General features: G+C 43.2%; 1 protein-coding gene across 1 annotated transcript; it reads right to left on the bottom strand.

The window, feature by feature from the left end:
* Positions 1-57,330: 57,330 nt before the first annotated feature.
* LOC126457850 (odorant receptor 2a-like) lies at positions 57,331-100,215 on the bottom strand. The gene is made up of 7 exons (XM_050094495.1): positions 99,961-100,215; positions 88,569-88,718; positions 77,763-78,214; positions 71,938-72,037; positions 66,259-66,372; positions 62,451-62,606; positions 57,331-57,390 (listed from the first exon to the last, which is right to left on the bottom strand). The coding sequence occupies exons 1-7, from the start codon at positions 100,213-100,215 to the stop codon at positions 57,331-57,333; spliced, it is 1,287 nt and encodes a 428-aa protein (XP_049950452.1).
* Between the last annotated feature and the right edge of the window lie 43,964 nt (positions 100,216-144,179).

Genomic DNA, 144,179 nt, shown 5'->3' with positions numbered 1-144,179 from the left:
TACACAGTCTCATTCACAATAGACGTTACTGCATACTGAAGGATCACATAGAATTAAAGCGCCAAATGTATCTCCCAAATTTCATACAACTTCTATAATTTTAAATGAGAAAAATAATAATAAATGACAGAGAGAAAATTCTATATTGGCCGTTACCAGCATCTTTCAAACCTAGATAATTAAATGTCTAACAGTATAAAATTATCTGTAATATGAAAAAGTATCTCTGAAGTAACTCAATAAATGTACCATATCTGTCCACACACCACGTTCTTTGGCATATCAAATCATATATAACCGCCATCTTGTATTTGGTTCAGTTCATTGATCAGTAAGATGCAGAATTTGAGTCACTGTAGAAGGATAAAAGACGACTTAGACAACATTTCTAATTGGTGTGATGAGTGACAGGTAGCTCTGAATGTAATGAATTGTAAGTTAAATGGGGATGTGTACCATAAACAAATTTGTAATGCTCGGATACAGTATTAGTACTGCTCTACCTGGCATAGCCACGTCGTTTAAATATCGGGTCGTAACGTTGCAAAGCGATACGAAATGGACCGAGCGTGTGAGAATTGTCGTGGGAAAGGCGAACGGTCTACTTCGGTTTATTGGGAGAGTTATAGGAAAGTGTAGTTCATCTACAATGGAGACCGTATACAGAGCGCTAGTGCGACATGTTGGTGAGTTGTGTTAGAAAGTTTGGGATCCGTACCAGGTAGGATTAAAGGAAGACATTGAAGCAGTTCAGAAGTGGGCTGCTGGATTTGTTACTGGTAGATTCGAGAAACACGCTAGTGTTGCGGGCACGCTTCGGGAATTCAAATGGGAATCCCTGGAGGTAAGGTGACACTCTTTTCGAGGAAGATTGAGAAAATTTTGAGAAGCGGTATTTGAGGCTGACTGGAGGGTGATACTACTGCCTCCTACATACATCGCGCACAAGTACCACGAAGATAACATACGAGAAATGATGGCTCACCTGTGGTCAGTTGCCGGCACTGTAGCTCTGCGTGCTCGGTCAGAGGGTTAGCTGCCCTCTGTAATAAAAAACTGAGTGAACGGCCCAACGATGAACTTTAACAGGTGTCATGGGACATCCGCCCCGAGCATATACAACGAACAATTACGAACAAAATGAAATCAGCAACAACAAAAAAATGTTGTATCGTCTTGGATCTTAATCAAAACTTCCTCAGTCCTCGGTTCGAATCCCACCGCTGCTTAAATTTTGATTAATAATCCGCTCTGGCGGCCGAAGACTTCCGGCATAAGAAATCACCCTCATTCTGCCAACGGCCTTGTCAAAGAGGGCGCAGGAGCGGACAGAGGTTCAGGACACTCTCTTGTCCTAGCGGTGGGAAACTCCCCTTAAAGGCGGAAGAATCAGCAATGAACAACGGCATAAGAATGCAGAAGGCAATGCAAACCACTGTATGGAAGACCCGTAAAGTGTATCCACAGGACATATGGCCTTTAACTGAAGAAGTATCATGATATTCTCTCAATTGGCAAAAGATTCAGGAATAGTCCCCCATTCGGACCTCTGCGAGGGGACTGCCCAGTGGGAAGTTACCATGAGAAAAAGATTGAATAATTAATGAAAGGATAACGTTCTACGAGTCGGGGCGTGGAATCTCAGAAGCTTGAACGTGGTAGGGAAACTAGAAAATCTGAAAAGGGAAATGCAAAGGCTCAGTCTAGATATAGTAGATGTCAGTGAAGTGAAGTGGAAAGAAGACAAAGTTTTCTGGTCAGATGAGTATAGGTTAATATCAACAGCAGCAGAAAATGGTGTAATGGGAATAGGATTCGCTATGAATAGGAAGGTAGGGCAAAGGGTGGAACACTGTGAACAGTTGAGTGATAGGGTTGTTCTTATCAGAATCAACAGAAAACCAACACCAACAACGATAGTTCAGGTATACACGCCAACGCCGACGTCGCAAGCTGAAGATGAAGGGCCAGGAAAGTGTATGAGGATATTTAAAGGGTAATACAGTATGCGAAGGGGGATGAAAATGTAATAGTAATGGAGGACTGGAATGCAGCTGTAGGGGAAGGAGTAGAAGAAAGGGTTACAGGAGAATATGGGCTTCGGACAAGGTATGAGGGAAAAGAAAGACTAATTGAGTTCTCTAACAAGTTTTAGCAAATAGTAGCGAATACTCAGCTCAAGAATCAAAAGAGGAGGAGGTATGATGGGAAAAGGCTGGGTGATACGGGAACATTTCTGTTAGATTACATCATGGTCACACAGAGATTTCGAAATCAGATACTGGATTGTAGGGCACATTCAGGAATAGATATAGACTCAGATCACAATATAGTAGTGATGAAGAGTAGGCAGTGTAAGACATTAGTCAGGAAGAATCAATACGCAAAGAAGTGGTTACAGAAGTGCTAAGGAATGACGAGATACGCTTGATGTTCCTTAAGGGTATAGATACAGCAATAAGGAATGCCTCAGTAGGTAGTAAAGTTGAAGGGGAATGGACATCTCTAAAAAGAGAAGTTGGGAAAGAAAACATAGGTATAAAGAAAGTAACTAAAGAAGAAACCACGGGTAACACAAGAAGTACTTCAATTGATCTATGAAAGGAGGAAGTACAATCATGTTCCGGGAAACTCAAGAATACAGAAATACAAGTCGCTGAGAAATGAAATAAATAGGAAGTACTGTGAAGCTAAGACGAAATGGCTGCAGGAAAAATGTGAAGACATCGAAAAGGAAATGATTGTCGGAAGGACAGACTCAGCAACAGGAAAGTCAAAGCAACCTTCGGTGACATTAAAAGCAAGGCTGACAACATTAAGAGTGCAACGTGAATTCCATCGCTAATGGAGAGGAGAGAGCGGATAGATGGAAAGAATACACTGAATGCCTCTATGAGATGGAAGATTTGTCTGATGTCATAGAAGAAGATACAGGAGTCAATTGAGAAGAGATAGGGGATCCAGTATTAGAATCAGAATTTAAAAGAGTTTTAGAGGACTTAAGACTAAATAAAGCAGAAGGAATAGATAACTTTCCGTCAGAATTTCTAAAATCATTTGGGGAAGTGGCAACAAAACGACCACTCACGTTGGTGTGTAGAGCGTATGAGTCTGACGACATACCATCTGACTTTCGGGAAAGCATCAGCCACACAATTCCGAAGACGGCAAGAGCTGACAAGTGCGAGAATTATCGCACAATCAGCTTAACAGCTCACGTATCCAAGTTTCTGACAATAATGATATACAGAAGAATGGAAAAGAAAATTGAGGCTGTGCTAGAAGACGATCAGTTTGACTTTAGGAAAGGTAATGGCACGATAGAGGCAATTCTGACGTTGCGGTTAATAATGGAAGCAAGAATAAAGAAAAATCAAGACGGTCATGGATTATGTCTACCTGGAAAAAGCGTTCGACAATGTAAAATGGTGCAAGATGTTCGAAATTCTGAAAAACGTAGGGGTAAGTTATAGAAAGAGACGAGTCATATACAATATGTACAACAGCCAAGAGGGAATAATAAGAGTGGAAGACCAAGAACTAAGTGCTCGTATTAAAAAGGGTGTAAGACAAGGATGTAGCCTTTTGCCGCTATTATTCAATGTGTACGTCGAGTAAGCATTAATGGAAATATAAGAAAGATTCAGGATTGGAATTAAAATTCAAGGTGAAAGGATATCAATGATACGATTCGCTGATAACATCGCTATCCTGAGTGAAAGTGAAGAAGAATTACGTGATCTGCTGAACGGAATGAACAGTTTAATGAGTACAGAGTATGGATCGAGAGTAAATCGAAGAAAGACGAAGGTAATGAGAAGTAGTCGAACCGGGAACAGCGAGAAACTTAACATCAGGATTGATGGTCACGAAGTAGATGAAGTTCAGGAATTCTGCTACCTAGGCAGTAAAATAACCATTGACGGACGGAGCAAGGAGGACATAAAAAGCAGACTAGCAATGGCAAAAAGGGTATTCCTGTCCAAGACAATTCTACTAACAATATCAAATATCGGCCTTAATTTGAGGAAGAAATTTCTGGGAACGTACGTCTGGAGTACAGCATTGTATGGTAGTGAAACATGGACGGTGGGAAAACGGGAACAGCAGAAAATCGAAGCCTTCGAGATGTGGTGCTACAGACGAGTGTTGAAAATTAGGTGGACTGATAAGGTAAGGAGAGGAAAGAATCAGAATCGGAGAGGATAGGAACATGTGAAAAGCGCGGGATGATAGGACATTCGTTAAGACATGAGGGAATAGCTTCCATGGTACTAGAGGGAGCTGTAGAGGGCAAAAAGTGTCGATGAAGACAAAAATTGGAATACATCCAGCAAATAAATGAGGACGTAAGTTGCAAGTGCTACTCTGAGATAAAGCGGTTAGCACGGGAGAGGAATTCGTGGTGAACCGCATCAAACCAGTCTGAAGACTGATGACAAAAAAGAAGAAAAAACTGAGGCATATAGACAGTTGTTTGCGAACGGAACATGAAAGAAAATGACTTTTAGTGGTACGGGTACACTAGCCTCGCGCGGTACGGTGGACTGCGGAGTATCTATGAAGACATAGGTTGATAGTAAAAGAAAATCAAACCTCTGTCTTATAAAATGCAAAGGGCTTTTTAGGAAATAAGTACAATGTGTAGAGCATGCACATGTATAAAATTATGCAATCACAAAAACTTACATATAATTTCGGACGTAAATATAAGACGTCTTGTAAAGTAAGAATCACGAAAACTGTATTAGATTAGGGCTCAAAAGTAGAACTTGCAAAGTTCCATCTGACGATAGGTTCAGGCCCGAAACTGATAATGGTACAATAAAATCATTTCAAAAAGTCTTGTGGCTGGTTGCAGTATTTCCTACAGTGTAATTTATAAAATCGATGTTCTCTAACCAAATTTTGTAAAATAGCTATGCAGAATCACTCGACAACAATCTGAACATAATAATCACACCACCAGAGTTACGGAAAATATTTCGACTTGGAACTGAAATGTTTTTGTGTGCCTACCTTCTTTCATTTGATGAAAAGAAAGCCAGGTACAGTACAAGGCAAAATTTCTGTATTTTACTTCTAAAAGTTGATTTATAATACTAATATTACCATCCACACATGTTAATAATTCAAAGTCTCTAACCGCATTTTTCGCTCTCTATGTGAGGACTCATCTCTGGTATGCTTTCCACTAACAGGCAGACTTATTCAGGAGAATATGTTCCATGTATTGCTTTTTAATAATTAAAAATATTAATAATTATTGCAGTAATTATGAGTGCATAATATATGTAGGGGAGTCTGAGGCTACTTACCATATATTTTAGTTGATATGCATAAAGATACTACATCTACATCTACATTGATACTCCGCAAGCCACCCAACGGTGTGTGGCGGAGGGCACTTTACGTGCCACTGTCATTACCTCCCTTTCCTGTTCCAGTCGCGTATGGTTCGCGGGAAGAACGACTGTCTGAAAGCCTCCGTGCGCGCTCTAATCTCTCTAATTTTACATTCGTACTGGGGTAGTACACAGCAGTTTTGGAGGAAAATCATTTTATTGTATAAAAACTTGGAATTTTCAAAAAAGTAAATTGCTCGTGAACATATAATACCCTGTCGACTTTTCCTATAATAATTAGAAATAGCCACACTACAATTTTTATTGTAAATAGTGAATGACCACAGAAGAGTAAAGGAAAATAGTATCGTCTAAGTCGAAAACTTTCATGAATTTCAAACAATAAATAGGGGGAATGAATGGAAAAGAGGCGCATATGAACACAAATGCGAATGAAACAGCATCTCCGGTGTGACAAGTTTTGATGGAGTTGCAATTGTCACTGGGCGGTAAAGCAGACCATCGAAATTTGGAACCACCGAAATTTTGCCTTAAATTAATTTCACACCAGTGTCTTGAATGGTTTGCACCAATTTTAACGTAGTGTGAATAATGCATAATGTTGTTTTGTGAATCAAAGAGTGAAGCATTGCAAGCACTGGGTTTACGCTGATGCCGTTTCCATAGTTTCGGAGCGTCAGCTACACTGTATATAACCATCTGCTGTTGAAGCTCCCTGTGTCGAGACTGGACAGTTCTTTCATAATATAGCACATAGCAAGGTGAAATTGTGTGTTAAAAACGCTTTGATGAATAATACAATTTCAAAATAATCCGAACAGAGTCATTAATGAAAGCACAATGCAAAACAATGAAGGCCAGAGACACAATTTCTCAGCTTCTTCTTAAGAACTGTATAATATACGACGGCTACTGGGTGTGGTCCCGAAAGGCATCACCAAGAGATTTTGCGTGACGAAGAAACTAAGTTGGAGCGGTAGTGATAATGAACGTACATCTTTCCAATGGTCGCCTGAATGATTTTGTAAAAGGAGATAGCGGAATCAACATTATGACATTAGAGAAGTGTCGTCTTCCTGACGGTTTAACTGTTTCATTTAGTGACTAGAGTCACAAGAAAGTATAAACGTCGTGGCTTATTTTGAACTGCGCAGAAATTACGCAAGAGTATTTTAAATCCGTTATTGCGTTCTTAATATGTGTGCCAATAATATATCGACGCCTTAGGACAACTTTCATCTGTCACTGTACACGCCCAATTAAAGCCACATTCTAGAGTATATGATTAGTGGACACTGCCCTCTACAGCTACACGTAGAGGGATAGGTGGTCCGAAAGCGGTGTAGATGAACTTGGTGCTAGCTCGATGGTTTCGTATGAAACATAGGTTTCTATGTTCAGATCGCTACATTAAGCATTCCCACAAGTTGAGCTCAAGCGCCATAAGTCTGGGATATGTAACAGTAGACTTTAGCGATGCTATATGCAGGACTGCTAACTATCATTCTAGATTTACTTTTATTTTCCTCTTTCTACACAAGCTGCGGCTAGGGACGTTGTCAAAGAAATGACATTGACAGTTTCAGAGAATGGTCAACTGCATGGTGTGACACCTCCCGAACTGTTAGTGTAGTTTGTCACACTTGTTCGCGAAATTTTTTTTCTAGTATATAAGTTTTATCTTTTAATATTATGACAAAAACGTAAGTACGTTCTAAATTCTAGCCACTATATTGTTTTATGTAAGTCTGAAGGCTTTCGTGGCCGTTGTCAGTGAAGTTAAAATCTTCTGGGTTATTAGGCCGTTTCAGATTTCTTCCAAAATGATCGACGTTTCGACCACTCTGCTGTGATCTTCCCGATCTTCTGGTGTCCACTATGGCTAGAACAGTGTTCTAGCAGTAGTGGACACCAGAAGATCCTGAGGAAGATCCAAACAGAGTGGCCGAAACGTCGATCATTTTAAAAGAAATCTGAAGCGGCCTAATAACCTTGAAGACTTTAACTTCACAGTATTGTTTATTTGCACATCTACCGATGTCGGAACGCTGTCTTACTTTAAGCGTTCACTTGACGTAGTGATGAATATGAGAGAACCTCAAAACGTAAGTTACACATTATTATGGAATATCACTGTATTTCACTTCAAAGTGACGCAGACATATGATACTATTTTTCAACACTGTCATCAAGCCTCTGCAAGCAACTGTAGGAATCGTCTGCCAAATAGCTCAGTTCCTCGACGATGAGAATCAGTTTCATACTCACAGAGCAATTCGATAACCGCTGTATGCGGTTACATGGTCCATGTAGCGCCAGAATTGTAGAGTAAGTCTGTGTGTAATTTAGACGCTTTCCTCACAACAAGGGCAGGGTCCCGCTTTCTGGAACTTCACTGTACGTTTCACTTGCCGCGCCATTTCAACCCAAAATTTCACACGTTATCTGTGCCGCGGCAGAATCTGGAAATTATTCTCCCTTTTGACTATGGGTCACACTTGTTCCGTGTTGGTCAACTTACTTTTTTAGCCTTTCCTTCTGTCCTGGAAAAAATACTCTAAAATTGCATTTAACGCAATATACGTGACACTAACGACTTGCAAAAAAGTTTGTATGATAAATAAATTACAGAGATGCATAACGTTCACTCGGAGTAAAGCTAAAATAATCACCCTGGCCTAGGCGAATTACATACACTACTCACATGTGACACCATGTCTTACATAACGCAGTTGTGGGGAATGGACTTACGAATTCGACATTTAAATTCGCTGATACTACGTGGTATTCATAAGATCACTTCCGACAGTTATCATTTCTTATTTCTAGGCTAATGCAGTACATTCTCTCAGAAACAAACTCAACGTAAACTGCAGGGCAGACGGTGCGTACCGAAGTACAGAAGCTAGTCTACTGTGTCAGACACTGAGCCAAACAACATCATAAAAATGAAATCTTCTGATGTGAGCAATAGCGAGCAAAACAAATTTCAGTTCATTAATCCCAGTTGGTAGCACATGACAGACCGCGAATAAAACCTTCAAATGAGCTAAATATGTATCTCAACTTCAGGATGGTGATTATAATGCCACCTACTGCGATTAAAAATGAAATTAGAAACACGTTATGTGATGAAATTTTTTTGTCACAGTATACAATGAAGTAAATTTTATTTTGCTCTAGTCAGTGTACTTTAAGCATCATCCTGACGTTTATCAAAAGAGGAAGAAAGTAAATAAGTGTAAACCTTATCTTTCTCTTTCGACACGCACGGAAACAGATTTGTCTCGACTCGCTGCCTCGCGTCGTCGCCGGGTCCCAGTCGACAAGGAACGGGCCGCAGGTCATTCGCTGGAAATTTAAGCGTCGGCCTCTGGTCACGTGGACTGCGGCAGTTTTAAGAAATGAGCAAGAAGCTCTTATTTGTTCGCCATCGAATCGCTCGTAGCTGTAATGTGTACCCTGCGCTTCCCAAAGCTGTCATTCTTTTACTAAATGAAGAGCCTCTGAGGCACGTTAATCATAAATACTGGTCCCTGCAAACAGGCCTGTTCAGGAGTCAACCGCGGCTCTCACTGGCGGTAGAACGGCTGTTGAATAATACACTGTCAAGACACGGAGCACACATTACGTGGACGCCAACAGTTTTAGTAGCAGACCACTATACGTTTCATCTGGGACATCTATTGTTCGGCAGGTACTTATTGTTTGGAGACTGGCTATTAAAGAGTCTCACCAGGAAGTAGTTTCATCAATACAGACAAATTTGTTCAACGTGAGATGACATAATCAGATAACACCCGAGCTACACAGCACGGAGATGCTTTCCAACGACCTCGAGGCTCAAGTAGTACCCCGGCTGTAACGTAATGACGAAACGAGCTATTAAATTTCTTCTTCCGTATCGGTACGCTGATTCTAATGTGTGTACTGCATTGTAGACAACTTAAACGGGATCCATTACCATGAGGAAAAAGAGAGAATTGTTTAACACAGTAATGTATATGTTATGGCAACGCTTACAATCTTAGCTGCAGTATGATCTTCCCATCTATTTGAGAATATGATCAATCATCGAACTACACAAACACGGGGCCCGTTGAGGGCACATCTGAAATATTATTTTTATCCCTTTGAACTTGTCGAGCAATGTCATTTTCTTCGTTTTTTTAATATGCAGAATGTCATCAATTGCGGACATACAGTTGTGTTAAAGCCCTAATCTGAGTCCCTTTCTTAAATAAATAAAAATAAAGTAAAGTACCATATTTGTAACAACTATGTGGACACGGTGGGCGGTGAAAAGACGGTCCCACCTTTACTTAAGGGGGTAGGACGTAAAAAGGGCCGACTTGGAGCAGGAGAGGCACCACAGGACATTTTAATTTCCACTGTCTATACTTTTACAAATATATTCATAAAACTTTGTCAGCATGACCAGGAACGATTCAGAATTCACACTCATAGCAGTGGAAGTTCGAAAACATAACGATGTAATTTGTTTTACATGTGAAATTTCATCATTTTCTCACTTACTAGTGACAGCATTTGTTGCTATAGGTGCACTTTTCTTCATAAGTAAGAGGGGTGGTTCGATGAATTTTGCACAGCATACAAACCATACTTAAAGGTGTATGAAACTCTAAAACTTTCCAAATCTATTAAAAACTGTGGTAAAAATTGGGGAAATTAACTACAAAATTTGTATTTTTTCTAAACATGAAGTTTAAAATACAACAGATCATTCGTTTCTTCATAAATTAAATAAATTCTGGAGTATCATATACCTGTAAGTATGGTATGTATGCTGTGCAAAATTCATCGAAGAATCTCTCTAACTTATGAAGAAAAGTGTACCTATAGCAACAAATGTAGCCACTAGTAAGTGAAAAAGTGATGAAATTTCACACGTAAAAAAATATTTTGTTATGTTTTCGAGCTTCCACTGCAATGAGTGTGAATCCTGAATCCTTCCTGGTGATTCTGACAAAGTTTTATGAATTTATTTTTGAACGATATACACTGGAAATTAAAATGTCCTGTGATGCCTCTCCTGCTCCAAGTGGGCCCGTTTGACGTCCTACCCCCTTTAATAAGCACTCTTCGGCCTTACTGTTTGTGGCTATTACAGACTCTACCGTTTTTAAATCTAAAGGCTTGTTGCCACCTGCTACTTTTTAAAGCCAGTCGCCGAAAAGTATTATTAACGAAGGGTGTGCCTTAAAAAGCAAAGTAGTGGTTGCATTGATTCTCATTCCTCAGAGAACACGAGCTCCTTGAGACGCAGCTGGAAATATTTTGAAAAACGTCATTGATATGATCCATCACGCAAAATTCTAACAAAAAATTTAAGTAACTGTTACTTGACACGAGACGCAAGTAAACTAAGATAAGCAGAATATTGACCATTTAATTACATTTCTCAGCCAATGCCACCGTATAGACCAGTAGTGACACATCCAGTGCAAAACATTGCCCTTGTCTCATGATTTACTGAGAATTTTAAACACTTCTCAAAAGTTTGCGATTCATGCGGAACTATGAGTGGAAGGAAGAGACACTGACTAACTTCCATTTAATTTTTGTCCACATATTTACCAATGCAGTGTTAAACACGTAACAAATATGTGTCGTATCTCACTGGAGCCGTAGTCACGTAGAAGTAAAAATTATACCTGACAGAAGGGTCCAGGTTTCGATTTACAGATTCTTTCCATTTTTCTGTCAGCGGTCGGCGATTGATTTAGCTCACAATAGCCTTAAGTACTTAACAATAGATTCGTATTTCAAACATATTCACAAGAAATTAAATCAAGTGTGCTCTCTGTTTACAAGCGACTGCAGCCAATGAATTTATAATGTCTCAGCTGGATGGAAGAGCGATCTTTGCTCTCCAGTAGTAACGGCAACTCTTCAGTATCCCAGAACCCCTGCTGGCGGTACACTAGGAAGAAAACACTCTTCTGGTGAAACTACGGTCGACAAATGTGATACCTCAAATGGTCGCGAATCCTACAACACTGTTATGAACAAGAATTCCTTCACACACAATTCTTGCTAGTATATGGACAATACAGAATCGCACGCAAACAAGTTGCAGTTATTTTAATGACAACACAGTGTTTATTAAGACTGTCATGGAACCACCTAGGGAATGCTTGTACCTAGACTGGTACTACGTACATCGATATGGTTGGTAGCAGACAGGAAATAAAACATATTGTTAAGAAATGAATCGCAGCTATAGTAAGAAAATCTTGTCAACAAAAAATAACAATTTCACAAAATGCTGATGGAAGAAGATATAATTTTCAGTCCAAGAGATATTACATCAGCTGATCTTCAAAGAGTATATTCCACGCTTGCTTGCTGGAACATTAACCAGTCAGGTGGCTACAATTATAAAACATTACGCTCAATCAGTATCAAGTTCACCTGAAATTTGTTGTGAACATTTTGTTCCCTAATGATACGGGATGCGAAAACCGAATAAAATGTACTTACTGGGACACGGAAAACGACCATGTTGGTTTCTAGCAACCGCTAAACCAATCCAGTTTAAATGTGGTGTAATAATAAATTCCACTGGAAACAAGAAGTTACACCAGGAATGGACAATTATGACGAACTCTCCTTCCAGCATGTAAGTTACTCCTCGTTTTGTTTAAGCTAATTCACGTATTTCGCTGTCTGAAAATTTAATAGGCGATCTGAATTGATGATTACGGCAGCATGGAAGGCAAACTTATTACCAAGGTAAACTCACCAGTTCGGCAAAATTCTTTGCCGTGTGCCAACCGACACATGACCTATCTACAACTCCCACAATTGTAATCAAAACTCCCACCAAAATAGTGCAATTAATATGGTCATGTTAAATGAACATAAAGCTGTGCTTTAATCACAAGTGAGATTGTCCACACAACAAGGATTTAGAAAATATCTCTCTTGTGAGAAACAACTAACTTTTTACTCGAATGAAATGCTGAGTGCTATTGACAAGGGATTTCAGATTTATTCCATATTTCTGGATTTCCGGAAGGCTTTTGACACTGTACATTAGCAGCTTGAAGTGAAATTTAGTGCTTAAGGAATGTCGTCTAAGTTTTGTGACTGGATTCGTAATTTCCCGTCAGAGAGGCCACAGTTAGTAGTAACTGACGGAAAGTTATCGAGTGAAATAGAAGTGATTTCTGTCGTTCCCTAAGGCAGTGTTATAGGACCTTTGCTGTTCGTTATCTATACAAACCATTTGGAAGACAATTTGAGCAGCCGTCTTAGGTTGTTTGCAGATGACGCTCTCGTTTATCGACTAGTAAAGTCATCGGAAGATCAATACAAATTTAAAAACGATTCAGAAAAGATATCTGTATGGTGCCAAAATTGCCAATTGCCCTAAATAACGGTAAGATTCTACTAAATACCTAGGAATTACAATTACCAACAACTTAAATTGGAAAGAACACTTATAAAATGTTGTGGGGAAGGCTAACTAAAGACTGCGTTTTGTTGGCAGAACACTTAGAAAATGTAACAGATCTACTAAGCAGACTGCCTACACTACTCTTGTCCGCCCTCTTCTAGAATACTGCTGCGCGGTGTGGGATCCTTACCAAATACGATTGACGGAGTACATCGAAAAAGTGCAAAGAAGCGCAGCACGTTTTGTATTATGGCGAGATATGGGTAAGAGTGTCAATGAAATGATACAGGATTTGCTGTGGACATCATTAAAATAAAAGTGTTTTCCGTTGAGCCGGAATTTTCTCACGAAAGTCCAATCACTAACTTTCTCCTTCGAATACGAAAATGTCTTGTTGACACCGATCTACATAGAGAGAATCGATCACTATGATAAAATAAGAGAAATCAGGTCTCGTACGGAAAGATATACGTAATTCGTTCTTTCCGGGCGCTTTACGACATCGGAATAATTGAGAATTGTGAAGGTGGTTCGATGAACCCTATGCCAGGCACTTAAACATGATTTACGGACTATCCGTGTAAAAGTAAAAACAGTCCGAATCACACTCGCTCAGCAATCACTTATCACTTTCCAGTCGTTTTCCATTGCTAGTTAGTTCCTTATGGTCGCCCATTATTTAACATCATCGCTTGACTATCTACATAATTTCATTTCCAAATAGCGTACCGCGCGCATACCTACGATCTGCTCTTTAAGAAGGATCGGGCAAATATCACCTATTTTCTCACCAACAGAAAGTACGTGCGCCAAATCACATCGTTTTGCTGTAATGGAGACTCTCCGTCAATGGCTCTAACGCACTGGACCAGAGATGCGTTAGGGCAGTTTCGATCTGTCCGGTACAGGGTCAACATGTGTACTCCTATACCCCCTCAGTTCATGTTTCCAAAATCTACAAGAATTATCGATTTTCTGAAATATTAGAAAAGTTCGGAACTTCAATGAAAAGAGGGACAAGGAAATAAAATTGCCCAAACGTAAAGGGAATGCACTGTAAACATAAATCTAATCAAGGGTTGCAACGGCTCTATCGTTTTCGGATTGATTGTCTCAATGTTAAAACGTTACTATTTTAAAATAGCATACATACCGCATTAATCCACCCCTCTGAATTTACAGTTCTTACTAGAAGACATAAACTGTATAAGAAAAATCAGGACATCTTACAGTCTTATTTAGTTTCCCTTGTGTATGACTTCTGATGTGTATGGGTCATCTGAGCAGAACGGCTCACACATATACCTTTCGGTATGGGATCTCCAATGTGGACGGAGCAACTTTGACAGTGTAAACAAATTAGTGATACCCAAATACACACTTTATTGCTCTGCGATACTTAACTAAAGTTGAACAGCGACTCGCTGGCTTACTTGTGGATAGACATAAGTAAACAGTGGCCTGTCAAGGCGTGCGTTACTGAATATAATTTCAACAAGATTATCCCCGTCCTGCGCGCCACGTCTTCAGTCACTCTTCTAAACACTTATCCCTATACGAAGATTGTAGGTGACTCCAATGGTACACCAAGAACACCAAGACTCGCAGACTGTTCACCGCTACAATCTGCAGCTAAGGGAGGCGAACGTTGAACTCCGTACTATGACTGTTATACGCCAACACTGAAATTGGACCCTCGAAGCTGTCTTTGGGTGCTGCTTATCACAACGTAGGAGTCCAACTCATTGGCGGCCCCTCAGAAATTGCTGATTAGGCCGTTTTTGTGGCGAACTTCGAAGCATTACAAGCAGGTCTGCCAATCGGAAACCGGAAACACTGACTGCATCGATTGCCGAGGACAAATCAATCCTACCTCCCGTCCCCCAAACCTCCTCATTGCCGTCGTGTAGTGTCGGTTGTTGCTACGATGGTGCGGGAAAGATGTGGATGGAAGCAAGTGATGAGAGAATGGGAGCCGAATCTGCAGCTAGTGCCGATCCCCTACCTGAGCCTCAGCATTCGCCTTGCAAGCCCTCGGATCGCCAGCCGAAAAACGAGGTGCAGCACACATTTCTGCATCCGACAATGGAGCGCAATCATTCATGGAGTTGATCCACAACGGCTTCGTAAAATGGGATGGCGTCCCTTTGGTGATCTGCGGCTTGGACTGTACCATCCCCAGAAGACGTCTGTTGTCCACTCAGTGCTGGCTGAGCCGTAGCGTCCAGGACCATAGAATCAGAGCCTTGTAGCGGCGACGCATGGCCCTAGGTTGCTGGTTGGAGCGCAGGTGAATCATCGAGGCAGGCAACGAATCTGTAACTAAAGAGTCGGCAACAGAATCATGCAAATTACAAGGGCGAAGTTGATTCTGGGGCCGCTGCACCAAACATCCTGGACGATGTACAAGAAACATGATCTGCCTAATGATTATACAATACTACCGCGCTCCCATGCCTTTCATCTGCCGTACAATCGGAAAAAAAGTTCGTTATTGATTAACTTTATATATTGCCTGAGCGGTCAGAGTAGGCGCCGGCCTCCGTGGGAGGTGCAGCAGCTGAAGCAGCTTGTGGTGGCAATTTCCATGGACCAACTCCACTGGTGATAGCCCATTATGGGGCTGGGAATGGTAAGACGAGCGGACGAGCAGCAGAGGTTCATCCTGATAAGGTGGGTACGTAGCTTGTCCACTTGCGGTCTGAAACTGTGCACCAATTGCACTGCCTCTCCAGTCGGTTGAGGGTGAAAATGGCACTGGTGATTGACGAATGCTGTTTGTTGCACATAAGTCCTCAAATTCTGCTGACACAAATTGATGTCCGTTGTCAGTCACTAGCAACTCTGATACGCCTTCAGTCCAAAATATGGACTGCGAAGACTGGAGTGTGCAATGTGCCGACGTTGAATTCACGGACATAACAGAAGGAAACTTGCTACATGCGACGACGAGAATCAGCCAACGAATGTTCCAGTAGGATCCAACAAAGTACAAATCAATCCACTGCCAAAGCGCTTCTGGTTTTGGCCAATCAAAGATACGTTAAGGGTGGGGGGGGGGGGGGAGAGGGGAGGGCAGGTGTTCCACATACGTATGGTAATGTGCCGTCGTCTGTTCTATTTCAGTGTCCATTCCCAACCAGGTGCACTGTCTGTAAGTTAATTGTTTCCTGAGGACCATACCCCAGTGACCATGGAGAAGAAAGATGAATACATGTCTCTGGAGAGCCTTTGGGATCTCAACACGTGATTGGTCTAATCACTACACAGCAAAATAACACCTTGAATTACTGACAAGTCATGGCATCATGCAAAGTATCGGCAGATCACCGGGCTAATCCTCTGTTTCACTGAGTGAGGCCAACCGATGCGAATATAGCGCAGCAAAATCTGCAAACCTGAGTCCTATTTTATTGTCTGGGTGACCCTTTTGTGATCACAGGGGAACTGATCCAGAGCATCTAACTCCAGTACATCAATGTGAGAACATGGTGCTTCTGAAGTGTCAAAGTCTGCTTCCGGTCCCATGGAAAGACGCGAGAGCATGTCTGCATTTGCACACTTGGATCTGGGCCTATAAATTATCTCATATTGATAGCGCAATAGAATAAGAGCCCATCATTGCAATCTTTCTGCAGTGCCGTTTGCAACACGCTTGGCCGGGTTGAAAAGCGACTGCAGTGGTTTGTGATCAGCGACTAAGTAAAATTTCCTTCGATGAAAGTACAGATGAGGTTTAGTCACTCCATGAATATTTGCAAGAGCCTTATTCACTATCTGCGAATAGTTGATGTGAGCCATGTTGAGAAGTTTGGAGGCGAAAGCTATTAGTCAATCTGCCGAACCAGTACTGTGCAAAAGTATAGCGTCAACGCCGTATAAAGAAGCATCCGTGGCCAAGACAACTGGTTTGTCAGGAGAGAGGTGTATCAGACAACGATAGATCAACAAAGCTCTTTCTGTTTTTGACATGCAATGTCACATTCGTGGCACCACACCAAATTTACATTCTTGTGTCGAAGACAATTTCAGGCCACCGCGATTTGAGATGCATTAGGAATGAAGCGGATGTAGTAGGTCAGCATTTCCACTACTGATTGGAACTCACAGAGATTTCTCGGAGGTTTGAGGACACGAATTGCCTGTGAGTGCGACTGCTTTAGAAGAACACCTTGGGAATTGGTCACATGACGAAAGTACGCTACTCTTTCAATTTGTAAGACAACACATTTGTGTCTGTTACGTCTGAGGCCTGTCTCTGACAACACTTTGAACAGGGTACCCAAATTACTGAGGTGCTATTCTGCCGAGTGGCCTGATACCACACTGTCATTCAAGTAATTTCTGCATGAAGGTACAGATGCAGTTAATTGTTCCAAACGGCGTTGAAAGATCGCTGGTGCAGATGCGCGACCGAAAGGCAAGCGAAAAAGCTTGTAGAGTCCCATGTGTGTATTAATCACAAACACTTCCTGTGACCTTTCATCTAATGGAATCTATAGGCAAGCATGGTGCAAATCGAACTTGGAGAAGTAGCGACCCGCTTCTTAGCAGTCCATAAGCTCATGAGGTCGCAGCAATGGGAATAGTACACCGTTGTGAAAACGCAATTGACCTTTTAGCAACAAATAGTGCTGATTTAATAACGAGCATCAAAACGGATACAGGGATTAGTGAACACAGGTTTGTCCTAGCGAGACTGAATATTGTAACCACCAAAACCTCGAAAAATAAACGAAGAATATACCTATTCAAAAAGCAGATAAAAATTTATTTGACGTCTTCCTGAGAGACAATCTCCACTCCTTCCAAATTAATAATACAAGTGCAGACCAGATGTGGCTTGAATTCAAAGAAATAATATCGGCAGTAATTGGGAGGATTCATAACAAATAACAAATGACGGAGCTGATCCTCCTTGGTACACAAAACGGAATAGAACATTGTTGCAGAAACAACGAAACAAACAGGCCAAATTTAAAGAGACGCAAAATCCTCAAGCTCGGCGATGTTTTACAGAACCTCGAAATCTAGCGCGGTCTTCAATGCGAGACGCTTATAACAGTCTCCACAACGACACTTTGTCTCGAAATCTGGCAGAAAATCCAAAGAGAGTCTGGTCGTATATGAAGCATGTTAGCAGCAAGAAACAGTCAATGCCTTCTCTGCTCCATAGCAATGGACATACCATCGAAGACAGTGCTGCCAAAGCAGATTTACTAAACACAGCCTTCCGAAATGACTTCAAAACAGAAGACGAATTAAATATTCCAGAATTCGAATGAAGAGCAGCTGTCAACCTGAGTGACGTAGAAGTAAACATACCCTGAGTAGTAAAACAATTTAATCACTAAATAGGAGCAAGTCTTCTGGTCCAGAATGTACACCAATTAGGTTCCTTTCAGAGTATACTAATGTAATAGCTCCATACGTAACAATCATATAAAACCGTTCACTCGGCGAAAGATCCGTAAACAAAGATTGAAAAGTTTCACAGGTCACAGTAATATTCAGGAAAGGTAGTAGGAGTAATCCACTAAATTACAGGCCCATATCATTAACGTCGATATGCAGTAGGATTTTGAGCATATAATGTGTTCATACATTATGAATTACCTCGAAGAGAATGGTCTATTGACACACAGTCAACACGGATTTAGAAAACATAGTTCTTATGAAACACAACTAGCTCTTTACTCTCTATTGCGAGTGCTGTTGACAAAGGATTTTAAATTGATTCCGTATTTCTGCAATTACGGAAAGCATTTGACACTGTACCACACAAGCTGCTTGTAGTGAAGTTGCGTGCTTATGGAGTATCGTCTTAGTTATGTGAGTGGATTCCTGATTTCTTGTCAGAGAGATCGCAGTTCGTAGTAACTGACGGAAAGTAATCGAGTGAAACAGAAGTGAAATCTGTCGTTCCCGAAGGCAGTGTAATAAGTGCTTTGCAGTTCCTTATCTATAGAAACGATGTCTGCATGGGATGTTCAAGCTGGTGGAGGCTCTGTAATGGTGTGGGGCGTTTGAAGTTGGAGTGATACGGGATCTCTGATACGTCTAGATACGACTCTGACAGGTGACACATACGTAAGCATCCTGTCCGATCACCTGCATCCATTCATGTCCATTGTGAATTCCGAAGCACTTCGGCAATTCCAGCAGGACAATGTGACACCCCACACGTCCAGAACTGCTACAGTGCTACTCCAGGAGCTCTCTTCTAAGTTAAACACTTCCGCTCGCCACCAGACTCCCAGACGAGCATTATTGAGCACACCTGGAATTCCTTGTAACATGCTGTTCAAAAGAGATTTCCACCCTCTCGTACTCTTACGGATTTATGGACAGTCCTGAAGGATTCAAGGTGTTATTTCTCTCCATCACTACTTCCGATATTAGTCGAGTCAATGCCATGTCGTGTTGTGGCACTTTTGCGTGCTCACCGAGCACCTGCACGATATTAGGCAGGTGTACGATTTTCTTTGGCCCTTCATTGCATATATGTCACATTCTGTTTTTGTAGAATCTTAGGTTGCTTAAGGATTTTATTTATCAGCTAACAGACCAATATATAACCATGCAATATTTAATTAATAATTTTATTAACAAACTATATATTTACACAATGTATACACTGAAATTCCTTGTGTTGTTGATGTGGTCTTCAGTCCAAAGGCTGGTTTGATGCAGCTCCCCTTGCTACTCTACCGTGTGCAAGTCTTCTGAATCTACTTACTGTATTCAGCTCTAGGTGTCCCCCTACGACTTTGTCACACACACCCCCGCCCCCGTCCCCGCCCCCCCGCCCCCCGCCCACCGCCCCCCGCCCCCCGCCCCCAACGCTTTCCTCCCATACCAAATTGGTGAGCCCTTGATGCCTCAGAACGTGGCCTACCAGCTGATCCCTTCTTCTAGTCAGATTGTACCACAAATTTCTCTTCTCCTCAATTACATTCACGTGATGAACCCATCAAATCTTCAGCATTCTTCTGCAGTATCACATTTCAAAAACTTCTCTTTTTGTCGATGCTATCAATCATCCATGTTTCATTTCCAACATGGCTACACCCAACACAAATACTATCAGAAAGGAGTTCCTGACACTTAAATCTACACTTGATGATATTAAATATCTCTTCTTCAGAAACGTTTTTGTTGCCATTGCCAGTCCACATCTTATATACCCCCTACTTCGACCATCATCAGTTATTTTGCCGCCCAAATAGAAAATCTAATCTAATACTCGATTTGTCTCCTTCCCTAATCACCTGATTTAATTCTACTACATTACATTGCTTTCGTTCATCTTCATCTTACATCCTCCTTTCAAGTCACTGTCCATTCCGTTCAACAGCTCTTCCAAGTCTTTTGCTGTCTGTGACAGAACTACAATGTTATCGGCAAAACTCGGATGTTTATATCTTCTCCTTGGACTTTAGATCGTACTACAAATGTTTGTTTTGCTTCCTTTACTGTTAGCTCAATATAAAGATTGAATGAGATCAGGGATAGGCTACAACTCTGTCTCATTGGCTTCTCAACCACTGCTTCCCTTTCGTGCCCCTCGACTCTTATAACTGGCAACTGGTTTCTGTACAAATTGTAAATAATCTTTCGCTCCCTGTATTTTACGCATGGAACCTCTCGAATTTGGAAGAGAATATTCCAGTCAACATTTTCAAAAGCTTTCTCTATGTCTACAAATGCTATAAACGTAGATTTGCTTTTCCCTAATCTATCTCCTATGAGAAGTCGTAGGGTCAATACTGCCTCTACTGTTCCTACATTTCTTGCGATCCAGACTGATCTTCCCCGAGGTCATCTTCCACCAATTTTTCCATCCTTCTTTAAAGGATTTGTGTTAGTATTTTCCAACAGTGACTTATTAAACTGATAATTCGGTATCTTCTACACTTCTCAGAACCTGCTTTCTTTGGAAATGGAATTATTATATTCTTCTTGAAGTCTGAGGATATTTCGCCTCTGTCATACGTCTTGTTCACCAGGAGGAAGATTTTTGTCATGGCTGGCTCTCCCAAGGCTATCAGTAGCTCTAACGGAATTATGTCTACTCCTGGGGTCTTTTTTCGACTTTGTCAGATTCTGCGTGCACTATCCTATCTCCCTTCTCATCTTCCTCTGCATCCTCTAGTCCCATAATATTGCCGTCAAGTACAGCTCCATTGGATAGATCTTCTATTATTCCTTTCATTTTTCTGCTTTCACTTCTTTGCTTAGGGCTGGTTTTCCATCTGTGGTCCTTTCTCCAAAGGTCTCTTTAATTCTCCTGTAGGCAGAATCTATTTTACTCCTAGTGGTATATGCCTCTATATCTTTACAACTATCCTTTAGCTATTCCAGCTTATCCACTGTGTACTTCCTGTCGATGTAATTTTTTAAGCGTTTGTATTCTCTATCGTCTGCTTCATTTATTTCATTTTTATACTCTCTCCTTTCATCGATTGAATTCAATATTTATTGTGTTACCCAAGGATTTCTACTAGCCCTCGCCTTTTTACCTACTTTTTCCTCTGCTGCCTTTGCTATTTCATCTTCTTCTGCTGTCGTCCTTTCCCCTGGTCTAGTCAATCGTTCCGTAATGCTCCCTCTGAAACTCTCCACAACCCCTGGTTCTTTTAGTTTTTCCAAGTCACATCTTAAGTGCCTGCCTTTTTTGCAGATTGTTCAGTTTTAATCTGCAGTTTATAAACACTAAATTGTGGTCAGCGTCCACATTTGCCACTGGATATGTCTTACAATATAAAACATCATTCCGAATCTCTGTCATAGCATTGTATAATAAATCTGAAACCTCCTGTTGTCTCCAGGTACATTACGATCTCTCACGATTCTTAAACCATGTCTGAGCTGTGATTAAATTATGCTCTGTCCAAATTTCTACCTAGTGGCTTCCTCTATCGTTCCCTTCTCCTAGCCCATACTCACCTACAATTTTTCCTTCTCTTCGTTTTCCTGATATTGAATTCCAGTCCTCCAAGACTATTAAATTTTCGTCTCCCTTAACTTTCTTAGTAACTCCTTTTATTTCGTCGTACATTTCCTCACTCTCCTTCTTATCTGCGGAGATAGTTGGCATATAAACTTGTCTCCTGTTGTGGCTGTGGGTGCGGCCTTCGTGTCCATCTTGGTTACAATAATTCATTCACCGTGCTGTTCATATTAGCTTATCCCCATTCCTATTTTCTTATTCATTGTTAAACCTAGTCCTGTATTACCCCTGTTTCATTTTGTATTTACAGCCCTGTATTCACCTGATCAGATGTCCAGCTCCTCCTCCCACCCAATTTCACTAATTCTCACTTTATCTAACCTATTTCTTTTCCTTTTTAAATTTTTTAACCTACCTGAGAGATTAAGGGATTTGACATTCCACACGCCGATCCGTAAAACGCCATTTCACTTTCTCCTGAGTAGTTCCCGCCGTGTGATCCGAACGGGGTACTATTTTACCTCCGGTATATTTTACCCAAGAGGATGCCATCATTATTTAGCCATACGGTAGATTTGCATGCCCTCGGGAAAATTTACGGCTGTAGTTTCCCCTTGCTTTCAGCTGTTCGCAGTACCAGCAGAGCCACACCGTTTTGTTTGATGTTATAACGCCAGAGCAATCAATCATCCACACTCTTGCCCATTCAAATACTGAAAAGGCTGCCGCCCCACTTCAGGAATCACATGTTTGTCTGGGCTCTCAGCATTGTGGTTGCACCCAAGGTTCGGCTGTCTGTATCACTGAGGCACGCAAGCGCCCCTACCAACGGCATGGTCCATGGTTCGTGGGGGTTAGGGTGAGGGTGGAATTCTTTATGGTTTATATATGGAATTCTGTTTTAAGTCCGTGACAATGGACGTATCTGTTGGTTTTATCAAGTGATTAGCGTAAAGTCACTTACACACTTATAGAGTATTATTCTTGATTCTTTTTCTGTTATTAATCTGTCTTTGTATTTACATAGTTGGTAAGTTTTGGATGCTATAATTACCGTTTATGCATATGGCTTGTGTACTGAGCCAACGAAACTGGTTGCTGTATAACAAAATACCATCTAACCGATAGCTGCAGTTGTTTCATTTTATTACGTAAGAAAACAGCTGAAGTCCCTCAGACCATCGATCACTCGATCACATGGATGGACGTACGGAAACTTGAAAAATACTCCAGCCATGCATTCAGCTTCTGCTGGCAGGTAGCAGACATGTCACAGCAGCTCCCACCTGCCACATGACCTAATGAGCGCTTCAAGTGCTGAGGCCACACCGTTCTTATCACAATTCAGTTTCCTCTCATTTAAAGAACAGGCGTTCAACATTTTTTTTCCATAATCAACAGCATGGTTAAAATAAACACATACCACCTTCTCAAAAAAAAAGAAAAGGTTTAAAGAAACTTAAATAGGTTGGTAGTGTTAATCCACGGCAGTCAGTTGTAGTTGACATCTAATGACCGAGTGCACCGACGTCTATTAAATGTTAACCATTGTACAGTCGGCAAGTAATCCTTTTCAGTGCCAAATTCTTGTCCACCGACCTCGATGGAAATTAGACGGGAGCTGTGACAGCAGTTCAGTATGACCGTGGATCCCGTCCGATTTTCTGGAAACGAACAGGAGCTTGGAATCATATGGCATTAAAATGGTGGCGCTTTTCGATGTATCCTATTTCTAAGATGAACCCAGAAAACTCATTAATTTATAAGTCAAAATCACTAGAAGAAGCATTAGATTGTGCCTCCCTATGCACCAACAATGCCTGATTTTGTGCAACATGGGAACCACACGACAATCAGAGCCTTGCAGTTTTTTTTTATATATCTATAATATGTGACACTCGAAACTCAAATATACCTCTCCCAAAGAAGTTCGAAGCAAATCTTAAAAATTCTCTAGAAAATTGACTTGTAAGTTTTCCAACAAGTTTAATACGCTAAAATAAGGACCGAATGTTTTTCGACAAGTAGTGTATGGCTGTGATACCATGCTTGCTCGCTGCCTGGGGGTCTTGGGTTCGATTCCCGGCGGATTTAAATTTTTAAACTAAGATGTACGTTCTACGCATTTTTGTGGAGAGTAAGATACGAAAAGATAGAAAAAAAACTTATTTCTTGTTTTTTAATCATACTACATTGAACAATAATCTGATATAGATCAGTAATTAAGAATATTTGTTTGCTATTAAAACTGGATATTTGGTGTGCAAGACATAGCTGGAAGAAAGAAAAAGCACATTTTTCATAAAAATGATAATTACTTGAGTTAATTAGATTATATTTGACGAATTTCATGTTTAAATGATGTGGTTTTTTTAACTGAATCGACAAAAATATAAAAAATTATGAACGAAATGAGACTCTGCACATTTCTTCTTTTATACTTTAGGCATAATTTGCTTTACTTTCAAGAACTGATGCGTTCTCATAGACCAGTTTGAGAATTACATCCAATATTCACCTCATACTTCGAAAAATTTTGTATTGTTCTCCTGTTTTCCATTTCGCCAAACATGAACGAACGGACTAGAAGCCAGGTGTAAACGCGCTTTCGCTTGCTGGGGAAGGTGAGGGCATGTGACGACGGCATTACTCACCAGCGATTGTCTAAAACAACTTAGGCATGTAGGCGGCCGTCTGCAAATTTATGTCTCTTTTAATGTCTTTGCATTTCCAGAGCATCTTCCATTGCAATCTACGGAGTTAGCCACAAGCAAATGCACAGTTGGTTGACGAGGTTTTCTGACTGTCGATTAACAGACGTTTTGAATGCTGTTTACTTTTAACAGTGATCACGGGACCTCGGTTATCTTGGTTTTTTTTTTATTGCAGCTGGTACAATCGGGCATAAGTCTGGCATTCTGGATATCATTACCTTCTTCATACTCCTCCTTGGTATCAGATCATTGATTTAATACCACTGCATATTCTCAACGTTCGCAGCCATGCCACCTACGGCAATGACACACTTGAAGCTCCCATGTAAGGCTCCCATGTATTAATATGCTTCAGTTATATGATTTTGTACGGTTATTTATGTATGTGATTGAACTTTTATATCTCACGTCCATATTTTCTGGATTGAACATGTGTTTGTATCAACACTGTGTAAATGACCTTCTACACTAACGAACGTAAAGTGTATAATTCAGTTTCTTGCATTCCTCTGCCCTCCTGCTAATGGTTTGTTCTGCTTTTTCGATTTTCTTGTCCCATTTAATATTCTGCTGTGGTATGTTTCCCATTGTAACTCTTATTAAGCTGTATACTACCTGGCTCAAAAAAAAAATTCCCGCCGGCACATATCAGCTGTAGAATAAAATTCATGTCTTTAAATGTACGAGTACTAATACACTGTGCCAACCAACAGTGCCTGTTGTGACAATACACATGTCAGTACTTATTTATTCGTTTCATCACTCGTGTGGTGGGCTTAGAGGCCAGCCGTAGTCTTGAAATGCGTATGTTGGCTGCACAGTACGTAGATTCAGTGCATCTGTGCAAGCTATATTAGTAAACTGGCTGACGTTGTCATCAATAACACTCTGGGCTTGTATAACTTCTTAAAATAACTCTTGGTAAAAGTTTCTATAATTTTGCTTCCGGTGGCGTTTCTTAGTGAGTATAGCCATATGTAACGAGACAGCAAATCTATCGTTACTAGACAATATTCCACACACCCACTAGATCCCGGCAGAAGGCCAGAAGATCCACAGAGACTCTTTTCCTAGGCTATACTGTGTGAATGAAATCCTTGTGCTGCACTGTTATTGTTTACAGCTTCTGGCTCAATTAACAACTTCTGACTATAATGGAGAACCAACAATCTAGCCATATCTTTCGCACAACTTCCTAGTTATGAAATGCCTGTATCTAAGATGGGTATACCATACTGCAGTTTCGTTCAGAGATATGTACTCTCAATTCCTCTCTATTTTCGCTTTCCTGTGGTATAACATCTTGTCTTGTATAAAATAATGAGTCCTGATCTTTAATTCAGTAAAACTATTACATTAAGTTTTTATTAGTATCAATTTCTCTTGTTCATTCTGCACTCCTAGTGTTCTTTAATACCTACAGTACCGTTCCTTTGTGCACGAGCCCTTTTAGCACACAAATTTTATAAGTCTGTACGTCTGGAGGTGTGGTTTGATTTTCTAGACCTAATGGCAAGCGTGAAAGAGCACCAGGCTCTATCTGTTGTGTGCCCGACGCATATTATAGGCCACAATCAAATTCATGGAGAGCAAACATCCATCTCGTTAATCAACAGCGGTGCAGCGTACTTGTCAACGTAAACGACATAGCTTTGTGATCCATCACGACCATTAATTTTAATCGGATAAGGCGATACCTTAACTTCCCAAAAACTATAGTCATCATCTTTTTTTCCATTCATAAACCTTTTCTCCTGCCTTATTTACATAAAACTTCCAGAACCCTTTGTCTTTATCACTTCTCTCCATTCTATTCTTCCTGATGATACAATTGGAGCCACAGTCAGTAATCCGACGCCTTACATCCTATGTAAAGGCTTTTGTCATGTCATGGTGTGACAATGTTGCTGCTCTATACAATTTTTTTTTCAAAAATTTCCATGTATTTCGCGAACCAAGCCAACACTTTGCTTTTCTTTAATAGTCTGTGTAGTGCCTCACTATTCAAGAGTTGTCAATCGTCGAAGCGATACTAGAAACCACAGATACCAAGGAAGAAATTAAAAGAATTTGTGAATGACAACTCCTTCTACTCCACAGAGGAATATTTAGATATAAATCAAGAAAAAAAGAAAAAAACAAACAAACAAATTTATAAAAAAATTAAAACAAACAAAAAAGTTAAGTTGTTATATTAACTTAATTATGTTGTTAAATTAACTTAATTATGTCAGGTATTGGAAAATTTGACTCGTTCCACATCATTACGAAATATCGCATTCATGATACATGGAACTAGTATTGACCTAATCTAATCTAATCTAATCAACTGTATCCGGTATTTTGGTATCAGACAGTAACACATAGACCTCAGCTTGTCTGTGTGATGAGCGATTGTTTCCTAATTTCTGTCTCGTTCCACGAAAACTATATCTCGCATCCATGAGTGCATATCTTTCAAATACCTCTTTCAGCATCTTCATGTGCTGCTTCTCGATCTTGCTATCTATCAAAATACCGTCCAAATATAGCGTAATCTTCTTTAGTAATTTCCTCCCCAAACGCGACCCAGCTTCCTAATGAACGCCAAGAAAGACATATTTCAGAAAAAATGCAACGGAATATACAGACAACATCGTCCATCATATAAAAAGGCGCAGTATGTTTTTCATTTTGGGTCTATTAAGACTGGATTGCATCCTGACGTTAAATTTAGACTAGTAAAGATATTCGCTCGCCTGAGCTTTTATATGATTTCATACATATTTGCTAGGCGATCTCTTTCTGGTTGGAATACTTTGTTAGCTTCTCGAGTGTTCAGAAGAAGCCTCACGTCACCATTCTTCTTTGCCACAACGATCACGAGGCTGGTATATTGACTACGAGTCCTTTTTGTAATACCTAGTGCCTAATGTAATTGTTCCTGTACGACTTCTTTCCTTTGCTGAGGAGTTTCATAATGTAGACTAAAATTTGGTTATGGGATTTTATCTTCATCCCTTAAGTTGGTCACTTGATTACTGATGATTTGTTTGCAAATATTTCTCTGTGTTTTCCTGTTAATTCGGTGAACTGTTCTGGTTCTTCACATCTTATAGTTAAAATTCTTCTAATTTTTCTATTAAGTTCTTCCCAAGTGCGTCCACCTTCCTCTTCATCACTGGTCGGGATACCCTGCCACAGTTAGTGTCCTTCTTAATTACTTCTTCTACTCCGTCTTCAGACGATACTACGGGAAAAACTTGGTATCCTGTCTACCGTCGTTCCTACAAAAAATGGCACCGTTTTCTCATGCTCTTTTCCGTAGAACTTTATTTAACTTCCTCTGTACCTTATTTCTGTAAGGTGCTCCATCGACCAATCAGTTCATGTGATATACCTCCTCTCCTACGTCGACGTCCAGACGTTAATTGTTTTTGCAAATTGCCCCACAGCGTCTTTTATCTTAAACTGTTAACCGGTACATTCGGTTTTATAGTTCTGGATTTTAGTAGAATTTTGTGGACGTTACTTGCTTTTAAACGTAACTGACTTTCCAAATCAACGTTGTTTTCCGACCATATATACTTACCTCCACAGTAGGCACTATTTTTGACGTATCATTCAGTATAATATTGTACTTTATCAGTTCTATCTCTTCGCCTCTTAATTTCTCTGTCTTTATAACATAGATATATCACCTGCCGTCAGTTAGCTCTATTGGTTCCGCTACATTTGTTTCACGTGAGTTAACCTTGAAGCTACTGTACATTTTCTACGCGTTCGTTGGCGACCGGTTTCCCACCGTTTCTCAGCCGCCATCCATGGTATGGGTTTTTTCGCGGGCCGCGTCCTTCTTCTTCCCATCCCTCTACTCCTAGATTTTCATGGTATCAGAAGTCGTAAGCACTCTGTCCTTGTCCTCTGATTCCCATTTTCACGCCTTTTTTATCGAACATTGCACATTTGTGGCCTTTTTTATGGGTCGTGGTGCATCTGTGGTAAAGGTTGTAGGTATTTGGATATGAGTGGTGTTTTCTTTACTTCTTTAAAATGTTTTATTTTTATATCTTCCTGGATTTTCTTAAGCAATTTTGTAACTAGATATTCTTGGTATGGATTGGTTTTGCTGTTGAGTTATTATGAACTGTTCTTTATATCAGCGATGATTTTCTAGTGAGAGTCTATTTCATCTTTAATACACGTATCACAGGGCTACTGGTTTTTGAGACTGGTTGGTTCGATGACTGTTGTAGTATCGTGTCTTTTATTGTAGTTATCATGTAAATCATAAGTGTGTGTTGCTTATTTCACTTTCTGATTTTTATAATGGTTCAAATGGCTCTGAGCACTATGGGACTTAACATCTGACGTTTCAGTCCCCTAGAACTTAGAACTACTTAAACCTAACTAACTTAAGACCATCATACACATCCATGCCCGAGGCAGGATTCGAAGCTGCGAGCGCAGCAGTCGCGCAGTTCCAAACTGAAGCGCGTAGAATCTCTCGGCCACACTGGCTGGCTGAATTTATACCTTGGACTTTGATTTATTTTCTTTGTTCTCTGCCTAAGATGAACTTTATGATTTGTTAGTGTGTTTACCCCCATGTGTGGTTGATCTTCCTTCATTTGTGGTTTGTGTACCAAGCAGAGGATGCCATCCACATATTTCCATGACGATATGAGATTATATTTTCCTTTTTTTATTTTGAGAAAAATCATTTCCTGTAGTTTCTTCATGAAAAAAATTTGCTGATTTCTCTGAAAGAGGAGATCCCTTTGGCAATCCACTGTCTTGTAAATAGAGTTCTCTTTTACTTTCGAAACAATTTTCCTCTCTAATAACGAGCAGGAGTGTGCTTATTTCTGAGATGCGTTCCTGTGGTAAGTAACTGTGAACACCTAGGTCTTTTTGTAGTCCCTTGATTACTTATTTCCTCACCGTTTGTGACTGTACTGTTATTTTTTGGTTTGTACTGTTGTGTGTACTTGATAAACTTATATCTGGGGTGGGTGTATTTGGTTGATTTTCTGTAATTTACGACAAATGTCATGGGAGAACTATACCTACGTAGCTTGAGGCCTACAGTAAATATATCTTAGTGCAACACTGTGCTTAGTACTGTGCTTGTGAAATCACGCACCTGTGTTGCCTATTTGCTGTCGCATGTTGTGTGGGAAGAGGAGATGGTTCAAATGGCTCTGAGCACTATGGGGCTTAACATCTGAGGTCACCAGTCCCCAAGAACTTAGAACTACTTAAACCTAACTAACCTAAGGACATGACACACATCCATGCCCGAGGCAGGATTCGAACCCGCGACCGTAGCAGTCGCGCAGTTCCGGACTGAAGTGCCTAGAACCGCTCGGCCACCGTGGCCAGCGGCAAGAGGAGAGATGGGGGATGTGAACTGGCACATGTCGAGACAAATGTATTCAAAAAAGATACATACACATACGTTATCCTCTCAGAAATACATTTTTACATCGTGTTAAAATACACACCCTTTCTTGCATGTAGGCCAATAAAGCTAAATTCTTCCAATCGTACCGCAGTATTTTACCGGCCGTTGGAACAAAACATCCATTCAGTATTTACCCTATAGCTGGCATTCTCTGTATCCCGCTTGGCGGCCAAACACGGTTGTTGTCGCTATTTGCACCCGCTTTGGTGTAAAGCAAATTGGACCTTCAGATCAAGTGTCACGAAGGTATGCCCACGTCTCACATTGTCACACCCATCTCGCAGACAGGTTGTATAGAAAAAACGGCAGTCATCAGAACTTTAAAAAAACCGGATGTTGTATACAGTATGCTTCAGTAGGAATAGTAAATATTTTAGGAAGTGGTAGCACAGACGAATTGGAATAAAAAATGCCGTGTAATATATGTCCAGTTTTAGATATAAAAGATATATAGACTGTTAGTATGCAACCCAAACAAAATTAAAGCAAAAGCAAACGAGGACGTTCACAGATGATTTTCAAAAATCGACTCTAGACTTCTCTTGATAACACCATGTGTAGGTCATCGGAGATCGTCATTGCGTTCTTTTATGAGGGCTGCACTACTCATAATCCGAACGATCAAATAGTCTCTTGTGATTACTTCTTATTCGTAAACTTCGCCTTTCAACCATCTCCACAGGCAAAAATCCAAAGGGGTGAGGTCCGGGGACCTTGGTGGGCAAGAAACGTGCCAATATCTAACGATCCATTTTCTGGGGAATCTTATGTCTAGACGATGAGTCACCTGATGACTCAAATGTGCTGGAGCCCCGCACACTGGATGAACATACGCATTCTTGTGGACAAAGGAATCTCTTCCTATAATGCTGGAAGCTCATTTTCAAGACAGTGTAAATAATGGGGTCCTGTAAGACGACGCGGTAACACAAAAGGCCCAATCAAGTGACTGTCTATCAAATCACACCACACATTTACAGCAAAGCGATCTTGACAACGTGTCTCCACAATGGCATATAGGTTTTCTTCAGCCCACTGATGTGAATTACGAGTGTTATTGATGCCGTCACAAGTGAAAATGGCTTCATCAGTGAAGAGTAAAAATGGAATTCCCTGGCGATTTTCAAGTATTCAATGACAAATTCCAATCGTCTGTTTTCATCTCCTGCTCGAAGGTGCTGAATGAGCCGTAAATGGGGTGGAAGGAACCCGTGCAATCGTAACGTCCGCCGTACTCTTGTATGTGGAACACAGAAACGTACAGGAATTCTGCGTGTTCTTGTTGAAGGACTTCGTTCTATCGATTGAATAATAACTACTTCATGCACAGTCTGTTTATTTACACATTCCTATGGAGTATGACTTCTGGGAGCTGTACCAGTGTCAGGCAGTGTATTGAACACACGAGTAAACACTGTTGAAACTGGTATGTGATTAGGAAATCATAGGCCATATTCTCTACAGGCAGCAGCAACGTTTCTATTACAAAACCCGTGCCCAAATACCATATCGACATACTGAGCATGTGTAAATACGTGCAGCATGTTTACACGCTACAGTACAGTAGACTTCGATCTAAAATAAAGAAAATCTTCATAACGTGAACATCTGCACTCTACTGCTGACATTCGATAAACATGCATCTAGTGACGCCTGTGAGCTGAGGCTGACAGGCACGCTGCTGTATGAACACACGAAATGAAAGAGCACTAGACTCACCTGTATCTCTGTACTCAATAAAAATTGAGCACATGTTATATGGCATTTTTATTGCTATTCATCTACACTAAAACTAAACTCCACCCGAACAGGCCATGAAGGCCCAACGGTACTGACCGGCCGGCCGGTCAGCCTCAGCTCACAGGCGACACTGGATGTGGATGTGGAGGGGCATGTGCTTAGCACACCGCTCCCCCCGGCCATATGTATGTTTCTCATTCAAGTAGCTCCTCAGTGTGCCATACAAGCACTGAGTGCATCTCGCTTGCCAACGGCGCTCGATAGACCAGATGGTCACCCATCCAAGTGCTATCCCACTGCGACAGCGCTTAACGTCGGTGACCTCATGGGAATTCGTCTCTACTACCACCTCGTAAAATATATAACATTCGTCCTGAAACACCCATGCATTATTTATCAGAGAAGTAATGCTTCCTTTTATGAGGACCGCATGTCGTCACGAGTTACTCTGGCTTGAATTCCCGCGCGTGCCTCTCGCTGGTGCGCGGCGCTGGTAGCAGCGTGCCTGTCATCCTCAGCTCACAGGCGTCACTGGATGCAGATGTGAAGGGGCATGTGCTTAGCACACCGCTCTCCTGGCCGTATGTATGTTTCTCATTCAAGTAGCTCCTCAGTGTGCCATACAAGCACTGAGTGCATCTCGCTTGCCAACGGCGCTGGATAGGCCAGATGGTCACCCATCCAAGTGCTATCCCAGCGCGACAGCGCTTAACGTCGGTGACCTGACGGGAATTCGTCTCTAATACCACCTCGTAAAATATATAACATTCGTCCTGAACCACACCATGTATTATTTATCAGAGAAGTAATGCTTCCTTTTATGAGGACCGCATGTCATCAAGAGTTACTTTGGCTTGAATTCCCGCGCGTGCCTCTCGCTGGTGCGCGGCGCTGGTAGCAGCATGCCTGTCAGCCTCAGCTCACAGGCGTCACTGGATGCAGATGTGGAGGGGCATGTGCTTAGCACACCGCTCTCCTGGCCATATGTATGTTTCTCATTCAAGTAGCTCCTCAGTGTGCCATACAAGCACTGAGTGCATCTCGCTTGCCAACGGCGCTCGATAGACCAGATGATCACCCATCCAAGTGCTATCCCAGCGCGACAGCGCTTAACGTCGGTGACCTTACGGGAATTGGTCTCCACTACCACGTCGTAAAATATATAACATTCGTCCTGAAACACCCCATGTCTTATTTATCAGAGAAGTAATGCTTTCTTTTATGAGGGCCGCATGTCGTCACGAGTTACTCTGGCTTGAATTCCCGCGCGTCCCTCTTGCTGGTGCACGGCGCTGGTAGCAGCATGCCTGTCAGCCTCAGCTCACAGGCGTCACTGGATGCAGATGTGGAGGGGCATGTGCTTAGCACACCGCTCTCCTGGCCATATGTATGTTTCTCATTCAAGTAGCTCCTCAGTGTGCCATACAAGCACTGAGTGCATCTCGCTTGCCAACGGCGCTCGATAGACCAGATGATCACCCATCCAAGTGCTATCCCAGCGCGACAGCGCTTAACGTCGGTGACCTTACGGGAATTCGTCTCCACTACCACGTCGTAAAATATATAACATTCGTCCTGAAACACCCCATGTGTTATTTATCAGAGAAGTAATGCTTCCTTTTATGAGGACCGCATGTCGTCACGAGTTACTCTGGCTTGAATTCCCGCGCGTGCCTCTCGCTGGTGCGCGGCGCTGGTAGCAGCATGCCTGTCAGCCTCAGCTCACAGGCGTCACTGGATGCAGATGTGGAGGGGCATGTGCTTAGCACACCGCTCACCCGGCCATACGTATGTTTCTCATTCAAGTAGCTCCTCAGTGTGCCATACAAGCACTGAGTGCATCTCGCTTGCCAACGGCGCTCGATAGACCAGATGGTCATCCATCCAAGTGCTATCCCAGCGCGACAGCGCTTAACGTCGGTGACCTGACGGGAATTCGTCTCTACTACCACCTCGTAAAATTTATAACATTCGTCCTGAAACACCCCATGTATTATTTATCAGAGAAGTAATGCTTCCTTTTATGAGGACCGCATGTCGTCACGAGTTACTCTGGCTTGAATTCCCGCGCGTGCCTCTCGCTGGTGCGCGGCGCTGGTAGCAGCATGCCTGTCAGCCTCAGCTCACAGGCGTCACTGGATGCAGATGTGGAGGGGCATGTGCTTAGCACACCGCTCCCCTGGCCATATGTATGTTTCTCATTCAAGTAGCTCCTCAGTGTGCCATACAAGCACTGAGTGCATCTCGCTTGCCAACGGCGCTCGATAGACCAGATGGTCATCCATCCAAGTGCTATCCCAGCGCGACAGCGCTTAACGTCGGTGACCTTACGGGAATTCGTCTCTACTACCACCTCGTAAAATATATAACATTCGTCCTGAAACACCCCATGTATTATTTATCAGAGAAGTAATGCTTCCTTTTATGAGGACCGCATGTCGTCACGAGTTACTTTGGCTTGAATTCCCGCGCGTGCCTCTCGCTGGTGCGCAGCGCTGGTGGCAGCATGCCTGTCAGCCTCAGCTCACAGGCGTCACTGGGTGCAGATGTGGAGGGGCATGTGCTTAGCACACCGCTCCCCTGGCCATATGTATGTTTCTCATTCAAGTAGCTCCTCAGTGTGCCATACAAGCACTGAGTGCATCTCGCTTGCCAACGGCGCTCGATAGACCAGATGGTCATCCATCCAAGTGCTATCCCAGCGCGACAGCGCTTAAAGTCGGTGACCTGACGGGAATTCGTCTCTACTACCACCTCGTAAAATTTATAACATTCGTCCTGAAACACCCCATGTATTATTTATCAGAGAAGTAATGCTTCCTTTTATGAGGACCGCATGTCGTCACGAGTTACTCTGGCTTGAATTCCCGCGCGTACCTCTCGCTGGTGCGCGGCGCTGGTAGCAGCGTGCCTGTCAGCCTCAGCTCACAGGCGTCACTAGATGCGGATGTGGAGGGGAATGTGCTTAGCACATCGCTCTCCCGGCCATATGTATGTTTCTCATTCAAGTAGCTCCTCAGTGTGCCATACAAGCACTGAGTGCATCTCGCATGCCAACGTCGCTCGATAGACCAGAAGGTCACTCATCCAAGTGCTATCCCAGCGCGTCAGCGCTTAACGTCGTTGACCTGACGGGAATTCGTCTCTACTACCACCTCGTAAAATATATAACATTCGTCCTGAAACACCCCATGTATTATTTTCCAGAGAAGTAATGCTTCCTTTTATGAGGACCGCATGTCGTCACGAGTTACTCTGGCTTGAATTCCCGCGCGTGCCTCTCGCTGGTGCGCGGCGCTGGTAGCAGCGTGCCTGTCAGCCTCAGCTCACAGGCGTCACTGGATGCGAATGTGGAGGGGCATGTGCTTAGCACACCGCTCTCCTGGCCATATGTATGTTTCTCATTCAAGTAGCTCCTCAGTGTGCCATACAAGCACTGAGTGCATCTCGCTTGCCAACGGCACTCGATAGACCAGATGGTCACCCATCCAAGTGCTATCCCAGCGCGACAGAGCTTAACGTCGGTGACGTTACGGGAAATCGTCTCCACTACCACGTCGTAAAATATATAACATTCGTCCTGAAACACCCCATGTGTTATATATCAGAGAAGTAATGCTTTCTTTTATGAGGACCGCATGTCGTCACGAGTTACTCTGGCTTGAATTCCCGCGCGTGCCTCTCGCTGGTGCGCGGCGCTGGTAGCAGCGTGCCTGTCATCCTCAGCTCACAGGCGTCACTGGATGCAGATGTGAAGGGGCATGTGCTTAGCACACCGCTCTCCTGGCCATATGTATGTTTCTCATTCAAGTAGCTCCTCAGTGTGCCATACAAGCACTGAGTGCATCTCGCTTGCCAACGGCGCTGGATAGGCCAGATGGTCACCCATCCAAGTGCTATCCCAGCGCGACAGCGCTTAACGTCGGTGACCTGACGGGAATTCGTCTCTACTACCACCTTGTGAAATATATAACATTCGTCCTGAAACACCACATGTATTATTTTCCAGAGAAGTAATGCTTCCTTTTATGAGGACCGCATGTCGTCACGAGTTAGTCTGGCTTGAATTCAAGCGCGTGCCTCTCGCTGGTGCGCGGCGCTGGTAGCAGCGTGCCTGTCAGCCTCAGCTCACAGGCGTCACTGGATGCGAATGTGGAGGGGCATGTGCTTAGCACACCGCTCTCCTGGCCATATGTATGTTTCTCATTCAAGTAGCTCCTCAGTGTGCCATACAAGCACTGAGTGCATCTCGCTTGCTAACGGCACTCGATAGACCAGATGGTCACCCATCCAAGTGCTATCCCAGCGCGACAGCGCTTAACGTCGGTGACCTTACGGGAATTCGTCTCTACTACCACCTCGTAAAATATATAACATTCGTCCTGAAACACCCCATGTATTATTTATCAGAGAAGTAATGCTTCCTTTTATGAGGACCGCATGTCGTCACGAGTTACTTTGGCTTGAATTCCCCCGCGTGCCTCTCGCTGGTGCGCGGCGCTGGTAGCAGCGTGCCTGTCAGCCTCAGCTCACAGGCGTCACTGGATGCAGATGTGGAGGGGCATGTGCTTAGCACACCGCTCTCCTGGCCATATGTATGTTTCTCATTCAAGTAGCTCCTCAGTGTGCCATACAAGCACTGAGTGCATCTCGCTTGCCAACGGCGCTCGATAGACCAGATGATCACCCATCCAAGTGCTATCCCAGCGCGACAGCGCTTAACGTCGGTGACCTTACGGGAATTCGTCTCCACTACCACGTCGTAAAATATATAACATTCGTCCTGAAACACCCCATGTGTTATTTATCAGAGAAGTAATGCTTCCTTTTATGAGGACCGCATGTCGTCACGAGTTACTCTGGCTTGAATTCCCGCGCGTGCCTCTCGCTGGTGCGCGGCGCTGGTAGCAGCATGCCTGTCAGCCTCAGCTCACAGGCGTCACTGGATGCAGATGTGGAGGGGCATGTGCTTAGCACACCGCTCACCCGGCCATACGTATGTTTCTCATTCAAGTAGCTCCTCAGTGTGCCATACAAGCACTGAGTGCATCTCGCTTGCCAACGGCGCTCGATAGACCACATGGTCATCCATCCAAGTGCTATCCCAGCGCGACAGCGCTTAACGTCGGTGACCTGACGGGAATTCGTCTCTACTACCACCTCGTAAAATTTATAACATTCGTCCTGAAACACCCCATGTATTATTTATCAGAGAAGTAATGCTTCCTTTTATGAGGACCGCATGTCGTCACGAGTTACTCTGGCTTGAATTCCCGCGCGTGCCTCTCGCTGGTGCGCGGCGCTGGTAGCAGCATGCCTGTCAGCCTCAGCTCACAGGCGTCACTGGATGCAGATGTGGAGGGGCATGTGCTTAGCACACCGCTCCCCTGGCCATATGTATGTTTCTCATTCAAGTAGCTCCTCAGTGTGCCATACAAGCACTGAGTGCATCTCGCTTGCCAACGGCGCTCGATAGACCAGATGGTCATCCATCCAAGTGCTATCCCAGCGCGACAGCGCTTAACGTCGGTGACCTTACGGGAATTCGTCTCTACTACCACCTCGTAAAATATATAACATTCGTCCTGAAACACCCCATGTATTATTTATCAGAGAAGTAATGCTTCCTTTTATGAGGACCGCATGTCGTCACGAGTTACTTTGGCTTGAATTCCCGCGCGTGCCTCTCGCTGGTGCGCAGCGCTGGTGGCAGCATGCCTGTCAGCCTCAGCTCACAGGCGTCACTGGATGCAGATGTGGAGGGGCATGTGCTTAGCACACCGCTCCCCTGGCCATATGTATGTTTCTCATTCAAGTAGCTCCTCAGTGTGCCATACAAGCACTGAGTGCATCTCGCTTGCCAACGGCGCTCGATAGACCAGAAGGTCACTCATCCAAGTGCTATCCCAGCGCGTCAGCGCTTAACGTCGTTGACCTGACGGGAATTCGTCTCTACTACCACCTCGTAAAATATATAACATTCGTCCTGAAACACCCCATGTATTATTTTCCAGAGAAGTAATGCTTCCTTTTATGAGGACCGCATGTCGTCACGAGTTACTCTGGCTTGAATTCCCGCGCGTGCCTCTCGCTGGTGCGCGGCGCTGGTAGCAGCGTGCCTGTCAGCCTCAGCTCACAGGCGTCACTGGATGCGAATGTGGAGGGGCATGTGCTTAGCACACCGCTCTCCTGGCCATATGTATGTTTCTCATTCAAGTAGCTCCTCAGTGTGCCATACAAGCACTGAGTGCATCTCGCTTGCCAACGGCACTCGATAGACCAGATGGTCACCCATCCAAGTGCTATCCCAGCGCGACAGAGCTTAACGTCGGTGACGTTACGGGAATTCGTCTCCACTACCACGTCGTAAAATATATAACATTCGTCCTGAAACACCCCAAGTGTTATATATCAGAGAAGTAATGCTTTCTTTTATGAGGACCGCATGTCGTCACGAGTTACTCTGGCTTGAATTCCCGCGCGTACCTCTCGCTGGTGCGCGGCGCTGGTAGCAGCGTGCCTGTCATCCTCAGCTCACAGGCGTCACTGGATGCAGATGTGAAGGGGCATGTGCTTAGCACACCGCTCTCCTGGCCGTATGTATGTTTCTCATTCAAGTAGCTCCTCAGTGTGCCATACAAGCACTGAGTGCATCTCGCTTGCCAACGGCGCTGGATAGGCCAGATGGTCACCCATCCAAGTGCTATCCCAGCGCGACAGCGCTTAACGTCGGTGACCTGACGGGAATTCGTCTCTACTACCACCTCGTAAAATATATAACATTCGTCCTGCAACACCCCATGTGTTATTTATCAGAGAAGTAATGCTTCCTTTTATGAGGACCGCATGTCATCACGAGTTACTCTGGCTTGAATTCCCGCGCGTGCCTCTCGCTGGTGCGCGGCGCTGGTAGCAGCATGCCTGTCAGCCTCAGCTCACAGGCGTCACTGGATGCAGATGTGGAGGGGCATGTGCTTAGCACACCGCTCACCCGGCCATACGTATGTTTCTCATTCAAGTAGCTCCTCAGTGTGCCGTACAAGCACTGAGTGCATCTCGCTTGCCAACGGCGCTCGATAGACCAGATGGTCATCCATCCAAGTGCTATCCCAGCGCGACAGCGCTTAACGTCGGTGACCTGACGGGAATTCGTCTCTACTACCACCTCGTAAAATTTATAACATTCGTCCTGAAACACCCCATGTATTATTTATCAGAGAAGTAATGCTTCCTTTTATGAGGACCGCATGTCGTCAAGAGTTACTCTGGCTTGAATTCCCGCGCGTACCTCTCGCTGGTGCGCGGCGCTGGTAGCAGCGTGCCTGTCAGCCTCAGCTCAAAGGCGTCACTAGATGCGGATGTGGAGGGGAATGTGCTTAGCACATCGCTCTCCCGGCCATATGTATGTTTCTCATTCAAGTAGCTCCTCAGTGTGCCATACAAGCACTGAGTGCATCTCGCATGCCAACGTCGCTCGATAGACCAGAAGGTCACCCATCCAAGTGCTATCCCAGCGCGTCAGCTCTTAACGTCGTTGACCTGACGGGAATTCGTCTCTACTACCACCTCGTAAAATATATAACATTCGTCCTGAAACACCCCATGTATTATTTTCCAGAGAAGTAATGCTTCCTTTTATGAGGACCGCATGTCGTCACGAGTTACTCTGGCTTGAATTCCCGCGCGTGCCTCTCGCTGGTGCGCGGCGCTGGTAGCAGCTTGCCTGTCAGCCTCAGCTCACAGGCGTCACTGGATGCGAATGTGGAGGGGCATGTGCTTAGCACACCGCTCTCCTGGCCATATGTATGTTTCTCATTCAAGTAGCTCCTCAGTGTGCCATACAAGCACTGAGTGCATCTCGCTTGCCAACGGCACTCGATAGACCAGATGGTCACCCATCCAAGTGCTATCCCAGCGCGACAGCGCTTAACGTCGGTGACCTTACGGGAATTCGTCTCTACTACCACCTCGTAAAATATATAACATTCGTCCTGAAACACCCCATGTATTATTTATCAGAGAAGTAATGCTTCCTTTTATGAGGACCGCATGTCGTCACGAGTTACTTTGGCTTGAATTCCCGCGCGTGCCTCTCGCTGGTGCGCGGCGCTGGTAGCAGCGTGCCTGTCAGCCTCAGCTCACAGGCGTCACTGGATGCAGATGTGGAGGGGCATGTGCTTAGCACACCGCTCCCCTGGCCATATGTATGTTTCTCATTCAAGTAGCTCCTCAGTGTGCCATACAAGCACTGAGTGCATCTCGCTTGCCAACGGCGCTCGATAGACCAGATGGTCATCCATCCAAGTGCTATCCCAGCGCGACAGCGCTTAACGTCGGTGACCTGACGGGAATTCGTCTCTACTACCACCTCGTAAAATTTATAACATTCGTCCTGAAACACCCCATGTATTATTTATCAGAGAAGTAATGCTTCCTTTTATGAGGACCGCATGTCGTCACGAGTTTTTCTGGCTTGAATTCCCACGCGTACCTCTCGCTGGTGCGCGGCGCTGGTAGCAGCGTGCCTGTCAGCCTCAGCTCACAGGCGTCACTAGATGCGGATGTGGAGGGGAATGTGCTTAGCACATCGCTCTCCCGGCCATATGTATGTTTCTCATTCAAGTAGCTCCTCAGTGTGCCATACAAGCACTGAGTGCATCTCGCTTGCCAACGGCGCTCGATAGACCAGATGGTCATCCATCCAAGTGCTATCCCAGCGCGACAGCGCTTAACGTCGGTGACCTGACGGGAATTCGTCTCTACTACCACCTCGTAAAATATATAACATTCGTCCTGAAACACCCCATGTATTATTTATCAGAGAAGTAATGCTTCCTTTTATGAGGACCGCATGTCGTCACGCGTTACTTTGGCTTGAATTCCCGCGCGTGCCTCTCGCTGGTGCGCGGCGCTGGTAGCAGCATGCCTGTCAGCCTCAGCTCACAGGCGTCACTGGATGCAGATGTGGAGGGGCATGTGCTTAGCACACCGCTCTCCTGGCCATATGTATGTTTCTCATTCAAGTAGCTCCTCAGTGTGCCATACACGCACTGAGTGCATCTCGCTTGCCAACGGCACTCGATAGACCAGATGGTCACCCATCCAAGTGCTATCCCAGCGCGACAGCGCTTAACGTCGGTGACCTTACGGGAATTCGTCTCTACTATCACCTCGTAAAATATATAACATTCGTCCTGAAACACCCCATGTGTTATTTATCAGAGAAGTAATGCTTCCTTTTATGAGGACCGCATGTCGTCACGAGTTACTCTGGCTTGAATTCCCGCGCGTGCCTCTCGCTGGTGCGCGGCGCACCGCAGCAGGTCTGTGGCGTCTCCCATTAGCAGCTGCAGCTTACCGGCTCCTCAGTGGAGCTTTCATCTGCATTCAGTTTTCAACCAGGAAGCGCCAAGGACTCACCTCACTCTCAATCAGGACGATGCTCGCTGGACGACTGTAAAGCGAACTCTTGGTACCTGTCGGTGACAGTGGCGATTACCATCAAACATTGATGCCATTTTGTGTACTTGTGGCTTCCGGTGTGGCCGAGCGGTTCTAGGCTCTACAGTCTGGAGCCGCGCGACTGCTACGGTCGCAGGTTCGAATCCTGCCTCGGGCATGGATGTGTCTGATGTCCTTAGGTTAGTTAGGTTTAAGTAGTTCTAAGTTGTAGGGGACTGATAACGTTAGAAGCTAAGTCCCGTAGTGCTCAGAGCCATTTGAACATTTCTTGTGTACTTGTAGCAGCCGACACTGGAGAAAACTCGCGCTCTGGACTTCCATTGTGCCGGACGCAGCTCCATGGTTTGGCTGTTGTTTTTGTGTGGCTGCTGTAGTGGGTTTCTGCATAAGAAACAGCCTGTGTGTAAGCCACATTGAGTCGTAGGTGTCTTACGTTTATCAGGAATGCCCCATTTTGAAGAGTAAGTAACACTGTTGAGTAGTAAAAATAGAGGCTAATTATGATTTGTTTCGCTTTTTGGGTTAGTCGATAGACATGCAAAAGGTCATGATGTTCGTTGTTGGAATATATTGCTTTATATCGTTCAGTCAAAATATTTTAGGGTTGAAAGGTGCGTAATCAATAAGATTTCTGATAGTGCTTCCAGCTTTTGTATCATTTTGTTTTTATTTGTTAATACCATTTTCTGGAGAATTTTTTGTCATTCCTACAGAAATGTTACTTGCTTGTTGTAGCTGGAATAAATGTAATGTATTTCCAAAAGAATGCCGCACCCACTTCAACATAGCACTTCTACTCTCTGGAACTGTTACACATTGGTATCAGGGGCTGTGGTTCGGGCGTGGTATCGTGCGTGTGACACAAGTAAAATTTATCTTTTGGGGAACATTGGAAACTGTTTGTGTGTATGTGACGTATTCAGTTTGTTGGATATTATCATTTGTGGTTCTGTTTCAGCATGACTGCCAAGGAGGTGCTCGTTAAGGCGGAACTCGAAGGAAGAATCAAATGTCGACTTAAAGGTTCGCGGGGCTGATACACAGGAAGGGTCGCGGTCGAGTTGTCACGCCGTTTACGGAAGGTTGTCGATCGCCTGGTGGCCAGCTGGACTTTCCGGAAGCTCAGGTGAGTGATGCCGTGTCCAACATTAAGCCATTTCGCTCGCACGTTAACAGAATTAAGGTCCGTGTTACGCGTTATGTCTGGAGGGCGCTGGATCTGTGTTGCATGAAACGGTCAGACTCCAATTTCAAGGTGTTGTCTGAACAGTGGAATGAATTGATGGTACAAACCCAGGGGATGTTCGTTCAAGTGGAAGAGTTTAATCCGAGGGAGTTGTAACAGCCAATGCGTCCCCTTCTACAGAGATGTCTAATTTATTCATGAAGATACCTAACCATTAGAGGGACTGTTGTGGGGGGTTTGGATGTTGTCATTAGATTCTACTGATGAAATACTGAGGGCATTATGTTTTTATTGAAGTTCCAAGACAGAGGGGAGTGTTCTGGATTAAGTGAGCATAATCTGTTGCTCAGCTCTGTGGAAACTGTGCGACTGGAGTAGGTATTGGTGGACGTTATAAAGCGTAGATTGTGGTTCACTGCATTTCGTAAGTTAATATGCGGGAACTATTTGAGTAGCCACGCTCGACATGAGCTTGTCGGCTAAGGCTGTCCAGAAATGCATCATTATAGCCAACCGTTAGAAAACTATATCAAAAGGATAAGAGATTGTGTTATAAATTGTTTGAATTATAGCCCATTGTAGACAACTGAGAATATTTTACTGCAAATGCGTCCAGTTGATCGCACTAGGGCTCCGTTATGCGAGTGGCCGCTACACACCCGCTCTTCAGAAGATTTGTAGACCCGTGTACAACCTGTAGCCTAGGCGTGCGGACCAGGGACGGGGAAAGGTTTAGACATGCGTGGCAAGGAACTGCATGTAGTAATCTCAGTCAGTCGCCAGTCCCGTCTGCGATAAAGTGATTTAAGTGTAAAGTAAGCCGGCTAATTACGAGGAATTGTGCAGGGCACGGAGGCTTTAAGACAGTTGACTGTACCTTAAGTGGGGATCGCGAAGAATGGGATATTACAGAAATACGGTGATCCCTGGGCTCGAGATCCTTTTGTGTGTATGTCTATGAACGAGGAGTCCGTTTGCGTCCGGTAGCTCTGTCTCCCTTAATAAGGAGGAATGTCCGCAGCTCGTGGTCGTGCGGTAGCGTTCTCGCTTCCCACGCCCGGGTTCCCGGGTTCGATTCCCGGCGGAGTCAGGGATTTTCTCTGCCTCGTGATGACTGGGTGTTGTGTGATGTCCTTAGGTTAGTTAGGTTTAAGTAGTTCTGAGTTCTAGGGGACTGATGACCATAGAAGTTTAGTCCCATAGTGCTTAGAGCCATTTGAATACGGAGGAATGGGTATTAGCGAATCTGGCGCACTGCAAGTTGCCGGAATCGTTGAATGGAACTAAGCCCTCACAGCTAGCCAATTCATCACAAACGTAAATACTAGGGATGGTTAAGATTAAGATCCGCATAGGTGACTTTACGTGGAAATTTCCAGTTAAGGTGGCCTGCAATCTTCGCGTACCAGCTATTTTGGGTCCGGACTGTACCTACAAGGTTGGGTTAGTTAGCCAGACGGATTAAGGATGATTTCGCTTCGTTTGCTCGCCAAAAGATTTTCAATTTTTTAAACATTTGGTGAATGTTGGTGTAGGCGACCGGAAGCACGTAATTAACTCACGATATATGATCTCGGACATTTTTCGTCTGAACAAAGGTTCAGATTAAGTTATGGAAATGATTTAGTAATGTACTCCCTGATGAGTTAGGGGAAGTTAAAGAAATGGTTATGTAACTGAATGGAGAGACAAGACGCCCTAAGGTATCCAACTAATTGTCACCACCTCGAGCTGCAGGCCGCTATTGATGAAATGGTACATTAGAGTTACTAGAACGTTCAACTCCCCAGTCTCCTCTCCTATACTTGTGGTATGCAAGCCGCAGGGAGAGGGGGCTTCATCCTATTGTTGATTACTGGGCAATTAATAAAAGGTAGTCCTCCAATCTGTACCGCTTCCTGATTTACATTCGCACTTCTCGCGGTTCCCAAGGTCCAAGGTCTGTATGACATTTGACTGAAACCAGGCCTATTCCCAAGTTTCGCTCCCAGAGGAGTCCAAAGCTGTTAAGGCCTTTACTATTGATTTTTGCACTTAACGAGTGCAATAGGATTTCATTTCGACTGTCGACATGGGCAGTAGTATTATCAGATGTTCTGGATATGTTGTTTTCTGACTTAGGTTTGAGTGTATGTACCATTGTCTTGATGATTTTCGAATTTCGATTGAAGATTTCCAGGAGCACTTAGGTAATGTTAGAGGTGCTCCAACGGTTGCGAAAAGTCGGTCCTCATTGCGACGGTCGCAAGATTATGAGCAAAAGGTCCGAGCCCTATTAGATCCGACGACGTACCGAAAACCAAGTGCAAATCCGACGCAGCGTATCACACGGAATACGAATCAATTAACCAAGGCGTTTTCTATGCCGGTGGACATACAGAGAAATCTGAGCAACACAGAAGACCTACCACCTCGGCTTCATGAATTAACCAAGATCCATAAGAACAACGTTCCACTAAGACCGATTGTTAGCGCTCCTGGCTCACCGACGTATAAACTGGCAAAACACTTGGCCTCTATGCTTCAGCAACACGTAACGCGAATATGTGAGCCGCAGCACCTCAGACGCGAAATGCAACGCTTGGAAAGTGTTCTGAGGAGCAATGGGTACTCCACAAATTATATTAGAAGTGTAACAGAGCCAAACATTCGGCGAAGTAAGGAATCAAAGAAAAAAAAAAAAAAAAGAAGGCGGGTACAGCCTTTCTGCCATACATTCCCAGAGTGACGGACAGATTCGGCCGTATATTGAGCAAACATGGAGTAAAGACGATTTTCAAACCGACAAGGATGATCAAAGAGTGTCTTAGATCGGCAAAGGAAAAAAGGGACCCACCTGCAATGTCAGCAATATACCGTATACCATGCACATGCTTAAAAGTTTATGTCGGAATGACTAGATGATCGATCAACACCAGGATTAAAGAACTTAGCGACATTGCAGGTTGGGGCAGACGGAGAAATCGGCCGTGGCAGAGCACGCATTGAGTGAGACCAACCACGTAATAAAATTCGCCGACACGGAAGTTCTGGCTGTAGAGGAGCACTATCATCCGCGCTTGTTCAGAGAAGCTGTAGAAATACAAAAACACGCGACCAGTTTCAACAAGAAAGAGGAAAGCCTTAAGGTAAATGGATCCTGGCTTCCCGTACTGCAGCGAACGACCGTCGCAGGTAGCAAGAGGAGAACCTCATCGGAAATGACCGCAGAGAAGCCCTCGGACGTTGGCGCGGCAGGTACCTATAGTCTCCGGCCGCGAGCTAGGCTCCAGTTCACCACCGGCAATGGAGGGTGAAGCTTTGACAATGCCAGCCACTCGTGCTGGCGAAACGTCAGCAAAATCATTAGATGAACGTCGGCCGAAGAACCCGAGACAAAAGCCAATAGGCATCTACGACATTTACCGATTCGAAGTGATGCTAGGTTTTTCTAGTGCAAGATCTATGAGTATGCCATGTCATCCACTACTGGCATATTTCCTTACACTTCAAAGCAATAAAACGTACTAAAAATGACGTATTTTGTAGGGATCTTTAATGCAGTGTAGCACTTAAATTACATGTTCTCCTAATATGCAGGTATAACTACTAGAAGCCCAAATACCACATGTTAGCTTCGTAACCACTTACATCAACACGACGGCTGTTCGTTTTCCCCAACCAGTCACAGATCCGTGTTATCACAAAAAATCAATCTTTTATCGCCATTTTTCTGTGCCGTTTCATTTCAGCAATCTTATACTCTAGATAATGCTGATGAGAGTGTTCAGATGTTGCTGCTTACATTTTTAAAAGTTTGAGAATCATTCATGTGACTGAGAACGTAACACTGTTCCATTTTTCTACATCTTTTGAGAGAGTAAGCAAATGTTTCTGTTTGTTTCACAGAGAGCAGTGAGAAGTGAAGAGCATCAGACTATGTATCTGCACGAGTCACAAACCTTGTGTGCCACATTGAATCATCAGAAGATTCTATGAGCAGAATTTATTACAGTCAGACGTTTGGAAATTTTACGTAAGCCGAGAGCACATTTCATTCGTACTTTAACTTTCTTATTGCAAAGTAGAGACTCGTCTTCCGTACATAATTTTTTAAAGGTGAATAGGATTTTGCGGACAGCCTGGGTTTTATCGAATTTATAACTCCCTAAAGAATGAGCACTACTTCGAGAAAGGATACGTAATGAAAGACGAAAGAGGGATTCAGTTGACCGTAAGTTACGCCAACTACGTTTATCTCTTGTTAATAAGATTCAGGTGGCTCTATGGAACAAAACAGATTACCTTACGTTTAGGCCTACAGACTACTAGCAGACATAAGAAGTACACTCCTGGAAATTGAAATACGAACACCGTGAATTCATTGTCCCAGGAAGGGGAAACTTTATTGACACATTCCTGGGGTCAGATACATCACATGATCACACTGACAGAACCACAGGCACATAGACACAGGCAACAGAGCATGCACAATGTCGGCACTAGTACAGTGTATATCCACCTTTCGCAACAATGCAGGCTGCTATTCTCCCATGGAGACGATCGTAGAGATGCTGGATGTAGTCCTGTGGAACGGCTCGCCATGCCATTTCCACCTGGTGCCTCAGTTGGACCAGCGTTCGTGCTGGACGTGCAGACCGCGTGAGACGACGCTTCATCCAGTCCCAAACATGCTCAATGGGGGACAGATCCGGAGATCTTGCTGGCCAGGGTAGTTGACTTACACCTTCTAGAGCACGTTGGGTGGCACGGGATACATGCGGACGTGCATTGTCCTGTTGGAACAGCAAGTTCCCTTGCCGGTCTAGGAATGGTAGAACGATGGGTTCGATGACGGTTTGGATGTACCGTGCACTATTCAGTGTCCCCTCGACGATCACCAGTGGTGTACGGCCAGTGTAGGAGATCGCTCCCCACACCATGATGCCGGGTGTTGGCCCTGTGTGCCTCGGTCGTATGCAGTCCTGATTGTGGCGCTCACCTGCACGGCGCCAAACACGCATACGACCATCATTGGCACCAAGGCAGAAGCGACTCTCATCGCTGAAGACGACACGTCTCCATTCGTCCCTCCATTCACGCCTGTCGCGACACCACTGGAGGCGGGCTGGGCGATGTTGGGGCGTGAGCGGAAGACGGCCTAACGGTGTGCGGGACCGTAGCCCAGCTTCATGGAGACGGTTGCGAATGGTCCTCGCCGATACCCCAGGAGCAACAGTGTCCCTAATTTGCTGGGAAGTGGCGGTGCGGTCCCCTACGGCACTGCGTAGGATCCTACGGTCTTGGCGTGCATCCGTGCGTCGCTGCGGTCCGGTCCCAGGTCGATGGGCACGTGCACCTTCCGCCGACCACTGGCGACAACATCGATGTACTGTGGAGACCTCACGCCCCACGTGTTGAGCAATTCGGCGGTACGTCCATCCGGCCTCCCGCATGCCCACTATACGCCCTCGCTCAAAGTCCGTCAACTGCACATACGGCTCACGTCCACGCTGTTGCGGCATGCTACCAGTGTTAAAGACTGCGATGGAGCTCCGTATGCCACGGCAAACTGGCTGACACTGACGGCGGCGGTGCACAAATGCTGCGCAGCTAGCGCCATTCGACGGCCAACACCGCGGTTCCTGGTGTGTCCGCTGTGCCGTGCATGTGATCATTGCTTGTACAGCCCTCTCGCAGTGTCCGGAGCAAGTATGGTGGGTCTGACACGCCGGTGTCAATGTGTTCGTTTTTCCATTTCCAGGAGTGTAGTTCGAAAAGTTACCAACTTATATAAATAGTATAAATAATACACTGGTGTCTGATACCGTTATTACCAAGTCAGAGATTTCTGTCCTCCGAAAAAGAGAAATCAACGATATCACACCAAAGAAAGTACCAGCCGAGGATGTTATCGTGAATGTAGAAACAGGTATACGTACTTTCCACAATGAAACAGCAAGTTCAGTCCGGAGTGAAACCACCAGTGCCGCAGTAAACCCTTAGAAAGCAATTTATAAAAAGCTGAGGGAAAGGCTCTTAGAGATTCAAATGCTGATGGACATTTAATACTGTTCGTATGATCAAAGAGGATTATGGAAGCAAATTTTTCAATCTTTTAACGTCAGAGCAGTACAAGAAACTCAAAGATCCTACAGCCGTCGGACTGAGAAAAACAAATATTCTGGTAAAGTCATCCACTTCTGTTCAAACAGAAGAAATGAACTTCTTTCATAACTGAAGTTTTGTGTCTTAGACTTTATGGCCTACCTAAAATTCATTAAACAAATGGATGCTTGGGGATAGAAATAAACAGATTGTCACGTCCAGATATCGGAAGGCCGAAAGAGGAGCAAGAGAAACAACGATGAAAGAATACGGTTTCTCTCCCTTTCATTAAACAAGTTATGTTTCAGATCGGAAAGATTTTACAAAACAAATGAGATTAGACGGGTTTTTAGACCGACAAAAAAGTGGGTCAATCACTCCGATCCGTAAGGGATAAACGTCATCCTTTGTCAGCATTTGGTGTGTCTAACATTTCGTGTACGTGTGGTAAAGATTGTATTGAAACAACCAAGAGAATCTTGAATATGTGGCTACAGGCACACTTAAGTCTTTGTCAGCTAATAAAAAAGACAAATCGGCTGTAGCAAAGCATGCTCTTCATTCAGGAAATCAAGAAACGCAGCTCTGTGAAACAAAAATTTTATCTAGAACGATGAATTGTTATCCACGCCTATGAAGAGAAGCTACTGAAATATATAAACATAGGGATAATCTTAATAGGAAAGAAGAGACCAGGATCCATAACTACATGTGGAGAGTAGTTGTGCAGAATTGCTAAACCGTCTTTTCGACGAGACGACAATCGACAGTTGAGTTTCAGTTTTGACAAGGATCACCTCTGCTTATCACGTGTAACTCCGGCCACGCCCCTTTTTCTACAGTGTATGTGTCGCTCTCAGACGTCCGATCAGTCAGTCGCAAGGACTCACCGGAGGGGAAACTTCTCTAAGGATGTCCAGCGCGTTTCTCGAAGAAACCTTATGAACAGATGCATTTCGTGGACCACGACCTTATACCCCGAAACTTTTACTAGCAGCAATGCCATACGGTCTTGAGAGCCACAATTCTAAGTCACTGAAACTGTGTGCTTGTGATGCTATTTTTGTGTAGAAATTACACTTTTTCGGAAGCTTGGGACTAGTTAACAATAACTTTTGGACTTCTGGAAAATATTTCATTGCGCGGAGGCTATGTTGATATATTCTGTCTTACTACTGGCCGGCCGGTGTGGCCGAGCGGTTCTATGCGCGTCAGTCTGGAACCGCGAGACCGCTACGGTCGCAGGTTCGACTCCTGCCTCGGGCATGGATATGTGTGATGTCCTTAGGTTAGTTAGGTTTAAGTAGTTCTAAGTTCTAGGGGACTGATGACCTCAGATGTTAAGTCCCATAGTGCTCAGAGCCATTATTTTGTCTTACTACTATTATTTAACTTGGAATTGTTCTCTTGGACAATGCCATACGCGTGTGCTTTTGTAATTGCAGGTGAAAATCTGTTGCTTTATGGGAGGAGTTTAATGAAGTCTGCTTTTGTGAATAACTTTCTTGTAATGATCAGTGAACTGAAACATTATCTACTTCTCTCTGCTTCACTTGATGGTGGGAATTTTCTTACTAACAGTTTGAGGAAGAGTTATCATATGTTGTGTTTGTATGTGCATTGGTGTGTTTATAGTGCTATTATAGTTTGATGTTGCTTGACGAGTCGGGCGGTGCGGGCAGATGATATTTAAGAGCAAAACATTTTTGACCAGTGATCTGTTGAGGATTATGACAGAATTAACTGTCATACTGAGGTGCACCCAAGGGAAACTGTTGTGTTTTTGTGAGGACGTCTCTGTCGGCGTGGCACTGCAGAAATGTGAGAGATGTTTTATGACTAAATGGAATGAATATTGTCTTATTATTCAGTAAAAATGACATTCTTTTCCTTTGTTTTCTTGCAGTATTAAGAAAAAGTGAACTTACTTCTGAGAAATTTAATGAACTTACTTCTGAGAATTTTAATGAAATGTCTGTAGTATTATTCCATGTAGAATTTTTCTGTATTCTGTGTGCAGTATTATTGTGCATTTTGATTTACCTGATGGTATGGGATTTCGGATGAAGGATCTTGTTACTGGTCCACTGTAGTTGTCTTTGTATAGTAGGGTACACCTTTGGATTCGCCATCTACCTTTTCCCAGTTAGCACTTGAGATATTGTAAGAGGGGTTCGTTACTGGAACTTCTTTAGGTTGTTATGAAAATTAGTTTTATTATTCCGGTAAATGTGGAGTAATTCTGCTCGACTATTCGTTGTTTCTATAATAGAGAGCTTGGCCCGTGGTCTCTGGACTCCTCAGATTAGCGTCGTGTGGAATGTAGTGATGAGAATCCGTCAGACGTCTGAAAGCGTTAAGGAAACGTTGCTGTCAGTTTACGCATTTATTGACAATTACAACATCGGCTTCTTCAGATCGTTGGCAGCCGGGCGAGCCAGCAGAGTGCTCGCCAGTGGTATTTGCTGACGCTGGCGCACACCTCAGTGTCGGTGCCGCAGTGGCAGCTCACGTAGCAGCTGCTGCGTTATGGACTGTCGTCGAACCAGTAGCTCTGGGACCACAGTCAGCGATGTTCAGTTGTCTGCAGCTCTGTTCACCAGCCTATCTTGGTGCTCTCGTTAACGTCGTAGACGGCGCCCCGAAAAAGCAGCCGTCAGCTCTCCAAGAGACGGCTGCAGTTAAGGAGAGCTATGCCACAGCCTCTGGGCGAGAGGCTGTCTTCTGACGCTGGAATCTAATCTTAACTGCGAGTCGGGGGACAGCAGTTACTTCGCTTCTGTGAGACGGTGGCGGCTGACAAACTCGTCAAGGTCGATCATTCAGGCTTGCAGAGGTCTGATGTGGAAGCTCCAGTCTCCCCATCAGCGAAGGAGAGGATGGGCTCCAGCTGCTCTTGGCTGAGGAGTTCATCTGATCTAGTTACCGGCGGCATCAGACGTGAGCACTCTGAAAAGTCATGCCTCAGAATTTTTTTTATTTGAAAAGGGTTAGCTGTTTAAATAAAACAAACGTTATTACCTTTCTACATCTTTATGTGTACATATGTCCAGCCTTCAGCCGCTTGAGGGCTCCTAACTGCAGTGAATAACATGGTGGTGTGCAACTTTGCTACGTTGGTCAGCGAGAAACGGTGTGCTCTAATCGAATTTCGAATTCGAAGAATTCGTCCATACACTCTCCTTCAGCATGACGGTGCCATATCACAAGCAAGCCTGCAACATCTGCAATAATCCTAAACTTGGGTTCACTGTCACGATCATCTACATATACATTTACATGAACACTCTGCAAATTACAATTAAGTGCCTGGCGGAGGGTTCATCGAACCGCCTTCACAATTCCCTATTATTCCAATCTCGTATAGCGCGTGGAAAGAATTAACACCTATATCTTTTCGTACGAGCTCTAATTTCCCTTATTTTACCGTGGTGATCGTTTATCCTTATGTAGGTCTGTGCCAACAAAATATTTTCGCATTCGGAGTAGAAAGATGATGATTGGAATTTCGTGAGAAGATTCCGTCGCAACGAGAAACACCTTTGTTTTAAGATGTCCATCCCAAATCCTGTATAATTTCGGTAACACTCTCTCCATATTTCGTGATAATACAAAACGTGATGCCCTTCTTTGAACTTCTTCATGTACTCCGTCAATCCTATCTGGTAAGGGTTCCACACCGCGCAGCAACGTTCCAAAAGAGGACGGACAAGCGTACTGTAGATATGTTACATTTTCTAAGTGTCCTGCCAATACAGCACAGTCTTTGCCTGCCCTTCTCCACAACATTTTCTATGTTTTCTTTCCCATTTAAGTTGTTCGCAATTGGAATTCCTAGGTATTTAGTTGAATTTACGGCCTTTAGATTTCACTGATGTACTATGTAACCGAAGTTTAACGGATTCATTTTAGCACTCATGGGGGTGACATCACACTTTTCGTTATTCAGGGTCAACGCCAATTTTCGCAGAATTCAGATGTCTTTTATGAATCGTTTTGCAATTTTTTTATCTTTAGATGAGTTTATTAGTCGATAAATGACAGCGTCATCTACAAACAACTAAAGACGTCTGCTCAGATTGTCTCTCAAATCCTCCATACATTCATAACTTGGCCGCATCTGACCATCACCTGCTTCTAAAACTGAAGTAACACCTTTGACGACCTCACTTTGATAGTGATGAAGCGGTGTGAAAAGAGGTGAGGCTGTGAGTCCATCGACAAAATTGAACATTGTATAGCGACGGTATCGACTAACTTGTGGCTTGTTGGGAAAAATGTGTTCTTCACCTGGGTGACTACTTTGTGAAATAAAAATTTAAACGTGAACACTAAAGCTGCTGAATGTTAATAACGTTTGTTTTATTTAAAAAGTTGTAAGAGTTTTCACATTTACGGGCATTACTTTTCACCTCACTCACAGATTACAGTCATCTCAGTAGGCCACAGGTGTAGTGTCACAGGCTCCACCTTGGTAGTTGTTAGCTGCAGAACTTAACCACAATTGAAAACTACGCTGTGGAATTCACGTACTTGTTGGGCTACACTGATGACATTATTAGTATGTGGTGATGACCTAATGTGCTCTAGTTTTCTCAGCCTGGCAGTGGTCTTCTCGCTTGGGATATCACAGCTTCGCCTTCCAGCGCTCTTTTCTGCTGTGTCGGTCAATGAATACACTTGCGTCTGATCAAAGCTTTCTTGTGCTACTCTGCGTGATCACCATTATGACGATTTTCCTGTGTTGCTAAGACGTTAGCTCATTATTTTACTTGTTGTGCCGCTCAGACCGTCCAGGGTTTTACAAAAGTTACCGAATTCACATTTAAGCCATCAACATTTCTCTTTCGCTGGCATTTTTCCTGGTCGTTGACCATGTCTCCTCTGGCTCCGGCACTGCCAGGGAAAATTTGAACACTTCTGAATATCCCTCTGCAATAATATTCTTTGGGGCAACAAACCCCCTCCTTTCATTTAGAAAATTCATCTCGAATTTTTCTGCTTGTAGTTCCTCTGAAACAATTTGGTCGTACATATTTGACAGCAACAATTATAAACCATACAGTTTAGTTATCCATTTGTTACTGTCCGAAAGAACAGATACCATCTTCATAAAGTTAAGGCTAACCAGCCATTGACCTTCTTCTTCTGTGCGGATGCACACGCTTTACCCGAACTCCTACGGGACTCGGTAAGATTGTCTGCCGCAAGTAATGAGTGTAGTGGGCAGGGGCATTACGAATGTAGTGTGTGGACATTAAGGTGAGAATGTGGGTCTCACTGGGAGCGTTCAAGGGATAAATCCCAGCAGTCGCACTATCCTCTGTGCCCTCAATGGGTCAGATGGATAGAGCGTCTGCCATGTAAGCAGGAGATCCCCGGTTCTTGTCACGTTCGGGGCACACATCTTCAACTGTCCCCGTTGATGTATGTCAGCGCCTGTCGACAGCTTAAGGTATTGATTTAACTAACATTTAATTTTGAATGGCTGGCTTTATTAATGTAATGGAGTCTAATTGTGATACGTACCAGTTTTGACAAACGATGACGTGTGACAAGTTTAGTGGAACTTAAGCACTGAAGTACAAGCTCTCCACTGTATTTACTTAGGTTGAATGTGTGTGTTGTTTCTCAAGAGCTGTCACTGAAGTGTTGTAAGTACTTAGACAAAACGTTTATAGAAATATGTGAATGTAAGACAAAGTGGTATGTGATACGGTCGACAAGGACGTATACCAAGATATAAGGACACCAACAGTCAGGTCGTGGAGAGACTGCCGGGAAAATTATTGAACATCACCTGTTACTTAGCAGTCCTTATAAACAGTTTGTTTAACATTAAAACTCTTCACTACCATGTTACATATTACAAGGTCCAAACATACCTTCCACTTTTATTTAGAGCATCACAAGTTTTTAAAGGATCCAAAACATAAATGTCTCTTTTCTTTAGTGCAATGTAAACCTTAAAGAAGACTAAGCGTAAACGACTCTTTTTGAGGAATGTAATTTTACCTGAGTATCACTTTAACCGTTAACCGTGTTTCAAGATTTTCCTGTCACGAGAAGGAAGTATGTCAAACACGAATAAATCGCAATTGGTAAGGCGGACTTCCGCCGCAGGCGGCACGGCACGCTTAGAGGTACGCCCTGGTCACCAGCCGCCGGCCCAAGCAACACAGAAAAGTAGTCACGTAAGTACAACACACATAGCAAAGCTCTCTTAGACTATGCAATGCCACAACAATAATCTTTCGGCCAACCTCAACGATACCATCCTCAAGCGAAATACGAATGTGGGTGTGGAAAAATATAAAAATTAAAAACCATTAAACTTAGAAAATATTAAGCCACCTTAACAAATGTAAAAGTAGGCTTCAGAAAATACTCCCCAAAACCTGCAAGGACACAACCATACACCTCTGGCTCTCCTCAGACACACCACATTTAAAACTAATACACATGCGGACATAGCAAAATTCAAAAGTTATTAAAGAATTAAACATAGAAACTTTGTCCTTCTGATAATCGGGTGGGATACCAACTTGACTATTGCCCGTCATACGGTCCGGCAAACAAGAGTAATAATCTTATATGCCACTTCATTCCATAGCAGAGTGCCTTTGGTTGTCATCGCGGCAACCTGGTAGCACAGCGGTCGGTCGACGACATTCATCGCCCCGTTTTGCAGCCCTTAATTGCAAGCCACCCTGGGATTACATTTCAACAAGACAAACCCCGGCTGGACACGTAGAGAGTTTCCACTGCTTGTCTTCGTGCTTGCTGAACTCTACCTTGGCCAACATGGCCTCCGGATCTCTCCCCAACTGAGAAAGTTTGGAGTATTATGGGGAGAGCTCTCCAAGCAGCCTTGGATTTTGAAGGTCTAACGGGCCAATTGGACAGAATTTGGCACTATGTTGCTCAGGAGGACAGCCAACAACTTTTCCAATCAATGCCAAGCCGAGTAACTGCTTTAGAAGCAACGCATTACTAACTTGATCAGTTTGTGACGCTCTTTCTCTTGTATACGTCACCAGTTTTTTTAAAAATGTAATCGTTTGTTTGCATGTAGATCTATACCACAGTTACTGATATCTGTCTCAGTTGGATAATTTAGATTATTTCTTCACAGTGTACCGTTTGTTTTGAAAGGAACAAGGCGCACCCCTAACCTGCAAAACCTTTAGAAGCTTTATAGACAGTTTCTGTCTATTCTGACTACCATATATATATTTAGTGTCTGTGTGTGTGTGTGTGTGTGTGTGTGTGTGTGTGTGTGTGTGTGTGTGAGTTGTCATCTACAAAAAATGTTTAGGGAGATATTATTTTTCTGTTAACATGGCTCCATACCTGATAGACATTTTCATTATACTGTAAGTAAATATGTAATACATATTATTTGGTTTTGTGATGTTTATCTTGAAAAGAGTAGCGAGAAATGCGTCTGCTGATTTTCACCATTCAGTTTAAGCCAGATGGTTAAATTTCAAAGTTAATCGATGTGTCCTCTATTCTATTAGTGAATGTTATGAATGTGATGATACATCATATCGTTTTCAATATTATGGTGCTTGTGTTGCAGTCAGAGCATTAACTTCATTTGAATTACAATTGATCTGTTTCAGAAATGGATGTAGATGGAGATTATTTTCTGCTTGTAAGACTACGTAAGCCTGGTATGGCTCTAGTTTTGGTGCTAGTACCGCCTACTGGTTCCATCCTTGTCGAACTAGACCTGTAAATATGAATTTTGTTTCCTGTTCTTAAACTGTAGGCGATAATATAGTACATATATATCTGTAAAAGTGAGCCACAAATGAATTAAACTACTACTACTACTACTACTACTGCTAACAATGCGAGACAGAGTTGTCTTCGCCTTTTCTTTTTTATAAATTATGCTGGGAGAATATTTGGATTACGTAAAATAGATTAACAGTTTCCTGAGATACAGGGAAAGTACAAACATAGAGGAGAGAACTCTTAATATATTTTCCATGTTATATGAAGTGAAGATTATTTTTCAAGAATTCCGAATTTTGGATCATGGTTGCACCATTACCTCTGCTTGTTCTCATTTAACATTTATAGGCATACATTAATATACATATTTACTTTTTCTCAATTTTACTATGTGTGTCTCTATAAACAGTATGTATTTTCTTATGACCATACTTGCCATCTGCTCTAAATATTTGCAGATCGCTAATATGTATATTTTGTTATTGATCTGGTGTAACTGATGTAATTATTGCAAATAACTTTTCCGTATTGACTTTCCACAAAGTTGCAAGCATAAACAGAAAACGAAGTGGACTCATTTGAGAGTTGGGCCCATATCTTCGTAATTAATAGTGAGACTTCTTCTTTGTTTATGTATGCCTAAACCAATTTCATTCTTTCTTCTCAATTTATTCATTCAGACAATGGATCGTTTACTTTCACCATAACTACGCATTACATTTACGTGTGACAGAATAGTAAGCTACTTCTTCATAATGGCAATGCCTTCTGTAGCAGACTTAGCTGGCTTCTTCATAATGGCATTGCCTTCTGCAGCAACCTTAGTTGAATAACTACTCTAGGTAATATACCAGTGGATACCCTACAAGTTAGGTTATTCAGTATGTACACATAACAGAAAACATGAAGAAGCCTTTTATTGGAGTTCAATAAAATAATCTGTTTTGTGTGATGATTCCCACATTCTTTTCATTAACACAATTTTATTGCAAAAGACTGTGTACAACAGTTTATAAAAGAGTATATTATGGTGTCGAAATGTAGTGTCTTGGTTAATGTACTTATAAACCTTGATGCTTTTCTTAAATGCATGTAAAAGCATTAGTGTTCTACAACATTGGTGCTATTCTTATGACAATGTTCTTAATTGAAAAAGCCATAGTTGATTGATCAAAGACGTAAAATGCGTTATTCCTCCATAAACGATTTAGTCATCGCTGTGGACATGGAATAGCATGTTCAGTAAGACGTATGTTCCATTCAGGACCTGTTGATGAAAGAAAAATTAATTAGAAATACATTGTATTGAAATTACGATATGACATATGAAATTAACGCTGAAATTTCATTCAATAAATAAATCAAGTTTAGTGACAAAGTCTTCACCTGCACAGTTAACACAACGTTTTAAATAACTTTGGTCTCCATTAGGCAGTTAAATGCATGTCTCTGAGTTACATTTCTCTACTGTATACAGGATAAACATTAACAAAACCGACAAACTGTAGAGACGAACTCTTTACTGAAAATGTTGGAGAAAGATCCTTTGAAAATGTGTGGGTGGAAAGGGACTGTGTGCGTGCAACGACAAGAAATAGTCACGGAGCACAGTACAGAGCTGCATTGCATCCACGTCAAAACAAATGTTAAAAACTGGTCTCTATGGGATGCAATGCACGCGTTCACACGTCGGATCATTAACTGCCGCACTCTGCCACACGTTCCGACCTCTCACCAGATACCGTCGCATGCGTAGAACACGGTCCTCGAAGTCTGATGTACACACAGCCCGCGGCCTTCCTCCACGTCTTTCTGAAAGGACCCATGATCTCACAAACGCCCAAAAAGGGCATGAAATGGTGGGTGATGCGTTTGATACCTGGGACGGTTACTTGTTTCGGTATAACCGTGCTGCCTCTCGAGGGTTTCCATCTGCTTGGTCGTAAACAAACACCATCCCGGCTTGTTTGCGACATGAATGCCGGACCATTCTGCTTCACACAGGAATACACGGCACGTCGTCAGAGGAACCCTCATTTGCCAGCGTCATCTACCACGGAAGTGATACTTTTCCGGACACAAATTCATATGACCTTTTTTCCACCATTTCCAGGCAGGAATCCGTCACTGCAGTTTGTCGTTTTTGTTACAGTTCACCCTGTATATTGTCCGATCACTGTTTATTCCAGACCCCACAATTTAAATCTTCCCCTTCAAACAATAATTTTTATTTAATTCCAGATCGTTAGTGACTAACTTCTGTAATATATTGATTATCATTAATCAGGAACAGTATAGGAAATTACCAATAACCATGAGAGATTTAGAGTATATATATATATATATATATATATATATATATATATATATATATATATATATATATATATATATATATATCAAAGAAAGTTTTGCATCACCTCGGTTCCAAGAGCTCCGGAATCTGTACAAAAAACTGGAATAGAGATCAACATAATCATCATTGCCACCCTTTTTATTGCTCATGAAAACCACACATAGCATGTTGTACCACCATATAAAGATACCTTCAGAGGTGGTGATCCAGATTGCTGTACGAATCGGTACCTCTATACCCAGTAGCACACACTCTTGCTCTGATGCATGCCTGTATTCGTCGTGGCATACTATCCACAAGTTCATCAAGGCACTGCTAGACCAGACTGTCCCACTCCTCAACGGCGATTCGGTATAGATCCCTCAGAGTGGTTGCTGAGTCACTTCGGTCATAAACAACACTTTTCAAACTTTCCCACGCACGTTCGATAGGATTCATGTCTGGAGAACATGCTGGCCACTCTAGTCGAGCGATGTCGATATCCTGAAGGACGTCATTCACAAGATGTGCACGATGGGGGCACGAATCGTCATCCATGAAGACGAATGCCTCGCCAATATCCTGCCGATATGTTGCACTGTCGGTTGGAGGATGGCATTCACGTATTGTACAGCCGTTACGGTGCCTTCCATGACCACCAGTGGCGAACGTCGGACACAAATAATGCCACCCCAACACAGCAGGGAACCTCCACCTCGCTGCACTCGCCGGACATTGTGTCTAAGGCGTTCAGCCTGATCAGGTTGCCTCGAACACACGAAGGCATATGCGACACTCTCGGTGAGGAGAACATGATGCCAATCTTGAGCGGTCCATTCGGCATGTTGTTGGGCCCATCTGTACGGCGCCGCGTGGTGTCGTGGTTGCAAAGATGGACCTCGCCATGGATGTCGGGAGTGAAGTTGCGCATAATGCAACCTATTGCGCACAGTTTGAGTTGTAACACGACGTCCTGTGGCTGCACGAAAAGCGTTATTTAAAATGGTGACGTTGCTGTCAGGGTTCCTCCGAGCCATAATCCGTAGGTAGCGGTCATCCAGTGCAATAATAGCCCTTGGACGGCCTGAGCGAGGCATGTCATCGACAATTCGTGTCTCTCTGTATATCCTCCATATCCGAACAACATCGCTATGGTTCACTCCGAGACGTTTGGACACTTCCTTTATTGAGAGCCCTTCCTGGCGCAAAGTAACAATGTGGACGCGATATAACCAAGGAATTGACCGCCTTGGTGGAATGACTGGAACTGATGGACTGTCGTACCTCCTCCGTCTACTAGGCACTGCTCATGGTTGTTTACATCTTTCGGCGGGTTTAGTGGCATCTCTGAACCGTCAAAGGGACTGTGTCTGTGATACAATATCCACAGTCTACGTATATCTTCAGGAGTTCTGGGAACTCTGGTGATGCAAAACTTTTTTGTTGTGTGTTCATGACAACTTTGCAGATCACACTTAAATGTTGGCACAGGGGTCATTGAACCACCTTTATACTATTTCTCTCCCGTTCCATTCTCGAAGAGCAATCGGTATGATACTTAAATTTGTCCCTGCGATTTATGATTTCGATTTTACTAATATCGCTCCTCTCCACATAGGTTGGCATCAAAAACAATATTTTCGCGTTCGGAGGAGAAAGTTCTTGACCGAAATTTCAGGGAAAGATCTCACCGCAATCAAACATGCCTTCGTTTTAATGCTTGCTACCCCAACCGCTGTAACACAGGTGACACTCTCTCCCCTATTCCACGGTAGTATAGAGAGAGCTATCATTCTCTGAACTTTTTCGATAACTTCTGTCAATTCTATCCGGTAAGGATCTCAAACATTCCAGCAGTACTCCAGAAGAGGTCGGACAAGCGTAGTGGCACTGTTACTGGCAACATTAACATATTTGTCGTGCAGATAAGTTATGGACTGCGTGTTGCCGCTGATACACTTTACGCACGACCAGAGGTTCTTTGAATTTTCAGTCATGTTTCGAGACACAGTTTCGTTGCGGATACTATTAAAAGTGTCTCCCAGTGAAGGCCCAGCTAAATATCGGTCCTCTGTATAATGTCGCCCATCTTGGAGATTCTTCTTCTGTTCTTGTTCTTTCAATTCCAGCATAGATTTTTCTTTGATTCTGCAACGGTGGTATCACCTCTTTTGCTTACCACTTGGGATATATTTCGACTCTTATTAATTTATTTGGCATAAAATTCTCAACGGCTGTCGGTACTATATATCTGAATCTGAGCCACATCTGATCGGCACTTACGTAGTTTGCAAGGAATGGAGACTTTCTCTTAGGAAGGCATCAAGCGAAATTTTATCTCGTTTTTTAAAGAATTGAATAAGCATGACGGATGAACATTGCAAGAGTAAGACTTGATACGCAGCTTTTGCGACAATGGCACCGGCTCCAAATGTTAGATACGGTTGGCCCTTCCGTCATAGTAACTCGCCCTTCCGTCATAGTAACTCTCCACTTTCGTAAAATAAGTTGTTTCTTTCGACGGAGACCAATGCTAGTGGTACATAGAAAAAAATGGCAGTAGAAGTCCACGACTCGAAAAGATCACTTTAATGGTCAATGAAAATGACATATAAATTTTACGTAAGTTAGATTAATAAGTTTCGTTTTCGTTTGAATGGGTGTGCTGCTGATCATGTTCCTCGGGATGTGGTGCATCAGTCAGTAAATCAGCTGTAGATATGCTGCACAGCGTTACCAGCGAAATAAAATTAAGTAGAAAATATTGTTAGGTTTTGAAACTGATATCTTGAAGGTGGCCTTCGTTGTGCTCAGTCCACCTGGAGAGTCGAAATCAAAGCTTTCGATACACTTTGTCCAGCATGCCTCTTTCTAAGTTGGATATAGCAGCACGGGCATTTTTCCGCAGCTCACAAAGGGTTCGTGGACGATTGGTATAGACCAAGGATTTAAGGTAAGCCCATAAAAAAGTCTAGGGTGCTATATCTGGCGAGCGTGCGGTACACTGAAGATCGCCTCTCAATGACACGAGATGGTAGCCGAAGTACCAGCGCAAGAGTCAATGACGATCGTGTAGTGTTAAAACGTGGCGCCACCTTGTTAGAGCCAGACATCCACCACATCCATGTCTTCAAGTTCGGGAGGAAAAAGTTCCTGAATCATCTGGAGATAAAGCTTAGAATTGACCGTTAACCACCCTATCGTTCGTTTCGTAACCAATGCGGCAATAATGCCAGTTTTGGATAGTGCACACCAAGCACTCACACGTCGTGTATGCAATGGCTGTTCATGAAGTTCTCGGGGCTTCATGCCACTTCAACACCGCATGTTTTGTTTACTCATGCATCCAGACAAATGGCAGTAAGCCTCGTTGTTGAAGAACACGTGAGATTCATAAGTTAGGTTTTCGATCAAGGTTTTAGTGAAACAAAATCGCGTGGTTTAAGTATGTGCACTACTGCCAATTTGTATAGCGAAATTTATGGTTTCATGAAGAATTCATCTCAGTGTGAGGACAGAAAATTCAAGACTAGCTGTTCGTTTGTTAGCAGATCTCTTTGGGGAATCCAAAGGCTCCAGCCTCACTTGCTCGACGTTTTCCAGTCTCAGTGGTTCACGAAGGCCCTAGTTTATTTTTCTGCACAATACCGGTATTCACAAATGTGTTCATCCACATAACAATCGATTTTTGATCAGAAATACGGCCGGCAGGTGCGATATATAAACTATTTTCACAATGTGCACTGTGCTGCGATGACCGAACCGCCTTGGAAAAGTAAGTCGCGAGGGTGAACGGTCGCTTCTCTCTCGTCCACTGCATGATCGCAACTAAAATAACCTTTAAAAAAAGTTAGGTCCCGCCCTTTCGAAGCACTCAACTCCTCGTAATAATGTGTAAAGGCAGTTCTGTGACGCGCGTTTCAAATAACGAAGTCCCAGTGCCGAACTCTGTACGTGATGTGAAGCGCCTTTATCATATATTGTTCGCTAACCTGCAATAGCATCTCCTTAGACAGCTTGCACGTCTGGCCTACTGTGATCTCCACAGGTCTCCCCACCATCAGCATGAAGATTAGTAGGTTACGTTTGAAACGAGTGTCGCGCTCATCCCATCCACAACAGTAGGCCGAGTCTGACAGTTTCTCACTCTGCAAGTACAGCATTGCGGTGTCAGCGTAAATATAGATGTCTGCAACGAAACAGTTTTACTTGAATAATTAAAAGATAACATGACGTAATGAAGTAAGGTGCTCTTTGAGAATTGAAGACCACTCTTAAAATATGTTTTAACACGCCTACCATCCGTAATTACACACTTTCGTAATGAAACATTTTCTGTATTGTGTTGTTTAGTAAGATATTGGTTATTTACTGGTTCATTTAACCAGAACAGATTACACCATTCAGATTTTCACTCACCAAACTCAGGTAATCACACATGTGAAGATATTTACAAAACATACTTCCTCAACTTCCTGATTTCGTACAAATATCTGTGACTTAGTAATATATAAAATTTTAAAGCTCTAATTATAATTAGCAATACGGATTACGAGGCTATTCGGAAAGTAAGCGATTGGTAGCGAAATGGAAACAACAGTGAAAATCCGATGAAGCTTTACACAGGTGTCTTGGGCAGTATCTCTTCTACGCCCGTAAATAGCGCCAGGCGCTCTTCTCAGTGCTCAGTGCACAGTGAGCGCGTACGGAAATTCCTAAAAAATAGTGTCTCCCGTCAACTGTGGGAGCCTGCCGAGAAATTTCGCCTGATTTCATGCAATACCACATAATGCAGTAGTCATGCCGTACCTTATTTATGACAGTTCGCGGACGCAAGCCGCAGGTCAATGAGGGCGCTCGCCCGGACTTGCCTCCCTGTGATTTTCATCTCTACTCAGATGAACCTCTGGCTGTGAAGACAACATTTTCGTACAGTCAATGAGCTGCAATCCAGCATAGAAAATGGTCGGGAAGCGCAAAAGACTGCCTTCTATGACGAGGGTATTGGAAAGTGATGCAGTCTTACGACGGATGTCTAGGCCGGAGCGGTGACTATATGGAGATGTAGATGCAGTGAATAGCTACATGTTGCCAACAAATCATTTTTTGTTTCCAATGTGGTTTCCGTTTCGTGACCGACCGTTCTTTACTTTCCGAATAGCTTTCATACATTAATGATTAATGACGTTACTATTGATAGAAATAGCAATGTTGAAACACTCAAAATGGCTAAAATATAAATAGTTCTAATAATTTTCAACCCGCCTCAGTACTACGCGGTGGGGGAAATAAAAGTGAACCAGACGTGTGCATACGATTTTTGGCAGCATTAACGGAGGAGGAGCAAACCTAAAGTTACTTCCAAAGGGATGGAGCAACTTCCTGTACAGTTGCCCGCACCTTGGAGGACATTTACACAGTCTTCACACCTCACAGAGTTCTTAGCAGAGGTTACTCTGGTCGCGGCCATAGCTGGCCATCAGGGTTACGTGATCTGTCAGTGTGCGATTACTTTGTGTGGGGAGCCTCCAAGTCTAAGGTGTTTCGCAACAGTCCTCATAGTGTTCAAGAGCTGCAGCAGAATGTTTCGGATGAGGCTGTAACTCTGATCTCTCGGCCACTTTAATTTGCCCCAACCTGTATTTAGAACACAAGAAGATGATTTATACAGTAGTAAAGTGACTTTTAAGAAAGAGAAGGCAGGCTGTTTCAGTACAAGGTTGTACGTACGAAGGAAGAAGAGTGAAGTCTTTCCCGTCTCTGACAACTGTAATGCCATTTTTCACTAATCGTTACGAGAAAGCCCAAAGAAAGAAGGTTTCATAGTAAGACAATACTAAACGATCTGTTCTTCTAGATTTTTAGGCAAAATTTTGGATCCATGTATTGGGTGTTTTTGCTGCTACTTCTGGTGTGCTCTCCTTCATGTTGACAGCCTCATAAGTGACGTTTTCTGAACAGGCCTTCTTCCAACCAAACAATGTTCTAATGCACTGATATTTAAACGGTGTGTTACGACATTTATTTGTAGCATTTATGTGAAGGATGTTAAAGCTGTGGAAAGCCTTATTTTTGACTATGATAGGTGTACATGTCGCAGGACTTTGAAGACTGACAAGTGCTAAAACAAAGTCTTTTGCAGTTCTACTTGAAAATGGCCCTAAGGCTCAAATTTCAGTTGTAAAATAAATAAATTCTGCAGTCAACGGCTGTTATGACATCCTTGAACTACCTTTTTGTCCTGCACTTAATCGTCAACGAAGATCAAAATTCGATTAGGGGAAAAACGTGTGCTGGCAGGAGGGACATACTACACATCCTGACCGTTGTCGGTATGAGCGTTGGGGTGAGGGCGCGTTTAAAAGTCCTCATTTTACATTTTTCTCCAATAACTAGGAAACTGCTGCTTCTCACGGTAATGTTTCTACGTATAAAATGAAGCTACACAACATCCCGACAAGAAAGGTCTTATTATTATTTTTTATTTTCTTCGGGCTAATAGTTTCCACGTTGCAGGAAATGGAAAAATAACACATTATTAAAGATAGTGTTTTAATGGCAAAAAATCAGTGTTTATTGCCAGCTAAAGTGGTTTATGTATAAATGAAGTGTGTGTACCACATCGAAGTGCAGTAGAACTGTATTAAGCCATAAATTGTGTTTTGGGGTCAACTGTGTTCTGGGAGTGTATCGTGGTGGAGGATTGGATGGTGGTAGAGTGTAGACAGATATCGTCCATTTGGTGAAGATGGGTCGCTCTATAACAAGGTATGTACCATCTATGATGCACAGGGTAACGTACAGTGAACTGCCGAGTGCTGGACAAACCCAGGTCAGAGCGAGCACTAGGGCCGACCGAACGCTGTGGCAAAGCCGTTGGCGGCTAGGGGAAATTCCGGCAGATATAACTCCAATGGAGGCAACTCGCGGACCCAGTGCACGCCCGCCGCCACGTAGAACAGCACTGCTAAGATTAACAAATACAGAATCACTGAAGATGCAAAGGAGCCAGTATGCTCATTTTAAAGGGAAAATTGTGGTAATAGTGACTGTGGAGACGCGCCATCTTATCATAAATTCTTTTTATATTACAGATGTTTGAATAATTATTATATTGTACGAAGTTCGGAAAATCACATCTCAGCAACGCATAATGCAATTACGACGAAAAATATATCAGAAAAAAGGTCTCGTCGAGCCCTATCAGGTCACCGTAGCAGAATTATGATTATGACGGCCAAATTTTAATTAGGACAAAACGGATTTTTGCAGCTAGAAATACTATTTTTCGATTAAATAAAAAATAAAAAATAAAAGTAGTGGCAGTACGTTAGTTTAGAGGTAAGTGAGGAACATTAGAAGATTGAAACATACTTATTTACATTCATCTAATATGGAAAAACTTCAATGTGTGCTAACAGTACATTGAATACATATGTACACGAGTTACTAACAATACCAGTGCCATAAACGCATATGGACTACACCTAGTTAACAAAAATAAAGTGCCCCGACCAGTTTGCCGTCATCCCTGGTGGTCAGAGCTGTCGACTATTGTACAGAATCACTCTAAACGATCGTGAGGCCTCTTCATCAATTTCATGAGCTGTATTCAATTTCGCCCTGCACTAGGTCTCACAGAGGTTAATAACCGTGTTCGTTCTATTCTTTACCGTTATTGCGATATTGATTTGCACGTTGCAACGTATTAGTAGGAATGAAGGTACGCTAATAAGTGGTTATATGAAGTGATCAAGACTAAGTAATGTGGCAGTATACGGAATGCGAGTTCGTCCTCACCTGATCGGTTGTGATTTGGCCGAAAAGACAGTACATCGCTGTCTGCAGCAGCAGGCCCGGCACTGTCGAAAGCGCCGTCACCGCCTTCGTCACGTTTCTCCCGTCTTGTAACAGCTGTGTATATGAGAATATCAGATCAGCAGTGAGTCATACCATCATTCAACACGTCTATGAGCAATAAAGCTAAGTATCATAGTGGTCTAGGCGACAGCAATATTGCTGAATATAAAGAGTACGATAGCCATGTCAGCATTGCATAATTATTTAGACAACTCATTGAATAGAATTGCAAAGAAATATACTCGTAAGAGAATGTGGGTAATATGCGACTAACATATTTTTGAAGTTACAGCCTTGGCACCGTACAACACACAAAGCCGCGCGGGGTAGCCGCGCGATCTGAGGCATCTTGTCACGGTCCCGGCGGCTCGCCCCGTCGGAGGTTCGAGTCCTCCCTCGGGCATGGGTGTGTGTGTTGTGTTTAGCGTAGGTTAGCTTAAGGTAGATTAAGTAGTGCGTAGGCTTAGGGACTGAAGACCTCAGCAGTTTGATCCCATAACACTTTACAACAAATTTCCAATTTCCAACACACACATTCACATATTGCCAAACGTAATCTAAACGTAACACACTGAAGCGACAAAGTCATACACGTACACAGATGGCGGTAGTATCGCGAACAAAAGGGTCACATGGCTCTGAGCACCATGGGACTTAATATCTGAGGTCATCAGTCCCCTAGAACATAGAACTATTTAGACGTAACTAACCTAAGGACATCAAAAAAATGGTTCAAATGGCTCTGAGCACTATGGGACTCAACATCTTAGGTCATAAGTCCCCTAGAACTTAGAACTACTTAAACCTAACTAACCTAAGGACATCACACACACTCATGCCCGAGGCAGGATTCGAACCTGCGACCGTAGCAGTCCCGCGGTTCCGGACTGCAGCGCCAGAACCGCACGGCCACCGCGGCTAAGGACATCACACACATCCGTGCCCGAGGCAGGATTCGAACCTTCGACCGTAGCAGTCGCGCGGTTCCGGACTCAAGCGCCTAGAACCTCTCGGTCACGACAGCCGCCTACCGCGAACACATGGTATAAAAGGGCAGTGCATTGGCATAGCTGTCTTTTGTAATCAGATGATTCAAATGAAAAAGTTTTCGATGTGATTACGAGCCCACAACAGGAATCAACAGACTGTGAACGTGGAACGGTTGGTTTCAAATGGCTCTGAGCACTATGGGACTTAACATTTATGGTCATCAGTCCCCTAGAACTTAGAACTACTTAAACCTAACCACCCTAAGGACACCACACAACACCCAGTCATCACGAGGCAGAGAAAATCCCTGACCCGAACGTGGAACGGTAGTTGGCGGTAGATGCATGGCATATTCCATTTCGGTCATCGTTAGGCAGTTCAGTATTCCGATACACACAGTGTCAAGAGTGTGTCGAGAATACCACATTCCAACTATTAACTTTCGCCATGCACAATGCCGTGGGCGACGACCTTCACTCAACGAGTAAAAGCAACTGCTTTTTCGCAAATTTGTCAGTGCTAACAGACAAGCAACAATGCATGAAATAGCCGCAGAAGTCAGCGTGGGACACACGCCGAACGTATGCAATGGGACAATGCGACGAAATTTGGGGTGAATGGGCTATGGCAGCAAACGGCCAAACTTCTTGTTCTTCTCGTTTATTTTATTATTTGATATCTGATGCCAATTTTTAAGCAACATCTTCCTTTGCCGAAAGTACCTTTCCTAAAAGCATGTCACCCGCAGCGCCTCTGCTGGGCCCCTGGCCAAATCAGCTTCACCCTGGTTAACGTAAAGACCGTGGCTAGGTCAAAGGAGTCCCGATTTCAGTTGGTAAGAGCTGCTGGTAGGGTTACAGTGTGGCACTGTCCCCGGAAGCTATGGGTCCAAGTTATCAAGGCACTATTCAGGCTGTTTATGACTCCATAATAGTGTGTACTGTTTTTACATGGAATTGGTTTGGTCCTCTGGTCCTACTAAACCGATCATTGACTGGAAATGGTTATGTTCACCCACTTGGAGACCATTTGCAGCCGTTCATCGGCTTCATGTTCCCAAACACCTATGTCATGTCACTGGGTCACCATTTATCGCGATTGGTTTGAAGAACATTCTTGAAAATCCGAGCGAATGATTTGGCCACCCAGAACGCTGGATTACCTGATGCTAGACAGAAATTACTGGATTGTAAGGTGTCTCCAGGAGCCAACATTGACTCGTATCACAATTTAGTAATGACGATGAATAGTTTGAAGTTAAGAGAATTATCAGAAAAAATTGACGTTGAAAGACGTGAGATACGAAAGTACTGACTGATGATGATGGAAGTTTGAAGGCCTCCAAGGCTGTAGAAACGACGAAATAGAATACCATATTAAGCAGCTTATTTAAAGAGGATGGGATGTTACTAAAAAGGGCAATCACGGCAGTCTGGCAGACAAATATAGGCACAAAGTAGGAAACTGTGAACATACCGGAGTTAACAGAAGAATTGTTTCAGTTAAGAATGTAAACACCCACAACACTGATATAATGTTCTGCAACCCCTACAATTAGTTTACAAACTGGTTTTCAGCTGTTACGCCATCATCAGGTACATAGATATATATGTGAGGCAATGAATTTCCTTTAGGATCGAAGATTTCAAACTAGTGCATCTACAGAATATTTTGGTTCCCAAGGACGACAATCGTTAGTGTTTGATTTAGGATTTCAATGAAAGGAAGTATTTAGAAAAACATGCGACGTAAGATTATTGTGCTTAAATAAAATACGTGACACATTATGCAATGAACTGTATAACAAATTTCAACAATTGTTCTGAAAAGCAAATAAATTGAACAATAAATTAGGTGACATGTTCGAAGGGAGGACACAACAAATTTATCTTGTTTTTAACAGATTTTATATCGGGAAAAGGTAAGATATACTAGTGAGATACATGAAGCAGCTCTGATTATAAAATGGAAAAATTATTTTAACAAGGCAAGTGAAATTATAGTAACTGAAATAAAAGACAAATTTTGGCATGTAACTAGGAGAGGTAATTTACAACATGGTCTTGATGGGATTGTGGGTAGTATCTGCCATTAGAGGCGGCGAATAAGGGAACTGGGTCTTTATGGATATGATGTAAGATTTCATGCTGCACCTTGTGACTGTTACCTTCTTTAAGCAGGATTTGCGAAAGCAGAGTCTCCAAGTATCCAACATCTATGGCGGTGCCTATTGCCCTACCATACCGACTTATATCGAATTTGGCACAATTACAAGCGATTTCTGTATATTCCACTTTCTTCCAAATCTGAATTGCTGTTTTCAGCATCAGAAAAAAAACTGTCCAAAAGTTCTTACGTTTATAAAATGATGTCTAAAGGTTCTTGGATTTAAACTTTCTTACACATTAAGAGAGATTTTTCCTGAATGTGGTATTGTGTATCATTTATTGCTGTCTAAAGGTGGGCTATGAGGAACTGGACAAAGAAGAGTGTAAATTTGTTGCTTCTGCTTTTTATGCAGTATGGTGCCCACAAAGGCAGGAGTGTATCCATTGTTTGTTCCTGCTTGCGATGGATATTAGGTGAGGTAACACTAAAAGACAGGCAGCATGTTTACGTTTCTCTGAGCATTGAGAATTGGTACATAGTACAATATCTGTGGCGGAAGGTTTCCTATAAAGCTTGAAAGTATACATGTGGTGACTGCTATCTGTGCTTAGATCTAAAGAATTTATGAAGTTACCTCCCAAACTTAATTGTCAATTTCATACTGTTCTGTTCAGGACCTTGAGGAATGTTTGAAATTGTCTGATAGTATCTCTACACAAGCAAAACAAATTATCAACATACCTGAACCAGTATCTAACCTCTGAACAGTGTAGTTTATTTTTTAGAACTGCATTTCAAAACTGTCCATGATTATTTCACCAAAGGTAGGACCATGTAATAATTGTTCCAAAGCCGCTTCATGTAACGATGAATACTAACTTTATACCATCAAAAACTCCTCTTGATAATTTGCAATATTTCCATCCACTGCAATGCGGAAAGTCCCAGAGGATAGATGAGCAAGATCTCTTGCGTAAGGAAGTTAATATTGTAAAATTTTGTACAGGAAGACTGTTCCTCTAGATGCCGGCGTTTTCGTGATATTGAAGAAAAATCTGAAAAAGTGACTTCACACGCCCTCTCACTCTCACACTCACACCTTATCAGTCTGGATTTTTAGTATATTGTTAATTACGATCACCCCTGTGGCCGTAAGAAAATTCACGACTGTACAAAGTTTTCCTCCAGTCAACGTTTGTTATCTTAGTGGACACTGTGAAAGCGACTCAATAACGTATCTATAATCGTGCGTCACTGAGGATTTATTCCCGGTTGGAAACCCGCTCTGACCCACTACTAAGTGGTCTAGAATTGCAGGGCGAGACTCTTTGGAGTGGAAAAAAAAGATTAACGCTGCTTCGATTGTCTTGGAATCAGTTGATCAGTCATAATACAGAAGACAAATTCGTAAGACACACTCTTATTAGAAACACATTTCAGTCTGACGGATGCTTAACAAATCCTTGATGCAAGGAGTCTTCCCCAAGTTATGACTACGATATTTACGTGTGCAATTATACGTTAATTGGTTAATGTGTATATTCTATATTCCGACATGATTGTCGCAAGCTGTCTAACTAAAATACAACTTAAATGTTTGACACTACAATAGTGAAGCCATAGTCACAGTAAATAAAATTTTTCTTTAAAAAGAATGGGTTACATTAGCGGTTTTAACGAACTACTTCTTCATTTTCAAACGTAAAATATCAGTTGGAGAATATATAATGGGATGATAACCATACATCCGACCAAAAATACGAGAAATAATGACACCAAGTAACTGAGGCAATGTTCGCCCCGATAGTTGAGTGGTCAGCGTGACGGATTGCCGTTCTATGGGCCGGGGTTCGATTCCCGGCCGGGTCGCGGATTTTCTCCGCTCAGCGACTGGATGTTGTGCTGTCTTCATCATCACATCATCCCCATCCGGCACGCAGGTCGCCCAATGTGGCGTCGAATGTAATAAGACCTGCACCAAGTCGGCCGGACCTGCCCCGCAAGGGACCACCCGGGCAATGACGCCAAACGCTCATTTCCATTTCCACAAAGGCAATGGTGGCACAATCAGATCACAACAAGTTATCCCCATGCTTGTCCAAACGTTCGTTCCATTTCCTAATCTAGAACAGATAAAGACTACACCATGGTAAAATTTTCCAGGAATTCTTGCAATGACGCTGTGGCACAACCATCGTGTGGCTGATATAAATTGACAATTCTGAAAATTAAACACACACACACACCTCATAGCGTAAACTCCCATGGGATAAACACATATAATAACCTCACCGTAAGTTTATCAACCACAGCAAGCTTCCATATTCAACGCAGCACATCATTTTTCTGTGTTCCGAAAAAAGAATCTCAAAACACAATGTGGTATTATGTTGGACTGACACACTACTAACTTGCTAAAATAACATGTAACCCTTTCTTTTGAAAAAAAAAATACTATGATTATGGCTTTACTATTGTAGTGTCAAATGAACGCTATGGATACATTAAAAAGATACTTACTCCTGCAGTAACAAACATATTGAAACACAAGTTCGCCATGTTGACAAAGAGGAGAATGAAGATGGACACATTCATTGCAGTCTGTAACAGCCAGATACATCTGGAACAGAATTAATAAATATGTTAATAAATGTTATAAATATGTTATAAATAATTGTTAGTGCCAATTATATTTGAGGATAACAGTATTCCTCATCATAGTGAATGTAACTTAGTATTAGAAGAGAAAAAAGTTTTATGAAACAGTACACAGAGACAGGAAGAAAACAAATACACAAGGGTACACAAACATATAGTGGGATAACACCAATAGGAAAGGACAGGGTTCGTTTTCAGTGTAACATGTGGTACTGCAGTCCAACCCAAAACTTCATATATCTTTCCTCTTATTTCATCCTTTGTTTCCACCAAAAAAATCCTATCCAAGCATGCTTTCTGTATTTATTTCACATATTTCTTACCTCATTATTTATTTCCAAGAAAATCTATGTAAGTAGGCTGTTTAGGTTTTTCTATTGGTAACGCCACCTCTGTATGAAAATCACTGGCTGTGCTGTGTGCAGTCTGTGGCTGCTTTGCATTGTTGTAATTCTCGTCATTGTAGTGTTAGGCAGCTGGCTGTGAACAACGCGTAGCGTTGCGCAGTTGGAGGTGAGCCGCCAGCAGTGCTGGATGTGGGGAGAGAGATGGCGGAGATTTGTAATTTGTCATGAACTGCTATATTTATATATGATGATATCAAGGTAAATACATTGTTTGTTCTCTACTAATATCTTTCATTTGCTAACTATCCCTATCAGTAGTTAATGCCTTCCATAGTTTGAATCTTTTATTTAGCTGGCAGTAGTGGCGCTCGCTGTATTGCAGTAGCTTGAGCAGTGAAGATTTTTGTGAGGTAAGTGATTTGTGAAAGGTATAGTTTAATGTTAGTCAGGGCCATTCTTTTGTAGGGAATTTTGAAAGTCAGATTGCGTTGCGCTAAAAAAAAATATTGTGTGTCAGGTTAAGGACAGTCGTGTATAATTGTTCAAAGGGGACGTTTCATATGTCGACCCTTAGCCTAGGATACCTCACTGGAATCTTCTGATTGTTTTCTTGTAGTTTGTGTAATTAGTGTAGCTATTGTTTATTGCTAGCGCGTAATTATAGAGAGAATTTCCTTTGTAGTTGTAGTTTTTCATTGTTGTACAGTAAAACAGTTGTGGCATGCATGTAGATTTGCACCAAGTATTTCGCAGCTGCGCTGGCAATTAAGTAGACATTATTTCCATTGCTATGTTATTTTATTTTGCTCTTCAAATTGCGCTTTTCTGTGTTATCGTGTGAAATACTGTGACATTAATGGCGTGTGAAAAACGTAATACTAGGCTCCAAAGTAAACTGAGAAATGACAGTGAAGACGAAAGCAGTGTGTTAGCGCCGCAGAGTAATGAATTAACTAATGTTCAAAGTAGTAATTTGGTAATTACGCATAGGGAAATGGAGCGGGCGGCAAACAATGGTGTAGACAGTGAAACAGGTAGTGAACAGGGAAGCGTTATCGATCGATTGGTCGGCAACAGCTCGCCTCAGGAATCGGGAATGACAGAACACAATATTGCAAATACTGTAGACTCAGGTTTTGGGTTCCCACCGTTTTCTCAAATGAGTCAAGACACATTTTCCACTTGTCAAAATGTGAATGTTGCCGGTGCAACTTCACTGTCGAAAAGCACTGAGGAACATGTTCCAAACACCAGTGCATTGTTATTGCAATTAATGCAACAAATGGGACAAAAGCTTGAAAAGTTAGACACAATGGAACAACATCAGAGACAAACACAGCAACAGTTAGACACAATGGAACAAAATCAGAGACAAACACAGCAAAAGCTTCAAAAGTTAGACACAGTGGAACAAAATCTTAAAAAGTTAGACTCATTGGAACAAACAATGTATTTACCTTGATATCATCATATATAAATATAGCAGTTCATGGCAAATTACAAATCTCCGCCATCTCTCTCCCCACATCCACCACTGCTGGCGGCTCACCTCCAACTGCGCAACGCTACGCGTTGTTCACAGCCAGCTGCCTAACACTACAATGACGAGTATTACAACAATGCAAAGCAGCCACAGACTGCACACAGCACAGCCAGTGATTTTCATACAGAGGTGGCGTTACCAATAGAAAAACCTAAACAGCCTACTTACACTCTTTCTCTTCAGTTGTCATAACGGTAGCGGTAGCGGACATCTACGTAGACTTGCGCTTTACTCTTGTCTAGCTTAATTAAAATCCCTGTCCTTACTTACTAATTTCTCATGCAGTCGGATCTCTACAGACTCTTTGAAGATACTGTCTCAGGAGGTTTTACATCAACTTGGTGTTTTCATAATTCATGGTATATACGTGGGAGATGCAGTGCTCTGCCACAAAAGGCTTTGTTGATTGAACGTGTCTGAATGGCGTTTATGCTCAGTACCTCTCTCATGTACTGTCCGTATAGTCTGACCTACAAAAATTTTGCCACACACGTAAGGGAGTCCTATTTTATCTCGACTGATGGTGACAAGGTTTCGTCTTGGCATATGGGAGGAACATGCACTTGACGCTTTGTTTTCGGAGTACTTTTCCGATTGTTGCTAATATGTTCTCGACGTATGGAATAATCACCGTCGCAACCGCTTTGTCTTCGGCGTCAGTGTTTCGTGTCTTTGTTCCTTTGGCTTTAGGGCACATTTTATCTTGCGCTGGCTGTAACCGTTCGTACACAACATGACCTGCAAGTGCAGCAGCTCATCTGACAGACTGCGACGGTACAAGATATCACGTCCTCTGAGCACTGTGCTTAGAACACCTTGTCGTTGTGATAAGGCATAGCAGCTGGAGGCATCCTAGTATAAATTCATATGTCTCGACTTACGCTAGATGATGTGTCCTAGCACACTGTCTGGTCCTTGTTTGAAGAGCACATCCAGAAATGGTAGTTGGTGGTTTCCCACTCTCCATCGTGAATTTGGTGTAGTGCGCAGCGAATTGAGGTGTTACAGAAAGTCTTGTATGTAACGTCGTCCATATGGCCAGATTACTAACGTGTCGTCTACATATTCAAAAAAAGGGCAAGAGCTTGTCGACTGCCGACTCCAGGGCTCCTTCTTCAAATGTCTCCACAGGTATATTAACCCTCGCCACTGTTTGTTCGTAATAATTTTCGTCAAACAGAAAGTAACCTGACATTAGCACGAATTCCAACAGTTTTGTTAGCGCTTATTCAAACTTTTCTTCTATGACGCTTAGGGAGCCTCCTATAGCCATCCTTGTAGGTGATGCACTTCGTCGAAACTCACGATGAGGTCTAATTGGCCCAGTCGAAATTGCTGGAGCTGCTGAATGAAATACACCGAAATTCGTATGGTGCTGGCAAATGCCAGCAGGGGCGAGCTTCGCTGTGAGGTGTTCCCCTAACTCACATTTTGCTGCGCAGATGTTGCTAACAATTAGACGAAGAGGCATTTCTTGCTTGTGAACTTTAAGTAGACCGTACAGTGTAGGTTGTAAAGCTGCTCGTGGACTAAGTTTCTTCACCTTCTTCTTGTCTAGGAAGGCATGTTAGAGAAGCTCGATGATCTTCCTCGTCAGTCGGTTGGTAGGAACATCTTCAGATCTCCTATATTTGTCGTCCTTTAGTGGGGCGTACAATTTTTGTTTATAAATGTGACATGGTAGCCGGCCTGTAGAATTCACTTTGTCAGCTGGGGGGATAACTGTCTCAGAATCTTCTCGTAGCCATTTAAGTGCTTTCAAATGTTAGGCTTCGATGGAGATGCCCTCTTAAGTGTATGGTACATTTCACATCGTATTTCCTCTGAAGCATCCAGTGGATGTGCAAGAGCAGCCTGTTCTGCTGCTGGTAAAATCGTCGATGTCGGTAAGAAATTTAACCTCTTTCCTAGCACAGACAAGTTACTATCAATTACTTTCTCTCTCCAGTTAATCACAGTTCTCTGAGGTTCTTCTTGCCCTAGTTTCACCGTATGGCGCTCGTATTTAGCAGTTTGTCTACAGGTGGCTCATTGCCATGTCTTGCTTGCTGGCTTGAAACCAGATAAACTGCATCTATCGACTTTCACCAGTCAGGAGAGAGCGTCGACGCCAGCTGCAGGTGGAGCGAGATGAGTTCTCTTGACGTCTTATGGAGTCTGCGTCGAGTGTACTCTATCCTCTCACTGACCAGGACCAGGCTAGCTCTCCTGGTTATTTGGCTGGTGGCTGCATTAATGATGTTCACCCCGAAACCGGTTAAGAAGGACCCGTATCGACGGATAGTAATTCCTGAGGCACTGAAAACCGTTTCTTATTGAGATGGCATGACACTCGTCTGGCTACCCTTCATTAGCAGTGTTACGTAAATGCGATCCGTGCAACATTCCTTGCAGACAAGTCGGAGAGCCCACGTTAATACCCCAACAAAAAATCAGGCAGATTCACTCAATGTGTGGCCCTTGGCATGTACATACACTGGAGCTCCTTTCTGTCACGTTTTCACGTCGGCCTTACTACGCTGATTCTATAGGACCGATTGGCCTATACGAGTTGATTCAGCTGCAATGCCGCTGTTGTTTTATGCAACCCGAAATGTTTTATCTGGCCTTCAAACACCACGAACGATGTTTTCACTCTCTCGCTCGCTACGCGCAAACTACATAAAAACTGAACGGAGACATTTGTGTAGGAAACAGTCATATTTTTACTAGGATACGTTTTCTCTGGAGGCCACGATTTTCGAGTTATTCAAGAAAACTTGCAAGACTGAATTTCAGATGCAGCTCAGCCTACATGCTCATCCCTCACTGGTCAGGATTTCTTATATGTCGTTCATGGCACTCCTTCCTACCGCTGACTACGTAACTATTCCAGGTAGCCCACCTTTTTAGGTATTTATCTACTTTGTGTAAATTTTAGCTAGCAATTTTGTGAACCTGAACAGCATAAAATAAAAATTATCGTTGTATTCGTGATGTCTTCTGAATACGAAACTGTGCTTGTGAGGGTGAAGTTTACAAAAGGCGTTTTCCTTTCGTTACCGTCACGGGCACGTTTAAATTGATAATGTTAACGGAACAAAAAAATATGCTGGTGGCTTAATAGCCCAATCAATAGAAATCAGAAAGGTCGAATATTGCCAGTAGTTAGTGTAGTCGGAAATTTTTGTACGGTGGTAGGAGGGAGAGTCCCGAAGTAAATATTAGAAATCTTGACTGGTGAGGGATGAGTTGCGGGGGTCGGGGGGGGGGGGGGGGGGGGGGGGAACGTTGGGGGAGAAGGTTGAAGTTGTGTCTGAAGGTCACTTTTATACGTTTTTCTTGAATAATTCAATAATTCCAAAATCGTGGCCTCTATCGAAAACGTATCCCAGTACAAAATTTAGCTATATTAAATTTCATACAAAAAGTGTCCTGCTCTATTGTTCCGTAACACTAACAGTTTACTTGTAACGAGCGAGAAAATCTGAAAATTTCGCGCGTGGATTTTTATGGCCAGATATAACACTGCGCGTTGCATAAGACGACAGCGTTTGTGGCAGCTGAATCAATCTGTACACCCGAATTTACTGTCATGATTTGGGTCAGCGGTGAACGGTGACATAACCAGCTGGTACCAGTCATACACCATCTAAAACGTTCCAGAGCCATTGGTGTGCTCTTTTCGCATCGTGATCAGTACTTCTCCCGATCAACGTTGTTAGGGAAATGCTGTCTTCTTTAATAAAACAGTACGCAACAGTTGCAACAGGTGTATACTGCATTACATACAATAATTATTAAATTCATTTACCAACCTGAGAATCGTCTGATGATGATGAATGTTCTTCAACAGCCGTGAAAATATTTCGTCGTCTGAAAAATTCTCTGGATATTTCTCTGTAAATTGAGGGGCACGGTCGTCACGGGGTATCAGTGAATCGTATTCTTGGTCCTCACGTCCATTAGCCTGATCACAGTCGATAGCTGAAATGTTCTCGTTTAAGACTTGAAGCTCAGCTGCAACCATCATCATGAGGCGAATGAAGAATACATCCAAACATATTGCCGATTCTACTGTGACAGTGAGACTGAAGGCTTGGATTACGTATAACAGTTGATACGTGGGCGACGAGTTGACGCCAGAAGGGAGCCAGAAGGGTAGGGGAAGCTGGCGCTGGTTGTCTTGCGCGTCCAGCGCGGCACTCGTCTCAGCGCCGAACACCAGTGGAGAGCATATCCAGTAGAGCGTCGGGAGCAGGGCCATTACCTGCAACACAAGGGAGAATGCATGTATCCTGTCTGCCACAAGGTGTAGGAGACATGTCGTATGTTGAAACTTCCTGGCAGATTAAATCTGTGTGCCCGACCGAGACTCGAACTCGGGACCTTTGCCTTTCGCGGGCAAGTGCTCTACCAACTGAGCTACCGAAGCACGACTCACGCCCAGTACTCACAGCTTTACTTCTGCCAGTACCTCGTCTTCTACCTTCCAAACTTTACAGAAGCTCTCTGCAGGTTCGCAGGAGAGCTTCTGTAAAGTTTGGAAGGTAGGAGACGAGGTACTGACAGAAGTAAAGCTGTGAGTACTGGGCGTGAGTCGTGCTTCGGTAGCTCAGTTGGTAAAGCACTTGCCCGCGAAAGGCAAAGGTCCCGAGTTCGAGTCTCGGTCGGGCACACAGTTTTAATCTGCCAGGAAGTTTCATATCAGCGCACACTCCACGGCAGAGTGAAAATCTCATTCTGGATGTTGTATGTTAATTGATATAAAAGATGCTGTTGTCATTGATCCAGGGAATGCTTCTGAATGGTGGGCTCCATGTGGTTTCCAAGTTGTGCAGCGACCGTAAACCATGAAATTACCAAATAAGCAGCAACCAGTCGCAATATCATGTTTTCTTTATTTACTTTCGGAAATCGATTTCAACTGATTAACAGCCATCATCGATGCTACAAATACCGGAATAAAAATAAAAATAATTAATAACATTAACCAAATGAATAAATGTACATAAAGCAACGTAAAACCAATTAAAGGTATACAGACGCATTAAACCATTTAAAATGCACATAAAAATTTACCTTTCAACGAATATGTGCCCTGAGTAGTAACACTGTCTTAAGCAGAGGTCAAACATAAAGTGATACATCGACAATTGACTATGACAACGAGAAACCATAAGAGGGGCGCTGCAAGCCAAACTGCACTCTATGCGAAAAGATACAGCTAAAATAAAAATAAAAAGAAGAAATGACATACAAAGTGAGGTAAAATATAATGATAAAATACTGAAATATTTACAAAAAATGGATATATTGATAAAGATTTAGTCAACCATATAGTACAGTTATATACGCCAAAAAGCGATTGTGATGGTGGTGGTTAGTGTTTAACGTCCCGTCGACAACGAGGTCATTAGAGACGGAGCGCAAGCTCGGGTTAGGGAAGGATTGGGAAGGAAATCGGCCGTGCCCTTTCAAAGGAACCATCCCGGCACTTGCCTGAAACGATGTAGGGAAATCACGGAAAACCTAAATCAGGATGGCCGGAGACGGGATTGAACCGTAGTCCTCCCGAATGCGAGTCCAATGTGAAAGCGATTGTACAAATTGGTAAAAAAAGGAACAAACATAGGTGAGAAACACACCATAGACGAAGTTTTCAAAAACTTTTTAAAAAATTTTAAAGTTATTTATCATATTATCGAAGAGCAGAAGTTAATCATAATGCCAAAACGTAAAACGGTGTTGGCATCCATCTAGCGTTTTTCCGGCAGATGGCGCCACATTGCTGCATGCACATGTAAAGTAAACTAAGTTGAGATAAGAAAATTACGGACACGAACGAAACAAACGTATTAAACAAACAAGACCAAATGCAGAAATAAACAGCTGGCACATTTCATACATGGGAAAATTAACACAGGCTCGAAAGGGTGAATCGAGAACTCGCAGGATTTTGCTACTGGTTGCTGATTATTTGGTAATTTTAAGTCAAAGTTGTAAGATGGTCAAGGACCTTGCGTCCATTTACTGTAATCCAACAGAAGTTACCATGACAGTTCACGCTTCACTGCAGAGTGAAAAGTTCGTTATTGATGTTCTCAATCTGATTAACTAGTAGCTTTAGTCCGACCCGATAGCTGAGTGGCCGGCGTGACGGATTGCTCTCCAACGGGCCCGAGTTCGATTCCCTGCTGGGTCGGGGATTTTCTCCGATCGGCGACTGGGCGTTGCGTTGTCTTCATAATCATTTCATTCGCATCCGGCGCGCAGGTCGCCCAATGTGGCGTCGAATGTTTAAGACCTGTACGAAGGCGGCCGGACCTGTCCCGCCAGGGGCCTCTCGGCCAATGACGCCAAACGCTCATTTCCATTTTACATCTAGTAGCTTTTACCATTATGAGTTCTCCGTTGTTTTCATGACGGTTCAGTGCTGATTAGCTTTCACATTACATTCCTTCCTCCCACACTACATGCCTCCATCAGAGAAAGGGCAGCGCGATCAATTTCTGGCATCCAATCTCGTTTCAAAATCAACTTTTTTCCCTCCACAAATGACTACAAAAATTAATACCCAGGTAGGATCTGTATGTCCCCATTCATTTCGTCATTACAGTTACGTATGATAATTTGAGACATATAAGAATCGTGATTTTGAAAGACATGTCGGAAAGAATGTTCTGAATCATTTAGATAGTTTAATAATAACTAACAAAATACAATTTATCAGCTAATGCTCTACTAATGGCATTTAGCACTTAAGTTGAGTTTTGCGCCGAGGACATTGTTATGTCGACTGAAGCTCAATTGGTTCCCTTGCTTCTTCTGAGCATCGTAGAAAAACTATCCATATACTTTGGGAACAAATGCCAAAATTGTTTTGTCTACCGAAGACTGTTGTTGCTGCTTCTGTGAAACAGAGTGTACCTAGTAACATAGCTGGAATTTTGAACTCTATGTTTACCTGAGGACAGTATTGTCTTCCGAAGTAATATATAATCATTCAAGCAAGATTGTAATTCACACATGTTGAAGAACTTCACGTGACATAATTGTTGTTGTTGTTGTGGTCTTCAGTCGTGAGACTAGTTTGATTCAGTTCTCAATGCTACTCTATCCTGTGCAAGCTTCTTCATCTCTCAGTACATACTGCAACCTACATCCTTCTGAATCTGCTTAGTGTACTCATCTCTTGGTCTCCCTCTATGATTTTTACCCTCCACGCTGCCCTCCAATGCTACATTTGTGATTCCTTGATGCCTCAGAACATCTCCTAGCAACCGGTCCCTTCTTCTAGTCAAGTTGTGCCACAAACTCCTCCCCAGTTCTATTCAAAACCTCCTCATTAGTTATGTGATCTACCCATCTAAACTTCAGCATTCTTCTGTAGCACCACTTTTCGAAAGCTTCTATTCTCTTCTAGTCCAAACTATTTATCGTCCATGTTTCACTTCCATACATGGCTACACTCCATACAAATACCTTCAGAGACGACTTCCTGACACTTAAATCTATACTCAATGTTAACAAATTTCTCTTCTTCAGAAACGCTTTCGTTGCCATTGTCAGTCTACATTTTATATCCTCTCTACTTCGACCATCATCAGTTATTTTGCCCCCCCAATAGCAAAACTCCTTTACTACTTTAAGTGTCTCATTTGCTAATCTAATTCCCTCAGCATCACCCGACTTAATTGGGCTACATTTCATTATTCTCGTTTTGCTTTTGTTGATGTTCATCTTATATCCTCCTTTGAAGACACTGTCCATTCCGTTCAACTGCTCTTCCAAGTCCTTTGCTGTCTCTGACAGAATTACAATGTCATCGGCGAATCTCAAAGTTTTTATTTCTTCTCCATGGATTTTAATTCCTACTCCGAACTGTTCTTTTGTTTCCTTTACTGCTTGCTCAATATACAGATTGAATAACATCGGGGAGAGGCTACAACCCTGTCTCACTCCCTTCCCAACCACTGCTTCCCTTTCATGCCCCTCTACTCTTATAACTGCTATATGGTTTCTGTACAAATTGTAAATAGCATTTCGCTCCTTGTATTTTACCCCAGCCAACTTTAGAATTTGAAAGAGAGTATTCCAGTTAACATTGTCAAAAGCTTTCTCTAAATCTGCAAATGCTAGAAACGTACGTGGGCCTTTCTTCTAAGATAAGTCGTAAGGTCAGTATTGCCTCACGTGTTCCAACATTTCTACGGAATCCAAACTGATCTTCCCCGAGATGACATAATTATTACAAATAATTTAGCTCAGTCATTTGACTCTGAGCGAGTGTATGGACCTGCTTTCCAGTGTCACATCAAAAGCTTCTGAACTTGTCTGCTGTTATCGCTCTGATCACAATCATCGGTGGCGACCACGCATAGTCTGTGACTGCTGCAGCCTGGTTGTAATTTCCGGTCCCTTCTCATCACGGCATCTTAGGTCGTCAACCTAGATTTTGCATGAGTCGATTGCTGTACGGACCGACTTCTTCTGTGACAGTTTTTATATGTCATCTATTGGTCGTTCTTCAGATTGCTTCCCTTGTACTGCCATAAAAGATCCTGATCGTTTCTCTACATACATTTTCCTACACTTACATGTATTCTTATAACATTGTTCGGATATGAATTTTCTGTCTTAGCATTGTCTTCCTTGATGACTGCCTGTCTTTGATTATTATCGTCAATCTTTTATGCATCAATTGAAACCTCTCGAAATGTTTTGCACTCCAGTGTTGCTTCTTCGCTTCTGCCTCCCGCTGACTACGGCATTACTCTGTTGATAGAAGGATCATCCACTTGTCTCGATAAGGGTCCTGTCCGTTGACACATACGTCACATTTCTTTTCACAATTTCTTAATCGTATAACTGCTCCCAGCTCAAGTATGCTTGTGCCCGTCTTAGTATCGACTGTTATATTCTGAGGGATAACTATGAGTTATCCTTACGTTTTTCCTACATCTAGTCGTTCGTCACCTCCAAGGCTCCAATAATCAATAGGAGTGCTCATACACAAATAAAGACATGTTTTTCTTCTCTCATTTGCATCACCCAACTTAACAACGAAAATTTCATGCAGAAAATTAAAGTAGTAAGCAAAATGTGTCGAATGAGTTTTAATTATCTTTCGGTATTTAGTCAAAGAAATTCATAACGATGCTGCATCAGCCTTTCCGTAAACAAAATTCCACAATACTACAGCTGTAAGGCGTTCTGATTCCTGTTTCATTCCATCTGTGATATGAATCAGAGACTGTGTCCCAAACCTCCTACGACACGGAAATTATCAGACATCATATTCTATGAGGTACAACCGTACCCATATACAGACATCTTGAATAATAGCCGCTTGGATTCTCTTGGAAATAACTTATGTAACGACGTGTTTGGTAGTCTACAAACTAAATCATCCAGTTAAATGTGTTAAATCAGGAAAAATCGTTAGGTAAAATTGTGGTCGAATTATTGTTACAATCAACATTGAGAAATAAAGTAAATTAGTTACTTAGTGAATCATGATATGGAAGTCACAACATGGACGCGACCGAATATTACTGGTCTATGAATAAATGAAGCAATTAGCGGACCATCAGATATCCGGAAAATATGAGCCCACAGTTCTTCAAGTGTGCCTGCTTTACTTATGGTACTCCAGATTCACACAGATTTCCATATCAGTCATCGTCCTGCTTCTATTACTATGTGGATTGTCTTTGATATTTCACACATTTTCATTAATTTTAGGGACTCTCGATGGTTCGTGGCCTTATATGTAATAGTTAACCACTTACTTCGGCCAACTGTCATCTGTTCCGGATTCATGGTAGGTATTTTTAATTTTTGTCTGGGTTGTCTAGACCATTAGCGATATTTTATAACATTAGGATATCTCTTGGAGGTTCTTATAGTTTTTAAAACAAAACTTAGGAACGCTTGAGGAACCGTGGCCCCATACACACTGGTTATCTGACGACACACTAATTGCGTGATTTATTATTAGACAAACAATGTGCGGTCCCGTCCTAATGCAACTTTAATGCCATAATTCACCATGTAAGTAATTTGCTCTTTTTATTAGTCCTGATTGTAACTACAATTCGACCACAACTGTAGCGAACGCTTCTCTAATTTGACAAATTCAAACAAATACATTATTTTCAAGATCAGTCTAGCGGTTACTATTCAAGATGAGAGAAAGAACTATATAAGGCACATACAGTTACGCATCAAACTTCAAGAATCTTTAACGGATGGCAGTCAGAACAAAAACAATATTATAAAATTATGATTGCGTGACAGCCTTAGTAGAGCTGTTTTCCGGCAGGTTGGTCATAGTTTCTGTAGCGTGTGCAGAACAAACTGTTGCAGTTTAGTGGGTACGTACTTTAGAGGGAATATTTCTTTAGAAACTGTATACAGAGAAACATTATGTCTTATCTCAGCGTAACGACTTTTGCTAACAAAGCTAACCTAACAATACTAAGAAAACTTTACGGTGAATTTTTATTAACTCTCAGGGCGAAGTACAGCTGTAATAAAGCTGTAATAATTCTATTGCAGAATACTTAACAGTTTGGTCGTAAGCGTAAGTGATGATTGTCAATTAGATTCACTGATAATGAGATCAGGCATATGCTGCAGCGTAACAGTGACCTTTAGAAATTAAAACTATAGAGCAGCCATAAGAAACAAGTGACTTTTTCTTTATTTTACATGTTTCGCTCGATCAACGCGATCATCTCCAGAAATTACTTGGCCGAGGGTCGCTCTTTACAAATAATTCCATTTTATATATGACGGCGGCCCTAAGCACAGCCCGGTATTTGTAACGAGTGGCACTCGGCAACGTAATTTGTGAAAATGCTCGCGTTGGTCGAAACATGTAAAATAAAAAAAAAGTTACATGCAACTTGTAGCGCTCTGTAATATTAATTTACAATCGTTGTTGACAGACACTGGTCCCAGTCTAACGTGGCTGTAGTCATGAAATTCGCAACAGCTACCACCTGCAGGCGCTATCCTGACTTGCAATGAGTGTGAAAGTCACACGCTGGTAAAGACCTTAATTCACCGGAAGCTACTACCTGGTATTGTGAATTACTTATCTACGTGAATAAAAATCCGCATTTCAGTGTTCCTTATGATTTTAGTAAAACATTACTCCTGCGAAAGTGGTCCTAATATTGTTATGAAGACTTTTTTTGTAACTTTTGATTTTAAAAGGTGAAATCAGTTCAGAGTAATGTATTAACAAATTTTGTTGATAATAGCTATTGGTAGTTTTTGTGCAAATAAAACCAATTATTGTGATTCTTGAAGTTTTCCCGATGTTTCAGGATAAGACGCACATGCGCAAAGGAAGCCACTACGGTCCCGGTGGAGGTTCGAGTCCTCCCTCGGGCATGGGTGTGTGTGTTTGTCCGTAGGATAATTTAGTTTAAGTAGTGTGTAAGCTTATGGACTGATGACCTTAGCAGTTAAGTCCCATAAGATTTCACACACATTTGAACATTTTTTTGAAGCCACTACATGAGCGACCTGTGTTGTGTTTCGCACCCACTCCGAATATAGCTCGCTCCATCTACGGCACGACATGGGCTATTTGTCTGATGGAAACAGCCTTGTAAAGGAGCTGGAACGCTGCAATCAGTGTTCAAATATAAGACATTCTCCACATTAGATTAGCACAGGTTTCAGAAAGAAGAAACGCTAACACCGAATATTTCGTCAAAATTAGGCAGAATCTTAAGGAAACATTATTTTAAAGCAATCATCCGCCCATCCACAAGACCTGTTCTCTTCTCGGTTTGGCAAAGAATGTTCTGCGATTGGAATCTACAGAATACCTTTCCAGAGTGGGAGAGCAAACATTGGTCCTATAACGCGCACAGAGCATGAATGATGTGTTGAACTTGATCACCACTTTCGCAGCCCATTAAGCTAGTTATAGCCGAGCATTATACCTCCACAGTACCTACTGTGGAATATTCTGTCATGGAAATCTTAGCCTCTACGAGATCCTTCTGGGGTTCAGTTATTAAGGAATCATTGGAAATCAGATTAGTGCAAGACCTTGTTAATCGTGATGGCAACTTTCACCATTATAAGCCGTGGACCAGTTGATTTTTTTTAATGTCTTCAGAAACGAAACGTGTTACCGCAGATGACACGTCTAGTGACAATTTGATTAATTTTGGCATCTGAATTTCAACTCCGCGAGTTCACATTCCGACAGAGAGCATGTATATAGCATCACTATTGCGCTTTCGCCAGCCCGCCATAAATGGGCAGGGGCGCGAAACTCGACAGAGGTCACCCATTAAGCGGCTGCTTTTGCTCATGCGCCTCCTCGCCCATTTCTGATAGAAAGTTAGTGAGGAGAGTTACCCGTCTCCAGTGCAAAATAATCACCTGAAGACGGCTGAATGGTTCTCCGCCGTGTATGGCTGCAATACCGAAACTTCTTGGACCGCGAATTATAATGTACCTGTGCACTGCTACTTGTAAGGGGTCCGTAGGCCCTTACTATAAGTTTGCACTCGTCACAGGTCGACGGGGCAAACAATCGATAGTGTCGGGTTGTGAGAGCGAGTGTGAGTTCAGTCAGTTCCCAGGTTGCGGGCCGAGCTGTGTGGAGGCCTGTTGATTTTAATACAAGGCTGACCGACAAAGGGAGTGGCCATCGCCGCGGTTTAACCCCTTTGTGTTAAAATAATACGGGAAAGTGAAGAAGTATAATTACTAGAGTGATCAGTGATATTTCTGTGCCGATATTTTTGGTTTCGCGTCTACCGCGCCGGCATCATTTGGATTGCAGTGTTGGATTGCAGTGTTGGATTGCAGTGATTGAATTTGCGTGTGACAATAATGAATAACGAAGAGTCCTGTGCTGAGATTAGCCGTAATTAATTATGTATGACGAAGGCAGTGGCTGTCTCCTTTTTCTTGTGTTTTTAAGACGAATATAGTTCTTGATTAGTGAAGCTGTGTTGGCGTTCTTCTTGTCACCAGACATTTCATTATTACAGCATTGAGAAGGACAAAATGGAATGTAACAACTCCGTAGCAGTCAAATCCGATTGCCAGTCCCATTAGGTACACGGTCACATTAATTAATATTTATTTGGGCAGCTATTCAGATCCCGATCGAGCGGGATACATAAATCGGAGGTGTTACATACTGATGGTTCATTTTATCCTCTTTTCTTCTCCGTCTTCCTAATCCTCATTGTTTGCCCTTTTAGCTATCCGTCAGCACCGGGCGCAACCTTACGCATGGTCCACGAGGACCATGTGGCCTCGGTCTCCCAACTGGTCGTTTACCATCGACATCCTACGAAAACCTGCGTCATGCCTTTGTTTCTTGATCTGCTGAAAGTACGTATCAATTACACCGTAGATGGCTTTCCCTCTGCTTCTCAACGACAGGTGCCAGTCCATAATGCCTCAAAATTTTATTTTTGCCCACATGATCGTGAAATGTAAACGCACATGCCCACCAAAGTATTTAGGTTTCCACTACAGTAAATAGTTACTCTGATCCTTTTCTTGTGGGCCAGCATTCTTCACCGTACGTGGTAAGTGGAAGAAGCTGTATTTTCGACTTGGGTCGTTCCGGTATTACAAGGCACACCAGTCATTGTCCACCATTTAAGCCATGCATTGCTGTTGCGGTCTATGATTTCAGAAACAAGTGAGCTGTCGGGAGCAATTTTGGAGCCAATTTACTTGAAGATGTTTCTCCTTAAACATCCATACCATCGATCTTCATAGTGTCCGTATTAATTCTATCTGTTGACAGGTACTCCTTTACACTGAGGAGTAGTCGGTACTGTTTAGGACGGTTGTTTCATGCTTGGACTTGTTAGAAATCCTTATTGTGCGCAGAAAAACGTCATGAGCATACATCAGTGATAAAGCTGCTAATTTCTGAAGATCTTCCATGACTGTGCTCATTATTCTCATGAACAAAACAAAAATGGCAAATCCTTAATGTGCACCAACAGAAACGCGAAAGTCACTGATAACACAGAAGCAGCATAGAACGTATTTTAGGACTGTGTTACAGCAGTTGGACTCATTCAATTAGTTCTTCAGGTACTTCATGCTCACGACGGGCAAACCATATGACAGTCAAAGGCCATGTCCAGGGAAGAGAAGTATACTTCAAAAGAAATGGTTCAAATGGCTCTGAGCACTATGTGACTCAACTGCTGAGGTCATAAGTCCCCTAGAACTTAGAACTACTTAAACCTAACTAACTTAAGGACAATACACGCATCCATGCCCGAGGCAGGATTCGAACCTGCGACCGTAGCGGTCGCGCGGTTCCAGACTGTAGCGCCAGAACCGCTCGGCCACCAGCGGCCGGCAAGTATACTTCAACCATCACTTTACTGTCATACTAATTTTTAGAAATTTCACATTCAATTCTGTTATCTTGAGAAGTCTACTTCTCTTTTAATTCTCTACTTTTAAGTACGACCGTTGTATTAAAAAACTTTCCATTGACATATTTTGGTGAGTATGTTCGCTAATGGAAAAACATAGTCTACAAATTTCTATATAATTAAAAATCACTTGCGTTTCTGTCGGGTTCCACGCTGGATTGCAACACTAACCTGGAAGTAACGATACATGCGGTCTACGTTGTCCTGGTAGCAGCTGCGGATGTTTTCACTGCCTTCGTCGGCACCGTAATGGGTCCGCATGTTGTACATTAGCTGCACCAGCTCACGTAAAGTGCCTCCCTCCACAATGAAGAGGACAGCCTGTAGACAAGATAAAGCCCTTATAGAAAACTGATACCTCCAGATTTTTTATACATGTTCCATCTACGTCTCTAAACAGCACAACTGAGGCAGAGAAAGAGATAGAGGAGTATCTATATAGAATGTACAAGGAAATAAGGAAGCAATTTGCTCTCTGTTTGCTTTCAAAACCTCTGCTCACCGAATCAGTATGTGTTGTGGATACCTGTACTGTGATTACTTGCCTGTAAAAGGGCTTTTTCTCGAAATATGAAACAATGGACACTATGAGCTTGAGAGTGGCTACATACAAAATAAAACTTATTCTACGGTGATATACCTCCACACTGTCCATTTAATACTGAATATCGTTGTACGTATTGAACCGCTGATTTAGAAGCCAGCTGGACACTTCTGTAGGGCACTCTGTGGACAGTTGAGACAGAAATTGTTTCTTGAGTGTACATCTATGTTTTAATGCGTTTCGGTATCAACAAAAATCTTCAGAACGTATGTTAAATCATGCCAAATCGATACAGCGCAGCATGGTGATAATGCTGAGATCCTTAGTGCCTGCTAAACAGAAACGTAATACTTGCAAACAACGTCCTGTTAGTAAGGTAGTGTTACAGAGACAGCGCACTTCTCTCTGAGACAGCTGCTGCATGTGCACGAATATTTTTTGCCGCAATTCCTGCCATTCGTGGATGGTGGTACAGACTGGGTCTTAATAGCAATCAGCCTTTAGTGTGTTCTGAGACATTTATCAGACTATTCTTATTTCATGCAAAATTTTTCTGCATTATAAGCAACTTACGTAAGCACTCCTCGACAATATATGATGTAATATCTATGCATCCTTCTCAATTCACATTATCTTTCTGTGGCAAGTTAAAAATTTCAGCTTGCATTTGCACACGCACTGGTGTGCTAAACTAACTTCCACATGATACTTTTGTGCCAACAAATACAGCTCCCTGAGACTGGGACGATATGCTGAAAGCACTGCTACAATATATTGCAGAAGGCAGGTAAAGAAATATGAAATGAGATGAAGAAAAATAGCACTTTGACAGCAACTACACTGAAGCCAACTGAAATTATAATTGCCTATGGACATTACAAAAGGCGGTACATGGTTCTTAATATGGTGAGTGGTCACCTCAGATGACATTGCATGCTCTGCAACGTACTCCCATGCTAGCAAAGTTGGTAAGGAGTTATTCTGGTAGGGCGTTCTATTCCTAGATCAGTGCGTTCGACAGCTGTTGGACTGTGGTTGGTGCACGTAGATCCCCAGCACATCCCGCATGCGCTGTATGGGACCTAGGACGGGGAAAAGGGCTGGTCTCTCGTTTCAAAAGCTACTCCAACTGTCCATTTCGATGCCGTCGTCAATTTCATCCATAACAAAGAAGGCATCAGCGAATGCACCTCTGAAAATAAGCATCTGGGGAAGGAGTATAATGCACCTGACGTTGATCGGTGAGTGTGCTGGATTGAAAGATGTTGAGGTCAGTACGTCCGTGCAACACTATCTGGTCCTTCAGAACGCTCATTTTCGACTATATACAGGCTACACTGACGGATGTAAGCAAAAGTTGGGAGGCATGTTTCCGCATCTGAAAGATTATCTCTATTCACATGCCATTCGCTAAAGTGTAGCGCTAGTAGCCCCACTATGAGCATGCTGTCAGGATTGCTTTAAATACACACTGTGAAGGACGTGAGATTTAGTGACTTTTGAGATAGGGCATGGTGAGTTGATTTTGGTCAACAAGGTCTTTATGGAACAAAGACGACATTACCAAAGACGCCGTTACCAATTCCTCACTGAGTTTCTACGAGGTCTTGTCACAGGTCTAGGAGAATCTGGATGTTCCTTCTGCAATATTGCAGAAAGGCTTTGGCACGAATGCAGCCGCTGTACATGTCTGACTGCAGTTGTGGTCTCGGGAGCGAATGGTCACAAGAAGACCGGGTCCCAAATGGCCACACACCACTAACGAGAGGGAACACCATCGTCTTCGACGTATGGCTCTGGAACCTCGTGCTACATCTGCAGCAGCAATCTGAGCAGTAGTTGGCTCGGCATTGACACAACGACCTGCTAGAAATCGATTACTTCAAGGACAGCTTCGGCCCAGACGCCTTATGTGGTGCAGTCCACTCAACTCAAACCACCGCCATTTGCGATTTCAGTAGTGTCAAGTGAGAGCTCATTGGTGGGCCAGTTGAAGGAGTGTTATGTTTTGTAATGAAAGCTGCTTTTGCCTCGGTGCCAGTGATAGCCCTGTGGTGGTTAAAAGTAGGGCCGTGGTGGACCAGCAACCAACCTGTCTGTGTGGTAGACATACTGGACCTGGGGTATGATTTAATGCATCACCAGAAGTACTGTCGTGGTTATCTCATTCACCTGACTGAAAATTTGTGCGTTAGTCTGGTAATTACATCTTATGAGCTGTTATTCACGAACAGGATTCGAAGAGTGTTTTCCAACAAGATGATGCTCTCCCACATACCACTGTTGTAACCCAACTTGTGCTACAGATTGTGGACTTGTTGCCTTAGCAGGTATGGCACATCATCGGACAACTCCAGCGTCATCCCCAATCAGCATTAAGCGGCCCTGTATCGACCGACCAAGTGCAACAGACATGGAACTCCATGCCACAAACTGACATCCGGCACCAACACAACGCATGCACGTTTGCATCGCTGCATTCAACGTCTGCCAGTTCACCGTCTATTAATGTGCAGCATTTCTCATTTTCTCCCCTTAATCTAGCAATGTTAATCACTTACCTAGACAAATGTATTTCCGAAATCTTACGATTCTACATTAATTAAAATTTTTTGTGTTGCGATTGTTTCCATCTGTGTGCATTTTAGCCGTCAGTCTTCTGAATGGTTTGATGCGGCATGCGATGAATTTTTCTCTTATGCCAAACTTCTTCTCAGATATATCAGAGTAACAATGGCAACCTGCGTCCTCAATTATTTTCTAGATGTATTCCAATCTCTGATTTCTCCTAAAGTTTTCACCGTCTGCAGCTCCTGTAGGACCAAGGAAGTCTTAACAGATGACTTATCATCCCGTTCCGTATTGTTGTCTGTTTTATCCCTACATTCATTACTTTGACGACTCTGCACAGAACCTCGTCATTCCCTATCTCATCAGTTCACCTGATTTTAAAACATTCTTCTGTAGCACCACATTTCAAGTACTTCAATTCTCCTCTGTCCTGATTCTCTCACGGTCCACGTTTCACTGTCATATAGTGCCGTGCTTCACAAACACATTTACAGAAATATCTTCCTCAAATTAAGGCCTATGTTTGTTACTAGTATACTTACCTTGGACCGGTATGCTCTTTCCAGCTCTGCTAGTCTTATTTTTAAGTCCTCCCTGCTTCGTCCATCATGGTTGTTTTGCTGCCAAGGTACCAGACTTCCTTAACTTCACCTGTTTCGTGTTGATCAATTCTGATAGTAGGTTTTCCGCTGTTCGAATTTCTTTACTTCCCATTACGTTCGTCTTTTTTCGATTTACTCTCAGTCCGTATTCGGTGCTCATCGGACTGTTCATTCCATTCATCACATCCTGTTATTCTTCTTTCACGGAGGATAGCAATGTCATCAGTGTATCTTGTCACTGATATCCTTCCCCCTTGCATTTTAACCCGCTGTTGAATCTTTGATTTATTTTCGTCCATGATTTATAGACCGAACAGTAGGGGCGAGAGACTACATCCTGGTCTTACACCCTCTCTCACTGTGATCGAAGAATCCCAATCAAACACCTAGCTGCTCAACTGGACATCTCTGTTCGTAGTGCTGACACAATCGCCACTAGTTGGTGTATTCCAAGCTGTGTGCCCCTGTGTTCCATGCCGCGTAACAGAAGACCATAACGAGCAACGAAGAACCATCTGTGCGGAATGCCTTGCGTACTGGGTCGCTGATTGTGACAATTTTCTGTCGAATATCGTCATAGGTTATGAAACATGAGCTCATCATTTCGAACCGGAGACGAAACGGCAATCCATGGAGTCGCGCCATACCACCTCTCCCCAAGAAAATGTTCAAAGCCGCACCTTCAGCCATTAGTCATGGTGACGTTCTTCTGAGACTCTGAAGGTGTTATTCAGTTTGATTTCTTCGCTGATAGTGCAACGATCAACTCGGAAGTGTACTTTGCTACCGTTAGGAAACTGAAGCGTGGTTTCGTCACTACAAAAATGCAAGCGAAGTTCTCCTTCTCCAGGGCAACGCAAGGCCTCACACAAGCCTGCACAGGTGCTCACGTAACTGCATCGGATAGCTCTTTCTCATCCATTCTACAGACCGGATCCCGCACCTTCCGACTATCGTCTGTTTGGCCCAATGAAGGATGCACTCCCGGGGAAGAATACGTGGATGATAAGATGTTTATTGATGCAGCGACACGTGGGAACCGATGTCGACCATTAGAGGGCTACCACGCGGGCGTACAGACCTGATACGAGAGCATTGCTTAAAAACATACCCTCTAAGACGCACCGTGAACGAATTATCCCAATGGGACGGAAAACGGCAGATATGATGCACAAACAAAGGGTTACAATTAAAAAAAGAAGATAAGAAAAAATGTCTGATCTATTCAATAGAAAACACTTCTCGAACTGAGCAAGTCAATGATGTTTGCTCCATGTCCGGCCCTGAAGTGAGCGTCTATTGGGCTTGTCATTGACAGACTTACTGTATGTCCTCCTGACGGATATCGTACCGTATTCTGTCAAAATGGCGCGGTAGATTGTCAACATCCTGAGCTGTTTGGAGCCCACTGTCAATCACGCTCAAACGTGCACAGTTAGCGAGAGATCCGGTAACGTTGCTGGCGAAGGGAGAGTTTGGCAAGTACGCAGACAAGCAGTAAAGACTCTCGTCATGTGCAGCTTGGCATTGTCTTACTGAAATGTAAGCCTAGGATGGCTTGCTAGGAAACGAGACGTAAAACATCGTCGACGTAGTACCGTGGATGACAACCAAAGTCGTCTTGCTATGAAAAGCAATTGCACTCCAATCCGTCGATCCAAGTCGTCGGGTCATCTGGCGGGCAAAGTGAGATTGGTATCCCACTGCTGTCAGGGGCCTCTCCAGGAACGTCTTCACTGGTAAACGGGGCTCAGTTCGAAGCGGGACCCACCACTGAGGACAAATCTTCTCCAATAAGATTCCAGGCCGAAGACGTGTCTAGAGACGGCCAGACAGCGGTGGGATACCAGCCTGAACGTCGCCCGCCATACGGCCCGACAACGTGGAGGGATGATCTGGGGTCCCTTTCCACTTCATAGCAGGAAGCCTTGGCTTTTTCACCCTTACAACACAGAGGCAAATCGACGATATTCTATGTCCCATTTTGTTGCTCTTCGTGATAAGGCATCCTGGGCTTACAATACGGCATGGCAACGCCCGTCCACACACTGCTAGAGTTTCCACTGCTTTTCTTTGTACTTGCCAAAAACTACTTTGGCCAAGTAGGTGGCAGGAGCGCAGCCCTCCAACCAGCACGGGATATTCGCGATCTAACACCAATTGGACAGAATTTAGTTCGATATCCCTCAGGAGGACATCTAACAACTCCATCAATCAATGGGAAACGAAAAAATTGCTTGCATTAGGACCAGAGATGGATCAAGGCGTTACTGACTTTACCTATTTGTGAATCTCTTTCCCATGAAGTAAGTTTTCCGATTTTTCTAAAGTTGTGATCCTTTGTTTGTCTGTACGTGCACATCATATCTACCGATTTCGGTCCCACTTCTCCCAATTGAGATAATTATTTCATGGTGTGTCTTTCTTGTCTTTATGTTCTTAGAGTATATCTTGACCCTTACTACAAAAGTACGTTGTGAGAAAGGAAGTATCTCAGTTGAATACCGAGTCAAAGTATGCTGATTCAAATAATTAGGATCATCAGAAATACTATGTTTTAATTACGATAATGACTGAAGCAGAAGAAATGAATTAAAATTTGTGCTGCTACCGGGACTCGAAACCGGGTCTTCTTGCTTGCTAGGCGGAAATGCTAACCATGTAAGGGAAAATAAACTGAAGATATGAGGTCTGTGTTCGGGGGCACAATCAGCTTACGTAGTTCGTGCAGAACCATTAAGCATATTGCTGCGGTAGTGTAATTGTTGGCATTTCTACTTAACAACACTCAGCGTCGAGTCCCGGCAGCAGTATGAATTTTAATTCATTTCTTCTGCTTGACTCATTATCGTACATAAAGAAGAGACTTAAATGTCTCATGGAAAAATGTAGTTCTAAGATCTATATGTTTTAATGGATGAAAACATCGATAAAATTGGAACGCCAACTTCAGAAATGGCGTCGACAAAATACTGTTTCGATTTGTACTCTACTAATCAAATGCAGCCTTTTGATACACACGCCAGCCGGTGCGGCCGAGCGGTTCTAGGCGCTTCAGTGTGGTACCGCTCGACCGCTACGGTCGCAGGTTCGAATCCTGCCTCGGGTATAGATGTGTGTGATGTCCTTAGGTTAGTTAGGTTTAAGTAGTTCTAAGTTCTAGCAGACTGATGACCTCAGGTATTAGGTCCCATAGTGCTCAGAGCCATGTGTGTGTTTGATACACATACTAACAACAAGGAAACTGCCAAAACACGCGTGGGTGATTAGTGCCAGAGTGACGAGAGAGACAGGAAGTGTTCGACGTGACAGCTAAAGCTGTGTATCGCTTCAGATATCACACTGTTTTTCTATCTGGTTAATGATACCCTGGCAACACTAGAGTTTATACAATATACAGTGATGAGCCACATCAAAACAACCACGACCCGCCGTGAGACTGAATGCCTCTAGGTGGGCATGGGGGCAGGCGATGTGGTAAAGGATGTAAATAAATAGGGCACAGGCGAATGGTCCCGCCGAGTGGCCTCGTGGTTTGAGGCGCCACGTTACGGACTGAGCGGCCCCTCCCTCCGGAGCTTAGAGTCACTCGGCCATAGGTGTGTGTGTTGTTCTTAGCATAAGTTAGTTTGAGTAGAGTGTAAGTCTAGGGACCGATGACCTCAGCAGTTTGATCTCATAGGATTCACATACATTTGAACACAGGCGAATGCGTAAACGTTTTACCGGTGATTACGGACGAAAATGATGAAATCCACTGACATAAGTGACTTAGACAATGAGCAGATTACTGTGGCCTGGCACCTGGGAGCGGACATCTCGGGAAACGCGAAGCTGATCGGCTGTTCGCGAGCTACTGTCGTGGGCATTCATGTAAAATGATTAAATGGCATCTCTGCGGGATCTAGTCCTCAGTGAGTAGTTTCAAGTGGATACAGCGCACCGTAATACACTGGCTGACTCTCTTCTTCACAGAAGAGGTCAAGGTGGCAGCCGATGTTTGAGAGCATTAGCATGATATCGGTCAATTTTGTATGTGATGTGCTTTATTATATACCACAGTGTTAGACGAAAGAGTAAATCTAATAATTGTAGGGAAAATATCTGCGAGACTGTAGAGGTTGCTGTACACTGATGTGGCAGAAGTCCTCCTAATACCGCGTCGGACCTCCTTTTGCCTGGCATAGTGCAGCAGCTCGACGTGGCGTGGACTCGACAAGTGGCTGAAAGCTCCCTGCAGAAATATCGGCATATATTACTGCCAACTCTAACACTACCGGAAAAACAAATACAGGACAGAACCGAGCAGTAGTGGATGGAAGCTTGAGGGTGAAGATTAAAGTGAGCATTTCCGATCTCAGTACCAAATATCGTTACTCATATGGATCATGTCTGTTTACAAACAAGACACGCAGCACATACCATTGGCCTTTAGACTGTTAAGCAGATATTTTTGTTGCAATACAGAAATACATATAAGAAATCAAAAGAAATGCATTTACTCAGAAACCATGACAGTTTGAATCAAAATAGCTAGGGATGATGTTATAGGATATAAACGAAAGTTGGTAGGCATCTTTCTGCATCTGAAAGATGATGTCTACTGACAACTCTCACCAGTCGTGTAAGAGTGGCGTTAGTACCGCTGTAATGAGGATGTAAATCAACATTGCTTTAAAAACACGCTGTAGCGGTTATGAACGTTAGTTACATTTGACATTTGGGGTAATGAGTTGAGGGTAGTGACGGGTACCTTTAAGGTCATTATCAGCACCTCAATGAGTTTGAACAACATCACGTAATAGGGCTAGGAGAAGCTGAATTTCCCTTCTGCGATATTACAGAAAGTCTTGGCTGGAATGTAACCACTGTACATGATGACTAGCTGCGGTGGTCACGAGACCGTACGGTCTCAAGATGACCAGACACCCGGCGGCCACGTAGCACTACCGAGAGGGAAGACCATCGTGTTCAGCGTTTCTCTCTGGGGCACCCTACTGCATGTTCAGCCCCAGCTTGAGCAATAGTTGGCACCAAGTGACACAACTAACTGTTACAAACTGATTACTTCAAGGGCAGCTCCGAGCCAGACTAGCTGTAGCGGGAATTTCACTGCCCCCAAACCACCACCATTTTCGACTTCAGTGGTCTCAAGCGAGAACTCGTTGGAGGGCAGATCTGTTGTGTTTTCTGAGGAAAGCTGGTTCTACCCAGTGATGCCCGGTGTTGGTTACAAGGCGACCATTTGAAGGCCTGTAATCAAGCTGACTGCGTGCTACACACAGAGGATCTACACCTGGAGCTATTGTCTGCAATGTGATATCGTACAACAGGAGAAGCTCTGTCGTGATTATCCCAAGCAAATTCGTGCGCCAGTCTGATGATTCGATCTCTTGTGCTGCCATCCATGAATAGCAACCAAGGGGGGCGGTGGTCGTTTCCAACAGGATAATGCTCGCCTACATACCACAGTTGTGACCCAACATGTTGTACAGAATATCTACATGTCTCCTTAGGCTTCTGGATCAACAGATATGTCTCCTACCGACCACAGACGGGATATCATTGCACGACAACTCCAGTGTGATTCATAACCCGCATTAACAGTATCGACCGACCAAGTGCAACAGGCATGGAACTCCATCCCAAAAACTGACATCCGGCGCCTGCACAACGCAATTCATGCACGTGTGCATGCTTACATTCCTCATTCTAGCAGTTACACCAGTTATTAATGTACCAGCATTTCCAGTGGGTTATGTCACGCTAATTATCACCCTGTGGTATTGCAATGTTAATCATTTGCGTATGTTACCTAAACATATGTATTCTAGAAACTTCATTACTCCAAATTAATTAATTTTTGGTGTTGTGACATTTTTTCCGTCGGAGTATAGAGATCGGGTTTGGGTTCAGGCCTTCAATGTGAGGTCTAAGACGTTAAAACAAGGTAGGATACTTGACTATATTAGGCGTACTTTTTGTACAATGCTGTTATGGTCACTGGAGAAAAATTTAGTCGCTTGATACTCAGAAACTCAAATATGTAGTAAAGTCATCTTCAGAATATCAAAATATGTAGGGAGTTTGATACACACGGTCTGGAGTAACATACACTTATGTATATGCTTTCATATTCTGAAGATGAGTTTACTCGAAACCTTTTAACAAAGTTAAGTATCCGAACATAAAGTGACTAAATTTTTCTGTAGCGAGCATAACAGCAGTGTATAAAAGATGTCTCCGTATCTGTATAATGGTCGCACGTCTCTTACGTGACTATATGTCACACGTAAAATACACTAAGTGATCAAAAGCGTCCGGACATCCTGCAAAACACACACACACACACACACACACACACACACGCACACACACACATATATATATATATATATATATATATATATATATATATTACGTGCATTGTGCAGCCACCTACAGCCAGGTGCTAGATATAAAAGACCTCAGTAGCCATTAGACATCGTGAGAGAGCACAATGGGGAGCTCCGCGGAACTCACGGACTTCGAACGTGGTGAGGTCATCAGGTGTCACTTACGCCACACATCTGTACGCGCGATTTTCACACTTCTAAACATCCATAGGTCCACTGTTTCCGATGTGATAGTGAAGTAGAATCCTGAAGGGACACGTACAACACAAAAGCGTACAGGCCGAACTCGTCTGTTCACTGACAGAGACCGCCGACATTTGAAGAGGGTCGTAATGTGTAATAGGCAGACATCTATCCAGACTATCACACAAGAATTCCAAACTGCATCGGGATCCACTGTAAGTACTATGACAGGCGAGAGGTGAGTGCGAGAGGTGTGCTCATAAGCCACACATCATGCCGGTAAATGCCAAACGATGCCTCGCTTGGTGTATGGAGCGTAAACATTGGACGAATTAACAGTGGAAAAACGTTGTGTCGAGTGACAAATCACGGTACACAATATGACGATCCGATGGCAGGGTGTGGGTGTGGCGAATGCAAGGTGAACGTCATATGCCAGCGTGTGTACTGCCAACAGGAAAATTTAGAGAAGATTGTGTTATGATTTGGTCGTGTTTTTCATGGAGGGGACTTGCACCCCTTCTCGTTTTGCCTGGCACTATCACAGCACAGGCCTACAGTGATGTTTTAAGCACCTTCTTGCTCCCCAGTGTTGAAGAACAATTCGGGGATGGCGATTGCATCTCTCAACGCGATCGAGCACCTGTTCATAGTGCACGGCCTGTGGCGGAGTGGTTACAGGACAATAAGATCCCTGAATGGACTGTCCTGCACAGAGTCCTGACCTGAATCCTATAGAACACCTTTAGGAAGTTTTAGAACGCCGACTTCGTGCTAGGCCTCACCGATTGACATCGATACCTGTCCTCAGTGCAGCACTCCGTGATGAATGGGCTGCCATTACACCAAAAAACCATCCAGCATCTGATTGAACGTATACGTGCGAGAGTGGAAGCTGTCATCAAGGCAAAGGGTGGGCCAACAACACATTGAATTCCAGCATTACAGTTGGAGGGCGCAACGAACTTGTAAGTCGTTCTCAACCAGGTGTCCGGATACTTTTGATCACATAGTGTATGTTAAGCACGTTTAAGTGAACTTAAATTGTAACAGTTACGTAGAGATGAAAAGACCTACACAGAATAGATACCCGAGGAGAGTTGCATCAGACCAGTTTCTATTAGAAGACCACAACAACAAAACTAACAATAATAGCAGTCCAATAGAGACTTCACGACTGACTAGAATCACGGAAAATGAACTTTCAGCCGTTGTTCAAGCCACATATTTAGTTCCACGTCACTCACACATTGGAGTTCAGGACTCACCTTAACGATGGACCCAAAGCAGACAATGAAGATATAGCAGCAGTGCGCCATCTCCTCTATTTGTTCTGGAAAATCGCCGCACAACTTCAGCACGACTCCGGCAGGTAGGAAGCAGGCAGAGGCCAGGGTGACGGCAGCGAGTACTGTAGGCACTACGTGGCCCCCGTGCTCCTGCGGACGCCAGAGGCCCAACAATCGCAGAACTGAAGCCTCGGAACCCAGCAGTTTGGCAAGCTCTTTTGCAGGCTGTCCCATTGCCGATCCTTAACTGATGTGCACGATTTTCAATCAGTTCTAGACTGGATCACTGCCTGGAACACAAAAGACCCTAAAACCTTTTACGGAAGCAACTAATAAATAGTTCATAATTATTTATCTTGTATTTTTATTAGTTCTATAAGGTACTGAGGTTCTTCAAAGTAGTGAAAAGACTAATCGAACATTAATTAATGATATTCAGCAAGCTGTATCTGAAGCGCTCTACAGCTGTCACCGTTGCTGAGTAAATATATATTCCTACCTTTCTTAACATTCCTTGTAGGACTTGTCTTCATAGATACCATCACAGCCTTACGATCACTGATACCTTCCTCTGCGTTGACTGATTCGGTAACTTGAGGTCTGGTTGTTGCGAGAATGTCTAAGAAGTTATCCGCACGAGTGGGTTCTTTGACTATGTGCTCAATGTAATTTTCGGACAAGACATCCAGGACAATGCCACACGATTCCCTGTCTCTGGCACCAGTTTTGATGGCATAACACTCTCAAATCTATACTTGGCAAGTTGAAGTCACCCCCTAATTCACGGCACGATCAGGAAACTTTCTAATGATATTCAGCAAGCTATATCTGAAGCGCTCTACAACACAATTTCACCCAGATTAATTCACATTCGGAATCCGTGATAACCTCGATAGATTTTATAGAATTTTGTACTGCAATAAACACGCCGCCACCATTGGCCTCTGACCTATCCTCACGATAAACATTTCAGTCTGAACTTAGGATTTCCTTGTCACTGCCGACTGGAGTGGCCCTGCGGTTCTAGGCGCTACAGTCTGGAGCCGAGCGACCGCTATGGTAGCAGGTTCGAATCCTGCCTCGGGCATGGATGTGTATGATGTCCTTAGGTTAGTTAGGTTTAATTAGTTCTAAGTTCTAGGTGACTGATGACCTCAGAAGTTAAGTCGTATAGAGCTCAGAACCATTTGAACCATCATCCTTGTCACTGACGCCTGGCTTCAACCAGCTTTCTGTTCCCACTGGTATCTGTGCATTATAACCTTCAATAAGGGATACTAAGTCTGGGACCTTTCCTTGGATGCTCCTGCAGTTTACTAAAATCATGTTTATCTTTTCTATCTCTGATCTGCGAGGGCCAACATTCTCTGAGGTCACTGTGGCTGATTTAACAGGCAAATCGTGTTTGCTCCAAAGGGAGGTTTTCTCTAACGTAAAAAAGAGCCATGAGCACGCCACACGTACTCCGCTACCATAGTAGCCGCTTCCTGCAAGTAGTGCAGACCTGATCTCTTAAGGGAACCCTAAAATTCGGCACCCGATAGCGCAGTCGAGAAATTCACATCCGATACCGTTGAAGAGCCGTCTGAGCCTCTGGTTTAGACCTTCCACTCTGCTTCAAACCAGAGGAACACAACCAACCATGGGTACGATGCTACAATGAGAGCTTAGCCTGAACCTGCATGCGTTACTAGTTGCCTTCACCAACCCTGCCGGCCGCCGAAAGGACCCAAAGAGCAGCCGTCATTCGCGCCGACATGTTCTACTACATGCAGCCAGTTGCACCCAGTACGCTCGATAGCAGCCGGCAGGGCCTCCTCCACATCACAGATGAGACCTCCCGGCTAACATACCGAATGCACATCGGAATTCTTTCCCGCCTTCCTGCTATCTCACTGAGTGTCTCCATCACCCGCCTACCATTGGAGCTCCCAATGAAAAGCATACCCACCCTCTGTACTTGTCCGGACTGGACAGGGAAATAGACCGTTGGCCCAACAGAAGAGGCACCCCATGCTGGCTCAGAGTTATCATCAACACTGGGAAGTACCTCGTACCTGTTTCTAAGACTTAGGGAGCCAGCCGCACGGCCTGCTCCCTCTTTCGCCTTCCGCCCAGTGACTCGTGAACCCACCACTGTCTGCCACTCACTCTGGAGTGAGGACGGACAGGTAAAACACTGTGTATCGGAAGCTGTAGTGACGTCCGGGCCACCAGGGGATTCCAGTGACACCAAAGGTGTCGCAGGTCCCGTCACTGGCGCCCGGACGCCACCGCAAATTCGAGCATTAGCTAGAAGCTAGAAGCTTGTCGACGGTAGCCAATGCAGCTTCCAACTGTTTACGGACAGCAGCCAACTCTCCTTGTGTCCGCACACAACAAGCACAGTTCCTAGTCATATTGCACTGTGTATAAAATAGATTTTAAAATATACCAAAGGAGAATAAAGTAACACTAATAGTTGGTGTGCAGATTTCTCACTGAACTCTGAGACCGCAAGCTATTAAACAGAGGAAATTTCTCTACATGGAAGATTTACACTAGGAAGCCACCCTACACAACGATATTCACAAGACTTACGCAAAAAAACTACCATTAATTTTCTGATTACTGACCTACACAAAAAAATACACACGTACAGTGAACTTCTTTGCAGAAGCACGCGAACAAAAAACAAAGACTAAATTACTTTACAGTTTATCACACAAGTGCTGCTGCTGCTGCTCTGCTGCGCGTCCTCTCGGCTGTGGTAGACAACAGTGCTGAAGTGTGAGTGTCTTTCGACGATGGAACGCAGTTTTCGTCGTACCATTGTCATTGATACTGTATTGTCCATAAACTTATTCAACTCAACAGTCATTTCGTAGCATTAACATCATTATTCCGAGTCAGAAGCCATTTCTCATAGTCCATGTCCTCTAAGAACTCCTTTCACTTGTGGTCTTTGCCTAAACAGTTCAAATTTTTCCGTCAATTATGTCTAGTTTAATGAGTCTAAACACCTATAACAGATACAGAATAATACCATGGATACATATAGTAAGGGTGCTGCCAATGTGCTGTGCTTGGAACACTGTGAGATCGGATATGATGGTGAATCTTCTCATACCATCATGGATGTGTCAGGGTCTCAGAATACTCCCAGATGCGTTATATGAAAGGCACAAAAATTAACATCACTGTGTCCTGCAGTAAAGCAGACAAGAAGTTCCCAAAGTGAAGTGTTTGAGACAATGTGTTTATTCTATTCAACATCTCCATCTTGGTGAGAACGTCACTTCCTATGTTAATTTTTATATCATTTTTCCTTGTGTGGAGGCAAGGGCAGCACGTAATAAAGTCCGCTCCCAGGGTAAAATGAGACAAACTCATTTATTGGTAACCACATAACTGAACAGTTTGCAGTTCTCACATGAAATAGAAAATAATAGCCACTTTTGGGTAGAACGACAAAGTTTCTCGGCTTGAATACAGCTCTCTGTCTTCAGACGGTATCTTTGGATGTCCTAGACTGTCGCATTCGTTTGCAACCTCGTGTCCAGCGTGATCAGACGCAGGATTACCTTGAGACATCGGCTGGGTGCTGACAGCCAATGGTCGACCAATGCTCGAAACAATTTTGGCCGCTGTAATGTGAGGGTGCTAACGGCCTGTCCAGGCGGTTAAGCATAGGCGTTGTCTGGTTGGTGTCTAGGTTACAGCTGAGTTTGAGTCGTAGGCCGCACTGGATTGACTTCCTGTGAGGTTCTGGGCAGCGGTGGAACTAATGCTGGCGAACGCTACCAACAGATGGGCTGCTGGCTGGAGTAGGCATTGAGCATAGAGTATGAGTGAATGCTATCAGGTAGTGGTAATACAGTATTTTAAATAATCTTGTGGAGGATTTCCGCGAGGTACTACGTGACGTCTAGACTCAATGTAGTTCCGTGATGACAATGCTGCGGTTGCAGAGGGGTGTACTGCTGGTAGGCGATGCTGATTCCTCTCATGGAGAACACTTGAGTCTGGTGTGTGCACAAACCGATGTGTTGGTGTTCTCTTCAGCGTGTTGATTTTGTGATCCACTAATGTTAGTAAGCATGTGGTGTGTCTGGCAAGGATTGCTCCAACTCCAACCCCCCCCCCCCCCCCCGTCGGAGGTTCGAGTCCTCCCTCGGGCCTGCGTGTGTGTGTTGTCCATAGCGTAGGTTAGTTTAAGTTAGACAAAGTAGTGTGTGAGCTTAGGGACCGATGACCTAAGCAGTTTGGTCCCGTAAGGTTTTATCACAAATTTACAAATAGGGATTGCTCCTCCCCTTAAAACAAATGCAAAATGCTGAACTTAACAGGCCAATGGGACTTCGATAGCCATCAGGAGACAAGCTCGACTGAGAGCGGCCTACAGTGACGCCACAATGATGACGGGCTCGGTTAAAGTGAAGGAGATGCCCATGTGTGCAGAGATGGGGCTCTGGGTGGTTGGTGCACTGTAGGCGCCGAAAAAAGTAAATAGGCAGGACAGTGGGATCCACACTGCGGAATTGCAAGAGATGAACAATCCGTTGGAGGCAATTGTACTAGCGGCGTGCAAGGGAGAATTCAAGACGTTGGCACCAAAAGGGAAGATGAAAACCTGTGCACAGACAAGACACTGAAAAGAAAACATAAGACTCGATTGAGCACAAAAAATGGAAAACTTAATTCTTAATGCCATAGTGATTAAGGGTCCATACTGGCGACAGGGAAACTGTGTTGACGGCAGAGGGAGGGAACCATGCCAGGAGCAGATGAGGCCACCCCTGCAACAGCAGTGGTCATGATCGCAGCAGGAGACGGCTGTGCCAGTGGTAGAAGATAAAGATGGGCTGATGGCAGAAGTCTGTGCCAATGGCAGAGGAGGCCGGGTCAGCTACATTTGAGAGTGTGTTGGCGGCTGAGAGGAGCAGTTCCAAATGCTGAGAAATATAAGCCTGATGTCCTATTGCAGCGACAGCAGCAGAATCATGCGCAAAGACGCTGTAAATGATGGTGTGTAAGTGTGGCGAGCAATGTGGCGTTGTCAGTGCAGCCAGTTGCAAGTTGGCTGATCGGCATCAGCCTGGGACGAGATATGCTGATGGCCAGACAGTAATGTTGAGAGAGTACGTGGTGACGCCTGAGTCCAGAAGGGTCAGCACCAGATGAGTACCTTTGAGTTATAATGGAAGTTTCCTCTCCAGCATTTGGTGGAGGCCAGTGTGTCGAGCCAACATTGGGAGCAACGGCAGACGAGGATGCAGATCTTGAGCTGAAAGTGTGAGCAGCATCTGTTGTGGCCAGTGGAGAGCAGCCACCAGGCAGAGCAGCGTTGCCAGATGAGGTGAGCTGCATGGAACTGAAGACGGCAGCCACTTGTTGCTGTAGGGCTGGGTCATCTCTTCCCCAACTTTCAAGCCATTTGTCCTTGCATGGTGGCAAGAACAACGCGTAATAAAGTCAGCTCCAATAGTAAAATCAACAGACCGCGGCCACAGGAATGCAAGGTGCCGACGCTGTTGGCCAGGTGCTGGAGTCTTAGGCGGTGTCTGCCATTGTCCTGATTTGAGTCCAGTTGGAGGATAGGGCCGCACTAAAACATCTAGTGGAGAACCCTGCTTGCAAATTGACTGCCAGTGAACCTGGCATTGTTCCAGGAGAGTGAGCGATTGCTGTCCAGTAGTGGTCATGTGGCCATGCAGCACCTTAAGTAATCCTGCGGAAGGATTTCCGTTAGGTAGCACATGGTGTGCAGGCACAAGGTATTACCGTGCTCGCAGGGCAGAAATCGCTGAAGCGTGGCGCTGTTGGCGGGCGATGCCTTTTGATGCCTCTCTTGGAGCCTACCAGAGTGTGGCGTGTACGCAGAGCGACGTGTGTGTGATGTCGTCTGGTGTGTACACTGATCACCGTGTTGCTGTTGTTATTCTCAGGTGCTATTAAGCAAGCGGTGTGTACGGTGAGAATGTGGATTGCCCTCATGTGGCCGGCTTCGGCGTTTGACTCCTTGGGTTTGGAAACATGCCTGCTATGTGCGTATGTACAAGAGGTTGAACCGGGCGGGAAAATGACCTGGCTACAGTAATAATAAATGTAACCGTTTGACTGAAATAGTCCTTATGGTGTTGGTGTTTTAATTTCATTATTTGGTTTACTTTTTTTGTTCTGAATCATTTCGTACCCAGTGAGGCCAGTAACTTTAGCTTTTGCTTCAAAAGAGAAATTCAGAGATGGGACGTATGCTTTTATATTCTAATACAGAGACTGAGGCGGTCTTCATGAGTTGCATGTAGCTCTTTCAGAAAATGTGTGTCCCGAAGTCCAGCACGATAGTCAAATATACAGTAATTCTTTTTATTTTCGTGATTTGCGTAGAATGTTGCTGTCGCAAGAACAGTGTGCCGTAAGAACACAGCTGATTGAGAGCAAAGGCTGTTCATGCCTTGGGAATGAGAATGACATCTGGATAGCATCCGAAGTCATCGCGATGCGATTGTCGGTTTATGAGTTCTCACGGCATTTTCACTAATCAGGAAGGCAAAACAGTTATGAGGACGAAGAGTTGTAGTTGCTGTTGTCATTTCGAAGAGCGACTACACGGCCATTAGCTTGCAGAAAACAAGTGTATACAAATTTTATATGATAACTGCTGTCGGCTATACCTACCAGCAATCATTACTTCATTAATGCTGGCGGCACTGCCGTCACACCAGGGATATTAAACTGAGCTAAAAAGGTTCAGTGACAGAGTTAACATATAAGATAATTAGTGATCTGGACTGTTTTAACGTTACTTTCATAATTAACCGCTATGTTCCTTGACTCTATGTCTAATGTAAGTAATTTTTATTTCACCGGAGGTATAAAGAGAACCATTGCTACACGTTGAAGAATGATTGACATTGGCACGAATATGGGATACAGCAGCTCTCAAAGCGAGTTAGTGTGTGGTACATCGTGTACAGTGATACTGTAATTTGCTCTCTATACTTTGTTTGTGTCTGAAATTTAGCCAATCTTACCTCACACTCTATAAAATCTACGTATTACATAAATCTATGTATTCACAAACTGTTATACAACTTACACTCGTATGCTGATCTTTGACTAAACAGAACCTAATTTGAAGTGAACAGTAACTGATCTGAATGCACCTTGAATTTGTAGCAAATACGCAATGGAACTAAAACAATCAATTGGTCCTAATCAAAATTTCCACTTATCTCGCTTCTTGCCAACACTGTTGTAGATTTCTCGAAAGGGCAACAGAAAATAGCAAACAAGCAGGGTCTAAGCTATATTTCTGTTTTTAAATACAAGTTCAAACTGTTGCAGATCGCAACGCGCAATGATAAACATTTTGGTGCTTAGAGTAACTATTCCTCTGAAATGATATACCAAGACAACGGTTTTAGAATGAAATATATATTCGAAAGGACTTTGCACTTTACACATAACATTGGTCTCAACAGTACTACGCTTAACAAAGTGAACAATGATTTAAAAAGGCAACAAAAAAATGGTTCAAATGGCTCTGAGCACTATGGGACTCAACTGCTGAGGTCATTAGTCCCCTAGAACTTAGAACTAGTTAAACCTAACTAACCTAAGGACATCACAAACATCCATGCCCGAGGCAGGATTCGAACCTGCGACCGTAGCGGTCTTGCGGTTCCAGACTGCAGCGCCTTTAACCGCACGGCCACTTCGGCCGGCAAAGGCAACAAAGACTACAGAGAATTTCTATAAAAATCGAACAGTTTTATTAGTTAACATGCGAGTCCATGACTCAGGGAAGTGGGGTGGTTTTTCTCAGCTCTGAGCAAGTTAACTGGCATAATACACAGTACAAGTTAACTGGCTGACAATCACTCGTATCTGCGCAGAGCTGCAGTCTTATCCGAAAGTTATTCTCTTCAAAACTAATAGCTTTATTCAAAATTTATATTTCTTTACTTTTCAATGTACGCCAGAATTTATATTTCTTTATTTTTCAATGTACCCATCTTACTCATCCTATCCTCATCTGTCCAATCTTCATCTAACAGATACAATCTCAAGTCCACACAGCATTACGAAATAAGTCCACCACCTGCCACACTTCAACTAAGAATGTATGAGACTGCACAGAGGCAAAGACTGTACACGACAAGACCAAAGATTGTTTAGCAGTATCGTACCTTGCTCTCTCACTAACAAGTACATTGATTACATACAAAAACAGAAATGACCGTACAACACTATTGTCCCACTCTTTTTACATGCGACTCTGAGAGGAGAAATTTAAATTTTGGGTGTTTAGCAATTATGTAAAATGGAGAATAGGGGAGGATTTATTATCATTTATATGCTGTCGTGTCTTACTCTGGTTGCACGGATATCGAATACCGCTATAAAACAGGGTTACGAAATATCTCAACACAAGCTGTCTTTGAAATTTCTTTAAACAACGTGATACATGCCTCAGTCGCCAGCTTAGAATGTAACAGACTACGTCGTTCAACTAGAAGATTAACGATATGGCTCAGCTTCAGACAAGAAGTGGGTAACTACGAATATTAACTGGAACACATTTTCCCTCGAAGCTTTATAGTACCTCCTGCGAGCAGAGAGCACACAGAACTTTGCTTAAATTTTGTCCACGATATTAGAGATCATCGACAGACCGGTAATTTCTCAAAATCACATTCCTTGTAATACTTTTTATGCTATAAAAACATCACACAATTGATGTACTACTTCAATTGTTATATTGACGGGAATGCGGCTGGAGTCGTGTGATACACACAGTGTTCCACATTGAGTTTTAAATGAAGCAGTTACAACGACAAAAATGGCACCGTTTCCTGACGGCGCTCTTAGATAATACAGAATAGCACAGTAGTAAACATTCTCTGTCAAAGATAACCACAAAGCATAATTATTAAATTATACCGTTTGTGACAGATTGATCGGATTTTTCAGCCGACGTTTGTTTGATGATTTCTCTGACGTTTCGCCAGCACGAGTGGATGGCGTTGTCAGAGCTTCAGCCTCCATTGGTGGTCGCGGCCGCAGATTACATGTACGTGGCACGTCCACATTCAAGGACTTCAGCGGGCATTACCGCTGCAGTTGTCCCCTTGCTACCTGCAAAGGACGTTTGCTGCAGCACGCAAATCCAGGGTCCCATAACCTTCAGGCTTCCTTCTCTCTTGGTGAAGCTGTTGTTATGTTAACGTATTTCTATAGCATCCATGAAAAGGCGACTGCGGTAGCAGTGTTGTATAGCAAGAATGTCTGTATCGGCGAATTTTACTATGTCCTTAGTCTCATACAGCGTCTGTCCTGCCGCGGCCGATTTTTCCACCTGCCCCATCAGGCAATGTCGCGTATGTGCGGTGATCCTGATAGTCCAACCATTTCTACACAGACTGGTGAGTGCTACCCTTTACTTCGTTGCCCATCTGAGACATTCTTGATCTTATTCGTTCGTTTATGAAAAGTCTTGACGCCGTCTTTGCACAATATACAGTCATTTCTGTCCGTAATCTGGGAATGCATGTTTTATTCCGGTTAAAATTGTTATGTAACTGCTCCTCAAAAGCCTTTGTAGGTGTTGTCTCTCGTCTCTGAGGCTCTGTGGCTTTCATCGAATGCCTCACATTACGAGCGTATTAATCATGCTTCTTTTGCTGGCTCAGGTGATCATCTGACAGTTTTTGGAAGTATCGGTCCGCGAGCGTCGGTTTTCAATACACGCTATGTCCCAGGTTTTCACCATCCCTCGTCATCACTGCATCTAGAAAGGGTAGCTGTTGGCCATTTTCTACCTTCATAGTAAATTTTTCTTGGCATGGAGACTGCTCATGTGTCTTAGACAGTAGCCGAGCTGTTCCTCACCATGGCTCCACATAACGAAGGCATCGTCGACGTATTTGTACCACACCTTTGATCAACAAGGTGCCAAGACCGGCGCCTGTAGTTCTAAATGTCCCATGAGTAAGTTGGCCACAACTGGACTAAGTGCACTACCCATGGCGATACCTTCCAGCTGTTCGTAGAAGTCATTTCACAGGACCTACTCCGTGGTGAAACAAGGATGAAAGAACATGGTAATGTCTTGCGGGAAAATGAAAACGATGTACTCCAGAGTATCAGTAAGTGGCACTTTTTAAACAAAGAAACAATTTCAAAGCTAACTAGGATGTCGCTTGGTTCGCGTTTTAGTGTCTTGAGCTTCTCAGTGAAATCTGCTGAGCTCTTTATGTATGTGGCAGTCTACCCCACATGCGGCTGGAGCAGAGACCAAGTGTTTCGCCAATTAATACGATAATGAGCCAGAAGCGCTAACAATCGGTCTGAATAAAACGCTATTATAATAGATCTTTGGTAATACATACAGCCGAGTCGGAAGGGTTTCCGTGTTGCGCAGGTTACACTGTATGGTATCTCCGCCGAGAGAGAAGTCGTCTTGATTAACTGATTCGTATTCCATGTCATTCGATTAGTTGGACCTGCGCTTAGTTTACGGTAAGTCGTCGGATCTAATAGGTCCTGGATATTTTACTCTTAATCTTTGATCTTCATTACGCCGGTCGCATTTACTTTGTCGGCAGAAAGTAACAATGTGGTCTTGTCAGCGTTAATACTCTAGCTTGTAACTCTTCTTTCTTCAGTTTACTAACTGGGGGTTTTCACCGGCGCAGTATGCTGGCGGTTCCAGTGCATATTTCCTCAACTCTTTCACGAGGAAAGGGCAGAATGGCCGATTCATTATTACCAGTGATGTTCTCCATAGGTATAGTTCTCGGAATGACAGTGAAAATCCCTCCTTTCTAATGGACAGATTGTTCCTCTACGGTTAATTGTTGTTCACTGAGGCCGACCTCTGCGCGGTGCGTGACGTGTCGGGAGTATCCTTGTCAGTCTGCTTCCCTGATCTTGCAGATATTTTCTGATGTCGCTCTCTCCAGGAGTCGAATAATGCTGTCGGCCTTGAATCCATTGTCTCGATGCATGCTGCTACTCAGTTGATAGAAAATGTCCGAAAATTCCTCGTCCGTTCTTGCAAACCATCTCTGTGTTGTATGAATTCATTCTCGAGGAAAGCTCGTTCCATTCTGTCGTCGATACGGTGTGCTTTACCGTTGGTGATTAGGTGTTTGCATTGCAAGGACTTTGGTGTGGTCCCTTCATCACGGCACCTCGTCATTAAGGCGCTTTCTTTTTCCGTCGTTGGTCAAGGCGCCGGTAGAATCTGTAAATCTCGTCCCAGTAAAGGCGAGACAGAAACTAGCAGGCAATTTGTCAACAAACGGCCATAAAAACCTTAACAATTCTACCTGATGACTACGGCCCAAGCACGTAGTATCTACGACAGAATGGAACGGAGATACCTGGCAAAAACGGATGAGATTTTGGTTATTTTATATCAAGTAAAACAGATGAGATTTTGGTTTTTTTTATATCAAGTAAGAGGCAGGATACAAGGAGATGACTGGGGCAAGATCGACGGCAGGACTCACAGCAGCATGCAAAACGCACCAGACCGGTGCATGGATGAACAGAAGAAAAAGTTTGTAAGTGGCGTGAGCAGTCTGACAAGGCGATTTCCGAAATGTCAGTATAGTGGTCAACCTAAGTGAATGACAACTGACCAAAGAAGAAAAGTTTGTCCTTAAAAAATGGAGCTTCGCTATTATTTCCGAGAACTGTACAGAAGTGCTATCACACTAGCCTGTTCAGGGATCCTATAGAAATACGTTAACCTGACAACAGCTTCACCCAGAGAGAAGGAAGCCTCAAGGTTAAGAGACCCTGAATTCGCGTGCTGCAGCGAATGGCCGTCGCAGGTAGCAAGGGAAGAACCGCAGCGGTAATGGCCGCTGTAAAGCCCTTGGACGTGGGCGCGTCACGTACGCATAATCTGTGATTGCGTACTCGACTCGAGTCCACGACCATCAAACAAACGTCGGTCGAAAAATCGACATGGCAATTTGTTAAGAAGTAGCCACGAAAGACTTAATTGTTTTGTATACTGTTCATTTTCAACTAATTAAAGAATGTCAATACTGCCTGGACGTAATAATTTGGAAGGAACACCCGCTTGATTACAGAAAGAATTATGCTTCGTAAATGTCTGAATCTTGGCTTTTTCTTAATGCATCGTGAAATGATTCACGACAAGATCACTGTAACGGAGCTTGCTTATCTTCAAGCAGACATGGTTCTCCTGACCTGATCTTCTTCCAGAAGAAATAGTATTAAATTTGTAGAAATTCTTGATGAGTTGGGCAACATGCAATTCATATTTCTGAATGACAGAACGCTTTTCCATGCGACTACAAATAGAAAAAAGAGTATTCTAACATTATTATGTTCCTCGCGTCTGAATATCTACACAGCTTCAAAACGTGTCTGGAAAACAAAAACTACTGAATACCCCTTTAGGTCTGATGTCTTGTGCACCAACATAGAGACCAAAACGAAATAAAAGATCGACAATAGACAAGGAAAAAGCTTGAAGCAAAACACTCGAATCACAAACTACAATGGTTTTAAATATATACGCTGACGGGAAAAAATCTTAACATCAAGACGGAGTTATGCGAGGTAAACGGAAGTTTGGATCTGAAAGATGATGTCTATTCAAATTTCGCACCAGTCGCGTAAGAGGGGCGCTAGTAGCACCACTGTCAAGATGCAAATCAAGTTTGCTTCAAATACACGCAGTAATTGTCATCAGCGTTATTTAACTTTGTGATGGGACATGGTGAGTTGATGCTACTCAAGCATACTACTCAAGATGGCCTTTAATGTGATAAAGGCGCCATGATCAACACCTCACTGAGTTTGAACGAGGTCTGCTAACAGGGTTATGAGAAGCTGAATGTTCCTGCTGCGGTATTGAAGGAAGACTTGGCGGGAATGTAGCCCCTCTACATGATTCCTGGCAGCGGTTATCACGAGTATCTTCAGGCACTGGACGGCCACGAGCCACTGGGGAGAGGGAAGACTATCGTGTTCGGCGTATGGTTCTGTCGCATCGTACTGCGCCTGCAGCAGCAGTTGTAGCAGCAGTTGGCATCACAATGACAGAACGACCTGTCACATAGCTGTTACTTGAAGGAGCGCTCCGAACCCGACTCCCTGTAGCGGACATTCTGTGGACCCAAGACCACCGCCATTTGCTGACCACATTTGTTTTTTGAGCCCTAACGCGAAACAAAACGAAACTGCCATTTGCGACTTCAGTTGTGTCAAGCGAGAGCTCACTGGAGGGTAGGGTGTAAGTCTGTTGTGTTTTCTGATGAAAGCTGGTTCTGACTCGGTTACAGTGTTGGCCGTGAGTGTTGGCCTGCAACCAACCTGTCTGCGAGCTACACACATTCCGTCATTCTAACCGAGAGAGCTTTACAGAGTGTCGACATGTCGCCTTTACCTGCTCGGTCACTAAATCTGTCTCCAATCGAGCACATACGGGACATCATCGGACGACAGTTCTAGTGCCACTAAATGGTTCAAATGGCTCTGAGCACTATGGGACTTAACATCTGAGGCCATCAGTCCCCTAGAACTTCGAACTACCTAAACCTAACTAATCTAAGGTCTTCACACACATCCATGCCCGAGGCAGGATTCTAACCTGCGACCATAGCAGTCGCGCGGTTCCGGATTGAAGCGCCCAGAACCGCTCGGCCACCTCGGCCGGCCCAGTGTCACCCACAATAAGCATTGTGGGTGTATTGACCGACTAAGTGCTACAGGCATGGAACTCCATCCCACAAACTGACATCCCGCAACTGTACAGCACCATTCACACACGTTTGAATGTATGCATTCAACATTCTGGCGGTCACACCGGTTATTACTGTACCAGCATTTCACATTTGTAACGGCCTGTCTAGTCCTTACGTTAATCTGTAGTGCACTGCAGAATTAATAACTTCAATATGTTTTCCTAGACAAATGTATCTCAGATATTTAATTACTCTACATTAATTACTTTTTTGGTGATGATTGTGTTTTCACAAGTTTATATACGGGAGAGAGAAAAGAAGAACCGGTAAGATGCATTTAGTCTGTTGGCTGCTACGAGGTTATGGCTGCTTTTCTATTCGATCTACAGGATCAGATATCGAGCCGTTCTAGGGAGAGAGGTTAGACTTTTTAAAATGAACTTTGATTTTGCGCCCACGTTTCCGCTGTTGTGATCTTCCCGCTGGATTAAAATTTTGTGTTATGTACTGCGCAGAGACTCCAACGAATACTCTCGCTTTTTGCTGCAATGTTCTTACCGACAGAGCTAACCAAGCTACGAACCACGCCCCACCTCACGGCCTCATAGCCCCATAGTTTCTTCGGTAGGATCATAGCGCGCTTAATAGAAAAGGTTACGTTCCTGTCCCCGACCGGCAGACAGTTTTAATATGTTGGGAAGACTATTCACATTGCTCTTCTGAAATTGGTTATGTATTCATAATGCGCCAAAAAATTCCTTTTAGTGTACTGATACAACATAAAGCTGAAATAGCAATGAATACGGTTTAGTCGCAACAACAAATGTGAAAATGTCTTAAGCTAAGCATTTTTCAGCTTTATAAGGCGTACTGTTTCGGAAGGCAAAAGAGATGTGCAACTAAGATTTAGAAGATGAATGGAATAACAAAAATATGCAAATATTTATACTGCGCACGGTAAACTAACAATAGCCATCTTCATTTGTAATTTTGTAGCTCACATCTGAAAAATTATGCAGCTGAGTGACGCCTTAAACCACCGCTGATACTTCGATAGGTGCAAATCGAGTCATATCTTAGGCACAAATGCAACGAGACAGCATTTTGTAAAGAAATCTTGGAATGTGTACCATGTCAGAAATACAACCGATATATGCACCGTAAACATTAGCTCCACCACACAGCAAAAGATAGAGAAAGTCGATCATGAAAGTCAGTTACCAATGGCTGAGGTATCTCTGTCCCCCTCTTGTTCGACCTGAGAAAGAGCTGGATTCAAAGTAAATTTAAGCAAAAACTTCCATCTCTATCTATAAGTCCATTTGGTAACTTCATCTCAATTGCTTCCTGAATAGTACTATTCCAGTATGTGGAATCGTATTTCAAAATATTCGTGTCCTCATACTCCATAGGAATATGTGCCATGGAAGTGTTCCGCAATAGCAGATTACCTCGACCTTTGTAAGCTAGAATGACGCTTGTACTGAATACATACATTCTCCAGCATCCCGTTCGTCTGACCAAGTCACAACTGTAACGGAGACGCTAGACACGCACCTTACGTGAACCAAGGTTGTCCTTCACACATCCTCATAGAGTCCTAATTTTACATGGTGGTCGAAAAGCTCATTTCACATTATGTTCCCGCAAAACACGACCTATCCTGTTGGAAATGCTATCTGTGTAAGGAAAGAAAGGCCGTAGACTTTGCTGTGAGCTCGTTATTTCCATCTTTCACTCGTTCCATGCCTGGTTGACAGCTCAACGAGTATATGATCCGTCTTTCACAACAACCATTCGGGTGAAAGGCTCCTCTTAGATGGACTAATTCAGATGACGTACTTTCAGTTTCTAAAATAACGTGACCCCTATGGAGCAAGGTACGAAGTACCTATTCACGCTGAGCCAGATGGTGACAAGTAAAAGCTTGAAGATATAAATGAACGTGAGTAGAGTTTCAATAAATGAGATTTCCCCAAGTAATGTTACCCTTGCTCTCGCCCAACAAATCAGGGAAGGGAAGGGAAGGTAACCACCTTTTTGATACCCATCGTGACTGAATTTAGATGATCGAAACAGCCGGTAAATTGTCATATCTACGAATCCAAGAAACAAAAGTAGACAGAGGAACTTAATTCACCAAATGTAACGCCTCCCATTTCCGACGACTCGTTGCCACGTTCCTCGAAATCTTCTATAAAAAGGTTGGAATAATAAGGGACAAAACTATCCCCATCGCAACTCCGTCTGTTCACAGAACTAGTCGTTGAGTAAAAAGCGACTTGAAGTCAATACAGTTTGAAGTTGGTTCACTATTCACCACAAAACACAGCCTCAACTTAACCGTAACGAGTCAGACGCGGGAACACGAGTGAAAAGGTAGATCACCTCACACCTCCTAGAATATGAAAGTCATTCAAACGCTGTCCTTCTACTCGATGTAAGAAATCCGTCCAATTCTTAATATGATGCTCACCCCGACCTACTAATGGGCTGAACAGAGTAGTAAAGTGTTTTGCTACATGGTATCTCGTAGCACCAGTGCTACTGACAACAGACTTAAAAGGAATCCTGTAGTTGTAAATCATAGGAAGACCATATAATACAGGGCTAAAAAACGCCACAAGACTTAAGACTTTTTTTTAGTTTCTTGCGGCAAGTAACGTTTCTTCAGGAGGTTGTTAATCTTCCATTACACCCTTTTTGTAGGGTCAGCAACGAATCTGCGATACGCTGAGGCCGATAGTAAACACTACCTTTTTTGAACGTAATCCTGTTTATACAACACAACTGTAACGTTGGCCTTGTTCGTATGTATCACGATCCAACCTCATTGAACGCAGAACAGCCCTCTCTCAGTTATTGTTGTATTACTCTTACGCCAGCTTGCACCGGACAGCACACTGCATGCTTCGCTCTAACCTCCTCGGTAGTCTCTGGAGGTAGTTCAAAAACATCCTGTTCAAGTGACATTGGAAATTCAACAGCTAGTAAATGCCTGCCCATTGGTGATAGGTTTGAAACTTCACCTAGTACGGATAAATCAGCGCCGCCTGAAACTTTGTTAGTGACATTGGTCACAGAACGTTGATATGTAGTATTACTCTCAGAAGTACGGAAACGTTAAAACTTAACTGAATTCCGGGCAGTCAAAGAACGAAATTTCTAGTCAAGTTGCCACTAGGGAGCATCGTATAGCCAAATGCAAGAAAAATCCTGAATTTTCGAAGCAATCATTAAATGAAGCCGAAATAATTCCTTGTACACGAAAACCAATTGTTGGCGAGAAAATTGGATCCTTCCACGAACAATAGCCAAACCAGCGCGTTGCTTCGTGCGATTAGCGGCAGTGTAACGACCCATAATGCACAGTTGCGGCAAACATTGGCACAACTTTATGGTCTCGATACCGTAACAAACACGAAAATACACACTGAAATCTCACTCTACTGTTGCGAAGTTTATCATACATTTCCTCCAGGCGAATAAAATTTTCATACAACTTATGGGAACGCGGACTCGACTTCCGCCAATGTTTCAACAAGAGCGCAACCTGTTGTTTTCAAGGCACAATTGAAGCGTGAGAGCGCTGTGCAAATGTGTCTCTTTTTTAATGACGTCTTCTCTACAACAGAGATTATATAAACAATAATTAGAGCTACACGTGCAATTGATAGAAGCCAGCCCCTAACATAAACAATTTTAATTGACCATCGTAGAAATAGTACTCGGTAATAGTTTATCAGTCCATAAAACTTCACGGGCAACATATTCTCTTTCAGGAAGGAACTTTAGAGACAAGTAAACACTGTCTTGCAGAAGCCAGGGGGTCATTACGCACAGCATTCACAAATGCAAAACGCCTATGTTCTTTCTCACATAGAAGCAACAGGGCTATATTACAAGACCTTATCCTGACGAATATTAATTACTTGAACATATTTTCATCAATTAAACCTGTGGTAGCTAAGAAAGGTAAAAACATAGAAAAAACAATTAACCTGAGAATCTGACACGGACGGGCCTCGGGCTCGGCTAGATTTGAGTTCCCACTCTCATGCGCGGCTTCCGACTCCCTCTCGGCGAGGAAGAGACTGTAGGACTTGCGTCGGAATTTTAACTGTCCGTCTCGGGTCACGTGACGGCGGCTGTTTGAAGAAATGAGCAAGACGCCCTTATTTGTTTGACATGGCGTCGCCGAAGTTATAATGTGTACCTTGTGTTACTCAAGGCAGTCATTGTTTCACTTAGTGGGGAGTTTGATGGGATCACATCCATTATAAATACTGTTTCCTGTTAACAGAGCTGTTCCAGAGCCACCGACAGCTTCTACTGTCGGCAGAAAGGCTTCTGAATAATACAATGTTGCACTGTGGAGCACACAGCACGTGGATTCAAACAATTTTAGTCGAAAGCCACTATATGTTTCATACGGCGGGCAGCTATTGTTCGTTGGGTACTTATTGTTCATCGATTGGTCGTTACTCAGCCATATCCAGGAGTTCTGTTTGTCAATTCAGAAAACTACGCTTCTCCGGCAGATAATATGAACTGCTAACACTTGTGGCTTTTATATGTGAGTTCCTTCTCACTCACCGCTATGCCAAGACAGTAGAAACGCTTTAATTTCATGACGTTGATATTTATTAAATTACTTAAACATTAATTAGTTTAAAGTTCTTGTCATACCATCGATTACTCAAAAAAAAACTTGCGTTGTGAAGGAGTAAAATAGTTAATTACTCAGCAGAATGAAGCAAGGGGGGCGGATGCGCTTTTGCTGAAAGGCATGCTACATCTTCTAATCTACCTACGTACAAGTCTAATCCTCGCTCTATGTGACCTCTATGCCTTTGCGAATTACACAGGAGAATTTTCATTAAACTCTCCAGCTTTTTCCTCGATAAATTTTGTGCTTAGATAGTTCCAAAAATAAGGAAACTGATGCATGGAAAGCCAAATTTAAAAAAAAATGGAAAAAGATAAAAATACAGAGTCCTCGAAGTCAAACTGAATCAAATACCTGAGATATCAACAGTCTCCTTCTTTCTTCAGAGAATTTTTCGTTCTTCTGTGAATATCAGGAAACAGTGGAAAAGGTGTGGTATATGTATTCCACAGTGTTCGATATGAGATGGTTCTAATAAAGATGCAAAATTTTAATACTTTAAATATACGTTCCTTAGTGTTTCATTGGGGACGAACATCTATTAGAAATTGCATTCAGCAGTGTGTTAAACTTAGGATGAGGCCTGAGGCAGAAATATAGAGAAAAGTCTGCCGGGCTGTAAATGCACTGGTTCCTGAATCAACAAGGGGTGGCCGTAGAACAAGATAAACATAACAGGAATTTCTCTGGTTTCCTGGCTTGTTTGAAACTATTCACCTGTTAATAATACAATGTCAGAATGCAACAGAGAATTGTTAAATTCCCTAGTCAGTGTACTATGTACGATCTTGACGATTATTTGCTAACGAACAGTATTCAGTAAACTAAATTAATGTACGTAAACGTTATAAGAATTCGAAACAATAACGTCGGACGAGAGAAAGTTGTGAGTGATCGTTTCATTTTATGAAATGTTTTGTCTCCTACGTCGTTTGTTTGCAAGTATTATAACGGGCCAGTATGGCACGGTTGACAAAACAGCCGGGAGATCGGCGTGCTGCTCAGATGCCCCTCCGTGTCCGCATCCAGTGACGTCTGTGGGCTGATAATGGCATGGCAGGCGGTCGGTGCCGTTGAACCTTCATGGCCTGTTCCGGAGGAGTTTTGTTTATTATGACACGATTATTTTATTGCCGTGGCATCGTAAGCTTCCAGGTGACGCCGTTTTTATGGTGGGGGAGGGGGGAGAGGAGGGTGTAAGTAGTTTCACCATTTTTCGTTGATATTTCTTGTGTACGACACTGTTTCGTTCTTATGATGTCATAAATTTATGCAAAATGCATTAACTCATATAGATAAGTGGCCAGTGATCTGTACTGATTTACCTACAATGATTTCCATAAATTACGAAAAAAGCAGATAAACAAAAAAATTAAAAAAAAGTGATCTGTTGCTACAAGAGTTGAACCTTTTACCACTACGGTAGGGTTTTACAAGGCACCCATATTGATACTACCTCACTGCAATCAGGTAACATCAGCTGTACGTAGCAGACCTTAGTACGTTTGATGGCGTGGCGGCTGTAGGTCCTGAACGATACAGGGGAGATGAACGGTGGAGAGACATTGTAACGTGGGCAGCGGTGTTCTGTTAGGCAGGAGTTAGGCCAAGCTGGCTGCTAATTGTGGTCTTTATGCTCTTCTTAGTGTATGTGAACAGTTTTTAAGCATCTTTTTTACCTCTGGGAGACTGAGTCAATGACGCCCAAAGTCTGTTACACACGCACACATATGACTGTAGCTGCCGTTGTGTACTTAAAAGAAGACGGTCGGTGACACGGTTACGTCTACAGCTTGTCGTAACTGCAGGCACCAGAAAGATCATATCCTCGAGTAGGCGAACACTGTACACAGCAGATACGAGGAAGGTACGAATAAGTGACAATCATTCAAATGTACACCACCTACTGCCTATTCGTGGTGGAAACATTTATAATGGACACTGGACACAACTGATTTTACGTTGGATTACAAATCTAATGCTACTGTTGTCTAAGAATGATTCCCATCTTCTTTAACACTCTAAAAAATCGCGTTTTGATTTGGCGTTTTGGCGCGGAGGCAAAACGTGTCGTAAGCTAACACCCAAATCTGCAAGTGTCAGACACACAGTTCGGTACCAAACATTGTGTGTCGAGTATGAACCAAAACAGCGATTTAGTTCGTGCTTAGTGCTGCCGTCCAGTAGAAGGTGCGTAAACGGTAATTAAAGGTAACACCAGAACTACTGAGTATAGCGAAATGGGATCCTTGAGATACACATGTGAACATGTGAGGTAGGTGAGATCGTATAGGGTCGGACTGCTGTGAAAACGGTCCCGAAATCCAGTGATGGCGATTTTTAGTAACAGATTACCCGTAAAACTGTTATACGGGAAATCGGATCCGTGAGATACACATGTGAACATATGAGGTAGGTGAGAATGTAGAGCGTCGGACTGTTGTACAAACGGTCCCTAGTTCGAAGTCGAGTGATGGCGATTTTTCGTAACAGATTACCCGTGAAATTGTTATACGGGAAAACATTTTTCTGAAGTGTTAAAGGTTGTTTCGGAGTTTGTAACAATGTTCTTTTGGCATCTGCTTTCGCTTCGTTAGCTGAAAGTAGCTAACTTATAGTCACACCTATCTATACAAATGTACTCTATAGGTTAACGGAACCAAAGCAAACTGTCAGAAGAACATTGCTACAAACTCCGACAAGTCCGTTTAAACGTCAGAAAAATGTTCTTCCATATAAAAATTTCACGCGTAATCGGCTAAAGAAAAGGTCATTAGCAGCTTTGAACTCGGCACCTTTAGTTCGACGAATTGACGCTCTACCAACTCACCTACTAGAGATCTTAACATATGTAGCTCAAAGACGGAATTTCTTATACTCCCTAGTTCTGGTGTTACTTTAAATTCTCGTTTACGCACCTTCTACTGGTCGACAACACACAGCACGAACTAAATAGGGGTGTTTAGGTTGATACTCTTTCGACACACAATGTTTGGTACCGATCTGAGTGTCTGACATCTGGAGCTGTGGATGTGAGCAATTACCGCGAATGGGATTCCTTCAGCTGAGGCATTGTTTGCGTGAGAAGCCGTTTATATTTAGGCGGAAACTCAGCCTTCCATGTCTACTCACTTGAAATTATATCGCCATTTGTCTATACACACGCAGGAGGAGGAGATTAGCGTTTAATGTCACGTCTACAACGAATTCATTAGAGATGGAGCACATGCTCGGAAGAAAAGCGGCCGTGCCCTTTAGAAGGAACCATCCATGCATTTGCTTGAAACGATTTACGTAAATCAAGGTTCAAAAGTGGCTCTGAGCACTATGGGACTTAACATCTATGGTCATCAGTCCCCTAGAACTTAGAACTACTTAAACCTAACTAACCTAAGGACAGCACACAACACCCAGCCATCACGAGGCAGAGAAAGTCCCTGACCCCGCCGGGAATCGAACCCGGGAACCCGGGCGTGGGAAGCAAGAACGCTACCGCACGACCACGAGATGCGGGCGTAAATCAAGGAAAACTTAAAACAGGATGACCGGACACGAGTGTGAACCGTCGTCCTCTCCAACATTCGTCTACATATACGACTTCTAACTACTTACGTGGACTTACATCTGAACTAAACAACAGAATGTTATTTACATAGGGTGGTAGAAGGGCAATGGAATGAGAAACCTCAGGATAGTTGGCATACAAATGAGTACAAACACTGTGTAAACAAAACTGTTCCTTAATCAAAAACGCACATTCAAGAAAGTAGCATAACTGGCAAACGCGCTCTATCAAATCTTTGTCGGTCAATGCTCTGTTTTTTTCAGTGTCACCACTAACGCCCACGGAATGTGATTCAAATGGCTCTGAGCAGTATGGGACTCAACTGCTGAGGTCATTAGTCCCCTAGAACTTAGAACTAGTTAAACCTAACTAACCTAAGGACATCACAAACATCCATGCCCGAGGCAGGATTCGAACCTGCGACCGTAGCGGTCTTGCGGTTCCAGACTGCAGCGCCTTTAACCGCACGGCCACTTCGGCCGGCTAAACGGAATGTGACGCTGACGTTTCCATTAATAAAACTGGCAACTTAGAGTTTTGTTAGTTTTTAGTTTCTGATGGAGAGGTGTTAATAGTTTTGTAATTTTATTTTGCAAAAGGAAACTGTAGTCAGGTTCCTGCACTCCAAAAACAGAATATTTAGCAGAAATAAACGCATTTATACTGTACTCTTCTTACAGCCCGGAAACTAATGCACCTTATCCTTTTGTTCGCTACTGATTTCGAATTTCACACTCAAATGCAATTATTTCACAGTGAATAAATGTAATCAAAATTAACGAAGTAATCAACTTCAGTCCATCAGTAAATAAACAAGGAAAAATGTTTACCAGACTCTAGAGTCCCCTATTTTGTGAATTTGTACGACATCCTTAGATTCCAAAAGTGGGGCTTAACAAATTGCATCACTATCCTGCCTCAGTGATTAATCTCAGTTGTCATACATGCTTCGCTACCACGAAACTCGTATTCTGCAAAGTCGTTCCAGAACTGTATTAGTAGTGGAAAGAAAGCATTTCTGAGAAAGACGTAAAGGAGCTGCAATTCGTCTCCCCTGTGTACCTTAACCGTAATCTGAGGGATGCAGATTGGGAAATCACACTGGAAACGCAATGCAGTGAATACTTCCACATAAGAGAATTTCATCAAGCAGAGAATCTGTATGTTCAAATGTTCAAATGTGTGTGAATTTCTAAGGGACCAAACTGCTTAGGTCATCGGTCCCTAGACTTTCACACTACTTAAACTAACTTACGCTAAGAACAACACACACACCCATGCCCGAGGGAGGAATCGAACCTCCGGCGGGAGGGCCCGCGCAGTCCGTGATATGACGCCTCAAACTGCGCGAAACTGTGTGACTCTATAGTTCGTGAAGTTGTAGACGAGAACAGCTGTGAAGTGCAAACAAAATAATTTGTCTTGTATCTTCTGTACGGACGGTGTGGAAGGGGCGAATGGAAGGGGGGGGGGGGGGGTAGGATAACAGCACTGGTGGGGGCTATGGGTGTTCTCGTGCCAAAGGCCAGTGCACTGTAGGAGGGCTGCCTTTCGACAGCTGGAACCTACGTTCAAACCCTTATCTTGCCTAACTTGTGAGTTACACATTCAGCCTTTGGAAGCCTGGCTGTGAAATGTCAGTCCTTCGGTTGTCCTTAATGTATGTCAGCATTTTTTTAGCACTGGAGTGACCTCGGGAAAGTGTAGTTAGCGAGTCTGGAAACGATCATATTAACAGTTTATCTCAGTATGGCCCATAATTCGAAAAATATAAACTTTATCGCAAGAGTTTGTAGATAGAAATACTCGGGTCAACCAAAGCAATACAAGTTTAACTAGGTCTACGGGCTTCCGGAAGGAACTTTTTTGAAATAGAAGGGTTTTATAGTTTGTAACGTCGTGGATAATATGACTTGCTACAATACTGAGAGTGTCTCTATAGGTGTCTCCAGAAGAAAAAGGCAAAACTACAAAGCAGGACTGAACTCAATAAATCAAAGCGCAAAGGAGAATGAATATGACGCAAACAGTAGCTAAAAAAGAAAAAATAATATAGAAAGAGACAAAGCATAATCGAGAAACGTACATATGAACAGATACAACAAACGACCACAAATCAACAAATCGTGAGCAATGGATGTCTCATGACTGCAACAACAAATTTAGAATTAGGTTTCGGCAACATGTTAAATACACAAGGACTCAAAAATGCTTACCAAACTAACAATACAATACTGAAGAGATTCGAAGACAATCAGCACTGATTAATGCAGCTATCTAGTATATACTAACATTTTTAATTGCTGTCAGTCTGTATGTGTGGGCCAAATATGTAGGAATTTTAAAACGACATATTCACGAAGTCGTAGAGCTTTAAAACCTAACAGCTTCTATTCATTATTCACTGATCATCTAGTAATAGAGAATCTCTCCCGATGAAACTAACATTAGCTTATAGCAACAATGAAAAATACAAGAAAACGGACATATCCAAAAATCAACAGTCCAAGGAAGAAAATTATACAATGAAGACACACACTGTGCAATAAAACACTATTCCGCACAATATAAGGACTACATAATTAACCCCTACCCTAGCAGCCTATCGTTACCCTCTAAATTACACTGCCTGAGAAAAAAAGTGTAACACTTAAAGACTTGGTCGGATGTCACATTAAGTTTGTACATATATACTCTTTTAGTGGGTATGTAAATGATCAGTGTTGCAACTCCTTGTGAGAGGCAGAATGACCACCTGAGTGCATAATTGTTATTGGAGTTTATTGTTGCTATCTGCCCTAGTGGGGCATGTAATGAACGTGAACAGCATCAAATGCTGAGTAGTCACTGTGAACGTCACGTATATGCCGTATACTCATGTGACGCAGCATTATCAGCACCTGACAAAGTTTGAAAGTGGACTCATTGTGGGTCTCTATTTTGGTGGCTGGTCAGATTTTGCTAAATCTGGATTTTGGTGCATGGGGATGTGACAGTGGTCTGATCTTGGACTTCGTGGGATCGGCAGTCCAGGCGTCCTAAGTGTCACGATTCCTGTGAACCGCATACGACGAGCAGAAGGCAGTATCGCCGTATAGTGCACCAGGCACATCGTAGTCTCTTCACATTTGTGCCTGCCGTCTGAGAATAAGTAACGGTTTCATTGCTCCGTTTTCCAAAGACCGGCAGCAGCCAGACCAGAGAATTACCATCCCACGCGTAGTCTCTCATTATAACCAGAATACAAATGGCTGCGTTTAGAAGATGCCATGATTGAATACCATGGCCTGTTGATGAATGTCAGGGAATTGTGTTCAGCGATGAATTGCGGTTCTGCACTACCTCATATGAGAATCATCAGTTAGTGTGGGGGAGACCGAAGGAGGCAGCTATTTTTCCAACTTTTTGGAGAGGCACAGTTGTTTCAGTCCTGATGTCAGAGCAGGGAGCCAGCGGGTATGACTTCTGATTTTGGCTGACCGTGACTGCGACAGTATCACGGTGCATTTTGTCAACAGAAAAATGCTCTTCCACACATGTTACTACTAACTGTCTGATGTTAACACACACTTACAGCCAGGAAAATCTGCAGATACTTTCTCAGTAGAATACTTTTGGGACCAGTTCAGACGTCCATCTTCACTCTGGAGGAGGTATCAAGGATCACTTACAATATTTATGGGCCAGTTTGCTTACGAAAGGGTACAACTACTTGATGACACTCTTCTCCACGGAATCAGTACAACTGTCCACCCCCGGTGGCTGAGTGGTCAGCTCAACAGAATGTCAGTCCTAAGGACCCGTGTTCGATTCCCAGCTGGGTCGGAGATTTTCTCCGCTCAGGGACTGGGTGTTGTGTTGTGCTAATCATCATCATTTCATTCCCATCGACGCGCAAGTCGCCTAACTGACGTCAAATCGAAAGACATGCACCCGGCGAACGGTCTACTCGACGGGAGGCCCTAGTCACACGACATTTACATGTACACTACAACTATGCAGGCTGGAGAGGGTGCACTGTCATACTGATACGTTCACTCGTACTGTCAAATTGTTTGTGAATCTGACTCGAAGTTGTAATCACTGAAATACTCGTAACATCTCATATACCTTCCAGCGCGAGGTTACATTTACTTAGGTTCTCTTTTTCTAGATGCTTCACTTTCTTTTAGTCAGGCAGCACAAATTCTCCTTCTCATCGTACGAACCAGTCACTCTACCTCTCTCTCTATTCCTTCCTCCTCCCTCTGCCCCCCTACACACACACACACACACACACACACACACACACTCACACACACACACACACACACACACACACGTACAGATGACGAGATAAACATCTCAAATGTCGAGAGTTTGATGTCGGTAACTACTACCAAAACAAATACTAAACGAAACAAATGAACACCACACAGCTATAAAAGTACGTGAAATAGCTAGTGTTTCGCTGATAAACTATATCACATTCTTATGTAACAGTAATAAACGACAATAGCGTAGGAAACGAGTGCATTAACAATAGAAATACAACGGAACAAGTCCACAACATTTTTAAAAAACTCTAAGGAACACTCTGAATAATGCGATGTACACGCATCAAAAAAAGTTTTGCATCCCCTCGGTTCCGAGAGTTCCAGAACCTGTATACGATATTGGAATAGAGATCAACATAAACATCTTTTCCGCCTTTTTATTGCTCATGAAAACCACACGTTGCACATTGTACCACCATGCAGCGAGACCTTCAGTGGTGGTGGTCCAGATTGCTGCACACACCGGTACCTCTAACACCCAGTAGCACGTCCTCTTGCAATGATGCATGCCTGTATTCTTTGTCGCACACTATCCACAAGTTGATCAAGGCACTGTTGGTCCAGATTGTCCCACTCCTCAATGGCGATTCGGTGTAGATCCCACATCGTCCATAAACAGCTCTTTTCAATCCATACCATGCGTGTTCGATAGGGGTCATGTCTGGAGAACATACTGACCGCTCTAGTTGAGCGATATCGTTATCCTGAAGGAAGTCATTCACAAGATGTGCACCTTGGGGGCGCCAACTGTTGTCCATGAAGACGAATGCCTTGCCAATATGCGCCGCTATGGTTGCACTATCGGTCGGAGGATGGCATTCACGTATCGTACAGCCGTTACGGGGACTTCCATGAACACCAGCGGCGTACGTCGGCCCCACATAATACGTCCCAAAAACTGCAGCGAACCTTCACCTTGCTCCACTCGCTGGAAAGTGTGCTTAAGACGTTCAGCCTGATCGTGTTGCCTCAAAACACGTCTCCGACTATTGTCTGGTTGAAGGCTTATGCGACACACATCGGTGAAAGAACATGATGCCAATCCTGAGCGGTCCATTCGGCATGTTGTAGGGCCCATCTGTAGCTCACTGCATGGTGTCGGTGTTGCAAAGATTGACCTCGCCATGTACGTCGGGACTGAAGTTGTGCATCATGCAGCCTATTGCGCACAGTTTGAGTCGTAACACGACGTCCTTGTGGCTGCACGAAAACCTTTATTCAACATGTTAGCGTTGCTGTCAGGGTTTCTCCCAGCCATACTCCGTAGGTAGCGGTCATCCACTGCAGTAGTAGCCCTTGGGCGGCCTGAGCGAGGCAAGTCATCGACAATTCCTACCTCTCTGTATCTCCTCCATGTCCGGACAACACTTCCCTTGTTGAGAGCCCTTCCAGGCACAAAGCAACAAAGTGTACGGGATCTAACCGCGGTATTTATTGACCGTCTAGGCATTGTTTAACTACAGACAACACGAGCCGTGTACCTCCTTCCTGGTGGAATGACTGAAACTGATCGGCTATCGGGCCCCCTCCGTCTATTATGTGCTGCTCATGCATGGTTGTTTACATCTTTGGGTGTGTTTGGTGACATCTCTGAAGAGTCTATGATACAATATCCACAGTCAACGTCTGTCTGTCTTCCGGAGTTCTGGGAACCGGGTTGATGCAAAACTTTTTTGATGTGTGTGTATATCGAGACTCAGTTTGAAATTAGTGGAAAACGGAAACTGTTAGGTATGTGAACTAATATGCTTGGTGAGACTCCTTAGAGCAGTCAGGAGCGTATTCTCTGGTGGTTTTGCACATAACGGCAATTTCGTTTTTGCAAACATGTAGCTTCAGTTAGACCTAAAAGGTACTGCTAATTATGGATTTCATGAGATGCACACACGTGTGTTTCATCTTACAAAGAGAATTATTTTTAAATCGGAATTTGCGTTTTCATTCGGTAGAGCGCTCTCAGATTAGTCTAGTGCGTTATTCGTTTTATCGACATATATTAAGAGGGACAGTAAAGATCAGCTGACTAACGAGTACTACAGCAGTAGCTCGCCAGCCGCCCTGCCTCTCACTATCTGTTACCACAACGCAGCAGCGCTACTCAGTCACTAGTGGACTACTGGTTATTCTTCGTGCTTTACTTCCCCTTTAAAACATACCGATAAAATGGATAACACACTACACTAATTTCGGACTGCTCTACAGAACGTGCACATAAAATTGCTCTTTAAAAGTGATTCCGTTTGTAACTATAAACTAACTGAGATTTTCCATTGACACTGGGCATCGCATATGATTAACATTATTTATATGAGCCGAATTAATCTACATACTGAAAAAAAAACGAAACTGCAAATATCTTCCGCAACACCGCAGAAGAGGCTCCTGACGACCCTCCTGAGAGACTTACTGTATATCTGTATTATTTCCAAATTAAGTATCCTAGACCCAATTCTCCAAGTCCTGCGTAAATGAGCTGCAAAGAATGCCTCAGCTCAGTGACATTTGTCTTAACTAAATACAGAATGCAAACTAATATAAAATATTTGACACCTAATAATCGATCCTTTGTAGATGTAAATAATTTGGAGCCAAAAAGTCATATAACGTATACAGGACCTTAACATGTGACAATAATCATTCAGAAAGATAATAAACAAACTTCCCACTGAAGGTATCGGATAAATTGCTGAAATATGTCTCGGTAATAACAAAACTACGAAACGATGACTTGTACAGGACGGAATTCCTCTCCCAATGTAGAATATATGTAAGTCAATACATTGCATATATCTGAAGGACAGGATCCAGTGCTTTATTTGAACTCCATGAGACTTTTTGCTGTTGAGACAAACTTTGGAAGAGCATGGAGTAACTATGATTTGCCAGTGAGTATGAAACATAGCTTTTTCCATCGTTTCTATTGAACTGTCCATATCAGTAATCTGAATTACTTGAAGGAAGTGGTTGTTACTTACTGTGGCTGCCTAACTGCTATCATTTCTGGTGTTTCCCTAATGACAAAATCCTCACAGCATTTGACATATGTTACAGTACCAATCATAGCTCTTACCCATACAGAATTAATCCATACTATTATTACAAATGCGAAAGTAATTATCTCTTACGCTTGTATGACTATATTGCTGAACCGATTTTGGTGAAGCTTGCTATGGAGATAGTTTGAACGCTGAGGAAGGACATAGGCTACTGTGTAAATTGTTTAAGACAACACATGTATTGATTTGAAAAATATGACTCGATATATGGAACAATACTATCGTCTGAAAAAGCTATTTACTCTTTGAATTTTGAACTTAAAAATACTTGCGAAAATGCGTTTATTGCTTCACATGTTCTACATAATATGATTCAACGCATTAATGCAATAGTTATTTAGTTTTGTGGGTGGGTTTAGTAGAATCTGACATCTGCACCATTTTAGTGCGATAATGTGTTCATTGTAAGTAAGTATTGTAGTAGTTATATTATATGTTTATTACCTTATAAATTAAAAAGAAACGTTTATTTTTAATTTTAAATTCAGTGCATTAATGTGAGTTCAGTAAATGAGGGTTGTAAAATGATCCTTTCATACAGTGTCCGTTTAAAAAAAGGAAAAAAAGACGATCATTCCACTTCGGACCTGTGGAAGGTATATTAACTTATTTGTTTTAGTTGTAAATATTTGACATGTAGTTTTTTTGCATCCTGGAGGACCTCAACACTACAGATCAATTGGAATGAAAGTAAATCTAATCCAATCTAATCTTATACAATCCTCTTTGTGATACATACTTCCATGCTAATACCAGTCATAATACTTTTGCATTTTAGCCTTAGAGCGTCGTGCGTCTCCTAACTTGTAATATGTATTCCAGTTTACATAACAGTTGGTGATCATGCAGTTATTGCTGTCTTTTGATCATGGGATACTGGATCGGATTGTTCTGGCTCACGACTGTATGTGTGTTTTGTCCTTATCATCAATTTATCACCGTTGTTGCGCAAGAAGCCGAAGAAGCGCCAAGTAAAAAGATTTGCATCAAGCTCCCGAACATAAAGCCATAGGCACATTGAATTTCATTTTACTCATAGGCGAGCACATCCACGAGTAACATATAGAATACAATGCTTATATAATCCTCCACGTGTTTATTTCATAGTTCCATACCAATATTTTAAATTCTTAAGTAACTTTGTTTCTTTTTCACAACTAAACCACAGAACGATGAAATTTGGTACAGGCATAGACTGAATCGTGACGAAGATTATATGATATTTTGGAGAGGTAATTCCTGTTTGAGTAAACATTTTTAAATATGGTGTACATGAGGGGGATCCAGACCATGCTGACACAATGGTCAGCGACTCCTGGTATTTATAGGTTGTTCCGTGACAGTGCGAGTCCAACGATACTGTTGGGGTGGTTTTTGATAGTGATTTGCTCAACGATATGCAAAACTGGAGAATCTTTCTTGAGATACAACAATAAACTCTGACCGTAAGGTCGACAAATTTAGAACTATTATGACATGCCTTGAAAACGTATTGTAGTGGGACAACCGTTTAGGATAGGGAAAGTTAGTTTTATGCAATATTCTGAGCACAAGTTACAGCCAGGTGTCAGCCGGACTGCAGTGAGTTACGCATACGAGCAGTTGCGAAGGCAATTAGAGGCCACATGGGCGTGGAACTGCCATAGAGGGCACACACAGCTGTTTTACATGGCGCAATTCACAGGCAGAAGGGGGCCACTGGCCAACCTGTATTATGCGTACATGACGCAAAGCGGCGTGCTTGGTAAAAGAGAGGTGCACAGCCAAGTATAAATAGGTGCAATTTTCTAATGAGACTCATTCAAGCATGGCAGCTCTCATGGGCGGTGGGGGGTGACACACCGCCAGCTATACACAGCAGTAGATGGGGCGCCAGTGTTCCAGTCCATGGCCGGTCGTTGGTTCGACCCTTTGAGGCTGACACAGGGGCTGTAGCCAGCCAGTGGCGGGCCACTCCATGGCTTGCTACTGCGGGCAGTCGTCCTAGCTTCCAACACGCACTGGTGACTTGCGTGGAGAGGGTCAAAGATTCGGCTGCGGATCAGGGGCGCTTGTCATCGCTGAGTCCTAAGCCACGCCGGGAAGGGAACACGACGCGAACCATCTCGCAGTTATCAGTGGGCCGCTCGGTTGCTCCTCGGAGTGGCGCCGAGGCAACGAGGACGGGGACAGCTGAGTCGGCAGCCGGCGCAGCCTGACGCCATCGGAATGCCGAATTCCATGGCTGGGCAAGGCCGGCTCGACACAGCTTGCGTTGCATGGGCTGCTCTGGTGCTTCTTCACCATTGCGGAGCCCTGTGATACAGACCAAGAGGAACGAGGGCACTGTAGTTGGAAACAATAAGTCAATAGAAAAGCACAGACGAGTCTTAATATGGCATCTCTTGGCACCAGCCACTACAGTTTGTCTGATTTAGCCCTTAGATCAGAGAGACATTGAGTTGCGAAAGTTTCTCGCAAAAACGTCGGAGTAGCCTCAGGTCCACCACACCTTAAGCCACAGAATGTCAGATGGCCTTAAGAGCTACGACAGTAGAACAGTCACAAACACGTCGCATTTTAGACACTCATCTCTTACGGCTTCCGAGAAAGCTGAATTCACAATGACAGAATCTTATCAAGACTATTCGACAAATAAGGACGTGTCGTACCTCTGCATATGGATTGTGGTAGGCTTTTTGCGAGGCTGGATTTGATCGTGACCTATAAATTGATTGTGTTAATCATAAATTAATCATCTCAGTGAGCTGGATAAAAAATGTAGGCACTATAATGCATTGAAATGGAAGGAGCAAAATGTTGGCAAGTGTTGCTCTGGAGGCAATATTTCACATCCAGTACAAGGTGAGCCAGTAGAACCCGTATGAACTCTACATCTGGACGAATGTAATGAATTCAGACATCTTTTAATCATATTAAGAAAATATAACGCATGCTTTGAAATTAGAACAAAACAACGGAAACACATTCATTATGTACATACACACCAGCGCTGCATTTTTTGTACATACACAACTACATATAGACATTTACACTTAACTACCTTACCATCACTCATCATAACAAAAAAGCTGATATTTGACCACAGTTGTGGATAGCAGTTATTTTTAGTGTATGATTTAGTGATTCCAGAATTTTGCCAATTCTTTATCAATTCGTTGTGACAGTACAGCAATAAGTTATATGTCCCTGTTTGTCTCAACCATTTCTAACTATTTTCTTTTCCTTCCACACCCCGTTATTTGGATTCTTTTTGTAATTCTGGCTTTCTTAATGTCTTATTAATGTCATACTTCACTGTTCTCCTGCAAAAATAACTTTGAAAGAAAACCACCTCTAGGCCTACGTACATTACATTTAGAACTAATTACTGTCCAATGGTACACATACCTGCCATAGACTTATTGTAAGAGTGCATTGAAATTTTCTGTTGACTGTCGTTAATTATTCTGTGTTCTATAATACAGCTTCGTTACGGTCAGATAAATTGTTCAACATGCCTGGGATGCATCAGGATCAGCCGAGCTATTGTCTTCAAACTATTTATTTATATCACTGATCTAGTGTTTACTATAAAACTGTTGCATGTTAGGTACTGCTCTCCTCTATAATGTGGTGCGAAAATTAATAACAAAATTCATGTTATAAGTGTCAGTTTTGTTTTATACTAATCATCCAAAATTCATTTGCTGATTTTTGTCTGCTAGGTGTCACAGGCTTAAATATTTCAAAGAATAAGTGAAGGTTTTTAACTTTTCCATATTAAGGATTTAAGGTATAAGCTGTTGTATTTTATCACTAAAAAAGGTAGTATTCAACTGTGTTTAGTCCTACACACAGCTAAGTAATGCGTTTCGAGAGGCAATTCTCACGACTTAAGTTTTACAACCTGATGATCTTGAAACGCGTTGTTGAAGTGGGTCTAGGACAGAAAACGTTTGACTGCAACTTATTACTGTTTCCAACGTTCCCCAATGGGCATCTGTTTACTGTAATAGTTATAAATGACTTTTCTGGAGCAGTAATCCACATTGTTGTCCAGTTAGAAACTACTTGTGCGATTTGTAGACGATTTTACTATTTTCGTACATGACAACTTCTTCATATTCCATATTTTCCCTACAGAAAGGGACTGCTAAATTCTAATTTCATTTCTTTTAGACATGGACTCCTGTATTTATATGGTGCTCAGATAGACATAATGCATTAAAGACCTTTGACTCTCTAGACTGTGTAAACAGCTAAGAAGTTCCTTAAATTGAGGTGCTCCCTAGAAGGATGTTGCTGTAGCTAGTGTTCTTTCCATGATTCACTTCTAATGGAGACCACAGAAGTAATGGGACTGTACCAGGACAATGCTTATGATTTATAATCCACACACGTTACTTATCACACAAGTTATTGTGCTTGTAATTACTGTTTACCTTTCGATTTGGGCTAACCTTTCCCTTATAGTTATAATTTATTATCCAGTTTATTATTTTCATCCCTACAGTTTATTATCCAATTTATTGTCCTTTTGCCATCATTTATGACGCAAGATGTTGCCCAATATTGCGGAGGATCAAAACTACACCAAGGTGTCAGATCCATAAAAGTATTCCTTCAAGGATGATTTCCCCCACCAGTCCCCTCTGCAAATTTTAAAACCACATTTCTCCTAGCTGCTGGACTTGAACATTTAGACAGTATAATCTCCATAGATCAGGAGTTCGTATCCCTCATTGCTGCCAGGCTTGACCATGAGGATAGAGTATTCTCCATAAGTCTGGGATCATAGTATCTCCCCATGCTTACAGCCTTGAACTTCTAGACATCTGGTCTAGTACAGCCTGCAGGGCAGATGCTCACCCACTCCCTCTCCATTCTAGGTCACCAGTTAGGAAAATGGCTTGCAGTTATCCGATGGCTGTTGCATGCACTTCCTTTCTTCCAGTCCCCTTGGCCACTCGTGGCTACACATAAGCTACAGCCACACGAGTTGTATTCACTTCATTATTAACCTGTTATCCACCAATGGAGGTGCGAATGGGCAGAGTGATTAGTGCAGTAGATCGGCAGATAACATTAACTAAGTATTCATTTGTAGGCATGACCTAATAAATACTCGTAACTTTAGTGTTACAGATTGCAGCGTAACAACAACATTTCCAGGTGTTGATACACTAACTCTGTTGATGGAGGTTATAGCTGCTTCTGATGCAAGAGGCTTGTTTGAGATGAAGAAACTGACGCCACTACCCAATTAGAACTCTGCTCATTAGCATCAGTCGTTATATGTGGGCTGACAAAATAATTTACAATTTCATGCAGTGGTTATATGGCATTTTCTGTTTCCAGGGTATTTTGATTATAGCAGTCAGATGAAAGCTCTACAACTAACCTTTACGATGCCAATTTCATGAGTGTGCATGTGGCACTGGCAGCAGAGGATGATACAAATGAGAAACATGGTTCTCTGTATTTTCTGTATCTGTCAGGTCACTGATTGCCCATGTGTGTGTGACCACCTACCTAATCGCCTGAGGCCTTGGTAAGTCAATGGAGGGAGTTGGAACCACATCTGTACACAGAAGTCACATAATTCCCGCAAATTCTAGAGAGAAGGGCGAAGACGCCACATTCAATCACGTCCCAGACGTGTTTTATCAGGTTAACTCACCACAGTGTTCATTCAACCACTCCATCACGCTCCTGCCTTGTGACATGGCCCATTACCTTGCTGAAAATTGTCACTGCGATCGGGAAACATGGTCATCATGAAGGGGCGTACGAGATGTGCAACCAGTGTACAAAACTCCTTGGGTATCATGTTAACTTGCACGGGCTCCACCGGACCCAAGGATGCCCTGCCCACATTAATGGTTCCTAGAGCATAATTGAGCCAATGTCTGTCTCCAACCAGAAGAACAGCTCTCCTAAGGAACTGTATTCCTCGAAGACGACAGATTCTTGCCCTACCATCAAAAATGGTTCAAATGGCTCTGAGCACTATGGGACTCAACTGCTGAGGTCATTAGTCCCCTAGAACTTAGAACTAGTTAAACCTAACTAACCTAAGGACATCACAAACATCCATGCCCGAGGCAGGATTCGAACCTGCGACCGTAGCGGTCTTGCGGTTCCAGACTGCAGCGCCTTTAACCGCACGGCCAGCCCTACCGTCGGTATGATGAAAAAATATTGGATTTCACCAGACCATGCAATGCTCTGCCACTGTGCCCAAGTCCATTGAGAATGGTCATTCGCCCTTTTCAGTCATTGTTGCTGATGTCATGGTATTAACATTGACACATGCTTGGGTCACTGGCTGCAGAGGCCTGTTGTTAGGAGTCTTCAGTGCGCTGTGTGTTCAGACGCACTTGTGCCCTGCCCAACATTAAATTCTGAGATTAGTTCCGCCACAGTTCACCGCCTGTCATGTCTTACCAGCCTGCCCAGACTACGGCGTCTGACATCTGTAATGAGGGCCAGCCGCCCAACTTCACTATGTCTGGACGCGGTTTGACATTGGTTTCAAAATCACACCACTCCTCGAACACCCGACAAATCGTGCAGTTACCGAAATGCTCGTGGCGGGACACTGGGCCATCACAATCTGCCTCTGGTCAAACTCAAATAGACCGGATGCCTACCCCATTCTACACATGGAGGGAACGCTCACTGATACTACATTAACCGTGTGTGTGTGTGTGTGTGTGTGTGTGTGTGTGTGTGTGTGTGTGTGTGTGTGTTGTGCGTGTGTCTCATTAGCAGTCCTTCCTCGCTAGGTGACGCTGATATCGCCTGGGCACGTTTATATCGATAGTAAGTCGGTGATAATAGTATTCTGGCTGATCAGAGTATAAGGGCCGTCGAAGTTGCTGATGACGATGTGCGCCCAGCCTTTATATAAATGAGTATTTGCCAGCACCTTGTATGTCATTCTGTACTGTATCTCTTGGGGTGGTCGTGGATCCAAATTTATAAACTCCATGTAGTGATAATTATTGCATGAATAGCTGGCGATTACTGCAAAGATTAAACAAATGCATTGTGTTGCAATATATTCCATGGACATTCGAGATTCTGTGACTAAACTTTTCTTTGTGTTCTTCAATTCTTGGACTCGAAGAGGAAAGAATGTTTGTCTGAGCTTCATCATGCTCTAACAGTCTATGTAAGTTGTAAACGAAACTAAAATGTAGTTGTTCATGACTTTAAATCTGTGTATGGTACGCAACTACACTCCTGGAAATGGAAAAAAGAACACATTGACACCGGTGTGTCAGACCCACCATACTTGCTCCGGACACTGCGAGAGGGCTGTACAAGCAATGATCACACGCACGGCACAGCGGACACACCAGGAACCGCGGTGTTGGCCGTCGAATGGCGCTAGCTGCGCAGCATTTGTGCACCGCCGCCGTCAGTGTCAGCCAGTTTGCCGTGGCATACGGAGCTCCATCGCAGTCTTTAACACTGGTAGCATGCCACGACAGCGTGGACGTGAACCGTATGTGCAGTTGACGGACTTTGAGCGAGGGCGTATTGTGGGCATGCGGGAGGCCGGGTGGACGTACCGCCGAATTGCTCAACACGTGGGGCGTGAGGTCTCCACAGTACATCGATGTTGTCGCCAGTGGTCGGCGGAAGGTGCACGTGCCCGTCGACCTGGGACCGGACCGCAGCGACGCACGGATGCACGCCAAGACCGTAGGATCCTACGCAGTGCCGTAGGGGACCGCACCGCCACTTCCCAGCAAATTAGGGACACTGTTGCTCCTGGGGTATCGGCGAGGACCATTCGCAACCGTCTCCATGAAGCTGGGCTACGGTCCCGCACACCGTTAGGCCGTCTTCCGCTCACGCCCCAACATCGTGCAGCCCGCCTCCAGTGGTGTCGCGACAGGCGTGAATGGAGAGACGAATGGAGACGTGTCGTCTTCAGCGATGAGAGTCGCTTCTGTCTTGGTGCCAATGATGGTCTTATGCGTGTTTGGCGCCGTGCAGGTGAGCGCCACAATCAGGACTGCATACGACCGAGGCACACAGGGCCAACACCCGGCATCATGGTGTGGGGAGCGATCTCCTACACTGGCCGTACACCACTGGTGATCGTCGAGGGGACACTGAATAGTGCACGGTACATCCAAACCGTCATCGAACCCATCGTTCTACCATTCCTAGACCGGCAAGGGAACTTGCTGTTCCAACAGGACAATGCACGTCCGCATGTATCCTGTGCCACCCAACGTGCTCTAGAAGGTGTAAGTCAACTACCCTGGCCAGCAAGATCTCCGGATCTGTCCCCCATTGAGCATGTTTGGGACTGGATGAAGCGTCGTCTCACGCGGTCTGCACGTCCAGCACGAACGCTGGTCCAACTGAGGCGCCAGGTGGAAATGGCATGGCAAGCCGTGCCACAGGACTACATCCAGCATCTCTACGATCGTCTCCATGGAAGAATAGCAGCCTGCATTGCTGCGAAAGGTGGATATACACTGTACTAGTGCCGACATTGTGCATGCTCTGTTGCTTGTGTCTATGTGCCTTTGGTTCTGTCAGTGTGATCATGTGATGTATCTGACCCCAGGAATGTGTCAATAAAGTTTCCCCTTCCTGGGACAGTGAATTCACGGTGTTCTTATTTCAATTTCCAGGAGTGTATTTGTGAACCTAAACCTTGCTTGTCCTGAGTAGACGTGGCCTTAACGGAACATTGATCATTGTTAGGGGCCATTCTAAAAAATAATTATTAATTTTCTTTCGGATCATCTTCGAGACGTGCCGCCGGTTAGAACACTAAATTCCCTTTCAGATTCCATGAGCCATGCAGCCGCTACGAATAATTTTGTATACTTTACTATCAGGTTTTCTCAAGGTTGCGAGATAGTATCCCAGGCAGAAAGGCCTGGTCACAGGATTCTAGTTCTAGTGAAAGATTTCATCAGCAAACGAATATGCTTGTTGTCTTATACTGGTATTCAAGGCGATCTGAAGTTACGGGTTTTATTCCTTCACATTGAGCTGACCTACGAAATATTATCTGGTGCTATAACAACATGAGTTTCCAATATACTTTTGATATATGTTGAGGAATATCTGTGATGATTCAAGAGAGGGACAATCAATTATTTATAATCACGTAACCACCCTGAGTACTGAGCTAGTTTGCTGATTACTGATCCGCATCGGGCTAAGTTAAAGTATATTACATTGTTCGTAGTATTATTAGAGTTATTTACCTTTTGCTTTAACGTCAATTTATTGAAAGCTATCAAAGCGTATATAAAATTAAATTAAATTACGTTACACTGGAGCCGGTAATGAGTCTTCTGTTGTGTGTAACTGAATTTTCAAAGATAATCCTTACCACTACAGAGTTTGTTTTCGTGGACATAGACATTGTTCATGTTTTGCATTTAAACAGCTCGATTCGTATACACCAATAGCTTATTGCACTGAACACTTACTCGCGGGGCCGAAATCCAAACTAGAATCCTGAGACTTTATTTCATTGTTGTCATCGATTAAATGTAGGTATAAAAGCATGTAGCGAACCGTAATTAATGAATAAACCGTTCCTTTAAATGTATTACACGCACGGGAAAGACGACAAGCTGACTGAGAATCTGGATGAGTGATCACAGACCCACGCAATGCCTGACATCCTAGGTAGAGTGTGAGGTAAGGAATCGAATGCACACGACCAGGCCTCTAATTGAAGCTAGTCAGTAGTACATCGGCGCATGCAATTAATAACAAACTTTCCACGTAGTTGCCTTCTGTCATTTCGATTGTAACTATTAGTGCAGAAAGTGTTGTTTATTTATTTCTGATTTTCTTGTGTGACGCTATTTACACCAGTTAGCACCATGGTTAGAGTGAATACAAAACGCAACCGTTTGGAACTCGGAAATTATGAAACCGATGACCAGGTGGAGAATATTCCTGGATCGTTCGCAGAAGGAACTGTAGTTAGTGAAACTGAACGAACTACGATCCCTGCTGACAGAGTAGAATCGCATGCGGATATTTGTCGACAGAGTTTACAATCGTGTGGTATCGCGGGGGGGGGGGGAGGGGGGGAGGCACGAGAGACTGTCGGACCTGCGGGTGAAATCAGCTATCAGCTGCGAGAGACCAGCCGAAAGTGAACGAACGCAGGCAGACCTAACAAATACAAGCGATACGCTTGACTGCTGTCCCAGACATTGGAAATAATGGAACAGCAGAGAAAAAGAGAACGCGAGGAAGATATCCAACGGCAAAATGAGTTGTTTGAAAATGCTGAGAATAACATAATCGCTAAAGTGGACGAGATGTTAGTCAAACGCGAACAAGCTCCATCGTGCTCTAGATGGCAGGGATCAACGTATATTAGAATACGTTGGAAACGGAATAGAAAAGGTAGAATCAGATGTATCTGAAGTTTTAAAAATTTACCAGACAAAGTAAATAATTTGGTCCGAGAAGTATCCGAGGTCAACGAGGTACAGGAATCTCTCGATGCCAAGGTCAAACAACTAACCATGGGCATCGAGGAAATTTCTTTAAACATATAACGAGAGGTAGAAGGTGAAGTGAAGTTAGTTTGAGTTGTTTGGGGGAAGAAACCAAACAGCGAGGTCATCGGTCTCATCGGATTAGGGAAGGACGGGGAATGAAGTCGGCCGTGCCCTTTCAAAGGAACCATCCCGGCATTTGCCTGGAGCGGTTTAGGGTTCAAATGGTTCAAATGGCTCTGAGCACTATGGGACTCAACTGCCGTGGTCATCAGTCCCCTAGAACATAGAACTACTAAAACCTAACTAACCTAAGGACATCACACACATCCATGCCCGAGGCAGGATTGGATCCTGCGACCGTAGCTGTCGCACGGTTCCGGACTGCGCGCCTAGAACCGCGAGACCACCGCGGCCGGCCCGGTTTAGGGAAATCACATAAAACCTAAATCAAGATTACCCGACGCGGGATTGAACCGTCGTCCTTCCGCATGCGAGTCCAGTGTGCTAACCACTGCACCACCTCGTTCGGTAAGTGAAGTTAGTAATGCTTGACCATGTTGGACATCAGAGTCATGAAGATACAAGCACAAACCACGAACCCTTAAGACCCGACTGTGATGATAAAATTCTGAACTGTGCCGTACCTAGTCCAAACGGCAGTAGTTTATTTAATATTCAGCAGAGTGTAAATAATGCTTCAGATCGGGACAATCACGGAAATTCACCAGCAAATAATGTGACTGGTAGTCCATACGCGGTGAATGCATGTAGAAATAATCCGATAGATGTGCGCAATAACGTAACCACTCTTGCTACACTGAAACATGAAGAGTAATTGTTGAAACACAGACAATTTCAGGTGTTTTACTAAGAAAAAAATCTATTCATATGGCAAAATTCATAAAGACTTTTAAGAATGTGTTAGCTGTATCTTGGCAGGAAAGGCAAAATATACAGTCTGTTATCTCACATATTATCGGAGATGCCGCATTATGGGCGTCAGAGGTGGCAGAGAACTGTCATTCTTTTAGCGAGTTCGAGCAAAATTTTTTTGCCGGATTTTCGTCAGTTAGTACACAAGAAAGACTGCGGAAACGGGTATATATCCCTGAGATGTACACTTTCAAGCTAGGAACGAACACAAAACATTTTTACAAGTACATCAACAAAACGAGGTACGGGTTAGAGCCGATCGCCACACGCGACGTGCTTGGGATATTGAAATCCAAATAGCCTGTCTCAATAGGGGTAGAATTGTTAATGCATCTGACAATGATTTAGAGACATTCATGTCGGTCGTGGATTCCTTGGATTTCATACAAGAGGATGCCCTACAACAAAAAAGGGACGATGAAGGGACAATTAATAACCACAAACGTGAGAATAATGGTTATGGAAACCAACACCAGAATAATAGCTAGGAATACGAATGTGTTGGTAATAGGTACGAGAGGTCGAACGGACGAAAAGGAGGGAACGGAAATAGAGAAAATGGGATGTTAGGCAGTAACTGCTGTCCCAATAAGAATGGAAGCCATATGATGGATCGGAAAAGGAGGAAGGAGAAAAATTACGGAAGTAATTTTCAGCCCAAAAGTATGAAACAAGGAAGTGGCCAGTGGTGGCAGAGTATGGCTGCTAACTGGTCGGTTCCGTCAAATAGACACGAACAGGGCCGCGTGGGGTAGCCGCCTGGTCTCAGGCGTCCTGTCACGGTCCGTGCGGCTTGGTTCGAGTCCTCCCTCGGGCATGGATGTGTCTGTCATCCTTAGTGTAAGTTAGTTTAAGTTAGATTAAATAGTGTGTAAGTTTAGGGACCGATGACCTCAGCAGTTTGGTCCCATAAGGCCTTACCACAACTTTCCGACGGGAACAGGAAGTCCCGATCAATAATGTCGAAGCCATTCCCATGCCGGCAAATACTTCGACGTCGACATTGGTTAATAGCCCAGGTACCACACAGAATAATACAGATAGACAGCACAATGTGCTAATAGTAGAAGTTGCAGATGATAAACAGCCAACAAACGGCAGAGGGTCGATGTAAGCCTTCGCACTCGGCCACTCGGAATGGGGGCGAATGCAAACATAAAAACAACAATAATCAGATTGCTCTGCTGCGTTATAATGGGGGCCAGGATTTTCGGAAGGAATTAGTCACAGAGCCGCGTAAATATTCTGACCAGCAAATCGAGATCGTGCAAGCTGCAGTACACGTAAAAGTAATTGGTGTATTCACAACGGTTTTAATTGATACAGGAGCAACTGTGTCGGTGATGTCAGCAAATTTCTTTAATGTCATTAACGAAAATAAAACACCGTCTACGTTGCCTCTTCAAAATTGTAAAATTACGGCCGCAAAATTGTAAAATAACTGGCTCAATAAGAGGGAAAGTCGCAAAATGTCAAATATCAGGTGCAGGCAGAAATAGAAATAGGAAACGATGCGATAATATGCACTTTCCTCAATGTTACGAATTTAACTGCAACTTGCATCCTGGGATGGGAATAATAAGGGAAAGAAGCGCTATGATCGACATTCCTCAGGACTTGTGCTTTCTATGTACGCCGACCAAGAATTTGCAGTTACCATTGAGCAACACAATGGCAAAGCAAAATAGGTGCTGTCGGTGGTTCGAACATGTAGAAGTGGGAAATAAAAGAACACTATGATGGATAAAGCGTTAAAATGCAACAGGAGATTCAATTAAAAGTTAGGTTCAAAAATGGCTCTGAGCACTATGGGACTCAACTGCTGAGATCATTAGTCCCCTAGAACTTAGAACTAGTTAAACCTAACTAACCTAAGGACATCACAAACATCCATGCCCGAGGCAGGATTCGAACCTGCGACCGTAGCGGTCTTGCGGTTCCAGACTGCAGCGCCTTTAACCGCACGGCCACTTCGGCCGGCTAAAAGTGAGGGAGTCGAATATTTAACTAGTGAACAGCAGCATGAACTTTCTCGATTATTGAGTAAGTATGCAGGCACATTTTCGGAAAAACTCGGAACAGTACGAGGATATGTGTATGATATGCAGGCATATCCGCACCAGACGTTCCGTCATGCTTCCTATTCCGTTCCTTGGACTAACGCGAAGCTGTGTTAAAGGAAATAAACAAAATGCAGGATTGGGGAATAATTGAACCGTTCCTTTCTCCCTATAGTACTGTCTTACTAGCTGTGGAAAAGCGGATGGAAATATCAGATTGGTACTTGATGTTAGAGACATCAATAAAATTACAATAAGGGTAAGAACCAGGCCAGAAAACCTTGATGAACAGATACAAAGATTTCACGGCGGGAAATATGTCTCAAGCATCGATTTGAGAATGTCATATTGGCAGGTTCCCTTAACGGAACAACGGCGGAAATATACTGTCTTTATTTCTGGTGGAAGGACGTACTATTTTCGTGTGCTTCCCTTCGGCTTGAATGTTAATGAGTGTGTACTTATCTCATCATTAGACACCACGCTAGGCCCAAAGCTGTTAGATCTAGTGACGATGTATGTGCACAAATACGTAGGAGGAACATTTGACTCTAATGAAGCGAGTTTTGGATAAATTATCACTGGCTGACGTTACAATTAATATAAAGAAATCAAAATATGGTTGGCAGCAGTTAAAGTACCTAGGGCATATAATATCACCGATGGGTGTTTCTCCAGGACCAGGGAAATTAGTAGCAATAAAGAGTATGCCGTACACTACAAACCGTAAACAGCTGAAGGCATATCTGGGTTAGATATCTTCTTTACACGGTTCATACGAGCACAGCTGATGAACAGTACAGCCTTACTATCCTCATTGAGAAAAAATTCACTGTTTACTAATCAATGCAAGTACTACTTTGATCAAATTAGAGAAGCCTTGTTAAATTCCATGGTACTTCTCCATCCAGATATGTCAAAGGATTTTGGTATTGTGACGGATGCTTGTACTACGTGCCTGGGGCGTGTTTATTTCAAGTGGACGACACCTCAGGGGCTACCGAAGTAAAGATTATTGGTTTTGCTTCTCGTGTTCGGTCACCATGTGAACGAGCATACTCTGAAGTTCAGAAAATTTAATCTGGTGGGGGAACTTCGGTGTAACGGAACATTGACAATTGTTAGGGGCCATACTAAAAAATAATTAGTAATTTTCTTTCGGCTCATCTGGTAGACATGCCGCTGGTTCGGACACTAAACGTCCTTTCAGATTGCACGAGCCATGCAGCCGCTACAAATAATTTTATATACTTTACTTTCAGATTTTCTCAAGGTTGCGAGATAACATCCCAGGCAGAAAGGCCTGGTCACAGCATTCTAGTTATTGTATAAGATTTCATCAGCAAAAGCTTATGCTTGTTATCTTATATTGGTATTCGAGACGATCTGAAGTT

This window comes from Schistocerca serialis, chromosome 1 (genome assembly GCF_023864345.2).
Source record: "Schistocerca serialis cubense isolate TAMUIC-IGC-003099 chromosome 1, iqSchSeri2.2, whole genome shotgun sequence".
NCBI lineage: Eukaryota > Metazoa > Arthropoda > Insecta > Orthoptera > Acrididae > Schistocerca > Schistocerca serialis.
The sequence above is the reverse complement of the archived record's forward strand: the minus strand, read 5'-3'. Positions and strand labels throughout refer to the sequence as shown.

Excerpts from the sequence above, each read along its gene's own strand:
- LOC126457850 (XM_050094495.1), bottom strand. The coding sequence starts at position 100,215 with ATGGGACAGCCTGCAAAAGAGCTTGCCAAACTGCTGGGTTCCGAGGCT. Across the intron at positions 88,719-99,960 it reads GCTTTGGGTCCATCGTTAAG|GCTGTCCTCTTCATTGTGGA; the intron begins GTGAGTCCTGAA and ends TCTTGTCTACAG. Across the intron at positions 57,391-62,450 it reads CTAAGGAGATGCTATTGCAG|GTCCTGAATGGAACATACGT; the intron begins GTTAGCGAACAA and ends TTTCATCAACAG.